Genomic DNA, 143383 nt, shown 5'->3' on the forward strand with positions numbered 1-143383 from the left:
AACATAAACCAAGGTGGGACCCAGTGTCGAAAACGTGTGCGATCCTGTCACCCGCTGTACAAATATGGCAGTGAATTAAAATTTAATAAATGAGAAGTAATGGGGCCCTAATGTGCACTTATTTAATTGGCGAATTAATATTTCTGGACGTGCGAGACGGCCGGCGACAAAAGGGTGTGCATATATTTGCCGTACCACTCCGCCTCATTTGCTTGATGTCAATATCAAGAGTAGGATACTAATGGGCTGACAAATTAAATGGTTAAATCATATTACGCGCCGCAAATGGAAACTATTAGACAAGAAACAAGGGCTGAATTAAAAATGAAACCACGGGCACCAATTAAGAAAATGTCAATACAGAGGAAATGGCTTGTCGAGGAGCTGCACTATATTTATTACCTACCCAGGGGAGCCGTTTCGTTGCCTATTTACATAAAATGATTTTGCAAACACCGTATGATAGTAAATCACCCTGGGAATCACAGCCGAGGCGCGCGCAAACTGCAGCGGACTGATAACTCATCGATCAATATTTACCAAGTGGCTTCAATTCATCCCCCAAACAACAGCGGCCAAAAAAAATAAGAAGAAGAAAAAAAAAGCCACCGCAGCACGGGCAGCCGCGTGCGGGCGGACCCGACGCGAAGTTCCCTTCCTCGCCCGCCGCAGGTCGCCGAGGAGGTAGCGGCGAGAGAGTTTCCCAGACAGCGGTGAAACGCCGCCCGTGCTGCCAGCCTGCCTCTCCGTCGGATGTTCGCTGGCGGACAGAAAGGAGAAAAAAAAGAAGGGGGGGGGGGGGGGAGAAAAGCTGAATAAGTACAATAGGGTACAGCCTGTGTCTGTTGTGCCTATCAGCGGTGCATTGTTATCTAATCTACTCTCGTGCCCAGTGACCTCCATCTGTCCCCCCCCCCATCCTTACTCTTTATTCCCCCCCCCCCTTTCCAGAGTCGCAGCATAATGAGTTAGTGATACTCAACCCTAGCCCTTGGCACACATTCGCATTAAGCATATTATAGAGCTTAACGTGCGGCATTAGTCATTGCGAAACAATCGGAGGTGATTTATTTTACGGTAACTCAGTAGCGAAGTCTGAAATGCGATCACTCCCTTTGTTGTGCCTTCACTCTGAATCCAACGTGGGGTGCATTCCACGGGATCTCAGAGTGATTGTTAATTTATCGGTAAGATCTTTTGAATCCTCTTTATTAATTAAAGTAAATGTAAAATATGTATGTTCGAATGGGGAGGGGAGGGGGGCTTTCGTAACCTTTCCTGCCCGTATCATTGGCAGGGAGACATTTAAACAATGAGACAGTCGGCCTTGGCAGGCAATAAAGATGAACACATCTTCTGTAATGTCGTGTTACAACTATCCCGCTAGAATATTAGCTAACCTTGTTAGCACTTTTACGCAGCTCTCCTTTGACGAAAATTGACAAAATATGTAACTACGTGACGGATTTAGCAAAGTGTGAGCATGACGGATGAAAATTGCGATTTTCAACCGTTCACAATTCAGTCATACACTGGAATCAGTGTTATGTTTTTGTAATCTTCTTATATCCACTAACAAATACAACATTGAATGGTTTATCAAAGGCAATGCAATGAGTGTTTTGCAATATTCCCACAACTTTCACGAAATCAAACCTTACTTTTACAAAACTGTTTACAACCCGCTTGTGTTAATTACTACAATGTTTAAGAACACATTTTAAAATGCAGTAATTAAACGTCCAATCAAATAAAACGCAGAGGGCAAGAATGGCCGTGATACCGACCAACATCAAATTACACCGCACAAATTGGCAAGAATTGATTTTTCCACTAAGTTACCTGTCAACGGTAACAATTTAATAGTAATTTTATTTTTAAAAGCACAATATGACAGGTGACGTAAGTGCGCAGCTGGCATTACACAATGCTAAGGTGGATGCTCCCAATATGCTTCCCGTGTGCCTTTGCCTCCATTATTCATGAGAAAACTCTGAGGCAAAATGTCAAGCAAGGCAAGAAAGTAATTGACAGATAATCAGTTACACAGCTGCTGTCTTGTCCCCATCACAACGTCAAGACAGATGGGTCAATGGGCAGAATTAACATTCCTGGGGTACAAATTACTCACGCTTCCCACCATTCCCGCAACGCAGCCCCCTTGCACATGCAGTACAGTGTGGCTTTTCATCATAGATGGCCCTTATCTGAGACAATTAATATGTAAAGCAATTGGCCTCTCAAAATCAATTACCTATTATGCCTACAGATGGTTCGTCTTGACCAGTTGAAACACTATTAAAGAAGTCCTCAAGCGTGAACATGCATTGAATGCGAGTCTTTTTGACTGATATTTAAATTGAATTTCTCGTAAATTCATTGGCTGTCCTGCAACGATTTAGCAGTTTCTATCAATTTAAGAAAGGTCACTGAAAACTAGTGAGTAATGAGAATAAAAAAATGGTGCTAATAGGAGTAAATATTTAGAATGCAATTAAATATTATACAATGCATCGTCCAGATCTACAATGTAGACTCATGCCACACTTTCCCAAGTCCAACTGTGCAGCTGGTTTCTTAGTTTTAAAATCCTGAATGATTTGAGGCTGTAAACAAAGAAACTGTGAATGCTATGAAATAAAAGAAAACACCTGCAGACATTTGTATTATTCAGGGATATTACCGGACTTTATTTTCGCACTACTCTGCTACAGTCTCACTCTGTGCAATCTTAAGTCTCCGTGTCCCTGAAAACAAAACAATATAGCTTTAAGCCTGTAGAGTCAACGTTTAGCTGAAATGAATTGCTGGAAAAATGTGCTTAGTGCAGATCAATGGAAAGAAAGATTGTAATCCCCCTGTCTCAGAAAGACAATTTTTCTTAACTGTAATAAACAGCAAGTGAAGAAATTAAACATTTATTGCCTGTTCAGAATGATTCAATGCCTAGCAGCCAGGCAATACATCAAACTTTAGAAGGACGAAAATGGCCCTAGCTTTGGCTTGGCTAGTTTTAATTACAAAGTCCTGTATTCCAATTAAGCGACATATACTGACAATTTCACCGATGTAAGTAAATGCAATTTAGCGAGGGGGAGGGGGGGATTTATTTTTGTGTTTCAGGAACGGTAATTGCAGCACCTCCTGTCTGCAAATCACTTTGCGTCACCATGGTGATTTTGTCATTGCTAATTACGGAAAGGGCCTTTTATTTACACGTACGCGCGCGCACACACACAGAAAAATAATAATTGGCCATCTATGCAAGTAGCCGTGCACAATCGCCGGCTCTTTACTCTAACAACACGAGCCCCGAGGGCTACAGGAATGTGGCAAAAATAAAAAAGGAGGCTTTTATTGGACTTCACCAGCGGGTGACCACAGTTTAGACGGGACGATATTGCGGGTGACAGCTGCACAATCGTACTGTTAGCCGTGACAGCGGCTCTCCATCTCCACCCCAGGATTAGGATGAATTTCAGACATGGATCGATAAGCAATCTTTCCTCTGGTTAAGGCCATCCATTGGGCTTTATTAATCTGCTTGTATGCTCATTCCGGCTGAAGTAAGATGTCCTGATTATTGCTCGTTGCTCGCAATTGGCTCTGTGCATGAGGCTACGGTCTGGTCATTAAATCTTCTGCTACCTCCAGACTCGTGCAGGTCTCTGTCTCAGGCGGCAGGATGGGGCTGATACTGTGACACAAAGGGCTCCGATGGCCCATCCAGAGTGGATTATATTGCAGAATATTGCCGATGAGCGTGTATGTCTGCGGGGTGGAGATTTGTCTGCACAGGTTAAGATTAAGCCTGTGTGTAATTGTGTTTTATCTTTTTTTTGCTGTTCATGTGTAAACAGCACATGCAAAATACAGACTAGCCAAATGTTTTCAAATTAAATGGAAATAGGAAAAAAACGTACAGCATTTACACTGCAACAATAACAAATTATACGAAAATACCAGCCATTAAAATGTTTAAAGTATTGTACGAATTTATCAACAAAGTGCATGGGTAATTTTGAAAACAATAACGCAAATATTCATCTGTGTATATCCCCACCAACAGCTATACCAGTTGAATGCGTTCTTACGAAGGATATTTAACCATACCAATTACAAAATAAAGCCAGGCTATGAAGAAGCTCTACATTTTCGCAATGGCAAGAGGGGGGCTCTGACTTTTTGCTTCAAGGTTCTTATGTGTGGTGGCAGCGCCACCTTCTGGCATCGTGTGATGATCGCACGCGGATCTCTCAGTGTGCGAGCATTGTCACTGGACTCCGGGATTAAGGTTGAAGTTACGTTTGAATGCACTGCGGAGATGTAGCGTGTACGAGGAGGACGCTGCGGTGGCGAGATGTTAACTCCCTCGCCGGGTTTACAGGAGGTCGTGGGTTCGATGCTGATCCTGATGCCTGTATATTTAGAGTTTGCACGTTCCCCCGTGTTCGCATGGATTTTTCTCCGGTTCCTCCGGTTTTCCCCTCCACATTTAGAAACATGCGCTTAGAGTATTTGACTGCTGTACATTTCCACGTAATAAGCAACTTCGTTGAGCTATCATTTGTCGCCGGGTCGTTTCTGAAGAAAACGTTATAGAGCTCAGCGGACCTTACCTGATCAAATAAAGTTTAGTTTAGTAGTTGAATTTAGAAATAAGATTATCATCGCACACAGGAGAAGGCGTCTGCTTGGAAAGGAGGGCCGTAATTCAGCAGTGGAGAGATTGTGGCTCTTCATGAATTGGATGAGGTTTTATTGACCGAGAGATTAAAATTAAAACGTGATTCGTCAGTAAATGACCCGTGCACAATGATTGATTACAGAATCCGCAACACATCATGGCGCGCTCAATTGATGATTGCAAACGCTCACTCACCATGCCTTCTTGATCATTCTGCAAAGTTCTTGCAGCCCAGGCGCTCACCTCTTTGCGCTGTTGAAGTATTAAATGTCTATGTGGCAGAGATGTTCACGACAAATCCGTTCTGCTGCACTGAACGTTTCCAACGTGCCGTGTTGTAATGTCGAATAAGCAAACCCGTACATGCCAACAATACAATACACTACCATGCTCAAATTCAATTCCCAAACAACTTTCTGTAATCAAAATTTGCGTGGTAATACTCTACAACCTTAACAAATATTATAACAGTCGAACGTACGACTCGCAACTCTTAGTAGACATTTCAAGAGCCATGCTTTTAAAACAGTCTGAATAAAATAAAGTGCAGTAAAGTATCACACTTGGGAATTGAACAATGAATGTGTTGGGTCGCTCCAAAATTATAGCCAAGACCTACGTGACTTTACCGAAAGAACCTGAGAATATGAATCATTGCAGTCACGAAAGCTTCAAATCTAGAATTAAGACCAGAGGACATTCTGTATCACGTTGCACTTTGATGTCCTTGAGCCGCTACGCCGCGTGGCCAATAGAGGGCAGTACTGAAACACAGAACAACACGTGCAGCATAAATTATGCTAATTATGATTCACAGCTTCTGTCGTTTATCGCGTGTATATACCGCTTCATAAACAAAGGCGTATGCGCTACAATGCGATCAAACTATTAATAACTAATTGTTTAATAGCATTAAGTGTCGATAACATCTCTATTACACCTTCAGCGCGCAACCTCAGTGGGAGGGGCGCCCATAGCGTAAAGGGTCAGAGAAAGCGGCTGGTATAAATGGCGGGGCGGGTGTGTTACGTTACTGTGTCTTGGTAGGAATGCTCACAACTGGGGACCCCTGCTATGCATGGCAGGCCCTGGGGAAGGTCTGAGACAGGAGCCGCCTTGCTGCCCTTGCGGGGCATCGCTGTAACAAGCGAGTGCAGCCACCAGAAACTGGCGCCCGGTGCGGCCAATGCGAAAGATGCGAGGTTTGGGCCCCCCTTAGTTGGGGCCCCCCCGCGGACGCGGACGTCACTCGGTTTGGAAGAGGCTCACGGCTGGCAACTCTGAGTTCAATGTGTGAGGTGGTGGAACTTCCCATCATAACCCAATTCAGACTACTCTCCTACCAAGAATACATTTTTTTGTGGTTGAATTTCGATTTCGGTAAAGTCACGTAGGGAAATAATAAAATTATTAAAATAAAACAATATAATATTTTATTATTATAATATAATCTTTTATTTCAAGAGCCATATAATAATAAAAAAACATAATATATTTTATTCTTATAATATAATATTTTGTTATGTTTAATTTTTATTATTTTATTATTTCCCTTCTACGTGACTTTACCGAAAGAACCAAGAAGAAGGGTGGTTGAGTTTTGAATCTCGTGAACACGAATTTGATTCCTGGCCAATGGGTAAAGGCATAAGTGGGAACCTGTCGGATTTTACAAAGGACTGTACATATTTAAATTTGCACGGTGGGAAAGAATATGAAAAAATATATTTTTATTCGTATTATGCGTTTTTGTGATACGTTAGAGACTCGGGGCTACCAGCCTCAATGAGCAACAACAAACGTGAAATGATCAAGTCTGCACCACCTGTCAAGAAGAATCTAGTTTCTGTCATCGTAACGTCGATTTTTGAATACTGTACTCCCGGATTAAGGTTAAGTTTGAATGCACTACGTCCGTTCCACTGCGGACATGTAGCGATTATATTTATTTTTTATGTATCTGTTTGATTTTTGCAAAAAATACTTTGGAATCTGCACGTGTTTCATATTAACACATTTATTTTATATGCCTTTTTTTGTGTATGTGCCTCTTTCTCCCTGATCATTCGACTCACAACTGGTCAATTATCCAGTAGTTGATTAAGTAGATTTAATATATTGATTTAACCATAATGAAACTGCATATGTAATTACCGTAGTCCTATTTTCCCCATTCAAAATTATATTATATCAGTTAATGGTGTAAATAATTCAACAACGGGAGACCAATGTTTTATCTTAGGTGTCTTCAAAAATACAATGTTATATTGAAATAAAGGATTGCTCTTACAATTGTTATCAATGCTCGCTGATAACACTGTGAAACAAAACAAATGTTCCTGGGTAGTAAGTGTTATTTCCTAATTGCTTATGCCTCAAAAGTACATAAAATAGCAACTATTCCCCACAAACTTTGCTTTTGTGACCAGGGCAGTGATATTTTGAAATTTACCTATTTTCAATGAGAAAACGTGTGCATTTGTGTCTTTCGTTCACATAAAGTCCTGGTCACAAAAGCAAAGTTTGTGGGGAATAATAGACATTTTCTATACTTTTTCGGCATAAGCTATGAAAAAATAAAACTTAGTACCCAGGGACAAAAATGGTGTTACATAGTAATCCTCACCACGATCATCTCTTTCACATCATCAAGAGACGCGTGAGATTTCAGCAAGATGGCGTTTTAAAATGAAGGCGTGTGTGTATTGACCGCCGGAGCGTGCGCCTTAAATAGCTGCCATTAGTTACACTGTCCTGCTAATACATTACATAAAGCAACCCGTGTGTCTCTCTGTGGGTCGGCGAACCCCAACGCATCCTCTGAATGATGACGAACGAACGGAGATGGTGGCACGGTTTGGGTGGGAAATGAGGGCATGGCGATCGGGTGGGGAGGTGGTGGAAAAGTGGGCTAGTGCCGTGTGGGGCCACACACACACAAAAAAACTGCGCTACATCTTAATTAAGCCACAACGACAGAAACCATGCGGTGAGAAGCATATTTTTCGCAAGACGCAGAGCTCCGGTGGTGGTGGTGGCGGCGGTGGTGGCTGAGCGGCCAGTATCTCGCTGAGGAACCACGCTCGTCCTCCTGACAGATGTTGCGACTGGGCCCACGATGTTGCAGACGTCTCGCTAAGAATAGAGGCTGGCTGCAGGCAGCTGCTCTTCCATATGGACAGAGTTTATGCCTTGCGGGATTTATGATTAAACATGCTTTTTTTAACACGTGTCCGACATGACTAAGTTAGTAATACGAATAGCCTCAGGTGCCCATCCATCACTGCGGTAATGCGGGTCCTGTGCTGACATTTCAAATTAAACACTATCTCTTTTTTATTCATTCTGGAAATGCTGAAAAATTAATTAGTAACCCAATACAAATCGAGGAGCACTTTCAGAACAACATTGATCGTGCCTATCTCAATACGTCTTTACACACAGAATCACCTGCAATTTGTAAAAAATGAAAACGAATGCATAGCCGTATGAGCATTAGCTAATGGCCGTATATTATTACAGTGGCCACGGCAAAAAAATAAAACTGTAACAGCATCTCCTTTCTCAAACAAACCAGAAAATAAAATAATAAGCCCCCTACAATTGGTGTGATAAAACACAGAGAGGGGGGGGGACCTTTGAACTTAAAGTGTGATTAATGAACTGCTGGTCGGTATTTCCGATGAAAAACAAAAGAATAATGTATGAGGAGTGAGCACTGACACAAGGTGACGGATTCCATGACGATGGGAAATACAGATAAATGTGCGAGTCCAACAAAGGTGCTGTAAATTATAGGTGTGCATAGTAAAACCCAATTGCTTTTCACATTACAACTTGGCCCCTGCAAATTTCAGTCGTGTTCAGTTACCTTAATATCCTCCGCTCCGCCTAGACTACCCACGTTGCTATGCTGTCTGGCATTTTCACACGCTCTTTAATCTAGCAAAGCTGTAACATCTGCAATTCCATAATAATTTTGACCTCGGTAAAAAAAAACAACCAATACATTTCTTTTTTCCCGAGTGTAATGATCACAAAATCGTAAAATTTAAGCTTAAATATCACTCTTGTCTCTACCTAAATCTCTATAATTGTTAACAAAGCCCATAGTATGCTTACTCTAAAGTGACAGTGACTGATCTGCTGCCTGTGTTGTATTAGTATTCCCTTTGGGGCAGCTGCAGATATTAATGTAATTTTTCATGCCGGGTGAGAGTCCTTGATTTATGGAGGCCTGTGGAATTGTGATTGTGGTAATAATGCCATGCCTCGAGTAAATATGTTAAAATACCAGCCTGCGGGTCTGTCTGTCACTGACAGCAATAAACACACAGCCTGGCTCCATCCCCGAAACCTCTCTTCAACTAGCATCGCCACCTTGCATGGCCCCCTCTCTCATGACACAAAATGGGCCAAGGCCAAATAAGTTTAGATACAGTTACTCGAGTGTGCTTTTTTGTGTTGGAAATGCTATATTTCAAGTTCTCAATTTATTGTTCTGTCAAACGAAGGGTGAGTGAGTGGAACCCTAACCTTGACCTCTTGTCCCACTGAAAATCCTTTTTCTTAGCTGTTCCATGCTCCCATGCTCCCATGAGATTAACTTTTTTCCGTCATAGATGTCATTTTTTACAAACAAAACAAAAGGCTGCTCTCATTGATGATAAATGATAAAGAGGGCTCAGAATTCACCGCACAGTACCGACCAATTTTGACCAGGAAAAAAAGTCGTGCCAGTTTGAAGAAACTAGTGCCCGTTTCATGCAAAAAATGGTCACTCGTTTTGACATAGCAAAGCCAAGATAAGCTCATTGAGAGCCTTTGCTCAAAACGTTAATTTGCATTGTAGTTTTCGGTTCTGAGGCAGCGTTGCTGCTGATGGCGGTGAAGTCTGTGCAGAGCGAGCAGTGCGTGGCCCCCATCACATTCACTTGTTTTTACTTTCACCCTTCGCACAAACAGACACCAACCCATTCTTCAATTAGAAGCTTGAAATTCAATGATGCTTTCTGATCCTTCTCTATTTTCTTTTGTTTAGTATTTTATTATTTTAATTTATAGATAATATTACTCAAAGGTTCGGCTCTATAATGTTTACTATCACCTGCCCTGATGGTGAGGAACTAGCTGGTTGGTATATCTGGACGGTGCCATCATGTACTTCTCAAAGAGGCTGTCGGGCATGAACGGCGGAGAGTGTCCAGGTAATGTGGGCGGCCAGAACGGGGCGAGTAGAACAGACGGAGGCCCTCTTCCACGTCAAAAAAGAATTAAAATTGAGAGAAAATGTTTGCCCTCGATGGCCAAAATATAAAGTCGAAGCACCGTGATGGAAATGCATTGCATTAGTCCCTACGGCCCCACTATATAAAGTAAAACTAAATAAAGCAAAACAAACAAAAAAAGAGAGTTGTAAATGCCAATGGCAAAGGATATATTAAGCTTTAATCATTTTTATGGATTATTTTTTTCCACTGCTGTGATTTTAAATTATCCAATGCGGACGTTCTGTCATTTGTTTGTGCAAGTTGACTCTCTTGAATTAATACACAAAATGGAAAGGCAGTTGTTTGAGCAAGTATTGATTTTCCAGCCAATACGCAATTGTACCTCTTTTATACGCACAGCGATTTTTTTTGGGACTTTTCTTCATAAAGTACCGCAACAATAGCGCGGAGACTAGTAAAGTAAAATTACCACGTTCGTGCTCAATACAGGATCATTACTTGCAATCTGCGGCGGCGGAGTTCGCATGCAAATCCGGCCTGGCAGATTTGAACAAACAAATCAAAATAAAATCCACGTTTAAAGACACAAAAAAGATAAACCAACAAGTTCGCCGCACATGGCCATAATGAAACACACAGCAGCCAGGCTGGCAGGATGAATGTATATCTGTGATAGGGTGGCCACTTACTGGTTATTTTTTAAATGGCAAGACACTGACAGCTTTGCTTCCAGTGCACCGCGTGTGCACGCGCGCGCGCGCGTGCACAGTCTTGCTCCGAGAGCAGCCCTCTGCCACTAAACGCCAGAGAGACTCCCGTTGCCATAGAGCGCTTCAGTTAATGCTGTGGGTCATCTGTTGTGCAGAAACAGGCGGGGGGGGGACAAGGTGGTGGTGGGGGGGGGCATGTAGAGTCTGGGGAGGTGGATGAGGGGAGGGTATTGGCGATGGTGGAAGAGGTGGGAAGGGCTAGTGGGGCCTGGTGTGGTTGTCGGGGAGAGTGAGGAGGGGGGGTTGGAGTTAGTGAGGCTGGGAGAGACGAGCATTGCCCATTACACCACCCTCCCACATTATTACCAGCCGTCGTGGCCCGTAATGAGCGAGTCTAACATCACCCTCCTCTGGCCAGTGCGATTGGCTTGGGTAGGGAATGAGAGCAGGAGGGGAGGTTTATAATGACATTGCAAGCTATTTCTTTGGAAACTGCATCACAACATAATTAAGTTTAATGATGCTTCAAACTCATAAAGTGTCAGGATGCGGCCCGTAATTCTGCTCTGCTCTGACACATTTAAATGAAGGCGTTTGATTTAAACTGCAGAGCTGTCAATGGCAGTGGGAAAATTAACAGTCCATGGAGTCTATGATTAACTCTGCCTCCGCCTGGCTGTAGCGTCTATTCTTTATGCCTCTATATTGCTGCATATTCTCATTACAAAAAAAATTATCTGGGTGTAAGTTTTAATATCCAATTTGACAAAGCCTATCAAAGTGCTGCGTGTTATCAGCGCTGTGTAGTACACGTTTATTGTACTTGCCATAATTGCAGCTTTTGGCGCACGGGATTTTTCAAACTGTGCAAAAAGATTGTCTGCCACGCAGCGTCCTCGTTGGTGTGAGGTGCCAACGAGACGTGGCCCTCCGCATCCAGTCGCCTCGCAAGCAAAGTTCTCTCTCTCTCTGTGCGTAAACACGCGAGCTCGGCAACTGATCGCAGAGCTGAACGAGTGGAAGGAGCGCGACTTGGTGCTTTGTTTGCTGCGGATTTTGTGTCTTCATTATTTGAAGCCTCCAGGAGAAATTTTCATCCAGTGCCAATATTCAGGGCTTACGTTCGGTGATTTCTTTGACACGAATATAATGCACTAGCAAGCTGTACACAAAGAGTATACTTTTAAAGGATACGTTGTGTTTTTGTTCATGATTTGAAAAGACCTTTTTTAGTGTCAATCTTGAAATGATATTTACGAGCCTAACAGGGCATGACAAGCAAGCAAAATAATATCAACGCGGGAATTAATGTAACATGCGCAGCTGTAATAATTGCCATTCCGCCAAAGTGTCAGCGGGCTGATACAACACAGGCTTGTCGTCATCCTGCATCTCAGCCCCACGCACTCATGACAAGAGGAGCCAACTCTGATCCTGATAACTACTGATCGCTACACACCCACGCTTCCAACTTTCTGTGGATATGTGAACGTGATGGGAACAGAATGTGACAGTGAACGGACACGACAGATTCAAGCACATCACATTATATATTTTTTTTCTTCCAGCATTTTTTTTATTGTGCATACTGTAAGAGCCTCCAACTGAGCAGCTAGTGTCACGGTTCATTTTAAAGATTTGCCAGCCTGCGGAACACTGGCATCCATCCACCACACATCCTGTACAATATGTACAATGCTGCACCGCATCTGCTGCTGCGTGTGCTGCAGAGGGATCGTGTTACTCCGAGCTGGTTACAAGCTGCAGCTGGTGCATCTTAAAACTTTATTATGCAATGTTGCATTGGGGCAGCCAGCTTTGATCCAAATATGCCATTAACCAAAACGGCACGAATTGATTTACATTAATCGTTTGTTAGAATATACGTCCAGTGTAAATTCATAAAGAATGCATTTTAAAGTAATCACTTTACCATAATATGAAGTGGTTAGAGTGTGCAAAATAAATAATGAATGTCAGAGGTATCATTAGTTTCTTGTTATTTTGGTTGATTTATTGCATTCGAGCTACAGATGTATAATGCGAAAGCAAAGCACCCCATATGTAACAGATTACGAATTATATTGTACAACAATATGCAACTTTGCACAATAGAATTACTATTCCTTCAAGTGTACACGTGGCATGGTTATTTGCGTAATACGCAATAAACCTTAGAAAGCCAAGGCTCTTTAAAAAAAAAGTACCTTTAATCTACGCTGCATTATATTAAACACCTCCGTAGGACCAGCCGAAAGGAGGACACACAACCGTCTGTGGTGCAGCCACAGCTGCTGGCTGCTGTTGTTGTTTCACGCCGGGTGCCAGTGCATCCACAGTTACACGTTCAGCCGTCTTCCACAAGGTGGCATTCGTTAGCTTTGGGGGGGAGGGGGGGAGAGCATCACGTTAAGCACGAGGCTTCTGGAAATAATAACAAGTGGGAGCAAGGGAAATGCGTTGGATTTGTCTTGCCAGGTTTAAGGTCATTTATTGCAAAAGCTGAGAAATTTAATTGTAACCTGACCTTCCCGAACACATCTTTTTTTTCATATACCATAATTTATATATGACGTCACACTCCCTGACTAAATTATACCGAGCATGTTTCCCAGTGGAGCATAATCATAAAATAATAATAATAACAACGACAGCAGCAGAAGCGCTACGAAACAACGCTCCTGCAAAATAAATACGAGCCGAATCAAACGTTCATTTAAAAGAGGCTCGCCACCCATAACAGTCTCAGGGCTCCCTTTGAATTCGCCGAAGATATCATCACGAGGGCAGCGGCGACAGGGCTCTGTGACTTTGACACAGCCTCCTTCGCCAACGGAGCGCCGAGTCGCCGAGGCACAAAGTGGCAGCTGGAGCTGCAACTATTTAAAGTGCCTGGGTGGCCGCCAGCTCACGAGTGAGAACCACGGCACTGCCAAAACCCCTACGAGGGAGACTCCATCTCCGAGGCCAATGGGTCAGTCACGCAGCGTTTAATCAGCCGCCGAGGAGAGGGTTCAGAGACGGACGGCGCCGGGCGTCGTGATGGTGGCGGCGTCAGGCGACGTGGGGGTCGTCGTGCATTGCTTGGCTTTGCGCGTCCCAATCGGCGGCCCGCTTCGAGATCAGTAATTAAAACGATACGGAGACAAACAACAACAACAACAACACGCATTCCGGTTACCTCCTACTTCATAATGTTGCCACGTTAAACACAATTCCCCGTTAATTTTTGTCTTCTGGCATCGTTCATCAACATTTGCAAAACACCGCGTCGCATGGCAATGCGGCGGGAGGGGGATGCAGATGAAGATGTTCTTGAATAAGCGGGAAGTGCATATAGTATATTAAAATCCCAGCTGATTGTGTGTGAAGTCTGCGCACAGTGAAACAGCATAACGGATGTGCTGGGGGTATTGTCGTCCTTTCTTGGGAAAAAAGAGGGCACAGTAATGAGACCTTTGTCACAAAGATGTGTTGATTTCCTGATATTTACAGCACTCGAACCAATTACTTGTCCCACGAAGCTGTTCCAATTTAATTAGACACACGGGGAAAGAGGAATAATAGTCCAAAGCAGCGCCCGTTTGGTGCGTGCAGTACAATCAGTCTCGCAAGTCTAGCCAAACACGCACGCTGGACGCCGCTTTCATTATAAAGGACACGTGGAGGATTTAATGTGCCTGTTCACAGGAGGAAACCTTTTTACATGACACAAAAATCTACAGATAAAATATATTTTCTGGCACCGCAAAGGCTGTGTCGAGTTGTTTGTCACGCGGCTCATAAGACGAGAACAGGGCTGCAACCGGAGTGGCTGCTCGTTCCACTAATAGTGGACAGACACAGCACCAGCGATCTCTCGCAACAAAACAGAGAGGGCATTTCGTGTCACGTTAGAAAATAAATATCTTGCTTTCGCTAATGTCACCGTACAATATGTCGACTTGTAAAAATGGTCATGGCATCATGGTTTTAAAAAAAAAACACACAAACAAAGTCATGTATATGCAGTGCCCACGCCGTGTGCCGACGTCTCTGGATTTTAGAATTGGAACTTGCAAACACATTCGCACCTCAAATTACGTACGGCGCGAAAGAGGTTCAACATGCAAACATAGGCATATGGCCCCATGTGCGTGCGTGAGATTTCTGGGGAGCGGAAGTGTAGCGGTTGGCGCACTCCGCTACGAACACGGTGACCAGACTTTGAGTCCCGCTCACGACCAACACCAGTGACGATTACCTGCACCGGTCCTGGGCCTCCCCTAGGTCGACTTAGCCTTAAATGACCATCTTACCGTGTAAGCATCGCCACTCGGGAGACAAATGCGGCCGTGCGTGGTGCTGGCCACCAATCCCCTAGTGTGCCACCGTGCCGGTCTTCACGGGTGTTCGCTAACAGCACTTGCCCCAACAGTCGGTTTAAGGCCACGCGGGATATCTACGGCTTCCTGAGACTCATCCTCTGGCTGACGTATGAAAAGAATAAAGCCGTTGAGCACAGCATTGCAATACACCTTGTGACTTCCCTGATACGGATGAGATTCCTAAACATGAATTTAGTAAACAGTGTAGATGCCAGGCAGCGTTCGGCAATTCATTCCGGGGTCTTGTACTCGACAGCAATTGACTGTGTAATGTTTAAACCAACTTGCAGGATTGCGCCAAACGCATCGCCCTTGTTGCAAGTAATCAGGACAGCGCGGAGATATGAGAACACCTTTCGCTAGAAATGCTTCGAGTGGTATCCGCGAATTAAGGGCAGGTTTCATTACTGTCCCCAAAGTCACGTGTGGTCTTATCTTGTGTAGTAATGAAGCATGGCACCAACAGCTGTTACTTACGGGCAGATCATGAATTATTCAGAATCATAGTGGAAGGCAAACGCGTGCAGCATATTGCTGAAACAGTTATTACGGAGAAGAACAGCAACAAAAAATGGAGTAGCAACGAGGAAAATATAAATTCCAATATTTCAATAAAACCAAATTAAAATGTATACGGCGTGCAAAGCCGACGCAACTTAGCTAAGGGCTAAACACGAAGCCGTTGCCAGTGTGAGTGCACAATTCATAACGGTGTGTGAGAACGGTGTAGCCCTGTAGTTTAAGTAACGCGAATGCAGAATGGGAGTTAATGCTTTTGAATTTGCATGCCACTTAATGAAAGACACAGTCCCAGAAACTTCTCCCCAAAAGCACATTACTCCAAAGTGTGTTTCAAAACGAGTTTCAACTTGAGACCCAGCCATCCTCCCTGAGCTTTTCTGCCACATCTCATTTACGTTAACAACCTCTGCAGTCTCTGTTAACCTCACAGTATTTCACCTGCAATAATCCTCAATTTAAAAACAGGTATGCTTGAGGGGCCATTAGCGACATCAAGCCATCAGCGATCCTCTACCGCAAAAAAAGGAAGAGGGGGGGGGGGAGAAAAAGCCATTTGTGTCCAAAAAAAATTAAATTATAATTCTTCAGTTCCGGCAATAAAGAAAACAACTTTTCTGTTACGCAAAGGCATAACGTAAAATTTTTTGCTGTATGTATGCATACAGTCACGCCGTAGCGTAGCTGTTTTATTATTATTAACGTTTAGCAAACCAGGGCATAAAAAGGCAAAGAGGAGCTGTTTTTAATTTTGCTGTTTTCCCACGAGCAAGCGACTGCTTCATCAGTAACACTGTATTCACAGCGTACGTACGTAGAGCAATCCCTGCTGTTTTTTATCATTCATTTGCATGAATGATAGCCAACGAGTGACCACTTGTTATGGTGGAACAAACTGGCTCCTTGCCCATGACGGCACCGCGACGGCAAATAACAATGCCGAGAGGCGACGTTCATTTAGACGCTGCGGTGCTGGCCACCTGATATAAACGATAGCCCCTATATCTGCTATCAACGGGCGCTGCTGACGGATCAAATGAATAGTTTTTGGTGTGTAATTACAGTTTAAGTACGTGACACCATGGGGGACAAACAATTACTTTATGATTAATTAATTCCAGCACTGTTTATTTATGCACGTTAGCTAAATGAACAGTTTCCCAGTAATTATAGTGGCAAGACTTTAAAGCATTCCTCTAACCTAATTAGCCTGCGCTGGGATGACCTCCAGCAGTTAAATGTCATTTAGGCTTGACCCCCACCACGCAAGCAATTTTCTAACGCTTTGTTAGACTGATGTGCCCGAGAAAGACCATAAATCCTCAGTAATTATGCTGTACTTTTGTTATTTTGTTTATAAATTATGCACTGACAATAATGTGGAACGCAGCTTGTTAAAACTTTTTGGGTTTTTTTTGTTGTTCCTGCCTGTAACGGCACTTGGCAGTTAACGTCCAGGGATGCGGGCAAGACAATAATTGCGGAATCCTTTCCCAGTGTACTACTAAGTTCGCCCAGATATTGCAGTGTAATTGTTTTCTAGACTGTTAGCGTGAAACATAAAGCCTCTCGTCCCTTATGCATTGCGTTGCTCTCCGCTACGCGTGCACCATGCAATACCTCCGCTCAACCATATCGGGGGCCCCTCTGTCACATCTCCATGTGCGTCGACGCAAAGCTGGTGGAAACCTTCCTCCCCGTTTTTTATTCAAACGCTGCCTAGCGGAGCTCGAATTCCAACGTGCCCTCGTCTGCGCCCGTTCGCATTGTTGGGGGTGAGAGAAGAAAAGTTTCTTGCAAAATGCAAACGCGTAGCGTGGAAAACGTTCACCATCGCAGCAGCCCGAGCAGAGAGAAATTTGTCCCGTCCAACAATCAGATGAAAGGAGAGGCAGGTGTAATTTATTTCCCCGAGTCCCACCGAAGAGTAATTGTGGTGTCTGTACAGAATCAATATCATTGATTTTCAGCTGTTAAGTGCTCTCCAGCATAGCTCTGCAGTGGCCACTTTTGTACGCGATGACAATGATCAAAAAGCAAGTGGATTTCTTTGCTTGGATTTATACACTTTGGGAAGGCAGTTTTGGGAAAACAAAATACAAAATGAGCAGAGCAGTGCCCATAGTCACATTAACGACGAGAGCATTATTTTTCATTACCCCGTGTTAAAATAGAAAGCGTTCACTTTGTCCGCTGCGCACATACACAGCTGGCCATTGCTTTATATCGAGGCTTGGGGAAACAAAAAGAAAGTTTAAACTTTGTACAAAGTAGCCTCATCGTACATAGCGGACACTTTTTGTAAGGATTTGTTCTATTTAAACTGTTTTGACCTATCAACTTTGCACGCCACCAACTTCCACACCTGCGCGCCGGGCTCGCGCAAATATTCTGGTGAAGGCTGCAAAAAAAAGGCTCCTGGAGCAATGGCGTTCGTCTTCATTTGAACAACTTTCATTGAAAGGTGCAACATAGTGCGGTCTCGCGCGTAATGTGGTGCGCGTCCACGACACTTGTTTACGTGCTGGCGGACACCTTGGGTTCGGAACCACCGCGGGCAATTATCGTCCCACCGCCCGAGACAACCGGAAGCACCGGCTGGCACTCGAGCCCACGCCACCTACGGCTCCGGCAATCTGTGCCGGCTGCGAATTGGAAACGGTTGCCCGGGTAGAGGAGCAAATGCAGCGGTGACGCAGCGCGCCCGGCCAAAGACGCGTGAGGGTCAAACGGCAGGTAACCTCTCTGAAACCATTCGGGAGGGGGGGGGGTCCAGGAGAGAAATACTCAATTAAGATGCTAATGATGGCATGACAATAAAACACGTAGCCAAGAAAGATAAGTACCCTTCATAACCTTGCAAGGCCCTTGCGCCGTAACAAGTTATTTTCGGTACATTACATTAAAAACACCGAATGCCCGACAGTTGATACGGGTCAGGTCAAAGCAACTCTCAACCGTGAAAGACCTACGCTGTTCAGGTCTGCTCCGGGATGCTAAAGAATGATAGTGCGCTGATAATTTTAATGCACCCGCGAAATGAATAAATGAACGAATTGAATGCGCAAATAAATAATTAGGTGGAAGATCGCGCCTTGGAATCACGGCGCCTCACAACACCGCTGGTTCCAGGCGGCCCGTCGCAATCGAGTCTCTTCCCGTGCTATTACCGGCCCCCTGATTTACGCGGCGAAAAATTTATGGACATTGTTTTATGTTCGTTGACATGACTTAAATAAATTATTGGCGCTACCACCAATCTAAAATATCATTCATCTTTAAAGGCCGCTAATGATGTGTCCACGGGCCGGAAATAATTGGTCCGGCTTCGCCCGACGATGCGACGAAACCGGCAAACACAGCTTCTGCGAAGGGATCAAATGTTGTTATTGTATTATCACTTAGGGCGCGTGCATCTCGCAACGACGAGCTGTGCAGCGATATGTATCCGGAAGGGGAAAAAAAGTGGCTCTAGTTACGGGCTGATGGGGAAACAATGGTTTTTGCACTGGGGAGTTGAGAGGCAACTGTGGGATTAGGTAATGGATTACCTTAGAGCCCTCGCAAGACAGAAAAATCGATTCCTTAGAAAACCACAATAGGAACACAGTATTCAGTAATGTCATACATTGTTTGACTATTGCACTTTCTTTCTGTGCCTGCCCATCTGCGTGGTGTATACGTGTAAATCTGAGCAACAAAAAACAACCTGAATCATAGCAATAATTGAAAATTGTGAGCGGGAGGAGGAGGGGTTCTGGAGGGGGCTTGCGGAGAGGGGGGGGGGAGGAAGGAAAAAGTTTGTAAACGATTGCTGGTTTTTTTGAGAGAGAGAAATGCGAAAGTTATGTGCTGCTCAGCAGTATGCATGCTAAACGCATTTGTGTCCTTGAAATTGGCATTTCTCTCAGCAAACATCAATCTCTGTCGGGGAAGATCTATCTTGGGTGTACACATCCCAGAGCAGAGACACTGAAACAATTTGTCTTTGTGTCACTGCATTGTGTGCGCGCATTGCAACTCGGAGACCAAAACCTTCTGCTTAATCCACATACGTGGCACAGTCGGAGAATCTTGAGAATGGAGGGAGGATGGAGGGCATTAAATCTATACAGATTCAAATATATCGCTTTGTGCTTCAATGCGACATGGGCCCCTTTCGTCAACAACCCCACCACTGTATTATTACGTGTACAACCCCTTTGTCAATTCACTGCTGGATAAAGACCTCCCCAAGTCGTGCTGATCCATGGGGGTGGGGAGGGAGGCTATTTGACCACATTTCACCACTCTGGTCAGCGTAGGTTGGCAAAGGTGGGGAGCGTAGACGTGGGAGCTTAGAATCACAGTACAACCGCTGATGTTGCTGAACTACCCGCTGGTGCCGCCCGCCACACAAGCCCCACGACGCAGAGCGACCCGGTGCGGTGGGCACCCACAAAAGCCAGAACCAGGCTCGAGCCTGCTTAGCTTTCAAGCTCTGACAAGATCGGGCGCATTCTGGGCGAGTAGAGTATTACAGGGAGGGCAGTCGTTGTTTTGTGTCTGTGTCATTCGAAGAATATTTTGATTGTTCATTATACCGGCAATACTTGTACAAACGAACCCCAAAAATACCCCCAGCATACATCTCCTTCACCCGAGCCTTCATGCAGCTTCCAAAGTAACAACATTACAGCGGCATTACCCTACACGAGAATGAGTCATTGCAATATATACTTATTGTTTAGTTTGGGAGGGGCTGTAGGATGGATAAAAATCACCCGTAACAAATCTTAATAGTAAATGTCAGCCCAGCACATATTGCTCAAGCCACTGTAGGCATGGGACCCCCCCCCCCCCCCTACCGCCCCCCCTTCCAAGGGAATGTCTGATATACTCTTCAATGCTGGCCTCACGCCGTCGGGGGGGGGGGGGGGGGGGGGGCGTTGGACAACAACCACATTTCACTCTGTCCCAGCTTCAAGGGAAGTAAGCGGGCTCGGGCCAGAACACGTGGCCGGAGGGGACGACGATGACAGCGGAGGGCACAGTCAAGTTGGACTCTCCGTAGCGATGGTCCACGGTGGCAAGTTGGCAGAGACTCGGCACACCTGTTGGCCGCGACGATGACCGATGGTCAAGTAGGATGGAGGGTGAGTGCGATGCGAGTCGTCGGAGGGTGCGTCACCGTGAGAGATGGAGCGATGGCATGAGTTTGCGCGCCGCTGGCACAAGGCGGGTGGTGCGAGGGATGGCTACAGCTTGGGGAGGCCTTCATCCAGCAGTGCATAGGTCATGGCTGTTGATCACGATGAACATATTTCTGACATGTTCAACGGTTTATATTGCTGTAAATTGCCTCCCCCCCCCCCCCCGAATGAAATGGCTCTTTAAGCGCTAAACATAAGCATGTGGCAATCCCCGTGGGGGTTGCTGTGGAGAGCACAACACGTGCAAGCTACAATCGCAGGCTTTATTTTGTGCTCAGCGACACGTGTTTTTGTTGAATCTACCACCCACCCACAACCTATCGATAGTGAAGTCCCATTAAACGTGTAGCCAGTTCAAGATTAAGATGTCACCATGACCACCACCACCACCATGGCCACCACCACCAAGCACCTCGCTAACGCTTTCTACCTCTGCTAGATCGCACAGCTGCTGCACGGTAGACGGGCGATCTCCAATAATCTGGAGTCACCGTCTTGCCGCCATCTGGTTCGAGGTCTTCTCTCCCTTGGTCACCAGACTTGCGGAGGCAGATTTCAACGCCCCTCTCCGAAGCCGTCGTTTAGCGTCAATTTGAACAGCAGCTAAAATGTAATCATTTTTTTTTACAAAACTCGGAAACTTGCAGGGTTGGTGGGATCAAGGGACAGCAACAATTGATGCTGCTCCTGCATCATGGCGGACACTGGGAGTTTACACCGCAGCAAATACAGGCCAGCCGTCTTGACAAGCCTTTGCTGCGAGAATGCCGCACACACTGTGTGCCTGATAAAGGTGTCCTCCCGCCGCACCTCCGATTGGCACGGTTGGTTACGCACGGTGCCTTAGAAGCACAGCACACGTCGCAATGCATCTTCTTGGTTATTTCGGTAAAGTCACGTAGAAGGGAAATAATAAAATAATAAAAATAAAACATAATAAAATTATGTTTTATATTAAATTATGTTTTATTTTTATAATAATAAAATAATAAAAATAAACATAATAAAATAATGTTTTATAATAAAATTATGTTTTATTTGTATTATTTTATTATTTCCCTTCTACGTGACTTTACCGAAAGAACCAAGAAGATGAATCCCTGCAGTCACGTCGCAATACGTTTATGGCGCGTTGGCATTGTTGGTCACAATGAGCAACCGCGTTCAAGAGCCAAACATCGCACATCTCAACTTCAGGTGCCTTCAAGACACCGGCGTCACCGTCAACCGTGCGTCTCCTTCACGCACTGGAAGTTAAAGACGAGCCACGGTCGTGCGAAGGAGGACAACTCCACGGATTCTCCCCTGAGGCCCTCTCGTCGTGACGAGCAGCAGGCCTCGACATTTCGCTTCTGCACGTAGATTATAATCTTGCCATACGCAAGATTATAATTGTTGTGTGAGTAGTGATTCGCACGCTGCACTGCGCACCAGACCGAAGTGCCCCGAGTTCAATTCCTGGCCACGGCTAGCATCAGTGGCGAGTGATATCAAAACCCGTCCTGGGACATTCCCTTCACCAACCCACACTGGCCGGCGTGGTGAGGCATGGAAACACCTCCCGTGGCTGTCATGGTGCAGGGAATTTTTATTTTTATTTTTTAGAATGATTGCCAAATGCGTCCGTTTGCTTTTGTTATTGAAATCATTACATGAAATTAATTAAAATAATGTTTTTAAATTTACTGATATGTCACTTACATAGTAATAAAACATGGACCTTCTGCAATGAGCGTCTGGTAACACTGAAGAACTAATTTAATCATTGAAATAAATAAATCAACCTCCGTTCTGTACCTCCACATAAAAATAAAATATACGTCTTCGTCTAATGTGCTTTAGCCTATCAGTCTCTTGGCCTCCTCGACTTGTGTGAACCAGCAGCATTTGTTTAAATAAACCCTGGGCTGGTTTTGACACCGTGGGTCTCATCGCCAGAGTAAGGCACGCTCAGCAAATACTCCTGATTTCCTAAACGTTATCGGTGAGAGCGCTCCCTCTTAAAAAGCGGTTGAATAAATGTTTTTTTACATATATAATGTAATCACTCTCGTTAACACGAGCGCCACATTCTTCATACTTAAGGCACACAGTTACTACCATACTGCCATCTCGTGACTCTCTACGTTGGTGACACAAGTTGAGTTGGGGGTTTGTGTGTGCGCGCGTGTGCGCACGTGGGCTCGTGTCAAGGGCCTTGCCACGCTTGCCAAGGGGACATTGATCGGTGAAAAGTGTCAAGTTAGTAAGACGAAGAATCGCAGGTAAAACCATTTATCCTTCTTCACGTATAAACCATCAGCCCGGATCTCGAAGAACTAATACAAGCCCCTGGAAAGATCCCCCCCCCCTCTTTGCAGCGGGAGCCAAATTCTGCGCCGAGTGCTCAAGGACGCCCCCCAAAGCTGTACAAAGTGCGCGCCGATCCCATTTACCAACATCTGCGGGGGACAGACACACACTCTGTGAGAAACGTCTCAATGTGCTCAAAAAACTTTTCCTCCTGCCCCTACCGCGGCAAACGTAATCTCGTTATGCGGCAGCCAGCGCTCGAAACGAGCCTAGCCCGAGAGCCCGTTGAGGCTTCTGCGCGATGGAGGTCACCGCGTGACCGTCGCCTCCCACGAAGCCCTCCCGACGCGCTCGCGCAAGACGCCGGACCCGTGACGCGCCCCACTGCCAGATCGAATGCCGCCTCTGCTCTGCAACACCGCTCGTTGTACGGCCTCTGTGCGGAATGTCGAGGACTTCATTTAAGCAACAACAACAACAACAAAGTGGTGGGACCGGGCGCAGTGTTACTCCAGAGCAGAACGACGACAGTTGTATGTTCTGCTGGTTTTTGTCGTCGAGTGCTACTCCCTCTCGCGCTATGGACGGCATGTCCATGAGATGACGAATTCATGGGACACTCTCGCAGAGCGGTGCAAGGGAACGGTCCGCAGAAGGAGATATCCGCAGTTCTACTTCTGACATCCATGAAAGTGACCTCCTATCCACGCAAGGGGACTGCACCTTCCCACCTGCCCCGCCCTGCTACAGATGCGTGCAGATGTAGGACATGCATCTGTAGCAGAGCAGCAGTCACGGTTGTCTCATGAGAGTCAAGCTGATACGTTTAACGCTCAGGGTTCGTATTTATCCAAATTAAGGGCAAATTCTCATTGAGTATGGCGTGTGCTCTGTGTGCAATCGTTGTGGTGACCATCCACTTACTTCGTTCGAGAACTATGGTACTTCTATTTCAGTGTTCTTCACTCATTTTCAGAGGGGGGGGGGCACTCTCACCAAGAAGACGTCATCTGTGCCACGGTATGACAGCAGCACGATGATGGTGGTGATGATGATGGTGATGATGGTGATGATGATGGTGATGATGATGGTGATGATGGTGATGATGATGGTGATAATGATGGTGATGATGGTGATGATGGTGATGATGATGGTGATGATGGTGATGATGGTGATAATGATGGTGATGATGGTGATAATGATGGTGATGATGGTGATGATTATGGTAATGATGGTGATAATGATGGTGATGATGATGGTAATAATGATGGTGATGATGGTGATGATGGTGATGATGATGGTGATGATGGGGGGCGTCTTCACTCGTTGTGTCATCGTCAGGAGCCACACTCCAGGCCATCGGGGGCCGCCAGTGGCCCACGTGCCCTTGCAACGAAGAGCGCTGCACCAATCCTACCGAGACCTCATCCAAATGATCATTATTTTAGGGGCGGTAGGATTTCGACAAGAAATAACAACATTGCGTGAGATCGAAGCACTGCTCTGCACTATGCAGTAGATGTTGGAGTCACCGCTGTGTTGCTGTGTCACGATGGCGAGATGTTAACTACCTCTCCTGGTATGCAGGAGGTTGTAGGTTGATCACGATCCCAACCCTGACGCCTGCTGCTGTACATTTGGAGTTTGCGTGTCTCTCTCCCCGTGGTCGCGTGGTTTTGTTCTCCGGGTCCTCCGGTGTTTTCCTCTACTTTAGAATCAACAACACGCGTTTAGAGTGTTTGGCTGCTATACATTTCCATGTGATAAGCCACTTCGTTGTGAGGAGCAATCTAGCTCAGTTTAGTTTTAGTTCCCGTATCATGGCCAAAATGTTTCAGACTTTGGGAATTACTTACAGCTATTTATAAATAGGAAGAATGGTTGAACAGTGCTTCATGTACTGCACTATGAACTCGGCAACCTGAGTCTGATTGTCAGTCACGACTAAAATCAATGAAGATCTAAAACGTGTGATCGCATTATTGCAGCTCTTTTGAACCGGTGGTCTAGATAAGGCTGATAGAGCTTTGTACGTGCAATGTGATGGTCACATGGGAGATGTGCCTTCCCTGCTGTTGGTGAGCACCACAGCTTTGCGTGTTGTTAAATCTCTCGAGTTGGTGGTCTAGACAAGGCTGAGAGCATCGTATATGCAATGTGATGGGCACATGGGAGTCGTGCCTCCCTGCCGAATCGACAATGCCGACAATGATGATGGGTTTTCTCATCATTTACAAAATCAAGTGTGGCATTTGAACGAGAGAGAACTAATCATGAACACAATCGCAGAGACGTAAAGCGAATGCATTTTAACAAACAAACGCAACGGTGTGGCCCGAACAAGACAAAATTGTGTCCTCAGCATGTCACACGCGTGGGGTGTGGGCCTCGCACTCCGAGACGGGGCCGTGGGCCCCACGTGGGCAATGTGCCGCATGCCACTGTGATGCATTGCGCGCACCAGACTGGCGATATTTTATCAAAGTTTCATTGTCTTTTTTTCGTCGTTGTTGCTGTTGTTGCCTTTCTTCCCTGCCACAGGAAGATGTGTTTGTTTGTGTCTGCAGTGTCCGCCGCGCGTGTCTGGGTGTTGGAGCGATTGCGAGGCGGCTCGTGCCCCACAGCCCCGAAGCCACTGCCACCCGAGTTCGACTCCCAACCGTGGTCAACATCAGTGACGAGTGACATCGCTGGACTCGGCCTCACACGAAGGTCTGGTCGCAATGTATGCGCATCACTGTTGAGAATGCGTGTATGTATGCTGGACTTCTTTCGCGCCGTACGTAGCCAACCGTGCTAATCGGAGGTTGCGGGAAAGAAGACTAAGGCGGCCTGGCGTGGTGGTGTAAGCAACACCACCCCATCGTGCACCGGGCCAGCCTTAATAGGCGCTCGCCAACAGCGCCTGCTCCACCGTCTGTACGGCGGGTGAGTGAATTACTCCCCCCGCATTTTGTCATCATTGCTGCCGTCGCTGCTAATGTTGTTGCACGCAGAGCTGTGCGCACGACGCATTTCACCGCCGGCTTATGAATTGCAACGCTGTTAAATTTGCAACGTGCATTATAATTTAGACATCAGCAGAGTTAAGATTTTTGGGTTTCTAAAACTCTTCCTATATTTCCCCGGCTTTATAGCTAAAGGCCATTAGACTGCGCCTAGCGTGACACAATGTATGGAAAAGAGAAATGGCCCATCCCGATGTTCGTACAATGCTGCGGTAATAAAGCTGCATTATTTTCAACCAACAAGGCCTGTTTTAATAAATCGCCTGGTGCCCTGCAGCATGCGGGGAGAGAGGCAATGATTGAAGAGCCGCTGCACCCCTCACATCTGTTTGCTTGGACGTAAAGACAATCGTTAGCGTTAGGATCACTGTAGCGCCCCCGCAAACACGTGTAAATCACGTCCGTGCCACGCTGCGGGGAGAATTTCAGCAGGCACTTTTGCCGGACGCCAAATGGTCTAACGCCATCTGGAGCGCGCCGCTTCTTGCCAGATCCTAAGGCCAAGAAAGAGAAAAAATGTACCACCGTGGCTACGGCAGATTCCTCCCGCTAACGCCCGGTCACGGAGAACTCCCGATACTTTCGGGACGGAGAGCATGCACGGGGAAACGTGATCCATCGCCTTCTGTCCGTTTTATCTTGACCCCTCGGTCAAGAGCCTTCGCTTGATTAGCATCTTCTCAATTTACTCGCCCCGTTTGTCGTGGCACAAGACAAGCCACTGGCTGTCTCGCGCGTGGCGCGAGCGCTGCCGTGTTTAAGCATCTGCGACGGAAGAAAAAAAACGCTCCGTCTAATGTCGGGGGTTTGAAACACGCTGCATGCACACAACAAGCTACGACAAGGTGCACGACGGTGATTCTGTGCCGATTGCAAAGTTACCCCCCTGCCCGCCCCCCGATACCCCCCCCCCCACCCCCGAATGCATCTTGCGCATAGATAATGGAGAAAAGGCGCAGCCCTGCAAGTTCTTTGCTCACACCACTGCTGGCGGAAGGGCTTCCACTGCAGAGTTTTTCTCAAGGGTATGTTGGCCTACTCTTCCCAGCTGGCCAGATGTCTTAAAATAGTTTTGCGTACCCACACTTTACCCCCCCCCCCCCCCCCCCACAAATAGGTTAACCACCAACTGTGGTAGCTCTATGGTGTCCACTTCCGTGGGCCACTCTCCGACACGAAGGGTCGCAATGCTCTTTGAAAGGCCCGAATGGATGCTCCCTTTAATGACGTGTCCTTCCGATGAGCACGGTTGGATATGTATGGTGCGAAAGAAGTTCAACTTACATTCATACACTGATAGCAACATGGGGAGAAGACAAAAATTAAAATGTAATAATAATTAAGGAATTCTTCTGCTGCAGCATTTGCGTGGATTTTTCTCTGGGTCCTCCGGTTACTCGCTCCACATCGAGAGTGTTTGGCTACTATACATTTCCACGTGATAAGCCGCTTCGTTGAGCTATCATTTGTGGCCAGGTCGCTTCTGAAAATGACCTAATGATTAATTGGGCCTTACCTGGTAAAACATTTATATATATTAAAACCTGCATGAAGAAAGGAATTATTTAGTCTTTGTTTGTAAATATGTATGTTGAACTTTTTTTAGCACCGTACGTATCCAACCATGCTAATCGAAGGTGCGATTTCAACCGCGTCTGAGCCCTGGGCTGGCTCAGACCCACGGCGTCCCTCGGAGGGTGGCGATCTGAACGCGTGGCTCGAGACTACCCGGGCGTCACCTGTGCGACGCACATTCCGTTCGCTTGGCACACACGAACTGCACACGAACTGCACACGCGGGCAGGACACGCGGGCAGGACACGTGGGCAGCACACGCGGGCAGCACACGCGAGTGATGGGCAACGGGAATATCTTCACAGTGTTGTATTGGAATTGCATTGAGAAAACAGATACTAATGTACTCATATGCATAAAAAGAGCGTTTAGAACAAGGGCATATATTACCTGCTGTTACATGGATTGAAGAACATTGGTATTCGTTGGGGGAAATTTAATTTAAGCTGAGAAGTGGGTCAGGTCTGGTTCAGAAATCATTTGCCACCGATGCTCGTCGTAGCTGGACATTGAATTCAAGAGCGCCGGGTTCACAGCACGGCACGCTAGGCACTGCACACCACCACTTCACCCCGCAGCGTTGTACATACATGCACATTCTTACCTAAGGGCATTAAATTCGGTTCTTTTTCAATACACACATATACAAGTGGCCATAAAATTAACCGAATTTAAAATAAGCCTACGCAGTTGCTCTCAGCCACGGAGAGCACGTCCACTGAGTGAGAGCCAACAGGTCCTTTTGGCTTTCTTTTGGTCTATCTCCGAGAAGGATTTGGCAGTAAATGCATACATGTGCCAAATTCCCAAGTAACCAACTTTTAAGAAGCATCCGCGCACAGACACACACACGCGCGCGCGCGCGTGCCTCTTGGCCGGCCCACGGTTTGAGCGTGACGCAGAGTGACAGCGACGTCCGGGGAAATCTGTGCTGTCAGACTCGTGGTGCGCTGGACGGACGTTCAGTCGTAACACAACATGACGGGACAGGGAGCAGACAGAGCTTAGCGTAAATATGTTCCTGATTTTACGTCGCTTCTGGGTATGGGATATGCTCTCTCAACTGATATCTGTTCTTTGGAATGTTTTTCAAGTTCTGTTAGTCTTCTGTAAATGTGTCAATTGGCCTGATATTTTGAAAGTTTTACTTTTGAAGGCGAAGTGAAACTCCCCCGAAGCAGCGACACGAAAAGAGGAGAGCACTTGTCCAAGCACAAGCACGTGTCACCCAACGGGGTGGGGGGGGATTCTATTTCTCAAGTTAAAACAAATACCGTTATGTTATTAAATTTCGCTGTCTTTATATCAAGCAATTGTATGTCACACGCTTGCCGGTGTGAGGGGGGGGGGGGGAATCTTGGAAAATTACTCCGTTAAGAACCGTGTTGAACTCTGCCAGTGGTGAAGAAAAAATGATGAAAAACAGAGACGTTAAATTTAAAAATGTCCTTCTCGCCACATTTTTCATCTCTGTGCCACTGGGGCATCTGCAAATGGTGCTATGTGCTTTTAAAACTGCAGTCAGACCGGTGTATATCATGTCAGTCTAACGACTGGCAGACAGTGTGGATTTATGCTTGAGCTGCCAAAACTCAAACTAATGATGTTATAACAAGCTGCTCAGTCTTTCTAAAGTCAAGCAGAGCAGAAATCGCATGCCTCAAAATATATGTCAGCTGCATTTCAAATGGGACTGAGGCCATCACTTTAAAATGCTTTGGATGATCAATGTACTGCTGGCCAGCGCACCCTTATACTTGTTTACAGCAACATACATTCCCGGTGTGGTTGATGTGAGGACATTAAGATCCTCCCGCTCCACTTGCCGTCGTGTAGTTCACCTTTAGGGGCTACCTGGCAAACACACCACCGCATTGTTACATTCCACAGCAGCGGGCAGCAATAGATATATTGCTAATTGTCAAGGACGGGTGATGGAATGCACGATGGGATACGGCCGGAGTAATAAAGTGGAAATGATGCGGGAAGCAAACAACAACATAAAGAAAGAAAAATACAAATGTATACTTGAGAATTAAGAAATAAAAAATCTCATTGGCGAGTCGCATTGTTTTGATTATTTGGTATTTTTTTATAATGTAATTTGTGTTGCCGATTGGTCAACCCATAACGTTTCTAAAATAATACCGCTTCTCCACGGCTGTAAGAAATTGTGTAGATTATTATAATTTAAAGTACAATAAATCATTGAACTAGAAACTTCAAAATGAGGTCAAGATTAAGTCAGCAAATAAAGTTAATGTAGTGTGCATTGATGCACGGAAGAACGACAACACTGGATCTTGTAATGCACTGCTTTGAATTTTAAATTAGGGTTTAAAATGCACTCGCTCCGAAAGTTGCATTGATTTATGTTGAAATTCTCGTAGGCAATTCCCAACATTTTTTTTCCGCCTCCCATTCCAGCTATCTGTGGTTATGCGTTGATCTAAAAGGAATTAAAAAATAAGAGAGAAAGGATTCTCAAATTTACAATGAAATGCATTTTAATTGTTATCACACAAATTGAAAATTAATTGCCAAAAAGTCCACGCTCCATTCGGCCAAATGATAAAACTCAAAGTCATTTTTCATTCACAGTTGATGTCCACGTTTGACGGATGTACTCTGACGATCTCTCACTGAAAGTGAACCACAATAATTGGAATAATTAGAAGTTAATTGAATTACCTCAGGCCAATTTATGTGAGCCATTCCAATCAGAATTACATTAATTAACATTTAGCAACTGAGAGCACTGTAGAGAATTACACAGATAGCCATAAGACTGTCATATTGTTTGTGACACGTTGCATTAATTATTTAGACAGAGAAAGCGGTATTGTGTAAATTCGTGCACCACTGTTTATTTGGGCAATTGGGCTAATTAGAAAATTAATTACACGCACATTTTACACACATTTTTAATGGCAATCTAACATTCATTATTTTATTTTAATGGAATGGTAATAAAATGAAGTGTACCGGAATTTTTCTAAGTTGTTACATTTATCTATCACATCATTGCAAACCAGTAAAAAGAGAAACCTTCATGTTTTCTCTCTCATAATTTAAATGCCAAAGTTTTAACACTCGTTCATTTGATACAATATTAATCACTCTTGGGCTTAATGCCTTGAAATATAAGGAAAGCCACGAGCAAATGTGCCAAATGATTACTCCGAATCAATGTAAAGACGTTCTTGGAGCACCACCTCCTCCATTATACCTACATCTCGACAGAGAATGTTCGGCTTGTGGTGTTGGGGGGGGGTTTGGCGGTGGATTCGGCGAATAAAGATAAATAAATGAAATAAAACAAAAGGAGACGTTTTGCGGTATGCGGTCGGACAGTCGTAGCCGAGCATCGCCGCATTCGTCCGTACGCGTGCGTACAGGAAAACTCCCGGCAACAGTGATCGGAGGTGATGGCTTCCCAGCCAACTGCTCGGGCCTATCGTAGGACTTGTCACGCACGTTCACGGGCCGCCCTCTAATTCCACGTCCGTTCTAAGTGAGCGGCACGGGGACGCGGGAGTGGGTAATAGGTGTGGATTTATGACAAAAGGTATCTGTGCCCCACGTACATGGGGGCCTCTACGGCCGCAACGCTTTGCTCTGCCAGCAGGTATTTTTAGTGGCTGGATGTTTCTTGTGCCACACACTTTGCTGGTATTCGCAAGAACCCGACCGAAACAGAATGTGAACAGGCAAACTTGAAGGGCCTTGAATTAGGGGGAGTTGAGGGGGGGGGGATTAAACAAAAAGTTGCCAGGGTTTAGCTAGAAAAATTATAATTTCAATTTTAAAAAGATACTTCGTGCTGCGATAGTTAATGACCTCGATGGAACGAGAACGTCTCAAATGTAAATGTTAGATGGCACTATTGAGCATTCATTTTGAGATTCAATGAGTATCGTGCCTATTTTCGCTGCGATTTCCAGCTCAGGTTTCGTTGCGCCTCGCTTGCGATGAGGAAATTGGCAATAGAAAGGAAGGGGGGGGGAGGAAACCCCCAGCAAAAACAAGTAAAACATTAAAAAACACAAAGAAAGTGACCAAGATAGCATTAAAATGAAAAAAAGAAGAAATATTACTACATTTTGAAAAGCCTTGGGCATAAGACAGATAGAGCAGTAAAATTGCAAGAATATAACCAAATCAATCATAGTGCAGAAGATTATCACACACCGACAAAAAAGTGCAGGGGCAGCACTTTGGTGATTACTTTTGCGTTTTATCCAGAGATGAGCGTGTAATGAACTTTTAAACACCAGGAGACCCACAGCAACTACCACTAGCTTACAAATACGATAATTCCACAAAAATGAACTGGCTAACAGTTGCTTTTTGGGTTTAGAATCTATACCGTACGATCGATAACCCCGACTTTTACCAATGATACGCTGCCGCAATAAACGTGCATATCAAAATGTAGAAACTGGCCGCTCCGCGCTGCAAATGTCGTATAATTTGAAAATGATTTACGCTACTCGAGACCCCAGTATTGCATGCAAAGAGACGAGTAAAACGCGTGACCGGTTTGATTTGACAGTTTAAAATGTCTGACGTTACGTGTAAAATAAAATGTTCTCTGTCGACAGTAGGAATCTGTCCGCGGAGTGGCATAATGCGTCTGAGAATAAGAAATCCTGAGAAGTCAGCGTGATATATACATAACGGTCTGCTTTAAAGTTTAAACGTATTTTTCACTGTCCTAAAGTGAGATTACATTTTCTTTTTTAAAATTTTCTCAAATTAGGAATAACCCCCCCCCCCCAAATATCAATGCTATTGTAATGAAAAAAGCACACCTTGGACTTTGTTAAACTTTCCCTGCTACAAATATACTCTCAATAGCAACTGCTGTTCTCTAGAAAGCCCTGTTACACAGATGCCAATATAAATTAGCACCAAAACTTGGCCCGCGTTTAAGTTGCATTTATAAAGCGAGGAAAGGATTGTAAGCTGTTAGAACGGGTTTTTCCTCTTTCATTTTTTTCCTTTTAATTGGAAGGAAATCACGGCTCATGGTTCAGAGAGCCCTCACACTCCTCTGCCCTGACCGTGTGTGAATTTCCCGCTCGCCAGACAGGACGGGCACGGAACCCTGCGAGCTCTCGCTGAGTGAATTTTGGAGTTCCACATCACATTGGGTGTGCTCCAGCCGTGGGTGATTAGGCCACGGAAGAGCGAGAGAAGAAACGATGGCAGATTTGAAATAGAAATGCACTCACTTTTTTTTTTCTTTAAATGTCTCTTCTGAGCAAGAAATGCCACTGGGAATGAGAGCGACGAAACGGGGGGGGTCTGCCCCCACCATGCCCTATGCACCACCGCTGCCACTTGCCTGCCGAGCATGATGCTGAACGCCGCTAAATTGCCCCCGCGCCGGATAAGAAGACTCGGCGCACATCACGGGCACAACGAAAAAGTCCTTTAGACGCGCCGAAGATTCGTCTACAAATGGTGGTACTGATAAATAATGCATCGGTTTAATTCAACCTCGGAGAAATTAATAGGTAAATTAATAAAGAAACGAGCGCACGCATGCGTGCAGTCGCTGGTTTTTAAAAAATAAATGTGAATGCGTTAAGTGCAACAACACAGGTTCAGACGCTGCGGTGTTTTACGCTGTATTTGAAGAGGAGGCGAGTCGATTGTTAATTCTCCATCACATTATGTCATGTTATTGATTGATACTAATTGGGAATGGAAATTAGTTTAACAGCAACATTATTTGGGATCTCTGAAACATTTGACCTCCTATCATTCACAAAAGCAATTAAATCCAGCAACCTTGGTACATATATATACCATTTTAAGCCCAAAAACACATCGTAGCTTCCAGTAAAAGAAGTGGTCAAAACTTAACTTACATTTTCTAAAAAATATATTCAGAGTGTTAAAATATATATTTTTAGCATTAACTAAAATCCCGCTGCTAGCACATTTGGTTCTCCCACTGCGCGCAAGGCCCAGTCGAATCCCAGCAATAGGCAACTAACAAGAGGCTTATAGGACGACAGCGCCTGTCCATGTGAACCGCCACAGCGGGCTGCCGCCAGTCTCTCACCTAGAACGGCCGCCTAAAGTGTTCCAGCAGCCGCTGTGCCAGGCTCATAAACGATGATCGGCTTACAGCGCCGTGAATTCCTTCTCTCTCCGTGCCTGCCGGAGATCGCTACGATGTTTGAGTTGGTTGGCCTGCAGGGTCATTATTCGTTCTCGATTTAAAAAAACAAAAACCTCTGCAGGAATATACGCAGCGGCTACGCTTTGCATGTTGCGTTGGGGCGAGCCGCTGGCGAGCGCGCAACACCGGCGAGTGATCAACAGTGGCACCGTTGTGACGGCAATTAACCGAACTAAAAACATCACAGACGTTGCTGCTGCCCCGGCGAATATTTTGCGCGATGCGAACGTGTCCGTCTGCAGCGCGCTCTGTGTAGGAATTATGTCTCGCGTTCGTTTACGCGGCATTAGGGGCACGGCGATAGGGCGTTAGGTGAATCGATGGATAACGCCCGGCTAATTAAGTGTCACGCAGCTGAAACACCACGTTCCGCTTTTATTATCGTGCGAATATAAACCTGCGATTCTGCACCGTCCAATTTCAAACAACATAAAGCAAATGGGAATCCAGATATTGTATATGCTGTGTTTTATATATATATGCACGTTATTGACGGATTATTTTCGAAATCTGGTTTAACTTCTCATCACTAAATGAAACTGTTTCTTAGGGGCCGGCATCTTATAGTCACATGGAATTACCATCAAACCGTGCGCTTGATTCAGTTATGAGACCCGTTAACTACAGCTCACCGTGGGAGCCAAATTAACGGGTCAAAGATAAATTAACCAAAACCCTATTTATTTACCGCGTGCCATAAATTAATAATTTCCCCCTCGCTAATTAGCTGCAAATGAATACAGCGCTCAATCCAATTAGCTCACGGCGGAGAAATTCGCGGGCGGCTTCCAGCGGCGCGGCATCTCGCCGCGCTTTAGCAGCGACTGCAAATGAGGAGGACGGGAGAGAGAGTTGGCACGGGCAGAACAGAGCAACTCTCTGATTGTAGCAACTCTGAATGTATCAACTCTGAACGTAGCAATTCTGAGAACGTAGCAACTTTCCGCTCTGCAGCGATGGCGAGTCGCAATGGGGACGGGCTCTTCTTCAACGCCGACCGGTTTTGTGTTTCTATGAAAGGCGGAAGAGAGAACACGCTCGCGAGATGTTAACTACCTCGCCTGGTATACAGGAGCTCGTGGGTTCGATCCAGACACTGACGTCTGTGTATTTGGAGTTTGCGTGCTCTCCCTCTTTCTCCCTCTGGTCGCGTAGATTTACTTGCTCCACATTTAGAAACATGAGTTTTAGAGTATGTGGCTGCAATACATTTACACGTGATAAGCCACGTCGTTGAGCTATCATTTGTGGCCAGGTCGCTTCTGAAAAAGCGCTACGTAGCTCAGTGGGCCTTAACCCCGTGGCTGTACTAGTACTAGTAACGAATTGGCATGTTCTGTTTACGTAACAAACCTTACTAATTGCCTGTGTCGGGTGGTGGCGGGTTTAATGACACATTTATATTTACGCAATCTAACTCAGAAAAACCCTATATTATGAAAAGTTAAAAAATGTTTAGTCTTTTAGTTTTTGGAGTTGCCGAAACGCGCCCTTGAGTGGATCAGGTGCAGCTGAGAGCAAGGCTGCACTGCCACTCCGCGAAGGCCATCTTCTGCGGGCAGAGTGAGGCGATCTTTACCGGCGGGGAAGACCGAGCTCGCCGCTGGCTTTCCATGCGTCGACCTTGCGACTCAGTGCGAGGAAGCGCTCCTGCAATGCACGCGATTTGACCCACGTTGACCTGTGGAGTGGTCAGATGCCAGCGGACGGACGAGTATTAGCAGCCAGACGTTGACAATGCCATGTGTGGTTAATGAAGCAACTCACCACAGGGACTTAAATTAACAACACTTGGGATGTAGCGCAGGACAATTTCTCATCGGTTTATGAATGAATACGTAATTCATAATTTACAGACTTTTGTTAATCCACTGCCACATGAAAGCCTCCCAAACTCGTGCGGATCAAGGGGAGGGCTTGTCTGACCATACTTCACCACCCTGGTCAGCATGGATTGGTAAAGAGCAATGGCAGGAGGCCAGTACCAGTTCATACAATCACTCGCCACCGATGTTCACCGTGGCTGGGAATCAAACTCGGGTTCGTGTGGCCGTAGCACAGCGGGTGAACGACAGCGCCACCGCTCCACCCGTGGATGGCGACGAGCTCTCACAAACCTTGCGGCGCGTGCCAAGAGGCCACCTTGGCAATCATTATTTTTGGACGCGACTCTTTTGACACGACCAAAACATTGTCATTTTGCGTAAACGGTTTCGGGCGGTGATGGGGGGTAGGCGGGCGAATGTGCGCGCCTGTAAGTCTCTCTCAGCGATACGCGCGGAAGGATCCCATTGAGGCGGCTCTCTCGTGATGTTGTGGGAGAATCCCAATGCCAGAGCCGTGACCCCTGACCCCAGTTATTCGGTTGAGTCTCCGCAGTGAGTGGTGGGCACAGCCTCGCTAAGTGGGGATGTTCACTCACGGGGGCGAGGGGAGCCTTGCAGCTCCTGCCCTATGAGAGGCGCCGCATGTGCCACGATGCCTTTGTGTGGCAGTGATAACAACACCAGCGACACAATGCCCTTTGTTTATCCAGGAAAGAGTCTCTTCGTCTCCAGACTCGGTTTCCGCGAGGCTCCTGCTGCACTGAGACGTTTGGCTAATCCCCGTGAGTAAGTAGTTTGGCTCTGCGTGGGAGGAAACACACACAGACGGACACACACACACACAGACAATGGGGCCCCTAGTAACACGTGGAATTGCTTCGTTTTGCTTCTGATTTAGAGCTAAGCAGCTTAGGGATGTAACCGTCACAATGTTTTAGCCTTGTGCCGATCCACCTGCTGGATGACAACCTCCCGACGGCAGTCAGTCGTGAGAGACTCCATCAGCGTCCCACTCAAACAAGCCCCTCGCCCTCTCGTGAGATAACGAACGCGATTCAGTTGTTTGCGCTTTGCGGCGACATCACTTGCTCGTGGCACGCGCAGCGAACGCAGAATCATTAAACAGCGTGTGGGGGCGGGGGGAGTGCGGGGGGGGGGGGGGGGTGTGGGGGGGGGGAGTGTGGGGGGGGTGTGGGGGGGGGGCGGGGGGGGGGAGTGTGGGGGCGGGGGGGGAGTGTGGGGGGAGTGTGGGAGCGGGGGGGAGTGTGGAGGGGGAATGTGGGGGGAGTGTAGGGAGGGGATTGGGGGTGTGGGGGGAGTGTGGGGGCGGGGGGGGGGAGTGTGGGGGGGGGAGGGAGTGGAGGGGGGAGTGGGGGGGCGGGGGGAGTGGGGGGAGTGTATGGAGGGGATTGGGAGTGTGGGGGGAGGGGGTGGAGGGGGAAGTGTGGGGGGAGGGAGTGGGGGTGGAGGGGGGGAGTGGTGGGGGGAGATAATGTGCGGGAGGGGGAGTGTGGGGGGGGGTAAGAGGAGTGGGGGGGGGGGTATGAGGGGGGGGGGGGTGACCTCATCACTTGGAAGGCTCGAGGGGGGGGGGGTGTCCCACTCGAGGAGGCCACCCACCGCGATGCACTTCTACTGCGGGTTCAGCAGATGTCACTCTCAGCCGGACAAACACGCAGCGCGCACACGCAGCCCCAGCCTGAACCTCCATGGACGTGGTCACCCCCCCCCCGTGTCATCAACCGCTCCCTGGCATCAAACCCCTTCCGCTGAATGTTGAAACCATGTAAGTTCGTGCATGTTGACGTTTTTTTTCGCTGCCCTACGCAGCCAATCGGAGGCGCGGAGTAAGGACAAAGATCAACATCTCACGATGATGACGTGGCTCTCATCATGGTGCGCGATGCAACGGGACCGCGATCTTGTTTTAGAAAGGTGAGTTTTAGAGTGTTTGGCGGCGATAAATGTCCCCATGATAAGCCACTTCGTTGAGCCATCTGAAAAAAACACAGCTCAGTGGTCCTTGCCTGGTCAAATATAAATAATATAAATAATAAATATTAATTATATTTGAGTCAAAATAGTTTACTTTTCCAAACTCTCCCCACCGATTTTCAAGACTATTATGTTCATAAACCGATCGGCACGAAGCCGTGAATACGTTTACGTCCATTGATAAACATTTACGAGCTGTAATGCGTTTTTTATTTCGTTACTCTTGCACGTTCCAGTTTGTCGGCTCAGTATTTTTCGTTGTTGATTGCCGCTAAAAGCGTTGTGGCTGTAAAGTGGCCAGGATATGACGCTACAGCAATGGATTCCTGAATCTGCCTGTGCGGAGTTTTGAGCGTCATGCCCCTTGTGTGTGCGGCTTTTTTAGGAATCCTCTGGTTTCCACCTACAATTAGCACACGGTCGTTAGAGGAATTGGCCATACATCCGATTTGCACGGTTGGCTACGTACGGTGCGAAATAGTGTAACATACGGTACATACCAATGCAAGCATCCTCCTGAAAGAGGCCATCAGGCTCGTGAGGCTTAAATGGGTAAATAAAAGACATTATTACATTTGTAATCGAACGCTTTCAATTAAAATATACACACTGCATCCCTTCTACAATTTAAGATTTGAAATATTTTAACATATTAAGTCCATTGTTAATTGAAAAATGCTTGTTTGGAATGCAAAATGGTAATTTTCAATTCAAGCAGTAACATTCTCATCTTTTCTACCTGGACAGGACACGACAGTTCGGTCAAATATTCAACGAAACATCTGAATGCCTCCACATCTGCATTATTTTACCGAACCTTTCCTCACCTTATATTCCCTTCCAGCATTTCACGCACACCACCGCTGATCTTCACGTTTCAATAAAATACCGTACTCATTTACTTACTTGCCAATTCGATACGCCACTTGTGTTGTTACAGACAACAACTCACACTGCTGTTCAAAACCTTCAAGATCTTATCTTACACGGAATCACGGGGACACGTTTCGATGCGTCAATTCCATTTCCAGAGTCGTACGTAAATTTACATCAAATTTTTTACGTTCGGATAATCGTCGGCGTGCTCGCGTGCAGAATTTTAAAAGTGCACCCGGGGCCCTGAAATCTCTCCGTCTCTTGACGCGCGCACGCGAGTTCAGGTGGCCTGAGACTTGGCACAGGTGGGGAGGAGAGATTACTGCCCGGCCCTCACCGTGGCTCGACAGATCGGGCTAAAGTTTGTCTCGGCCCACGGAGGAAAGGGTCTTCAGGACGATCGACTGCATTTCTAGGTCTGACAGCGAAATCGATGGCTTTCCTCACTCCTTCTACAAGAGGAGTCTCGGCTTTATTTCTATATGAAGAGGCCTTTAGGGATTTCTTAATCTTGTAAAATGGGGTGCTGAAGGCAACGGCCCACTGTAACCTTGCAGCGCTCACTGCGCCCTCCCTCCTTGCTTCCCCGCAGCTAAGCATCGCCTCCTCTCTTCCGAGCCTTTCTCGGGCTAAATGCACGCACATATCGGTATGCATGCAATACCAGCGTGGGGAAATTATTTTAGAAGTGAAAAAAATATCACGGTATTACAAGCAAGTAAAAATGTAGACGTTATGACATCTGATGGTCTCTGCAGTTGTGGAATTCCCCCAGCCACCCGCGCTCCTGAAGCCTTGCCTCCTGTTCAAGTCCAGGCTCTCAAGGCTTTATATTTTATTCTTTGCCTGTGGCTGGCTGCATCTATCTACATAATAAACACGCCCGCTGTTTCTGTGCGGCATTTTGACACGTGCTCCCATTTAGATGCTCTATGCATCCGCGTTGTATTGCATTCAATCCTTTATTTTTACACGTCGCTCGAGTTATTAGCACACTTCGCAATGAACCCGCCAATAAAAGTCTGCTTGCCGGCCACAGCTAACATGAGTGGTGAGTGATACGCACGTGTGTGTTGACCTTCTTGCTCACCGTACGTAGCCAACCGCGCTAGTCGGAGGTGCGGGGTCAGAACAATCACCTGTCCTGGCCAAATCCGCAGCTTCTCCAACCTGCGGTGACCGGCATGGTGAAGTATGATCCAGCAACCTCGACGACCGACAATCCAGCAGCGGATCGACACACAGGGGGCTGCAAATGAATGACAGCACGAGAGAACACACCTCGGAAACCGTGACATCCGATTCTTTACCTTCGCGTGCATTTTCACGCCACGCAATATGCTAAAGTGCCCGCCTCTCACAATAACATCATGATTTTGTAATCTTTATACCTGCTATTGATGGAGTTAAACGACAAATTGTACAGAATTTTTTTTCGCAAGTACAATACATAAAAAAATTGAGTAAATCAAATGAAAGGGTCATGCATGGTTTCTATGATTATTTTTTAGTGATTATTAACCCAAGTAACTTTATTTGCACAGTGCTGCGATTTAAATATTCCTCAGAGCAAATCAGGCTGGAAGCGTCCGATTCCACCAGACCTCGGACGCTACGCGACTGTTGAGCTGTGGACGCGAGGACTGTGTGGGAATGCCACGTGGTGCACGCTTTGCTTGCAAGGCGACCAGGAGATTAGAGTAGAGCAATGGTAGATTATTGAATCTATCTGTTTGGAGATTCAAGCATTACCCTTTGGCGTGCACGGACTTTCCCTGGGTACGCCAACCTCCTCCTTCCTCCCGCTGTAAGAACCCAAACACTCATCCACTGGGGTTGGCCAAACATCCCGATGGAGCAGGACCCTCGCAAAAACAGTCTTAAGACTCAGCGAGGCTTTCCTGGATAAACAAAGGACAAGGGCCATTTCAGGTGCTTAATTCCTCTTGGAATATATTCCGCGGTTCCTCCAAACGACCCCCCCCCCGCCTGCCCCCCCCCCCCGCCTGCCCCCCCGCCTGCTCCCCCCCCCACCTGCTCACCCCCCCCCCGCTTGCTCACCCCCCCCGCCTGCTCACACCCCCCCCCACCTGCTCACCCCCCCCCCCCCCCGCCTGCTCACCCCCCCCCCCCGCCTGCTCACCCCCCCCACCCACCCCAACTCCCAAAGCTCAGCCCTGCAGAACTCTGGCTGGAATGAAGCCATGCGCATTATTATAAATGTAAAGGTTCAGTGGTATAAAGCGACACCGCTCACGGGATTGATCTGAACGATAGGGGGAGATCTCACATTGAGCATAAAACCCAGTTAGCCCGTCTGTCAGAAAGCCACATTCATGGTGCTGGGTCCCTTCTTCCGTTCCAAAGGTCTCTACAGAGTCGTGAGCTGGGCAAGTGGCTTCTGATCTTGCGAGGCAAAGTTGGCGAGGACACGTGGAGCGTGAGAACTTAGTTGAAACGGAGCCACCAGCACGGGGCAGCACAAACATGTTCATGGCCACGAGAAGTCTGAGCGGCAGTGACATCCGGTCCATTAAAAGTACTCTACGGAGAAATTGTTTAACCGTTGCCTTCCTTGTATAGAGAGCACCCCCCCCCCCGTGTCAGCCTTCACGGCGGATTCACCCGAGATCCACGCCGTTTTATTTCTATCCCTGTGCCAGGTCTTGCAGCTGCAGCCCAGCAGACTCGCGGCATGTGACATCCAAGATCTGATTCAACAACATCCCACCGTCTGGTCTGAGGTCTTCCCCTTAGTCGCCGTACTTGCGGAGATCACTGCAATGTCTGCCTCGCCACTGATCGGGACAGGCATTGACGTGGTCTCTGGAGGATCTAAAGCATTGGTGAGCTGTGCTGGCACCAACAGATCTGGCCATCGTGACACCTTGCATTGGTATATGTGCAGCCTCGACAGATGCCAGTCCCATATAGCCTCGACAGATACCAGTCCCATATAGCCTCGACAGATACCAATCCCATATAGCCTCGACAGATACCAGTCCCATATAGCCTCGACAGATACCAATCCCATATAGCCTCGACAGATACCAATCCCATATAGCCTCGACAGATACCAATCCCATATAGCCTCGACAGATACCAATCCCATATAGCCTCGACAGATACCAGTCCCATATAGCCTCGACAGATACCAATCCCATATAGCCTCGACAGATACCAATCCCATATAGCCTCGACAGATACCAGTCCCATATAGCCTCGACAGATACCAGTCCCATATCGCCTCGACAGATACCAATCCCATATAGCCTCGCCAGATACCAATCCCATATAGCCTCCACAGATGCCAGTCCCATATAGCCTCGACAGATACCAACCCCATATAGCCTCGACAGACACAAATCCCATATAGCCTCGACAGATACCAATCCCATATAGCCTCCACAGATGCCAGTCCCATATAGCCTCGACAGATACCAGTCCCATATAGCCTCGACAGATACCAATCCCATATAGCCTCGACAGATACCAGTCCCATATAGCCTCGACAGATACCAATCCCATATAGCCTCGACAGATACCAATCCCATATAGCCTCCACAGATGCCAGTGCCATATAGCCTCCACAGATACCAGTCCCATATAGCCTCCACAGATGCCAATCCGAAGAGATGTTCACACGCTGCCCTTGTGCCAGCAGCCAATGCGGTGCACTGGGGGGGGATCTTTGACTTGCGTTTTCATAACGTGGCCGAGTGTTTTTTTTGCAAAAAACCACTCCACTACCGACAACTTATCCATTGCGGCATATTCATTTTGCACCTGAGGAATACCCAGACGCTCGCAATGTTGCCAATGCGGTTTGTTCGGTGGAAAAAAATCCAACAAATTACAAAACGCACAACAAACTTTCTTCTGCAAAATGTTTAATTAACTTTCTGAGGTATGAAATCAGCGCGGCGGTGGAACCCAAATGAAGGTAAAACGCACACAGATTTCTGTAGTTTGCTATCTACAATTTATAATAAAAAAAATGCCAAACTGTCATTATATTAATTCTTAATTTAGCACACCGGCAAATTGTTCATTGGTAATTGTTACCTGTGTCAGATAACGACCCAAAATAAGTAATCCGGCTGTAATTTATAATTGGTTTCTATTGCAACATTGCCTCTTGTTAGTACGCAAAATGACTTCAGCGCTAAATTACTTCATTGGGCTAGTGCAGGGTAAACAAAGACTAAGGGGGGAATACAAAAACAGTGACTTAAAGTAGTGGAACAGGCAACAGTGATTCACATTATTAAGTAAATCATTAACTAATAGATACTCATGTTTATAAAATTGCAGCACAATTATGTACGGTGGAATTCAAGCAAATAACACGGCTAATGCTGCGATAATATGCCTTTTTATTATTAGAAAATGCATTAAAGCGAAAGGCTCTACTAACACAATTAAGTGTCCAAATGCAAGTCGCTAATGAGTGAAGACCACAACCCGGACAAGAGGCGTAAGCACACCGCCCGGCGTACACAATTATACACGCGGCCCGTAATCACGCACGCTCCACCGTGGCCCACAAAGCAAATGGAATGGGATGACTCGAACCGCGTGAGCATCGGACGTGGCCAACCCTCCCGGGGCCGGCCCTCCGAGAGAGAGAGAGGGAGACGTTGCAGGAGAGACCGCTGGAAACTACTCGCTGCTGAGGTCAAGTAAAGTTGTGCCGAGTGTAATGGTGTTTCGTTCCAATTCTTTTAACTGTGTAGCACAACGTAATTATGGTTAATGGTGCTTCCGATCTCATCAGAAGCATTAGCTCTGATGGAATTTCTGTAGTTCATTTGGAGATGTTTAAATGAGGCCATTTGGATGAAAAATCATGCTGTGATGTAAATTTTGCAGCGGGTCGCGGCTTAATGATTTGTGAAGCTTATGGATCGTCCCCCCGTCCCTCGTCAGGAATTTCTGCGGCAGTCGCGGGAAAACAATTGCGCCGCTCCGGTAGCAAAGGAGAAATCAAAAAGCACGGAGAGAAAGGGAAAGAGAGATGCGACTTAAGAGCAGAGGAAATGTCAACCACATTAGAGAAATCATGCATAAAAAGTTTCCAAATGAGAAATGAACACATTTACATGTAAAAAAACTGAAAATATAACGAGACTTCAAGGAGGAGTGAAATACATCACTAAAAATAAAAAAATCAAACAGAGAGAGAGAAAATAAAGGAACGGAGCAGGAAGATTGAAGGCATACACAGCATGTGAACAGCAAATTGTTTTCTTTGGAAAAGGTCAAAAAAGTTACTATTGATTTTGCATTCAGAATCGTTAATGTTTTCAAGCAAATTCGCTCTGACAGTTTTGCCCTCGGAAACGGCAGAAGGGACAGAGTAATAAAGCACTGCCCGGGAGCCGTCGCTGTTCCTTGTTAATCGCAGTGCGGTCCTCGCTTGGCGAAATAAACGAATCATCGAGAAGGCCCTAATCAGTCACCGTGTGCTTAACGTGTACAAAGTGTAGCCCCAGTCCCTACGCCGTGTTTCTGCCAGTGTTGCTGCTGGATTTAACAACTGCCAGTCAAGCTGCAGCACTACATCCTCAGCGCTTTTCTCTGTTGCGAGACGGAAAACGTTATTGCGAGTTACTGTTGTATCGGGTGAAAGGTGGGGGGGGAAGAGAACACACAAATGTAAATAATAATAAATTGCAGGACTTAACCATTGAAGCAGAATTTCATGTTTGCTAAGATGTATAATTATTCTTACACCCCCCACGTTGCTTTAATTGGGTCTTTCATATGCACCTGAACCTGGCCAAATAAGCCCTGCCAAAGCAACGCGAGAGCAGAAGTAATTTGACAGGAGGTGTCATTTGCGATTCGGAAAGGCAGTCCAATAGGTGGAAATATAAAAGCGAGTGGGATGCAACGATGTCAAGTTAGCGAGGACTACTGAATGAATTAAGTAACTGATGATGTTGAAAGAGATGCGAGGATAACAAATGTACTTATAAGGGGCGAATGTAACTCCGAATACAATGGGACAAGGTTACATATTTTATCACAGAAAATTGAATATATGAAAACAAGTTTGAGACAAAAAGAAAAAAGGACTGAACAATCTTTGTCTGCTGTGGAATTGCTTAAGCAAGCTCACACAGCCCCTGCTGCACGGTCTGGTTTCTGACACAATCAGTCACAATGCGGCAGGGGAAAGTTAATTGGAATTTTTTTAAGAGACATCTTATTTATTGAAATCACAATTTAGCTAGTAGGCAGAAGACTTATACAATAACAACAAAGCACTCTAAAGAATGCAATACATTTTCCCACCCTACAGGCATGTGCCTAATATCTGTCTGCACAAGACCATTCGTTTAAATCACTCCATATGCACGCAAGAAAGTGTGATCATAAGAAAAATGATTACAAATCTGCATTTCAAACAGGAACTCCAAATTCTCTGCTTCGCCAAGCCACGTGCTAACATTTTGCAATTTCAAATTACAGCATGTCGTAATTTGAAAAATATGACTGCAGTAAAATAACTCAAGCTCCACTTTTGGCTCATGGCAAAAAGTAACATCCACTCCAAGTGCAACAATATTGGCGACCGTATTAAATGATATACCTGACTGAGACGCACACACACAGACCCACACACACACGCGCCAGCCCGCCCGCCCGCACGCACAACAGCGTCGCATCGTCTACGATGAATAAACAAAGGGGCACTTGTCAAACGGGGCAATTGTGACAAACTGTATACATCGGTGGTGCATCTGTATTCTCGGGTGAAAATAAACAGCAAGGAGCATCCCCAAGCCAGGCCAGTGAGCATTTTCCCCTCTGCTCACCCTGCCCATCAGACTGCCAGCCTGACCAACCAAGAGCATGTCCCAACCCCGCCCCCCACCCACGCGCCCCCTGAGATCCCCCAGGGGTCCCACACGGATTTATTCTGAACCCAAATGGAAAGTCAGAGACATGAAATATGGTGGCGAGTGGAGTGACAGTGATAAAGTGGCCCAACCTTAAATTAATCTGGCCGAGTTGAGAGCTGTCAGGGGCAGGGAGACTATAACTAATGTCATGAGTTGTGTGCCCCCCACCCACCCACCCCCTGCTGTACCTCCCCTCAACCTTCCCCCCCGCCTCCCCCAAACACCACACGTGCACAGTTTCTAGACACACGTTTCTGGAAACGGCTCTCTCTAATTTCCCCGGCACGGTGTTTCGATGCCATCCGACAAAACGGAAAGCGAGCGCTGGCCATCAAACCGGGCCGCTGTCATTATAACCTGGCTCCTTCTTGATTTGAAGCTTTCGTGAGTGCAGGAATCCATACCCTTTAGTCCTTTCGGTAAAGTCACGGAGGTATAATCTGGCTCCTCTGCAAATCTCCATCAAGCGGCAACACCAACAACAATAATAATCTCACCACCAGCCACAGACAGCTCCACTTCAAAGCAGAAACTGTTAATACAACATAAAAAACACACACACACAGCCCGTGACCCACGCGTGCATTTGGAAAATGAGGATTTTATACACGGAAAAAAGCAAACAATCCTGATTGCCCTCTTCAGAAAATGTCTCGGTTCATTCACTGACTGGAGCGACACCCAGCACACCTTCGCACGCAGCACACGCGATTGGCTGCTTACTGACCCCGGTTGGTCCCACGATTTACTCAACCAGAGGCATCGCAGCGACGCCGTTGTTTTGATGATTCACACCCAGAGTCTGCTTTCTACATAATTGTTTAAGCCCTCTCACACAGCACAGCCGTCTCTAAGGCCACGGTGACAATGGGCATGCCATTCTCTGCGGTCTTGCATGCGAGGAAGATCTTAAATATCAAGTTAAAGACACATAGTTCTCAGTTTAAATGCAGTTCACAGAGCTCTATATTATATAGGAAGAGGGAGAGTTTTATATATATTGTGTCTCCCCCGTGTCTCCGTCCAGAATATGTAGACTCGGTTTGAAAGGATCAGTAAAAAAAGAAACAGGTTAGCTGCCATGGCATATAGGTATACTTTCATCAAACGCATTGATTTATGCTGGCAGTGATACTTAGCTTTGTGTCTAGAAGGCTGCACGGGAAGTTGCACTGCCAGCATTTGCACGTGTGCAGCATCTCAGGCTTGGGGAACGCGGACACTGAGGTGCACACTGCCGCTCCGGCGACACGAATTAGCAGGCACGCCGGGGACTCGGCAATGCGCGTGGGTATTTAAACGCGTCGCATTCATCCGCAATGTAATTGTGCCAGGACATTACTGGGGCGGCACAACCCTGAATTTGAGTTATCTGTGGGCAAAACGAGTCAAGTTTGCCACCGTGGAGCTTGCTCCATAACGCTCATTTGCATTGCAGCAAGAGGAAGAAATCATGTCACGCGTGTAAAGCAAGACGCTGGCATGGCCACAATTGCGCTCGTGTGTGCGTGTGTTTGCGAACAAACGCATACCACATGCATTCGCGAAGGGACGCAGGGCATTGATGTACACGTGGGTATGGCTCAGAGAACCCACACGTGTGCACCATTATCCAAAGAGAAAATAAACAGATCAAGGACGAGCTACATCGATTCTCATCGGCTCGATGTTTTTTTTTATTTTACCCCATGGCGACAAGAAGAAAAAGGCTAGTAATGTTATGTTGGTTAAGCGAATGCATAGATTCTGAGAATTGAAAGACGAACTGTATTGAGCTCACAAGAACTGCCTTCCCCAACTCTTAAAAAAGCTGAAATGTTTATAGTCTACAATGTTCATGATTCTTGCTAGTAAATCCTGAATATAGGTTTTGGGTAGTTGAGTATAACAGTACTCCTATGTCAATATAAATGACTAACTTCCACCAAACACATACAGTTATGACATTGACATTGAAAGACTCTCAATGGAAGCAATGACTTAGTGTTTTTTTCTTAATCAGATATATTTTAATGAACCTTACGCATGTATATATTTATACTTACAAGCCAAGTTGCAATGGGAATCTTTCCAGAATCAGTCTCGACACAAGATTAAATGGTCAGCCAACTTGTACCTCAACCAACATGCTGTTTTTTTGGCAATTTCACTCTGGTACCGTTAGAAGAAAAAAAATATTTATATATATAATTAAAATGTAACCCCCTCCATTGTGCCGTATCATGTTTTTGTATCAACGTTCGTACTCTTTGCTAATTTCCACTTTTTTAATTTCCTCGTACAAATCTGTCATTCCAGTATTCCCAAGCGCTGCATATGTTTTAAACATTCATGGGTTAACGTTACCAAATCTGAGCTGACAGCGTAAGTTCAAAAGTTATTAACGGGGAGAAATCTGGCTTCCGTAACTGGCAGCAACACTCGAAACGTACGCCAGATCATCGCGGTTTGGGGAATTTGAGCAGAGGAAAATGCTGACATTTCTTTGATTTGGTCCGAGCACAATTGACAACCCATTTTAAACCTATAAAGAATTACTGTGTGCGCGCACATGAGCGGCGGTCAAAACATTTTAACAAAGCATATTTAAAAGCGTGCACAAACTTTTAACTTCCTACGGTACTCTTCAATACAATATCAATTTCGTTTAAGAAGGCCCGGTGCTTAATATATTCCATAAACAGTGCAGACAGGCCTTACAAAACAAACTCAACATCAGGTCGGCAATGTTTTTTTTTAGCATCTCATTCTCACCGCCCGCTCATGTTTCGTGTTTATAGCGACGTGCAGAACACAGTTACACGTGTAGACGAATACAGTGCACTTTTTAAGGCTCAGATGCAGTTAAATTAAAACAAAAAAACATCTGGTACACGGCTCCATCTTCACCTTTAGTCAGATCATAATGCCTACGCCTCGTGCCGTGCTTTTGCCGGCACCGTCGATGATTGAAAAATGCTCCCATATCACATCTGGCGCCACGAACGCTGCCGCACTATTACGCCAAGATTTATGTTTCAACTGCACCAGATTAAATCATGTTTATGATGTGCCGGGGAGGGACACCATATGTACCGCCAGGGCTGAGGCTTTTGTGAGCACAAGAAACTCACTTGTTTCCCATCTGTGACAAGATCTGTTGCCAGGTTTCCAGGCTGTTGGGTGGTGTCTCATGTGGTTGGTAGATGATGCCACCATGAAATATCCACAAAATTCAATAAGCTGAGCATGCAATGTATATTGCCTTCTGAATAAATGATAAGATGCAAACTTGCCTCGTTAATTTATTATTGTTGAAGTACAACTTTGACGACAGATTACAAAGTAAGACAATACAAATATAAATATTTTAATATATTCTAGCCCAAGCGCCATTAGGTACAACGATCTAAATTGCATTAAATTATATTCATGTTAAGCCTTTAAGAAAATTCCAACATCTAACCTTCTTTGAAGTTATTCTATAAAGACCAGTGCCAAGAAAAAAAAAACCTTTCATAAAAGTTAATTTAATAAAATAGTTTAACCCATCTGGACCTGCTTGAAGTAAAATCTGGACCTGGCAGAAGTAACGTGGGGACTTTGTTCGCAGTCTCACACGAAACGTGCTGCCTCTGAACTTAACACCTCAGGTATTAATATGGAAAATAAGATTAGAAAAGAATATTACAAGATTATCTTTGATTTTTATTGATAAATCACAACTTTGCGCCATTTCCAAGGTGCCTGGAATGGATCATGGAATATAGCCCTTTTCCAAATGTAATGCCGGGCCCAGAACAATGCATCCTTTTCTTGTCATTTCAAATTAGATGGAAATGTATGCAAGCAGTCGTATCTTTTTTTCGCGCTAACAATGGCTGATTGCCGTATGTATTCTGCCAGCCCCATGGGCTAACGAATGAGGTCAGACAGCTCTCGCAGCGAGCGGCTGAGGCAGCGCTACGGCGAGGCGTTCCGTCCGCGTACATCTGGATCCATCATTATCGCAGCCTCTCAGCGGGGACCAAGCTACATCAAGCCCTTGCGCTTTCCTCCCCTCGAGCCTGTATCCATCATTTTCATCCTCCCACAGCAGGACACGCGTCGAGCGGCCGCGGCAGCGCGGACCTGAGCTGGACATGTTTATTACCTGCGCGCGTACGCGCTGGCTGGCTGGGCTGGCTGGCTGGGCTGGCTGGCTGGCTGCACCACCCCGCAATCGGCGGTGCTCACCGCTTGACGCCGAAATGCGCACGCGATGCATCGTGTTGGCGACGGGTGGAGGAGAGCGACCAATTGCGAATATGCGATGCTGCGACCCACCTCGGCCGCTATCTTTCCACGGTGTGGTGTTGTTGTTGTTGTTGCTGCTGCGTTTGTTAATTAGACACGTTGCTTAAAATAAGTTATTAATACATACGAATTGTTATATTTGCGTGTGTGTGTGTGGACATTTTCCCTCCGCCAGCACTGTCTGATAAGGTTTAAGGTGCTGAAACGTGAGAGGTTGGAGTATATTATTCCATAAAAATTCAAAACATGAAAACCAGTACATCATTTATCAATATATAACAGGAAAAGACGTCACTATCTCGGCAGCACGGCAAGATTAACTGTGCAGAGGGGTTAAGCTTGAAGCCGTCACAGACCCAGAAACGAAAGAGACAATGCTGCGGGTTCATTTCGGCTGCGACAAAGTGAACAGAGGTCGCTTTATTTGGAGTGTGGTTCTACGACTGTCAAATGCTTCGCTTGGTGTGCTCATCCCCGGAGACCCCGCAGTCTCTCAGCGCCTGAGTAAACGGGCCGCGTTCAACCGTCAAATACGTTCAACCTTGGAGCAATCTGAGACTCACGCCTGGAGAACTGCACTGTCAGTGCCGTGTTACGGCTGGTGTATTCCCCGTCCACTGAGTGCATTGCAAATTTAACACGCGTGCAATATTTAACATGTCTAAAGACTTCTCTTTTTTTTCTTCTCTCTCTCGCGATGTTTCCCCTGGGTCATTTGACTCCTCGTGCAAACTTTGCTCAAGTGCCCACGTGCGCGCACGCTTACAATATTGAACCAACAAATCTTTGTTACACTCGAGCGAACGTAAGACGATTGTGCTCAAGAATTCTGTATTGTTGATTCTACGATACCTGACCCGTCGGAAAAAAAAGCCTGACAATTTAAGATTCAAGGTGTCAACATAAAAAAAATAAGAAAGAAAAAAGTTCAAACGCTGTTTTTTTCTCATTTTAATGATTGCGCAAAGGATGTTCTAATCTATCGATCTAATAATTAGGACAAGCTTTGAAAACCCATTTGTTTGCACTCCCCTAGTACAAGTAAGGTTTAATATATAAAATACACAAATGACGTGCTTACTCAAACTGTGGTGCATGCACATGCAGAATGTAAAATGGGGCCGAATTAACGCTCCCAGGTTTAGCAAGGGCTGGTGTTGAAAAGGTCAGAAGTGTCGAGAGGCCTAGCAATGCTTCTTAAACAATGATAGAAGTAGGTGCATCACAAAAGAAAAACCTTCCTGACATAACATTGAGAAAGCTTGGGTTTCCTCCACGGTAAAAGGGCACTCACAAACCCCCTTGACGGGTACTCGCATGATCGTGGGCCGAGACAGCCACCGAGGATTAAGAGATGGGATTATCAGCAACTGCCGTTAATTTCATTCGAGATTTGAAGTTTTTCGCGACTGCAAGGATCCATATGCCGTTAATTTCACAATCTGTAACACTTGCACTGTATTTTGGAGCACGGATTATACGAAAAAATATGGATAGTTGACCATAAAATTACAATAGATGTGGGTAAATGGTATGGACTGTAAATGTACGATGAATAGAACATCCCATCACAATTATACCGTTATCTTCCACTGCACAGTTTCTAAGACCAACGCGTAATGCTTTCACAACGGATCCATGATCAAAACGCATTTTCGAACAAGTATATGATATTTGTAAGGAAAACCGATTGTAATTACCATACATATTCTTAAGCTTATCAAAATAAATGCCCTAAAATTTGATTTTAAGGAAAACAAACTGACCCAAATTGGACACCAAACTTTAGCACTGAAACAATATAAAAAATATATTCTCACAAAGCACTTGCATTTGTCCTGTAATTTTAATCATGGGCAAGGTGGTCACAATATTTATACAATGTTGAACTTCTCATCCACATAACCATCATTCATGAATTTACAGAAGCACAGCAAACGACATGGCACATGCATCACAAATAATCTGAGGTAGTTAATCCCAAAAAAAAATAGCTATCGCTAACATTTTTTTTTAAGAAAACTGAAACAAAACAATAAATTATAGTGCAATAGTTCGTCCCTAAAGAGGCATGCGGCAAAAATTATACGCAGTGTGCAACGTGGAATTTACTGCACTGGAACACAAGTTGCATTGAAGGCACATACTGCCATTCACACCGCGAGCAACTCCCAGGGGTAGCTGTTTGCATGTTGGATTTAATGCGAAAACAACAAAAACACAAGTGTAGGCAGCTATGATGTCAAACTCCATACAGGGGTGGTTGCCTTACAAACCTGTTACTGATTAAGTGTGCATAAAAGACAATAGTTTTTCAAGGCATCATTTATTATGGCTGTCCTCAATTTGGACAGACACGTACACAGATCCAAAATGTGCTTTGTCTATTTCCTTTTCCTAGACGTACATCAGAAGATGTACAAGTAGTAGCAAAAAAATTATGTAAAAAGACACTTAATTGAATATGCTCCATAAACATACCTCATTCCCATTGACAGCTATTATTATACTAACACCTTGTCATAGACACAAGGTAAGGGCTAGCAACGTTCATTTGTTCAAATTTTTATACTATTTACAGTAAGAGAAAATATATTATATTTTTTTGCACATTGTAAATATACCAGCAGACATCACTTTACTTGTGTGTGCAAGCATAAATTAGCAAAGGGCACCAAATGTTAGAAACTCCATTTCTCAAAATACACTCCTGCCACCTTTTTATTCCCCAACGAGGAAAAAGGAAAATTCTATCTGTTTGATGAGCAATGGCATTGCTGCTCGAATAAATCGCTTAGTGCCACGCTTTGGTATAATTGTCCAAATATAAAGGAAGTCTGCTTGAAATTATACCAGGGAGGGAAAGAAAGAAGACTGTGTGTTTATTGGCTCACGGTTGTTTTTGCTATCGAGCAAGATGGCTTTTTATTTGCTGCCAAGGTATTAGCAAAGCAATCGGCCAGGGAAAAATAACAATGAAAACACCTCTACATTTGTTTGCAAGGAAATAAAACGTGATAAATAAAAGCACTCTTCTTACTCATGCTACCATCAGTTTCTCCTGAGAATTGTGTCTCAAACGTTTGGCGCCCTAATTTCTACTGGCCCATCCATCAACTGTAGGACAAGGGAAATGAAGGTTAAATGCCTCTTGCAAAACCACCACGTTATTTTATTATTAATATTTAAAAAATTAGTGCAACTGCAATAATTCAGATAATACATAATGCTACATTTACTTCACATGAGTACGAAATGAGTTACAATTTACGGGTCGCTGTTGTATCGCCACTGTGTTCCCATGTCACAAATAGTTCTAACAATTTTTGTTGCATGAGTTTTTAAACAGGTCAACTTGCTTCGTAAGAACGCTGGAGATTCACAGAAAACATTGAGTGTTATCGCAGGTACAAAGAAAGTCAAGACACAAGATATATTTGTTTCTTTAGTGTCAATGTGAAGACATGAAATAATAAACCTAAAATAAACCTAAAAAAACAATGTTGCTTTTGCAAAGCAAAATGTGTTCATCTGTATGAAAAAAATTTATTTACAAAAATATTCTTTGGAATGAACAGAAAAGCAGTCTTGAGAAATAATTTACATTATCCATCAATGGTTTCATAAATATATAGTATATAAAAAAAATCTAAATATATGCTCACATCCCACTTCCACAAAATCTCTTTAAATAGGCGCTATAATGGCTATTAAAGGGACACAATTGCCCTTGCAAACACTGTAACGTCACTGACAACACAATTAAGCGGAAGGCTGTCACTTCTTTTTAGATGTGGCCAATGCATACTTTGAGCATTGTGCATAATGAGAATAACACATAGAAGGAACTTTCGTACCAAAATTAAACAGCAGTTAAATTCACAATAAATAACCGTAAATTGTTTCTCTTTTTTGTCATTTCAAAATTATTTACAAACACAACGGTAGAAAAAGCTTATTAACGAACGATGGCAATGGCACGCTCATTTTGTTTAGAGGATTCCCATTTGCATTAATCAATGTGTTTTTTTTTATGCTGATAAGGCTCTCTTCTGGTAGTGTTGATCATCTAACACCGTGCGTGACAATATTAAATGGGCGGCGTGTTGTTCGCACAACACTATTAACACGTGCTCATTTTTAGCAAGAAGAAACACATTTTAGCCGCACGCCTCGTGACGTAGACAACGGCCTTCGTTAGCGCGGAAGCTTTACACCTCAGCCGCTAGAAAATGTCGTTGACCACAGAAGACAGGTCCATGTTTCCCACGTCGTCGTTGTCTTGCTCCTGCCCCTCTGCGCTCTCGTGTTCACTACTCCCTGTCCTGTCGAGCGAACCTTCTGCAGTCGGCAGAGTGAACGGGTACGAGAGTCAGCGGTGAATAATAATAACATCCAAAACCAATTTTAAGCCTTTGTGATAAAAGCGACCCCCTTAATAAAAGGCAGCCGATGTTCATGATTTGTGCAGGAAATTGAATACTGTTATTAAAATAGAGTGGAGGAAAATGTTAGTTCAAAAAGGTAAGAGTCCTTCATAAGTCATCGTCAGTTAGTCTTCTCAGCTTTCTTGAGAATATTTGAAGCCCCTGAAGTAGATTATATACAATTTCCAATTCATATATAGAATGGGAATTACTGCAACACTGTTCATGTTATGAACGAGGTTCATATCATTGACGATAAAAGTGATTACAAACAATAATCAAAACTATAATAGCAATTACATTTTCAATTAGGTCAGTGTTCATAACTGCCAAATGTTCACAACAGCTTTTCAACATGTGTGCAAAGCAACAGAGCATCTAATCAAATGTAAACTATATTTTTTTTTAATAAAGGAAATAGATATTTCAAATAAACATCCACACTGCCTGGCTTACAACTGGCAGGCAAACCTCGATAACATCAATGATTAGCATGAAAGACATGTTTATATATAATTTCACCTGAGCATCAAAGCATTTGAAATTGTTCCAAGGCAGTTAGGAAACCTGGAGCCCCCGCACCCCCACCCTTTAAAGCTTCCACTTTGCCCTGCATTGGACTGAGCCGATACAATCTGGGGGTGGACTTTATCATCACTGAACATACACGGTTTATTCTCCCTCGAAATTGTAACACGCCACTTAAAATAAACGGGAGGCCCAAAAAAAACAGACCTCGGTCAACAATGAAACTCACTTAACCTCATAAGAATATTACATTTCAATGAAACAACAGAGGCAGTGTACTTCAGGCAGATAAATGTATACATTTCATACTCGTGTTACAGTTTTTTAAGGCCAATTTTAATTTTTTTTTTTAAGCGGTAACATTGGCTAAAAATGCAACTTGTGTGTGCGACCACCCGCACATTTCTGGCACTGTACCATTAATCAGTTACCCTTCCAGTTTTATTTTATTTTACTTGAATGGGTACTGGGTGCTTGTAAAAAACAGCTATGCGCTCAACTCTCTGACTGACATTACTAGAATCAAGTCAGACCTGCTGCTCAATGCCACACGTGAACAAGTGAGAAGCACACGGAAATATACAACACTCGTATTATATTGACTTCTAGGCCCGACTGTTGCCCAATGGTTTCTGGGCCGCATGTTAAGAAAACTCATCATAAAAGTTATCAACGTTAAAACATTTTCAGTGAGTTTTTGTGAGGGCAATTGAGATAGATTAAACTAAATAGCTAAATATGCTAAATCCCATTGCAAAAAAAGTGTTATCTGAAACCAAATCAAACTGGATTTGAAAACCCTAATAGCCATGGAGTTTTCATCAAGTACTCACGGGAAATCTCGTGTGCCCTCTTTATGTGGATCTTCATGTTGCCCTTCTGAGAGAAAGCCATGTCGCAGTACTGGCATTTGTAGGGCTTTTCTCCAGTGTGCTTCTTCATGTGGATTTGAAGAGCATTTGTCTGATTGAAAGCCTTATCGCACACCTGGCAAATGTACGGCCGTTCACCTGTGACGCATGTAAAAAAGAAAAGTTCATACTTCCAACACATTTTAAACAAGGTCATGCACATGCATCGCTTCGGTAATGCTTTCCAAGGTGCGTTTGTCCTCGGAAGTATTTAATTCGCGCATGACGCGTGATATTACGAGATGATGTCGAAACAAAATGATGTCATCAGGAGGGGAGGGGGTGAACTCCTCCTCGGCCGTTACGAGGGAAACGCCACGTCGAATATTGCATCATCTTCGAGCGTTATGGTTCACCTCAATTTTAAACAGTGAAACAGGCAGACGGACAGAGCTATTGCGCTCATGGCGACGAGCTAAGCTGTCAAGTGTAAGAATCGTGTTTTTCTAACGTACGTTTGCAACCCACCTGTGTGAATACGGTTGTGCCTTTGCAGTTGGCTGGGTTTGGCGAATGACTTATCGCAGTGGTCACACTTGTAGAGGCGTGGCTTCTGCCGAGAGGCAGAGGATCCCGGCTCGTGTGTCTGCATGTGCTCCTGCCGAGGGGGACAGCAGCAACAAGGAAGTGTTTACACGCGCCACACTGCCAGGACACGTGACTGGAGTGTAATATCCCTGGGATGCGTTTTCAAGTTGTACCGCGAGTTATTCGGAATGATGCCCAATATTGATCCTCACGTGTTTCGGAGTTTCTCAAAAAAGCTCTGAGTGCGTGAAGAAAAACGTCAAGACGTCATGCTGAACGATCCGAAAACACATCGGATAGCTACTCGGTAGTATTCATGCAATATCCTGCTTGACATTTGTTACTGGGCTTTAATCCACTACCTCGCCTGGTATACAGGAGGTTGTGGGTTCAATCCCAACCCTGACGCCTGTATATTTAGAGTTTGCATGTTCTTTTCGTGGTCGCGTGGATTTTTCTTTGGGTCCTCCGGTTTTTACCTCCATTTAAAAATATGGGCTGAGATAATTATTTGGCTGCGATAAATTTGCGCATAAGTCACTTTGTTATCATTTGTGGCCAGGTTGCTTCTGAAAAATAGCTATATACCTCAGTGGAGCCTTACCTGGTAAAATAAAACAAATGTTTAGTATTTTAAATAGTCCAAGCATCTGCTTGTGCCGTGCTTCAAAACAAATGTGGAACTCATGGTAGCTATGGCACTACCCACATCCCGGCCCTGTACCTTGAGGTGGGTGGCCCTCTTGAAGCTTTTGCTGCACAAAGAGCAAGTGTGCAAGCGGTCCTCCCCATGCACCAATCGCAGGTGCTGACGCAAGAGCATTGGCGAGGTGCAGGGCTGGTGGCACTCGGGGCATACGATGGGTGGCTCCTCTTCGTCTTCCTCCTCCTCCTCCTCGATTGGGCTCTCGTCCGTCAGGCTCATGCAGCCCTCGCCCATCTGTGGAGATTGGAAACATCGAGGCCATCACATACTTGAACGCAATCAACGTGAAGGCTCGCAGATTCTGTGCACAAAAAGCGCTTAGTGCCTTTAAACATACAGATTGAGATTATTATAATCGCACCTACGATTAGCAGGGTTGGCTACGTGCGGCGGTGCGAAAGAAGTTCAACATACATCATTTTAATGACAGATTCTGATACACGCGCAATTTGATACACACATCGATAATCTAACACTTTATACAAATCGATCAGCTGGTTAACTAGGAAGCGAACAAAAGCTGACGTACTCAGCGTTACATTGAATGCTTCACGAAATAAAACATAGAATTCAATCAGCGGTATGAATTTAGTTTGCAAGATCGTGCAATTTGGTCAAATTAAAGGAATGCGGATGAGACAATTGTAGAGATAAATAAAAGTCACCTGGAAGGTGGTAACATCTCCGTCCGTGGTCCCACTCGTGTGGCTCACTAGAATCATCTGCTGGCTCGTTCCAGCCTCCTGGCCCGGGAGGTTTGGCTCACCCAAGACTGACGGAAACGGTTGCTCCTGTACATGCACAGAAGGCATTAGATTCTGCTGCCATTATCGTATTGAGACAGGCCAAAGTATTTCCAGAGCCAGTATTCGTTTTTGACCGAAATGGAACAAGTGAATCATAGGAAAAGCATTCGTGCAATACAAATTATTATTCACAGCAAGATATATACATACTTGCTGGTTCATGTGGATCAAAGGCTAACGTATAAGGATTCTTCACAATGCATGCATTATATAAAATATACACTTTTGAATTATAAATGCATATGAGATATTGGGGGGGGCTATGGAGTAGAAGTTGCACAGAAACATAAATCGGCTTTATAAAGTCATATTTAAACAAAGGTTAAGAAGCAAGTCTCAGTAAAAGAAAACAAGTAGAGTGGTATATACAAGTTGAATTGCTTAAATTGTTCCAGCAGACAGGATGGCATGCAAAAGGATAAAGTCAATAAAGTTTCCACTGAAATAAAGAAACGAGACGTGCCAGGGGTGTGCAAGCATGTGTACGAGGTCGGGACACAATTTGCTAGATGCAGCATTGTTAGCATCAATAGATGGGCACACCAAGCGTGTGGAGTAGTAGAAGAAGGTTTCTGGAGTCACGGTACTCAAAAAAAAAATAGACGAGGCTGAGATTCAACGAAGAAACGTGAATTGAACAGGAGCCCAGTGTCAGGGCTGGAATAGAGAGTGAGGGAGAGGAGGAGGAGAGGGTCAGGGGTAAGGGTTTAGTCCTTTGCACCTTTATAAAGGCAGTCAAGGGTGACTACCAAATTAGTATTCTCTGCAGTAGAGGACAGCATGAGCATTATGAACACCTCTCCTGGACAATTAACCCTTTGGGCACTGTTGTGTGGACTGGCAGGAGGAATTAAAAGATCTCATGACTGGTTGTAGAAAAGTGCGAAAATGAAATTACTATGGCTGGAGAAGTAACTTCTTGGTGAGATGTTTTCTTATATTTAATTTGTTTACATATTAAGTCAAAATCCCCACCACCATAAAAAGAGAGTGTTTGTGGTTTTCCCGGGCAACTAAGTAGCTGGTGATAAACAGGTAAACATGGCACAACCTTGTTTTTGCATTTTAAAACGAGCACAGTCCTTTAACAACTTGTTACCTAACGTTTATAAACAATTGTGATCGACTGATGTCAATTCTATTGATGTAATAAATGCACGAGAAATGTGACATTTGGCAAAAATGTAGTTTGTGGTTTTCACTGGAAATATCCAAAAATAAAAATTTTGTTCTTAAAAACCCTGCTCAAAATTAGAGGCAGACATCTGAGCGTCTTTTTTTTTACTGAGGCCCATGATGGTTTACTTTTGAAGATTTTCAATGGCGATGAATCCAAATATGATGGCAGATCTTAAAATCCAACAACAATGGCGCCAGCGTCAACATAAAGCAGTATATTGCTTTAAAAAACACTCTGCACTAAAAATGCTAAAATATATCAACTCCATCATCATCATCGTAAGCTCCGATTAGCACAATTGTGGCTACATAGTGCGCAAAAAAAGCTCAACATGCATACATCAGCGAACCGAGTAATTCGCCTCGTGCGGAGTGCGACGCCAACGCCAATAAAAAGCGAGCAAAGGCTGATGCCGGTTAGTTGTTATATTCATTCATCACGCAGAGTCAGCCAAGGACCGTTGCACTAAACGTGCGACCTCTTGCGACAGCATTCGCATCAACTGGTCGAGTACAGTCTGTCCCGCTATAACGTGGTGGTAGTTGCGTTCCTGAAGAAAACCGTGTTATGTAAAAATCACATTATAATAAATAATATAGGGGGTAAAGCACAGTCCGCGATAACACGTGAGATGCGTATGCAGGCTGAACAAAGACTGAGGCGCGTGGGTAGCATCTAGAAGCATCTAGAAGCATCCAGCAGCATCCCGCCTTGTGCGACGATGACGCTACGCCAAGGCAGCCGTACAACCGCTTATTCCTACTCTTGCGACGTAGTTCCATTCACTCAATCACGTTATATATCCATTTCGCGTCTGCGTTATAAAAAAAATGTGTTCCCCGATACATTCATCGCGTTAAATCCACTCCGTTATGAAAACTACGCGGCGTTACAGGAGAACAGACTGATTTGTTTGATCCACGTCTCAAGAGGTGGGGGGAGACAACCACGGAGGGTGGCGTCATTCCTTTGAGGGTCGCGGGAGACTTCGAACATCGACCGACAACCCAAGTTGCGCAATTTGCTGCAGGAGTTTACGCATAAAAGATGGGCCGACGTGTCCACAAAGTGACAGCCGTCCTCACTCGGAACGAAACTCTCAATCGCTAGGAGACTGTTTGCAGATGCAGCAGTGACATATCTGACCAAGTCCGAACCATCGGATGTATAATAATTTATGTTCCGGTGGGGTAGCTACGAGGCAACGCATTCCCTCCACAGCTCCCACCTGAGATGTGATGTTAAGCGTGACAGATTCCATGCCATGGGGGACCATTGTCTGGGCCTCGGCGATGGTGAGGGTCACGGTCTCGCCGCTGACCCCGGCCCCGGACATCGCGCTCATGGGTAACGTCAAGCTGCCCTGTGACAGGCTTGGCTCGCTAGTTGTTAGGCCTGTATGGGAGAATATGAAATAATTAAATGCAACAAACGGTTCATGGTCAAACCACAACCGTCATCGGTGCAAGCGGTGAATACACGCAACGCGTTTTTTCGTACCGTTTCGTATATGTTATCTCCAGGAAGGCAGATATTAATACTTCTATATACAGAATTCATGGTGTTTACAAATGCACTACTCATCAATGTATTATTTGTATGCTTCAGCATAGTCTATAATACTCCAATGATGTCATTTGTGTGCCTTAAAAGTCCTTGTTTATGTAACTCCATTATTATTTCATTCAGGTAGTAGACACAAACATTACAAATACATTTTGCGGCATATATATATTTTAAATAGTCATGGCAAAAAATATAATTTATTGGAAAATACAATTTCTGCACACAGTATTTATACTTTCACATCACCGTACACAGCAAATTGACAATATTTAAGTGTAAATGTTTGAACAGAAATAAGTCGAACCTGTGTCAGCATGGCTTCCATCGGCATTATTCTGTTGCTGCAGCAGCTCTTGTCCTGGAATTTAATAATTTGATAAATTATTTCGCTGGAAAAGTGTGCTCGTTATTTATTAGCTCCATAAATTTCAGACCAGTAGTCACTTTGAACACGTAGTTCTGTACCATTATTATGAGACTTGGTGTACTTGTGACCTGACTTTTAAGAGTAAAATTACAACTAAGCAAAATTCATGTGAACTCACTCACCTGATATAGTAAGAGTAATGGACTGAGGTGTTGAAGTGGATGAGAGCGTCTGGTTGGCCAAGGTTAATGTAATCTCATGTTGACCGGAGCTGGAAGTCATTAAAGGCTGGGAAGAGATGACCTGAGATAGCTCTTGGGAACCTGCATGAGGACATTTTTTTTTTTTTAAACAAAAATACAAGGTATGCAAGAAAACAAATGTTAAGCCCTTGTATAAAAAAATGAAATAATTATGTATAAATACCAAGAGGCTTTGTCGAGATGTAATGACAAATCGATGCATCAATTAAAGTCTATTCATTCGGGTAAGGAACAATTAGTTTGATTTGTATATTTTGTAAGTAATTTGTTGGTGTGACTCCTGCAAGCAATGCAGGTGATATATATGTATACCTGTAAAAATAAAATGGTTTATAGAGGTGGCTTGGTAAGAGTGCTCAGCTGACACCCCTGAGGTCCTGGGTTCGATTCCAGGGAGTCACCCATGATTAAACTGGCTTCTGAAGTGCAGTGAATTGGTGGCCTTAGACCGTTCACCAATGACTGCACAAAATAACCCATCATATAAAATGTGGTTTCGCACTTAATTTTCTGATATTCCGGCTCTGAAAATTAAAAACATCAGTTTGACTGTCATGCGACGAAGTGCTCTTCAGCAGGGTGTGTAGGGAATCTACTGCCTTCTTTATGTGATCTCAGAAGCAGTTCTGTGATATATATATTCTTGTGGATGCTTCCCCAGCATTGGGGCCGGAGGTCACACTCCTGCATGAGTTCCAAATGTATTTTATTTCTCATGACGCGATGCCGACGTCACACGCAGGATTCAATTGGGAACAAACAAAACGTGAAGAAAAAAAATCTCACGATTCTTGAATCGAATCGCAAACGAGAATCGTGACAATTCATCCAATCGCGAGGCATCGTCGATACTGCTGCTGCATTGTCAACGGAGCCGAAATGGAAAAAAAAAATCTAAAATCAAATTTGCAAAGCCGATTACCCACCTCCATGGCTGGCAGTGGTCAGCACAGAGGCCTGTTGGCACAGCGACCCCAGGGTGACCGCTCCCGAATTGGACACCGAGCACATGGGCTGCAGCACCACGCTTGCGGCAGACACCGCTCCGTCCACCGGCTGGAGCATCATGCCGCTGGTGGACGAAGCCGGCTGAAGCACCATGTTGGGTACGAGGGAGCCGTCGCTGTGGTGCAGCAGGATGCTCTGGGTCAAGCCCGCCGACGACACGGACACCCCGCCCCCACCGCCTGCCGCCGCGTCTGCCGCCTGCTGCAGTGTGATACCCGGGGCCATAGTGCCGTCTGCTTGCTGAAGGCCGCCGGATTGCTGCACCAGCGTGGCTGCTGGGTCACTTGAAAGATGTTGCTGAAGCAAGCTGTTCTGTTGCAGGGTGTGCTGAAGTAGGCTGGGATCAATCTGATGATGCAGATTACCCAAGGGAATAATAAAGGTACACACATAAGCAAATACAATTAAATGTATTTATTTATACACACACGCACACAAAAAACCCCATCAAAACAAAAATAAATTACCGACTAATACAATATGGAAATGTACCGGAATAAAGCATTTGTTGTTAATAAACATGCGAGCAGACAATTTACTATTGTACGGTGTTATTTTTAATTACCTGCAATGTGATGTTATTGATGGTGTTTGGGTCCAAGCCTGAAATCTGCACATTCTGTGCCACCAGATTTGCAGCGCTGAGCTGGAGCTGTATCCCCTCGAGAGACTGCAGCGTGGCCAGTCCAGAGTCTGACAGCGACACCGTGAAGTCTCCTCCTGTAAAGCCAAAGCATTTAAGCAATCTGACCAACTCACCATTCATACAACAAATGCATCAACGTCCTCTCATCACAACAACCCACAAATCACCCAGAGCAAATTGAGCCGCTTCGTTGAGCTATCAATTGTGTGGCCAGTTCGCTTCAGTAAAAGTGCTGTATAGCTCAGTGGGCCTTACCAGGTAAAATAAAAAAAAAGATGAAATTCCACACGTTAACTTTCTTAAGCATTTAAAGGGCTCCGCAAAATAAAATACAGCTTTACACTTGTATAACTTACATTAAAAACTGCCTTCTCAAAATAAAAGCAGCTTTGACTTACCAGAGATTGAGGCTGGAAGAAGGGCTTGGCCAACGATACCGCTAGACTGCAGCACACTGGGCTCAAACTGCGCTGTGAGCACACCGCCATTAGTAATAAAGACGCTGTGATCCCCGGGTGGGGAGAGCATGCTGACGGGCTGAAGGCTCTCAGAATTCTGTCGCAGAGAAGGTCCTTTGCGTGGCCTCTGTTTCCCACCACCGCTGCAAGCACAGAAGATCAAATTGTCTCCACTGGGATCTAAGCGAATAATTATTACAGCTGTATTACTAAGAAACTGTCAATATTCCTAAATGGCCAAAGCACTTAATTTGCTGTCCAAATCTTACATTTGGGAATGAATATATATGTCACGGTGATTTGTAATTTTCAACATTCATGAAGGGAGAGACCGTATGTTCACCTGATGCCGATAACCACCCCCGAGGGCTTGAAGTGAGACTGGATGTGGCTCTTGCGATGGCCCGAGGTGCGGAATCGCTGCTCACAGTGCGGGCACTTGAAGGGCTTGGCCCCAGTGTGAAGCCGCATGTGCACCTTAAGGCTGCCCTTGGTGGAGAACGGGGAATTGCAAATGTGGCATTTGAAGTGCTTCTGGCCTGGAGTGAAGAAAGACGAAAGCAAACAAGCTTTACTGCCATATACATTGGTCGCAAAGGCTTACCCAAAGCTGATATTTCTGAAATGCATTCAAATAATTTACCAAGAAATAAGGAATTTCTGCATTACACTACCTCTGAGCAGGGCGAACTAAATGTGTTTCATCTTGTATAAAAGCACTCTAGTGGCAGTTAAGGAAAAATCGTAGCATGCTTTTTCAAGTGATTTGCAGAACACTGTCAACTTTTATCAACGCCTGGACAGAAAGCCATCCAGTGTCTGCTTACTCTCTCCTAAGGGAGCACTTAACGCTGTACAGGTATATCTGTATTCATGTCCAACTTGAATTCCAATGGGTTTGAAATCTGCCATTTTAGATTTGAAGCAATATGTAAAATGACAGCAGACACAGAAAAGAGAAAGGGGAAAAAACACTAACGACAATTTTATTCCATCTTTGCGCATTTTAAATACCAGTGCGATCTAGCAAATGAAACTAGAAACATTACATTTTTTTTATTAGCCATATACCTTGCTGCACATCAGACAACATGACGCATATAACTGTTAACTTCTTTGCCTGAACTGCTTTATTTGTTTTGAGGCAATCACTTTTTCATTTGTGACCATTTCTGCGATTAACTGACTGTTTCCACGATTAACACGTTTTAGGATCCCACTATACAAATCCCATGGCTGATTTGGTTTTAATTCCATCATTAATCTTGTTTTAATTTATTCTAGATCAAAGGTAATTTCTGCTCCAATGTGTACCCTACTACAAGCAAGACAAGTTTTCTCAATTACCGAAGTGGAAATTAATAAGAAAAGAAAAGCACACTTTGTCAAAGAGACATATAATTGCATGCAAAGCATTAAAGTAAAATATCTGTCTCTCTGATGTATATGTATGATGCTTAATTGCTAAGTTATGAAAAAAAGTAAATCTTTATATACCCCCTAACTGAATACTTGCCTAATAAGAGCCATCTTCCTATGCAGCCAATTTACAATTCATTTAGGAGGATTTTTACGAATGAAAACATTTACACTAAAACAACCAATCATTTTTTATTCTCACACAATGTAAACGTGTTTATTTTTCTGTTTGACTGGCATAATTTGAATGATCATTCAAGTTGCAGCATATCATTTTCTAGTTGAGTTACATGAAACAGTGACATAATGAGAAAGCAACCGCACAGTTTGAAAAAAAAATACGCCTTTAGCCCTACATTTCTGCTGTTATTACATATCAAATTTAAACACTTAATAGGGTACATCTCAATTAACTTTTAATATATTAGTAATTAAGAAGGAACATCTGTCATCACAGGAACACTTATAACCACGATAGGAATACAGATAATGACATGCAGTGCTGTTATATTGCTTACAATTCCTACCTGTGTGGGTTTTCACATGACAGTCCAACGTTGACTTCACAGTGAAAGATTTTCCACATTCGTCACATTTGTATGGCTTCTCACCCGTGTGTATTCTCAGATGCCTGCGCCAAAAAAACACAATTCAAGGTATTACTTATAGTATCATCACAGGTTCACGTAAACTATTTGCCTGATAGCACAAAACGTACATAAAATATAGACCTTTCGAAAACGCATGTCTTACATCTGTGATTAAAATAACTGCGAATATGTATGAACATTAACATGACTAAGAGGAAGAAACCTTGCATCACACGCCTCTGATAAGGCCTTCAATCAATTATGAAATGTTGGCCCATCGGCTGAAGATGATGATCCATTTTTATTTAAATAAGCTGAAACTTAATGGATTATACTTTTTGTATTTTCATATTGGAACCAGTTAAAACGAGACGCAAAGAAAACCCAATAAATCACCGCCGATGGGTGCCAGCACATTCGCTCTATCTGCTAGCACCACGATGACAAATTCACACGAGGACTGACGTGACTTATAGCCACTGGGTCGGTGCTAATTTTTTTTTATTTTAACGTGGAAGGGAAATAGCAGGAACAGGAATGGGGTCCAATGGTGGCAAGTGTTACCTGACGAGGTCACTGGGCTTCTTGAAGCTCTTGGGGCAAAAGCTGCACTTGTTGGGGTGTCGCGGCTCGTCGTCCAGCTCCTCCTGGCGGTCCTTCATCTCGCTGACGCGGTTGCGCTCGGCCGCCGACTGCACTAGCAGCTTCTCGGAGACGGAGGCGGCCTCCGCGGGGCCCGACTGGGCCAGCACAGCCGTCTCTTCCTGGGACAGCGTGAGGATGCCAGGCCGCGAGCGCCGCGCCGCCGCCATGCGGTCCGCCTCCCCCTCCTCGCCTTCGTCGTCTGCAGTGGAAATTCAGTCAGCGTCGTTCGTTTCATTTTCAGTCGTAGTCTCGTCATCGTCAGTCTAGTCATCGGCGCAGTCTAGTCTGACATCCAGGGTTTAATATGGTCTCAAATTGCACAGAGTAGTTATCTTAGTCTGGCTGACTCAAGCAGGCAAAGATTTAATCAAACACTCTATCAAATGTTGATGTACAATGTAATCCCCCCACACCTTTATATTATCAGGTCAGCCAATCAGTGAAATCTGTAAATCTCTTTAGAAATGTTTTTTAGTCAAATACCACATGACGGGTATTGCAGTATCTAAAAATATTAATGATCTTAGTCCGTGTGTCTTCATTCGGATGAGTTCAATTTGTCTCGTCAGTCATGCTTAAAAAGGGAGTTTTGGTGGATAGTCGTAGTAATCGTCACACTTGATGATTTTCACTTATTCTTAATCGTCATTGACGAAGATAAAAACACACACACTTAATTGATGGACATTTACCGTCACTAATTACGTGAACAAAATTAACACCGGTCATCTGAGCACAGACGACGCCCGAGACAACAGCGCCACGATTTAAGAAAAAAAAAACAAATATGGCCGTTTTAAAAATTTATGCCTTTCCTTAATTAAGATATAAATTTCGAGTGGTCACCTCTGCATTGACTCGCAATCTACATAATTTATCATTACAACATAATCTTTAGTCATGCACACAAAAACACTTTACAACTGATGTAGGCATATAAGTCATTAGGATAGCAATTGTTTCATTTAGAATGACCAATCTTCTGGCACGGCAATATATTACTTTTGCTTTTTAAAGGGTACACCGGCGCACCGAGGCATCTCGAAGCACAGCGGTTGAAAATGCCATGAATTAAACTTTCCATGCAAGTCTAAACAAATGCACTCAGCAAAGTTATTTTTTTGCCCCATGCCACCGCGTGCATCCAACTAATGCATCACAGGCGAGGTTGTGCATCGAGTCCTTGAAAAAATATTTCCAGCGCATAGGGGAAGACTTTAACGAGCAGCAACAACAAAAAGGTAGGGGAAGCGTTGAGGTAATATCGTGACGAACCCGCGTCGGCATCACCGTGCTCCTGGTGAGTGCGCATGTGCTTCCTGCAGTGGAGGGAAGTGCGGAAACTCTCCTCGCAGAACGGACACTTAAAGGGATGCATGCTGGTGTGCATCACCATGTGCCGTGTTAGGCTGCCATTTGTGGTAAATGTGGCGTCGCACAGGTCACACTTGTACGCCTTCTCCCCTGCCAACAAAAAAAAACACCTTCGCTAAAATATTTATTCGCCACTTTATTGAATGTCGTTTTGGCTGCGAACTTTGTATGTATAAATGGCTTCGCGACTTTTCCAAGGATTCGAGTTTAATACGAATGTAAATGTCAGAAATGTGCTTCGCAATCTTTGTTACGTATTAAGCATTCTTTTTATTTGTCCGTGGATAGCATTATCCAAATAAATGAAAAGCCAAATTTATACCAGTTATGCATGTTCATCAGGCAAGCCCTAAAGTCAATGTATTTAATAAATGAACCTACATTTTTTTTACTTAAAACTGCATTTGACAACTGCTTTATCAATTAATTATAACACCAAAATAAAGTTTATTCACCCAATTTATGTAATGAGAAGTACATTTTTTACTTTCCTATCAGGAATAACCGTTTAATTTCAAAAGCATAATTGGATGTTGCATAGAAGCTATTGAAACTGGTCACCTGCTGGTGCTTTTAATGTGTTCTTTCCATACAAATCTGCAGTTTCACCACTTGTGAATCCCCTATATGCTCTGTGTGCCTCATAGGTAATTTCCACAAAGTACATGGTGGTAAGTACTGCATTAGTTAGAGTTAATTAGTGTTACACTTAGAGAGAGTAATCTGAGATCTGGGGTTTATAGTTACAAGCAAATCTAATCAGCGCAATTACACACTGTGAGGGGGTCTGGCTTAAATAACCCTTTATGGAGAGCACAGGCTCAAGAGAGCCTGCATATCTGAGATGTGTGCAGTTATGCTGCTGACAGATTCAAACAGTCATGCCTCTAACATGTAACCGCACAAGGAAAATTACAACAGTGTACTTGTGATTTGCATCAGAGGACAGGCAGCAAAACACATGACGTACCTAAGCTGACCGGCATTTTAAAAGGCCTCCTTTTTTAGGCCACACAGTCCACAGACTGCATATCTGAGATGTGTGCAGTTATGCTGCTGACAGATTCAAACAGTCATGCCTCTAACATCTAACCGCACAAGGAAAATTACAACAGTGTACTTGTGATTTGCATCAGAGGACAGGCAGCAAAACGCATGACGTACCTAAGCTGACCGGCATTTTAAAAGGCCTCCTTTTGTAGGCCACACAGTCCACAGACTGAAACCCCTAGGTGGCATCAGCAGAATAAATTTTCGTCTTAGAATTTTCAAACATGTCATATTTTGAACATATTCCTTATTTAATAAAATGTGCTATCTTCACAAGCAAAAATACAAGAGGCAGAAATAATGTTTTTTTTTTGCTTTGGCTGCAAGATTGATTTAGTGCATATAATTGAATTTTATAACAAATAATACGTAGCAAAAAAAACCTGCACTTAAGGAACACTTGCATGTAAGCATTTCTGAAATGACAATTAACCGAATTGAAAAAATACAATATCAATAATTAATCAAAAAAAGCTGACGCATCTCGAATATGAAATTAGCAAGTTTGGTGCTTTGAAATGTTTTAAAGGAGATCACAGTGCTCAGCGTGACGCATAGCCTCCAGAAAGTGCACGCACATTCAGAGATGCGCGCTGAACCAGACAGCTGGTGTAGCACGCCCGAGATACACAATTACACCCCAGTGCGTCCCTGTTTTGTGCAGCTGCTGAACCAGTTTCATTATTTCTCCGCTCCCCGATGAAAATATAGCTTGCACTGTTTAGCCAATCTTCGGAATATCCTGAATTGCAGTGCGACGCTTACCTGTGTGTGTACGCATGTGCGCCTTTAGCACCCCAGAGGACACAAAGCCCCTTCCACATTGCGCACACTTGAAGGGTTTCTCTCCTGTGTGGGATCGCACATGTTGCTTCAAATGGCTCGACTTCTTGAAGCCTTTATTGCAATATCCACATCTGGACCAAACATAGCCTCTGATCAATAAACGCATTCCTTCATACAAATTACAAATGTGTAGGCAATAATCATCAGCCTTGATTAATCCACTGCTGGACGAAGGCCTCCAAAAGACGTCGCCATCTCAAAGTCTTGCTATGCAACGATCCACTTAGCACATCGTGCACACGAGCTGATTTCATCACTCCGTTTCAAAAATGGATGTCCTCACGGGCACACGGTAGGCAATTAGTAAAAATTAAACACCTTTAAAAAAACATTTTTTACATTAAATTCCATTTTATATTTGTTCACGTAATATCAGAGAACAAAAATGACGCTCAGAAAGATAATTTAAAATTTTTTTACGTAGTAGTTTACTTACATCAATAACGCTTTTCTAAAAGAATAAAGTCAAGACTAGTCACCGGTAGGAGCGGCGTGTGGATTCCTCTCCGTCGGACTGATATTCAGATTGCTCTGCAGACAGCTGCACTTCATGCTGGGAAGTCTCCTGCAGGGACTGCAACAACAAAACAGTTTAGCTTTTATTTCTTGCGCAATATTAGGTGCATTAACCCCCCCAACCACCCAAAAAAAACCTCCAGCATTTTAAAAAGTTTTATATATATGTATCCCCCCCAATCATATCCCAACTGTGCTATCAGCACCTTGTCATGAGATGACATCATTCGGCGTCAAGTCATGCAAAACTTTCACGAAGCATTGCAACCTTTCGAGTTAAGAGAACTGTTGACGGAATTGGACATCACAGACATCCTTTCAAATGACCTCTGGCCTACACAGCAGAGGGCATGCATTTTTCACCTGCTCTGTATATGGGAGTAATGTTTGTCACACAATAGTCAAGCCAATATTTTTATTCCCATAGCTTGAATTTTTGCCAAATTAAGTTTAGAACCAAATTTAATGTGATGCCATTTTTTGTGCAGCCATTGGAGACCATCAGCTCACTGTATTTGAGAACCTGGTTTTGAACCCAGCATCTCAGCTGTGCCAGCTCAGTGCTACGACCTCTGCGCCACCTGGCCACCTAAAATAAAATCTGGCATATCACGATTTCATCGATTTGTCAATCCGCTGCTGTATGAAGGCTTCCACAAGCCATGTCAATCATGGGGTTTATTTGACCATACTTTATCAAGTTGGTCAGTGTGCATTGGTGAAAGTGGGGGGGAGGGGGGGGGGAGATTGGCCTCAAAAGACCTGTTCAGATATTCACTGCCAATGACATTAGCTATGGCTCGGAATCAAACTCAGGTGCCCGGGTTCATAGCAGAATGTGCTAACCACTGCTCCACTCATGTTACAAGTACAACATAAAAAATCTATTCTGAATGGTAATTAAATGGAAATAAATAAATGCAGACCACCCAAAGCTTGGACTCAACGTAATGTCTAATTCCAGACAGTCATATTCGTGGCAGAATTACACTTAATTAATACGCCATTTTGCGTACAATTTTCTTTTAATCCGAATTCAAATCTCAGGGGAGCGGTGGTGGAATTTGCAAATGACTTGGACAGCATTGTAAGTGTGCACGTACCGTCAGCATCTCTTGCGAGTGATAGGTCGTCGTTAAAGGCTGGCTCTCGAGAGTGCTGGAAGCTTGCAGTTGCTGCACAGCTGTGAACTGGCCCTGCTGGCCAAAGCTCTCCGTGATTGTAAATCCTGCGATACAGCCACGGGAGGATGAGGTTAAAAACCTATTTTGAATGCTCTATTTGCTCTGCTTCTGCAACACATGACGTGATATACATTTCATTATTTATAGTACCCTCACATGCCTCTATCTTGCTATTAAAAAATATTCTAATGAGATGCCATTTACCATGCTCATTGCTGACATTTGCAGACACTTAACATGCCCATTAAACCTACAGACTAGAAATACTTGTTTTCTCAAGGCTCTTGTGGCTAGGTTGGCACTACCTACACTTGTTTTAATTACAGGTAGCAAGTCTCCCACTGTCAATTATTAAGCATCATGGACTGCTAATGTATTACTATTTCAGTGTTCATTAACGGTTTTCAACAGCAGATGTTTTTTGATGGAAAACAATTTGTCATTCCATGGGGAAAATTACCGTAGGGTTGAACTCTTACTTTAAAAATATATTTTACTTCAGCACTGTGCAACAAAGCAAGTATGCTTCTCATGCCAGAAGTTATGCCTTGGAGACTTTCACTTACCCTGAGTAAGCGCTTGCTGTTCGTAAGTCTGCTGGCTGAGAGTCTGTTGCTCAAACTGATCCATATTTGCCTGCAGCCCATGTTGTGATGTTACAAATTCTTCCTGAGACAAAGCTGGTAGAAAAGGGACACAACACCAACACGCTCACGATAAACTTCACAGTATTTACTGCAGATGTCACAATACACGCTATTCATTTGGCAGAGAAGTAAATTATATGTGCATAGCAGTCACCGTTCTTCACGCGACTTACATGTCCCTTGCACGAGCTGCTGCTCGGTCAGCTGTTGTGTTTGTTCCAATCCGATCAACGTTTGCTGCTGAGCAGACTGTTGCGGAGCCAACCCGAGCAGTGCTTGCTGGTCAGAAGGCTGCTGCTGACCCAATCCCAGCATGGCCTGCTGCTCGCTGCTGACCGTCGACTGCTCCGGTGTGAGCACAAGCATGCCTTGCTGCTGGGCACTGATGGCGGACGGCTGCTGCAAGCTGTCCCCCTGGTGGCTTGCCATGTCCTCCATGTGCTCGGTCGGCAGCGTGCTCTGCTGCTGCAACTGCTGAGCCAGCTCATACCTAGGGAAGCGATGGATTTATGGATTTTACCTATTGGAAATATTTTGGCAGGCTGCGCACATTTGCTCAAGCGCAACCTGACCAGATAATCACTTCCTGATGGTTTCGTAGGACCAAAATGCCATTCCAAATGCAGAAATGAGAGGATATTATCATGATGCACAAGGAATTTATACAAGAGTAATTATCGTACACTATGATACTATGATAATTAATGGTACACGTGCAGCCCCCTCAATGGATGGCTCGGGTCACTGCTGGTGGAAGGGCCCCGATGAGAGGGAACTCTAGAAAGCCCCTCTACAGAGCACGTGGCCTATTTTTCCACGCTCCAATAGGATATTGTTGATTAAACTTTTAAAAGTTGTGAAATCTGAGTTATAATATACGATGTAGCTTATCAAAAATGCATAAAGAATTATAAAATGAAATACAAGTGGGTTTATACATTATCTGCAATGACTGGTTGTCGAAAATCTTTAACATATTCTCAAACGGTGTTCTGACCTGTGCGTCTTCATGTGTTTTTTGCAGTTGACAGACGTCTTGAAGGTTTTCTGGCAGTAAGGGCACATAAACGGCCTCGTCTCGCTGTGTGTGGACATGTGGCGCTTGAGGCTGCCATTGGTGGTGAAGGTGCCATCGCACATGACGCATTTGTAGGCCTTGAGGCCCACGTGCGTGCGAATGTGGGCCTTCAGCACACCCGATGACACAAAGGAGCGGCTGCACTGCCCACAGCGGTAAGGTTTTTCCCCCGTGTGAGATCTGTAGACAACAAGGTCACAAAAGAAATGACAAAACACTGCTCTGGCCTTTGATCAAAGCGCTCGGAATGCACCCCGATTAATACGAGATCTCGGAAGCCAAGCAGGTTTGAGCCTGGAGGATAGTGTTGGATAGCCGACCGCCATACGTAAGACAGGTGCTGTCGCCTGCTGCAGGCCTGCATGATCAGCAGATGGTAGTGCAGCCAAATCCACAGCTGTACCGCACTTTAGTGCAACGTACATGGCTCCCCATCTTTATCAAACCGCACTGACCAGCATGTTGCAGTATGGTGCAACAGCCACAAACAGCAGGACAAGGGAAGGCCCTCATCCAGCAGTGGATTTATCAAGGGGCTGTACATAGACAGAGGAGCCTTGCTATCATGTAATATTCGATGTGTGTATACCAGAGGCAACATTTATAGGTACGTTGATACTTTGTAAAAACATTGACCGAATTTATTATTTTTCAAGCAGGGCAGACATGCTTATTTCAAATCCAGTTATTGTAGCCCATTACAATTATAAAGCTGAACAATTATCTTATAAGGAATTAAACTTTATGAGGGCTTTAATGGATGGCAGTAACCATGATAATCAACTATCATGGCATTCCTAATTAGAAACTAAAATTTTGCCTCGTGTTTGTTTGAAAAATAAATTTCATACTCATTCCTGTAATGTTGTGCATTTGCAACGCTGCAGTTGGTATGGCAAATTTTAAGGGCATCAACGATTTGAATTCAATGTCTTCAAATTTCACTTTCAGAAGGTTATATATCTTATAACCCTATTTTCACACAATCATATCTAACCGTAAAATGCTCTGACCAGTTACAGAATCATTCTGACTTGCTGCAATTAGTATTTAATGCATGTATAGATTTTATACTTGCTATGAGCTCCACTTAATAACTATAGCAATTAACTTCAAGTGCCCACTATAATAGTTACTTTAATGCACTTTTATATCTTTTCCCTTGAAGTGTTATTCTGTTCGACTTCTATACTTACAAAATATTATCGTGTAGGTGTAGACGTGTATTATGTTACATTTATTCAGAAATGAAACTAAGCAAACTTTTTTTTCTAAATTATAATCTTTGAAACGGATTGTGGAGATGGTAACATTTACAAATATGCTATTTTTTTAATCACAGCAAATTTAATGCACACAGTGCACCGATTCATCCACAGGACGTGGAGCTCCGGAAGCAATATTTACCTGATATGCTGCTTTAAGTGGCTTGATTTCTTGAACGCTTTGTTGCAGTAGCCACAGCGATAAGGCCTGTCTAATCCTGATCCATCTGACAACATTCCATCAGGCAGGTACTGGCTGTACATGTGACTGCTGCGGGTAACTTGCTGGATCAGCCCTGCAAAATGGGGATAAGAGTTGACGAGTCAGATTGAGACAGACACTTCAAAGCAGCCTCCATTCACCATCTCCCACTGCTCTCTATGGGACAGGTAATGTTGCCAAATGCATTACGCTGCTGCTGCTCACCAGACCATTGAAACTCCTGTTAAAAATTCAAAAGGAGAGAACTCTGAACGATGTCAACTTCAAATTCGCAGTTAACGCCGCACCACTCAAAATGTCTACGCGACAACATTTCCGCTTGTGTAAACGAACGTTGACTTGACGTGATTTTCGTATCAGGGTCCGCTATTAGCTCTATTAATAAAACATGACCAGTAAACAATTACTTGTATGTCAAAGTGTCGAAATAATATTGCGGGTCATACCAGACTCGGTGATGAGTATGGGCTCTTGCAAAGGTATCTCTGGGAGGCCCATGTCTTGCTTTGGCAGTCGGCGCCGGCTTGGCTTTCGTGGAAAGCGCTGCTTTCTCATCTGCGCATCCTTAAAGTGAGACGCTATGTGGCTCTTTCTGTGGCCCGATGTGCGAAACTTCTTGTTGCAGTGTGGACAGTCAAATGGTTTGGCGCCTAGCAGGAGCAAATGTGGACAATAACAAGTAAGGATTTTGGCACTTTAAAGAACTATTGATTTTTCTTGCTCACTTGCAATTACAATAATAGCCAATGTTATCTTGTTTCTGACCCAGGTCTCCCTTGGATAAGATATATGGCGACTCAATGAATTCCAACCTGTTTATCTAACGCACATCCAGCTGTGAGTGACCGCGCGACTGTGATAAATGTTCATGTTCTCGAAGGGAAGGAAAGCTGAAATTTGGCACGAATAGTTTGACTTCATGTAAAAATTCAGTAAAAAAATCCAAGAACCTATTTTATTTATTGTGAATCCCGCCTTCTAAAATTATGGGCAAACATTTGATGTTTTGTTTTTAAAGCTAAACCCGTGAAAGTTTCCACATTCATACACTTGGCAGGGGGTGATTTTGATATAAATTAAAAAAAATTTTCCAACATTTTAGATATAAATTTGTCAGGAATTTTTTTTTACTTTTTAGATTTAGAACCTAGTCGTGCAAATATTTTGTGTCTGGAGGTTTTGAAGTGTCATGATTACAAACATGAGATCAGACATTCCACGACTCATTTTTCAAGTGATTTTAGGAATTAGACACACATAAAGCTTAAAGGTGGACAAAGCCCACAACCGGTTACTGGTGCGGTACATAAATGAATGGTGAAGTGTTGATTGCAAAACTATTCTGTCCCTAAAATATACAATCGAGCACTGTGTAAATTATGTTAAATGCAAAAGAAAAACTTCAAAATCAACATGAGCCATTTTCGAAAACATTGTCGCATTTGCTACCATAAATTGATATTTAGTTTGCGTTTTTAATCTGAGACCCGTGTCAATTCATTGGTGTCCAAATGTTCAGTAAATGCAGTGGCGCTAAGAGTACTGTGCTGGCCAGCATCGTTTTGCATTTGTGCCTGCATGCAATAAAGCTGTAACAGCTAAAATTTATTTTTCCCTACCTACAATATAATGAAGAATCGTCACCCTCTGTCCTTTTACTGCCCTACGCTGGTCATGTACCCACCCTCCCCCAACACCTTCCAAACCAGAGCAATGTTAGGGCTGCCCTCCCCATCCTCCCAGGTTAATCCTTGCATGGGCCTCTCAAAAATTATCTCCTGTCTGCAGCGGCTTTAGGGCTGGCTGCGTTAATAGCCTGGCCTGACTAATTATCTCTAAATCTCTCCGACCTGACCATCAATTAGCATGCAGATTCCTCGCTTTAATAAGCTGCTCCCTCCCGCCCGTCCGAGCATCGCCTCCTCCATTTGGCTGACAGGGCGCAGGCACACTCGGCGCACATTCTAAATGATGTTTGCCCCTAAATAATTGGGCCTTTGATTATGAAAGGGTTTCAAATGCGGGAACTTTTGTATCTTTAATGAAAAGTAATTATCATCATTTCTGCATTCTTGGCCAATTTCAATCCCTAGGCCGATTGTTTCTATTAAACCCTTTGCTTTTGACGACACTCGGGATAATTAAGCGGCTCTTTTACCTTTCGCCTTACATCCACCTTTTGTGCGGCGGAGCCAAGTGTCTGACATTTTATAGCAAATGAGGACACAATATTTGAAGGTGTGAATGAGAAATTAATTTTAAAAACAATATTTTACACCATTAATTTCAAATGTCATTGCAATCCAGATAGCTTTTTAGTGCTTTACTTTGCATGCAGCCATAACCCTCTGGTCGGAATGCTTAACAATCAAATAAAAATCATTTACAAACACCGCACAGAACACAATATATTTGAAGCAACATGATAAAAAAAGAAATCATCGTAAGGTTGATGAATTAATCTTGCGGCTTTTTTTTCTGGAAGTGTGCAAAATCCACCGCATTTAAATTTTATTCGCATTATTAGCAAATAGCCATTATCACAATGAGCGCTAACTGCAATTGAGGATAAGACAATGAATGCATCTGTGGACAAATGTGTCTGCAGAAGGGTGAAGAGAGCAGCACCACTGCCACTCCACCGGCGGCGAGAATCACTCATCCCCATATGTAATTGCATTTCACGTTCTGAAGGAAAGCCCTAACAAAGCCATAACGAATATTAATGATGTGTGACATTCTAATATGTTAATTTTTGACAGATTAAAGTATTGCTCGCATAACTTTTTATTTCTACATGAATAATTGATCCATGCAATTTAGTTCCAGGCATGCATGTTAATTTCCTGAATTACTTCTGTAATATGCAAATTCTCAAAGGCCCCGCACCTCTTGACGATGAGACAGGTGAAAATTACTAAACAAAAATTACTTTTATAGTCACATACATTTCACACTCTGCTGTACTTACAATCCATCTTCCGCTACAAAATTAACTTAATGTCTAGGTTGCAATTAAACACAAACGTTACAGCTAGAAGCATCAATATAAAATTTACAAACAGCAATTCTACATAGCGCAATGGGTAATATTGTACAGTTTGTGCGTTATGGTAATTGCACCCGATTAAAATTTCAGGTACGTTTTTCATTAATTTTTTTGGTATAATTTAAGAACCAAATTTCTTGTATTTAATAAACACATGCCTATACTGCATACCACATATTAAAATAACATGTTCATTTAAATATTCATTTGTAATTGTTATCCATCTACCCCCCCCCCCCCACCAATGCTGATTAAACAGTTGCATTAGATTATAGCACAAAAAGTAGCTTGCAAATGTTATTCAGAGAATTATTAAATAATTTTTAAATATAATTGGGCACTTCCTTTTCATGGTGATTTTACCAAATGCTTCCAACATTTTTATGCTTGCAATGGTGCAAGATTTTACAAAGTCAAACCTCAATTATTCTAGGTTAAAAAGACAATTGACAACAGAGTTTAAATATAAATAAATGGATGCCGCTACGTTAATCATAGTTTTAATCAATTGAATACCTTGTTTAAAAAAAATACAATTTCCGACGGAAACTTTGCATCGTATCTAATCAAGACTACCTGCAGTAAAACACTGGGACGTTGCTTTTGTTATCAATAGGAGACTGGAATCTCTCCCCCCATTCATAGGCACCACGAGTGTGTAAGCAGCCCAGGAGTAAAATGTTTGAAACATGAGACCTTTCCCCCAGGAGCCATTCACAATGTTTAAGGAAAGTGGTCAGTTAACACCTAGTAGGCTTTCGCAACCAATATTATCCATAATCCATAAGGCTTTTGGGTTAGATCGCGTACATATAAGGCGCATTTATATTTACGCAAAACAAGAGGCAGTTATTGCAATTTGAAAAGGAAATGATGGAAGTGTATATGTCTATTTGGTCAGTGGTAATTTCATGTAAAGGAAATGTTGAGAAAAAACGTAAATAGGCAACTGATAATGTTGGGAGTCAATGGTGGGGCCGTTGGTGCAATGCACTTTGAACTTGGATATCGGAGTTTGATTCCTGACCACGGCTAACGCGAGTGGGGAGTGATATCTGAACCAGTCCTGCCCCCCCCCCACTAACCAGCATGGTGACATATGGCCAAACAACCTCCATGACCGACACGGTATTGGAAGGACTTCATCCAGGAGTAGATTGACAAAAAGGCTCGAAATGAAATGATGTTGGAGAGCATTACTCATTGTAAAACTAGTCAAATGAAAGCGAGAGTTAAGCATTTGGAGTCCTATTCCTAGTGTTCAAGAATTTATCCAAAGAAGCCGCCGATTTGCATTCTTAAACATTTAATCTCTCCAAAACAAGATTGCTGCTCATTTTTAACTACAGTACGGTTTTGTTCATATATATGTTATGAGAACAGGTGGTGAGGTTTGTTATTTTATCAGCCAAACCCAATACATATGCGAATGAACAGAAAACGACGATTAATCATTTACATGTACGCCCACACAAATACACGCTCACACACACTTCCCATCACACACTTCCCACTCTCCAACTTTGGTTGGAAACTGCCATTCTGTTTTCATTTCTCAAGCCTAATGAACATCTTTTGGCCAATACATTGATTGATAATGTTCTTTTTCTGAGTTTACATCGATTTCCCATTTTCTTTGCCAACTATTGAGAAATGCCGCAGCAGAAATCAAAAGAAAGACATGATGTAGATGTTCCTTAAAAGAGAACACTGGTAATGAACCCCGTGTTAGCGAGGCTTGTAAACGACCATAAGAAGTTACCTATCAACAACAAGGAGCAATCACGAAAAACATACTGCCCTATTATTACGCGACGTCAAAAAATATAGCGTGGAAGCCTGCAAGATTTCTGTAAGCCAGTCATAATCAATTGCACCCTGGGCTATAAAGACAAGACGCGCCATCATCGCATTCCGCATAATGCATAGAAATGAGGCTGTCGTGTCCATTCGTAACAGAGGGCAGCCGATCTCCTGGCTGAAAATGTCACAAAGAAGCTGCCACACAATTAGCGCCTGCAGACAGGAGCGTCAATTACAACCGTAGCTGATTAATGAAATGAATCACTCTCCCGGCCTTTCCTGAGCAGAATTAATCTGGTTAATCAGAGGTAATGAGGTCCCGACCCTCAGCAAAACCAGCGCTTTTCTAAAGTTCAAATGTCCCAACGGTCGGCTAAAACACAAATCTTTTATCCTGCAATTATCATCCGATTATATATTGTTAGTGTTGCTTTGTAATAATAAAACACCCTAAACTTGTAATAGCAATCACAAAGGATCTGCCAGCTATTGCCAGATTTGTCTTACATATTGTATTATAAATAATGAAAGCTCATGAAACCTTAAGCTGTTTATTATTAGATTCCTGTAAAGTAAAATGTTTAAAATGGCTTTCAGCATCAATTACAAAACAAGCGTACGGCATTAGCATCACTCTTCACATAATAATACAACACCCAGCAGGGAAGGGCTACAGACACCTTAATTGTTCAGAAACACTTTAGACGCCTGTGCATTTTAAACAGAAATTAAGCACTCGCCCCATTACAAGCATGATACACTGATAAACAACGCACGACCGTTAATTCGCTCAACATTTGCGCATTTAAATATACGCCAACTTATGCATTTCTTACACTCACGTTCCCGATCTATTAGTTATCGCCAACTGGGACTGAATATCAAATTACTTCAAATGTTTTATTTATCAGTTCAATACCCCTTTGGCTCGACATTTCGTGATTAAACTCTTTGTTAGAAACCTCTAAATGCCAGCTTAATGACTACAAATGCGGCATACCAATAGATGTTAACAAGAAAGCTATAGCCCAATTGAAAATTTATACGATATGGCAGCAACAACCAATAAAATGCGTGAAGTTCACTGTAGTTCACACTATTAGCAGCAGGAGTCACCAGAAAGCTACAAGGCCTATCAGGGAGGTCTGCAACATCAATTCAAGTGATCGCCATCTGTACTTGTTCTTTCTGTGCTCCCTTGGGAGAAGCCATAAACTAATAACGCCTCACCTTTTCCAGGGGTAAAAATGGATAGTCACCCAATTGAGCACTGATGTACTTTTTGCAATAAAACACTTTCACATAACAGGCATACTGTCATTAGGTTGCAACATTCAATCCATCACCCACAAACTTCTATATAAACCTTTGCTTCATAGGCAGGCCAGTAATATAACATGATTTAAATCTCTTAAAATTCCTCAGTTATATATTACGGCACAATTTAATGGCACATTCTCCAAGATGTTGAAGTGCCTCATCTGCAGTGCGTCAAAATTATTGACTTTCAGCATCCAGGACTAACACAAGAAAAGTTTATTGACTTAATAGCCACGACATTAGAGGGCAAAAGGGATATTCGCTGCATATGCCTGGAGCAAATAAGACACATCCTCTGTATTATCGGTCAAATATTCAGCTGCAATTCTGTTGAGAATATCCAAGGTACTTAAGCACTAGCTATGCACACATTACTGGCTTATTATATAAACTGACTCACAATGCAGAATTGTAGCATAACCTAGCATTGACCTGCATTTGCTGCCAGACAATAACATATGATTGCGGCTGATTTAGTGCCTTACTTACAGTGGCAAACTTCCGAATTGTTGGGTATTGGCCCACTGGGCTACATTCTTTGCAACCGCATTATTTTACCCAATTTCTATACATATAAAAGTAATACATATTCATAATTGTTCGTTTCCCCCCGTGGGATTTTCTGTAGCAACATCTGGATAGATAAAACATTTACTTAGCATAACTGTTTTTTGGGATAGAGGTTAGGAAGTATGATGTGTGATTATAAAAGATGGTATAAATGTGGACTGCTTGTGCTGTTTTGCTTTAACATTTTTTTTGTGCCAGCGTCGGTCCGATATTTTAGTCAGTGGAGGTTACCATTCACGTACATTTACATTTAATAACACAGCAACTGCATGGGGCTGCTTAATAAGCCATGTGTTCAATTTTGGCAGGCACTGTCATATTCTGTAATAGGTATGTAAAATGCAATTCAATAAAGATGACATTCATAAATGTTGTTTATGCTCATTCTACCCACACCAAGCATACGAATTAAGGAAATTACTAAATATTTCATGTGTTTTAACTTGTTCAAAAATGCTAATGTTCATCAAACTTGCCACAGGGATTTAGCTGTCATCTCACTGCATATACCGTGTAATATTTGTTTTGCAAACAATTATAGAGAAAAAAAATGTTGTTATGAGAGAAAACGGATTTGGTGCATTACATAAATACAAATAAAGCTCGTATTGTTTCATTTGTTAATATGGCCCCTTGTTCTGCCTTCCTTTAACCAATTCACATTTGTATCCAACAATAAAACTGAAATTTACATGAAAGCAACAGCACTCCTCTTGCTTTTTCTTGAGCAGATAACCACAACGGCGGACCGTGCCGTTTAAAATCCGAACTAAATGATACAAGAAGTAATGACTTGTAATTGTCTTGCTAGAGTCTTAAATGCAGATGGTACATTAGAAAGCAATGCTACAGATAAATGGGTTAATGAGCTAACAAATGATTACGAGATGGTATTGGCGCCCAAACAAAGACAGTCAGGAGAGGTCAGCATCAGGTCACTAACATGCATCACTTACCCCATGGGTAATACAAAACAAACTCTTAGCCTTTCATGCACATGGTAGTTTTCATTTGTATTCTACCTAATTTACGGATGCATGGTATAGAGTGAAAATAGAGGATAACGCTCCCTAACCATTATTTCGTAGTAGGGTGTCTGTATGATAACCGAAAGCTATTCTTTTAACTACTCTACCATATGTGTTGTTACGGACATATACACTCAGGATTGTTTTTTATCCGTGAAATGGCATGGATACGGATTATCAATATTTCATTTAACCAAGATTAGCTTTCAATGCTTTTCAACTAAGACGCCACGGTGGCGAGATGTTAACAACCTCGTCCGATACCCAGGAGCTTGTGGGTCCGATCCATGTTCTCCCCGTGGTCGCGAGGACTTTTCTCCGTGTCCTTTGGTTTTTTCATTTCACATTTTTAAACGTGCGGTTAAAGTATTTTGCTGCTATACATTTCCACATAAGCCACGTCGCTGAGCTATTATTTGTGGCCAGGTCACTTCTGAAAAGAGCTATATATGATAATTGTTTTTTTACCCTTTTATCTGGCTCAGTGGGCCTTACCTTGTAAAATAGTATATAGTTTAGTTTTATTTTAGTTTAAGTGTTAATGAACTAATTTCTTTCTTCTGTGATGGGGGGTACAATAACGCCCACAAAGGTAATCCAACATTATCACATTTATTTGGCCTTTCCCTAGAGAAAATGTATCAAAGTGATTAAAAGGATGCTTACAACATGGTACTAAAAAGAAACTGTGCTAAAAGGATCCGTTTAGCATCACACCGGTCACGTGCGTGACTCGCCGCCTCTTCTGATGGAGTCTTACGCGTGACGTCATCGGGCTTGGAACGTAACTTTATCGTCGCTAATTAAATACATTCAAAGGAGAAGCGCGTGATTGGAAAGCGTTTGAGAATACACACTCACAGTATTAATCTTAAGACAACACTTTTTGTACGTGCCGAATGAAAACTGCAGTTTAAGGAATCCGAAGGTAATTTGCTTCCTCTGAAGAAAAATATACAAGCGAAAGTGCAAACGCAAGCCAAGCAAAGTCAACAAAGATAGAAAGAAAAAAAGGAAAACATTAACTCAAATGAAAAAAAGTGCAAACTATGAGCACTGATGATGAACCAACATCTGCTAACCAAATGCGACCAACAGCCTGTACTGACGGCTTGTAAAGAAACCACTATACACATTAGGGGCGTAATAATTCACCCCCCCCCGCACCAATCCCTTCCCCCCCCCAAGCGATGTGATAAACCGTTGTGATTCAGGGCCACGATTTGACTCAAGAATCTATTCTTTGTGGGTGAACATCGCAGCCTCTGGCAGCCAAAGGTCACATTAATCAATTACATTCAACAAATATAACCAAAAGTTTAACACGTAGGCTTTCGCGACCAATATTATCAATAATCGAGGTGTTTTGGGTTAGATCACGTAAATCTAATTGTGATTTAACATGCCATCACCCGACAAAGCCAATTCGTAAGGTTTGTCATGTAAATACATCCCAATTAGTTACTAGTTCAGCACACCGGTGTATTGGAGAGTAAACCCACACAACATGCAATTCAACACATAGTTGACATTAAACAATGAATCGATGCAACATTACAGCCCTACGGACAGCGCTCGACACTGCACGCATTAACATGCTATGTTGCCCCGATACTTGTTAAACACGGTATATCCGGTTATGAAGCCGATGCTCGTGACAAAATGTGGCTGCTGTCCCGACTATAAGACAGTTGTTTTTTTGTTGTTGTCAAACTGAACCCAGGTTGTGGACGAACAACTTGAAAGCAAGATAGTTTGAGGTCTCCACGCTCGCCCGACATTTTTTTTGTGTCAGAATAGTTATTTTTTGTTTCACCGAGGAAAAGATCACCCACCATTTCACCACTGGAAAGGATCACCCACCATTGTACCACTGGGAATGATTGGCAGACGTGTACAAAGTATCCAGTAGAAACTGCTGGGAGCACATCGAGATTCCAAACTGCCTCTCACTTTGAAGCTACGTGTCCAACTTGTGTAAGCTTTGCTCCGAACAACTACGATGTGCAATGTCCTGACAAAGCACAGTATGTCTCTACAGAATGCACACAAAGCATATTAAACCATCAGGCATTCGGTTTAGGAGTTATACAAGGTTTTTTTTTATAAATCTAAATTTGCAGCTAAAAATTAATTTAAGTCCACTCTATTTTGCTGACATGAATTGTTAATGAGATTGAGTATTAATTGCTGCAGAATAGTGCAGAAAGTATGCCCACGCTCAAACAATAAGCAATGTTCCTCCCAATTGATGGTCATGAGCCAGTCGTGAAATTTCCATATCCTTCTGATGGGGTTTGTTTGACCATACTTTCCCATTCGCATCAGTACAGCTTTGTAGAGGGGTGATCAGGGCCGGTTTCAATACCAAGCACCACTGCTGTTAGCCATGGCTGGGAATAAAACTCAGGTTACCTGGCTCGCGTAGAGCATTAACCACTGCGTAACTGTTCCACCCCTGGTCACCAAACTAGTATGCCATTTACAGTATACTATCCCACGATAGAAATAGGAGCTGCTCCTAAATGTGTACAATAATATTTCGATACATAAGGTACATTCGAAAAAAATCACGTGTGCCGTTCCGATATAATTAATTTGTGAGTCGGTGAAAGAGGTTCACGTAGCGCAACTCACCCGTATGAAGTCTTATGTGGACTTTCAGGCTACCCTGGGTTGAAAACAGCTTGTCACACAGGGGGCACATGAACTCCTTGAGACCGGTGTGCGTCTTGCGATGCGCGGTTAGCGTGCTCTTCACGGCGAATGCGCGGAAGCACTGCGTACACTTGTAGGGCTTCTCGTGCGTGTGGATGCGGATGTGCCGCACAAGATCGCTAGGCTTCTTGAACTCCTTGTTGCAGTAAGGGCACATGTGCCAGCGCACGCCATTCACTCTTCGCCACGTCCCTACTGCAAACACAAAACATTGTACATTACAAGAGCCTTAAAAGATTTCATCAATTCATTCAAAACAGATTTTCAGACTAGCGACCCACCACTGTATGTCTATCCATGTATCCTTGTCCGTTTACATATACGAGCACACAATTAGTCACCCTCATATCTGCTTAATATTTTCGTACCATAATTGTCCTATGATCAGCCGAAAAAGAATCTGAGGTAACTTAACGTTGCAGGGAATTTCTTATTTACCATATTGACTTATTTTCGTGCAATATTTTCGATTTCTCATGTGACAGTTGTTTTTGCTCCGGTGTCTATTTGCTTCATTGCTGAAGTTTATTGTATTGGATTTGCTTTTGCAAATTTTGGTGACCCAAGTGACTCTCTCCAAGGAGGCTATCATGGTCTCTGTAGTTCTTGCCTTAAGCTAAACAAATACATTTGAACTTGGCCAATCTTCTTTGATCAAATGCAAATTATTACACACTGCATGTGCCTGACTATTACGTAACACATACCATGTGACACAGACAGCACCAATTCAAATTGCGAGGATCCCAATTTAAATAACGGCCATGTCACGTAGGATCACATACACCCACACACAAACACTGCAAGATCTCAATCTTAAATTGTATCATCCTCTACATCACTTTGGATGTGTTTACAAACACCAGGTGCTCGTGGCACACAGATTTTACTTGTATTTGAACAGAGAAATTGGTATATGTGGAAAGACATATGTTAAGAGGATTGCAGATTTGGAAACACATTACTGCTACCTTTTAAACAAAGAAAGCTGGGCTCAATGCATCGTTGAGGTTCAGTGTTCGCTTCCCACAAAACTGGTGAAGACCACAATGAGTACAGTATAGCTGTGAAAATCAATGTACAAAATGATTTAATTTTGGTCCATATGGTTTATGGAGATTTTTATGTGTGCCAATGCTCATATGCGAGCCAAAAAGTGTAATGTATTTGAATGTCAAATGTATTGCATATCCCTAACTGCAAGGAAAAGATGAATCAATGTTAAATGATTTAAAAAAAATTTAAACACATTCTCACTGCCTTGCAGACGAGGAAATCTGAGCTCAGATCATTATTGCAGTTAGTGCCAAGTTACCACAACACACCTATAATATGCATTGCACTGCAAACTCTGTAACACGGTGATTCAATTGGTTCAAATGGCTGCTTGCTATTATATCAATCAGTCAATCTTGATAAAGTGTATTTCACATCAATAAAGGTGTCTCAGAGTGGTTTACACAAAATTTAATTTACGTGATATGCCACGTCTATATGCACATGGCACTGCGATCATATTATGTGTGTATGCTCACAGAGTAGCGTACAGGTGTATTGTACTGCAATTGAATGGTAAGTATAAGGTGCTAATTAATTAGTTCAGATGCACCTTGTGCTATTATAAGCACGTGGGAGCAGGTATACACCTACATGTGTGCGTTTACAGATACTATATAATAGGATTACATGGGCATGTGCAAAGGAATTAATTTAAATCGCGTAACAAGCACATTATAGTTCTTCTACATTAATTATCTTTACCTTTGCCGTCCCCTAAAATTCACTGTGAAAAATATGTAGACTGCATTAGCTTTTCTCCTCATTGTTACAATGACCTCGTTCTATTTTTCACCAATTTTTAACCAGGTTTTTAGTCTGTCCATTTTAAAATATGGTCCAATAAAACCCAGGGTATTAAAATTTATGACTTGGAAGTTGTTATTGCTATGTCCGCTACAAACGCATGTACATTTATTACTGTGCGGAGCTAAGGTTTTTTTCACAATGCACATTACACTCACCACCACACACCCAAGTTGCTACTTGTATACATTACCTATACTCCTCAAATTTTTATGGGACACCATTCCAGTCGACATTTGTTACAACATTTTTTTACCTCTAAATTTCAATTCGCGTCATCATTGAAAGCTGCTTCTACAATGGGATGCAGCGGCGACGCAGTGGTTCGCACATTGCCCCATGAACCCATCGACCCGAGTTGGAATCCCGGATATGGCTACCATATGAATGTTTTTGGCCCCCCGCTTCACCAACCAGCACTGCTCAGCATGGTGAAGTAGGTCAAACAACCCACCCCTTACTGACATGACATAGGGAGGCCTTCATCCCGCTGCGGATTGACAGAGTGGTTAACTACATAATATATATTTTCAAACTGATCAATGTGTTCCATATTCCAGCATTACCGTGCAGCGTATGATACTATCTCCCGCTTGCGATTTTTTTTGCGCGCACGCGTTTAGTTTGTCGTTCTTCCCCCCCCCTTCCCACCGCACCTCCGATGAGCACAGTTATTTACGCTCTGGTGTGAAAGAAGTTCAACACATTGCATGTATATAGTGAGAATGGCCAGCCCCCCACCTGTATACTGCGAAACACGGTGTCCTGCAAAGGAGCCGGAGAAGCGACGAGTGCTTTCTCCACCCTCCTTGCCGCCCTGCCGCGCCAGCGAGAGGGAGCCGGGCAGCTGCAAGCGCGGCCTCCCCGTGGAGCGCGGTACCGTCGCTGCTGCCGCTCTCTGAAGAGCCGCCGGCACCTCGTTGCCACTTGCCATGGCACTGGCTACTTGGCTCTCCACCGGGATTGCCGTCAAGCCACTGTTCGCGAGCGCTTGCTGCAAATAGATGAGGTGTTTTTATCTGCAACGTCTCAATTCATTAAAAAAAACACTAAGGCACGTAAAAATACTTTTTTTTGCACGGGCCAATGAACAACGGGAACTAATCTGGTTCACATACTGTATAGGTGATCCATTTATAGATACCCAATAAAAAAAACCAGGGAGAAATTACATGGAAGACAGTTTTTTGTTTCAAAGCCCGTTATGTCTCCACCAATCTCATTATACTTGTTAAACATTTTGACATTCAACCCTTACACTTTGTCCAACATAGTTGGCGTGATATGCTTACAATGTTTCGAAGAAACTAAGAGGACAATTAAAAATCAGTGGGGTATCTATAAGTGGATCACCGTGTGTTTGTGTGTATATACACACATACAAAAAAGTGAAAACACCCGACGTGCATTATATTGTAAGTATTAAAGACCAACAGACAAAAATACAAGCCCTGCCTAAATTAATGAGTGCCTGATCAAGGAAGATGATTGAAATATTTAGTGCTACAAGGAAAACATGGCAGCCGCTATAATTGAAATCATATAAAAATCGTTTCTTAATACACTACATTTGGAACAATTTAAAGTTCTTTACAGTTCATATGGGTATAGTTGACCAGTGTGTAATCACAGCATCCCCACAGGCACACGCTTTATGTGCACAGACGTAATAAGCATTGGTAATTACACGCCAGTGGGGCTCTTCCTATGCATGCTTTTGTCAATAATTTAAATGCCAATACTTCAATTAAAGCAACCGGCAACAATTACTGATGGCGAAGGCACTTCTGCATGAGGACATGGTATTCCTCAAACACTAATAGCCATATTGTTAGCATGATGTGAAAGGCAATTGCTGCCCGCTGTTGTGCATTCATCTGAAATGTGGTTCCACTACGGACTTCAGGCAAAAAGATATTAGGGTCGGATTATTTTGTTCCTCCTCCGTTTAAATTCTTCGTACATTACATGAGTGGCTGCAAAATACTGAGAAAAACACATAATGACACAAACTGGACAATTTTGCCCACATTACCAAATCGCCATATGGTCAATTCCACGGTAACGGAATTACATCATGGGACACCGAGCCTGATAATCACAACATTTAACGTAAGCTTAATTTGGGCTTTTATGGTTTCTCAATGTTCTTGCACTGCAGACTGATATGATACATAAAGATCCCATTATATTGCAATCTGTTATATTATTGCATTGTTCCTGTAATTCTGTTACTGTAGGAAAACCCAAATGTCAAATGTGTATGAGAAACATTTGTTTTTATCACTGCGTTCATATTTACAGTATAAAAAACACATTTATCGTGACAACTATTTTTAAAGTGCATGCAACTTATTTACAAGCATGCTCTGGTTTACATTTGAGAAGATATTACAAATACAACACTGGCAAAGAATGACCTCTTCTGCCAAGACGATCGCTGGGATCTTTCATATCCACAAGAAATCACATGAGACCACAGACTCAACATGTCCTTTGAGGACGGAACAATGACTCAATGTTTCCACAGCACATCATTAGAGAAATGTGGAGGGGGCTGGGGTAGAGGTGTATTGTAAAAAAAAATCTGAGTCACAAGCGACATGCTGTAGCACTTCACTACCAAACCACATTTAAACGCGTGCATGAAATGTACATATGGAGAGTGCTTGTGCTTTCATATGTGGCACACCTGAAGAATGTCCTGGCTGATGGATGCCGAGTCTAAGTTCAACTGCTGAAGTTGCGGCTGGCCATGGGTGGGGTCAGCGGACACCTGCTCCGAGAGGTCTAGGAGCTGCTGTATCACGTCTGTCCCTCCGCGGGCTCCCTGAGGTCCCGCTCCTGACACCGGCGTTGCGACAGTCTGGGGCGCACACATCCGCACAGGCAGCCATGTGAGGTGAGGAGGACACCAAAAGCAAGCATGCGCGCGACTTCAAAACAACCCGGGTGATGCGAGCTGGCTACCTGAGTGTCATCACCAAGCAGCTGGCTCGTGTACGATTCGTCTGTGTGCATCCTGCTGATGTGGGCATTGAGACTGCCCAGCTTTTTGAAAACACAGCTGCAGTCCTCACACTGGAACACTGGCTGCTCCCCACCAGGCTTCGCCTATGGAGGAGAGAAAAGAGCAGTTTGATTCACCTATACCCGAGTGTCTGACTGCCCTTCCCTCGCACGTCCGATTAGTACGGTTGGCAACGTACGGTGCGAAAGAAGTTCAACATACATACATACATACAAAAGAATTACATGCAATTGTGCACACCTCTTGTTATCAGGGGATGTTAGCTTGTAAGAGAATAAATAGGCTACATTTCTACTGAACAAATTCAGCAGCGGCAATTATCTCATTAGAATTATACAAGTTGTTTATGTTATGGCTTTTCCCACTTCTTCAGCCCGTGCAATTTCTGAAATTGCTTATTTCAGACAATGGGAAAACATATCGCCGACTGAAAGAAATTCGTTAAACATTAGTGTAACAACTTAGTTCTGTAAAATATAACGTGCATCTGAAGCAAAGTTCAGCAGTAATACCAAAATGGAAAACACGAGTCCAGCATTCTAGCCAATTTGGCAGGGGGTAAGGAAGAGACTTGCAGAAAATAAGTCACAATACAAATACAACATCCATTTCTTTTCCTCTCACTGCAAGAAGATCGAGATATTCCCACAAAGGCCCACATTGCTGAGCACAAATCAATACCCTGCGAGGAGAGCCATCAGGCAGCATGGTACAGAGACCCTGACAGATCGCGCCCATACAATAAATCCTCCTCAAACCAGGCAGCTGCTAGCAGGTATCATCACTCTCGACATTCAAACACGTCCCCCCACCAAAAAAAATGGCCACACCAAACAGCGTTTAAGTTGTCAAGAGAAATGTCAGGAGCAAGACTATTCGTTTTGGCCTGCCTTTGCAGCTCGATACAGTGAGACAGGTTGGGATTACTAGGAAGGAATCATTGCTTGTTAGGCTTTTGTAGAAAATCAGGGTGGCCACTTTGAGGATGGCTTTGATCGAATGTAATCAGCACTAAACTATGTCAAGTGTGACAGTATTCTTGCAAATCCTGCTTTAATTAAATTAAGCCTCAACTGTTAATCTTTGTTATGCAGCTGTTTAAAGTAACGCAAAACATTAAACACATTAAAAACACTACATTTGTATTACATTATCTGTCCACATAAATTACCACATTGTTCTCTTTGGTAATGTGTTATTTTGACATGCATAAAGACACCTAGAAATTAATTTAGGATATAAAAATACTAAGTGATTAATACCATTATGCTTAAGTAAGACAGTTCATCCTGGGAACATTACTTTAACAGTCAGGCTCTACTACACAAAATCAAAGAAGGCTTTGCACATTTAATGTATTAAATATGAAATCCAGTTTTTAGCCAAACTTCCCAACTTTTTAGAGCCACATGAAACAAATTCAAAATCTAGAAAAGGACTATGAATTACCCTCGGGCTATCGTGCTGAGCATCCCTGTAACCTATGAATTTCATAACAGAACTGTGACCTGTTATTCAACAACCAGCGCAACAAGCAAGAATTTAGACTATTCAGAACATAAGAGTGGTTGCCTTTTTCCCCCCACATAGCATTCCAAAATAAATGAAAGACGGCAAATTATATTTTAAAAAGCACCTACAAATCCGTATAGCTTAACAATAATCAGTTTGAATAAAAATAAAAGATTTCATCTTACATCAGAGTGGACCCGCTGAATGTGAGCCCTAAGGTTGCCTCTTTGTGAGAAGGTGTGAGGGCAGAAGGCACAGCGGTAGGGGCGCTCTCCAGTGTGCTTGGCCTTGTGAATCTGCAGCGCTCCTTTCTGGTTGAAGGCTCTGCCGCACTCCTCACAAGTAAAGGGGCGCTCGCCTGCACACGTAGAAAAATTTATGAAATACTTTAGCCGAGAACTTTAATCCCCCTCCTTGCAAAATTCTCGCCGCAATAGAAAGCACGCGTTTTTTTTATTTAGCATATTGTTCAATAGGAGGGATAATACAAATTTAAATGCCTTTAAATAAAAGACCATTAACGTGTTACAGTGCATATTGACATTATTCCGTGTGTGGAGGGCAGTAAATAAAAAGGCACAAACCAGTGTGTATGCGTATGTGGCGTATGAGTTGGCTAGGCTTCTGGAAGGTCTTCATACAATGCTCACAACGATGAGAAAACCCAGACCTGTCAATATTACGCTTGTATGACCTTGTGGAAAGAGAAGCTCTGAAAAGAAGAGTCAAGACCATCATACACAGATGAAAAATAAATTGTTACAAAAGACAGCACTTGCTAAGAGAAAGCTACGGTGAAGGCACACAGTTCTCCTATCTATGCCTTATAACAAACATGAACACTTAATTATTCAAATGTTACTGGACTGTAAAAAGTATTATTTGTGGTATTTCACAAATGCCATATTTAACAAAATTCACAATATCAACAAAACGATTTGAAAATCCATTGTAAATGTTGGATTTGCTTTCCAACACACCGGTGTGCTGTACTAGTAACAAATCGGCATGTTCTGTTCACGTGAAAACCCATACTAATTGGCTACGTCGGGTGGTGGTGGGTTTAACAACATTAATCATTTACGCGATCTAACCCAAAAAACCTATATCATGGTTGAATATCCATGTTGGCTAAATGAATGTCATGTTTTGCCATTATTTTAATTTGCATACATTATGATATTGTTGCCTCACGTAGATTTCCCATGTCTACATTACAAACACTCTAAGTAACCGAGACAAGTCTGCATACATTTTCAAGGATCGCCAACCCATTTAATGGCAGATAATTCATTTTCCAAGGTATTGAATTGGACACACTTGATGTCGGCATGAAGAAGGCAAAAACCACATTGGCAGTTCACATCGCCGAGTTTATGTAGACCCTGCAGAGAAGATGGTAACTCCCACGGACACAGAGTGCATGTTCAAGGATACCCTCCTTAAATTGTTAACAGTTGTTAATGGGCGACTCAGGCATCAACTGCACAAGTACGCACTTTTGCAACGCCTCCTTAATTCCCTCACACATTCTGCTATTACAGTTCAATTAACACCGTTGTATAGTTCAACATAATAATCCGTCTAGCTAATCAATCTAATGTTCGTATGGCGATCTACCTGATTTTGTAGTGGGAGCGCATGTGCTCGCGCAGCGTGGACACGCGTTGGAACTCCTGATGACAGATGCGGCAGGTGAAGGTGCGTGCCCCCGAAAGCTCCTGCCGGTGCATATCCATGTGGCGCTCCAGCTGGCTCTGCAGAGTGAACTCATCCCCGCACTCTGTGCACATCAGGTTCTGCAAGAGAATAACATTGCAAAGCAGGTTGGATTCATATTGCATCTGAACGCAACTGCTCTCAAAACACAGTGTAGAACAGAGGGAATTGGGCTTCCTGGGTAAAGGAGACATGTTTATTTATAATAAAGAGATGATGAGGCATTTAGCGAAAGGTAGAGGAAGATCTTCAGCCTGGACTTGAATAGGGGCAGGGAGTTGACAGTACCGATGGCTGTGGGAAGAGAGTTTCAGATTAAGGGGCAGTAGAGGAAGAAAGATCGAGCTCCCACTAGGTGAAAGTTTACTGGCGGATTTAACAAAAAAAACGTTGGTTGCTGAGGCAAAACGTGCGTGGAGAGGAGCACAATGAGATGAGAGGAAAGAGGCAGGTAGAGCCAATTACATGGTAGGATCTTCAAGCTGATCCAGAATTTTATTGTATAAGGATCAAACTTAATTTGGAGCTTTCGTGACTGCAGGAATTACTCTTTGGTTCTTTCGGTAAAGTCACTTGAATTAGGGTGATGCAGTCACCTTTACGAGTGCGAGTGAAAAATCTGACAGTGATGTTTTGGATCAACTGCAGTTAGGAGATGAGTGATTTGGGGAGAGTGTCGAGGAGAGAGTTGCAATAGTAGAGTCGGGATGTAATGAAAACGCAGATGAGGGATTCAGATGCAGCTGGGTTAAGAAAGTTAAGAGGTTCTGGAGATGTGCAAATTAGGCGGAGGTCCTGCAGAGTTGAAAACAAGAGATCGGGATCAAAAACATGCAACATATATGTATACATTTCCTCCCCCTTGAATGAAATTCAAGTTATACAACAAATATGCACACTGTAAATTAATTAATTTTAAGAGGTGACAGCACGGTACATTGTGATGCATTCGCAAAGTGAAATATAAACCCATCATTAAGAGTTGCAAAAAAGGCAACTAATTAAATTGTCATTTTTAATTCAATAAAAGATCCGCATGTGCTGCAATGCACGCCCCGTTATAGTACAAACTATAACATTGAATACCAAGGGAAGTCACGCCACTCCAACATAAACGCACCCATTATCTGCAGGAACAATTATTTCTCACCTCCTCCTTTTCATGAAGCATGATGTGTGCCTTGAGGCTGGCAATTCGTGAGAATGTGCGCCCACAGTCTGGACATGCAGTCTGGTCCACTGAATGTGTGGCCCTGTGCAGCAACAGGTTGTATTCCACATTGAAGGAGGCTGGGCACTGGTCACATCGATGAGGCTGTGTGAATGTGTGCGGGTGTGGGTGTGTAGCAGAAACAAGGGAATAGAGAAAGTAATTTTATACCCTATAAGCATTCAAGAAACTAAAACTAATTTCACGTGAAAACTTTTTTTCGTGATCGTATCCTAGAATGTTTTTGCACGTGTAATTATTTATTGTAACCTTGTCATTTTCTTGGTGCTGTCGGAGATGCTTCTGGAGCTGGCTGTGCTTGTGAAAGAGCTGGTTGCAGATGTCACACTGGTGGAGCCCCCTTGCCGGCACATCTCCCTCCTCCACCTGATCCACACCCATTCCCTGTGGGTCTTCTGAGCGTGACCACAATGGAGACATTACCATAGCGCGTTGACCTTCTGTGATGCTTTAACCTCTCAGTGAACTCAAACAATCACCATATTTTCTCGTCAGAGGAATACACTATTAAGTTATAACATTTTGATCTTGCACCACTCAATACTGAGAAAGTCCAATTTCCTTGTGATTTATGTTTAACCGTCATGCAGTGCTATTATGAAAGATAAGCCATCTTTTTCTATTGAAGCTTTTATCCTCTGGAAAAAACCCACGCAATATCAACCTGAAAACACATTTATTATTTATTACACAGATTAAAAATATTAATACGGTTTAAAACAAGTTCAAATAAAACTGCATCAAATTAATATAGCACAGTAGCACAGGCTCAATATAGCGCCATATTTTGTGCAAAAATACTGTGATAATTGAAATTATTGTACAGGATTTAATAATAAAAATATCTGCAATAGCACATCACTCACAATGTAAAATCTAGCAACCTTTGAAATAACCCTCTGCTCATTCACAGTAACTTGGTAATACTCTGAATTTCCAAATGTATAAACCAATACACGGCCAAATTACCTGCAACTCCTACTATCCACAGGACAAAATTGGTTACTATTATCCATTGTTTGCATATCCAAGGAGTCAATCGGCAAATTAGTCCTTTTATCTCAAGAAAAAAATCACCAATAAACCATGAAAAATTTCAGACAACCTCACATACCACAGGATCCGTGAAGTTCACCCGCACATCTTCAAGGATAAGTGGAGTTATGTGATACGACCTGGATCTGACCAACCATGACATCAGTCTTAACAGACCATCAGCTATGCAGTACCATGAATACATATGTGCATCTTTGATTTTGAACTGTAAACAAATCGACAAAATCGTTTATCATTGGGGCTCAGACATTTATATTGGCGTGTTGTTGTGCATAAGTATGGTATTGTAGCCGAAGCTTGATGCCGATGCCCCCCTCGCACATTTAAAATATATCCTGCACAATACAGCAGACATCCAATGCAGTAATAAAAAAAATTCATGTAATTTCCAGACTATTGGCAGTTCGCGACTGCACCCATAATCCATGGCACAACGCAGCGGATTTAAAACGCTTCTCGGACTGGAAAACCACAATCAGTAGAGTGGACGGGGCCTAAGTGAGAGCTCCTGGAATGGAGCTGCAGGGAAACTCAGGAGGTAGGATTTTTTTTATTCGGCAATTGAACCTGATGGCGGGACCCCGGGGTCCCATAAGCCCCCGGCTCTCGCATAAACTGCGTTGAAAGGTCATTACATGTCTGCTGAAGGCGAACGATATGGCAATCTATTCCTCTCGACGAGCTCTACACGATCCGCTAATCAAAGTTTCAAAATTTTGTTTCTTCTGCGCATTCGTCCTCGAATGATCCGCGCCAGGTGGATCGCGGCGTTTATGTGCGCGGTGGGACGGAGTTGCCAAAAATAAGTAAATTTATTACAATTTTGACTTCCGTTTATTCGGGACCCCGGGGTCCCGCCATAAGGTTAAATTCTATTTCTTTAGTTGCATCTGCAGACTAGTTGCGCTGATGCGACTTTTTCAGTAGAAAGTCATTTTAGAAATTTTTTACTTGGATATCAATGCAAAAAGATCATGTTACATAAACCCGCATAGCATATTTGCACTTTAGACGTCGTGTGCCACGCTTCCCGTGTAATCTAATTTTTTGTGTGGATTAAGGGAATCGTGCGGTGCTTTCGTCCCATAATCCGTGGCACACCGCGCCGGCACAAAAACAATTGTGGATTATTTGGTGTGACCTCCGCAGTGTGCCATGGATTACAAGCCCAACAGATTATTGGATTTCTGCTATATTCATGCCACAGCCTACTCCTCCCTTGAAAGTAAATCCTGCACCATGTGATATCTTCTTCAGGCAATGCACCTTTGCGAGGTATTAGTTTGTTCTAAAAATAAATCCTGCCATAAACATATTAATTTTATCACGAAGCCCAAAGGAAACATCCATATAGTCATGATTCTATGTATGTAAGCTTTCATTCACAAATCGTCAAATTTTTACAGATTATAGCCACTAAACAAGGTCAACCAATCCATAAATACATTTCAGTACCGCAAAAAAACGTACAAGCACAACAATTTCCTATTCCCCCCTTACATGTTTATCAAGTTCTCACGACTACAGTACGTTATACACTGGACTATAAATGCTGCCTTTATTAGGTGTCAGTGGTATTTTACTCGAACAGTATGATCACGCTATTATCGCCATATCACTGTAATAAAATGTCAGTACTTTCATGCACTCTTTCATTGTGATATTATTACTACAGTGATGTATTTAAATTCCAATTAATATCACGACTGATATTCTGTCTTCTTGCTTTGTAGGTCTCTGTGGTAAAAGCGGCGCAGAACTGTATACTATCTCGGTTTCTCAGCCGTTTCAAATAAACCAATTGATTGATATACTGGGCTCTCAGCTGTTTTACTAATCTCATCATTAGCTCCCTCTTACTTGTGTAGCTTTATCAGCTCAGCTTCACTGATGTCACCTCATCATTTCTCACGTAATTTTATGAAACACTAGCTCTGAGCAACAGCGCCCTCAACTTGACTCTGAAGTCACATTAAGTGTCGTGTAATTTATTCAAACTTTGCAATCTAAATAAACATCGCTAAGCACTCTGCTTCTTCAGTTATGCAAATTATCCGAGCACTCAAGGTGTATGAAATAACTTGTTTGGTTCTTCACTTCTTCCCAATTAGCATGATAATCAGTCCCATTCCTCGTCGTATTGTCATCAAAGCTCTCATTATCCTTGCAATGCAGCCTCTCCATAAACTCACACCCTCGTCACCACACAACCTCATCATCTCAATCTCATCACCACACAACAAGACCAGTTTCATCAGTCACCATACAAACCCTATCAGCTGGGTTTGCTCGCCTCATCAGTCATCCGCATGTGACCCCTTCACATCCAAGTCTCATCACTAATCTGATCAGATGAGCTTTCGGGCTCAAAGCTGTCTAACCCGACAATCATCTCTCTCGCTCTGCCTCATCAATGTGAGACCTCGTCGTCAACAAAGTCCACAGCAGCAAAGGGGGGGGGACGACAACTACCTGGGCCCCCGTGTTCAGAAACATGAACTATACATCATTCTCGGCAGCAAGCGTGAAAGTCAATATCCTTCACTTAACTAGGTGAAAATCCATTATCTCCCTTGACAAGGAGACCTAGGAAATTTATTGGCCCATTGGAGGTAATTTTAAAATTTGAACTATGCCACACTATCTGACCTGCTTTTGCAACCATCACCGGGTGCCTTGCCAAAAGGCTTTCGTGTCAATTGGCTCTCGCCTGGTTGATCATAATTAAGTTCATGTATGCATTCCACCAAACACGTCAAATACTGTACAGACTGTACTTAAAATGATTTATAACCACTGCGTCCGGAGTTTAATGCAACATTTGGTCTTTAAATCTCACGAACTGGGGCTGTTTAATGAGTGGCGGGGACTCGAATCCGTGACATACATGGGGGGGAGACGAACGTGTTATATAACCACTGCGCCACGCAGCACGAGTGTGTGTTTTTGTGAGTCGTAGTCATTGGGCCATCAATAACAATGCTGTTCAACAACCACCAAGAAGACCAACAAGACGAGATTGTTGGTGCCAGGTCCCACAGGGGACTCACGTAGCTCCGCCATCTTGCAGCAACTAACGCAAGGGAGACGCAGTAGGGCAGTGTTGTTGTTGTGTCGGGGGGAGATTGCCAACCACCCAACACAAGCCAAGCCATCATTCAACTACAGACGAGAATGAACGCAATAAGGACTTACGCATCACATTTACTTCGACTCATAAAACTATGCCCCCGCCCCCCAAACACTTTTTAAAATCAACACGTGTATCGCTTGTGTAGCAAAAAATACTAATTAAACATTTAAAAACCCCGCTCACGCATCGGCATCGACACACAAAAGCGACGAGACGCGTGCGGCTAACCCCTCCGACTAAACAGCGGCGCCGTGGGGCCGCCACGCGTATAAGAGTGCCCAGGCCGCGCCACCGCCGCCTCATCCGCAGCCGCCTCCGCGGCCGGGCCGCCTCACAACCCCCGTGGACCCGACGCACGCAAGCGCCGACTGACGCCTCCCCCCCCTGCCCACCTCATAGCGTGGACGCCGCGAGAACTACAACAACAACGACGACGACCCGCGGCCTCGAAGCGGCCCCACGGAGCGAGGCGGCCGCGTTTGCCGCCTGCAGCGCCGGGCGGCTTCAACTCTACGATGAGGGCGCCATCTTATTTAGCGAGGAGATGTTAGAGTGGTGATGATGGTGGTTAAAGATGATAGTCCTCGCTTCTTCTCGGGGCTTAAGCCGCTGCTAGTGTCGGCGGCGGCGGCGGCTAACACCGTGAAGGGGGTGGGGAGTGTTTGGGGCCTCGTTCGTCCGCGCGCACAAACACAAATCCGTCCGCGGCGGCGAGTGTCGTGGGGGGGGGGGCGACAGTCTCAGTCCGCAGCGGCACCGCGAGACGTTCACGGACCTCGTCTCGTCTCTTTGTCGCCGAGTTGTTTAACAACGCAAAGTGGCGCGAGCAAGAACAGCAACGATGTGGGGTTATTTTTTAAACACCTAATGACTGAAACGCACGTACCTCGAGTGTCGCGAACGTGGAGCGGAGTAGAGAGACACGCGCGCAACGCGACATTGACAACCAACAATGGTGATCGTGCAAGCAATACGAGACCGGTCGATTAGTCGTTATATTATTATTTTGAACAACAATAATCGGACGTTTAATCCCGTAGCCCCCCACCACTACCACCCCCCCCCACCCTTTACCTTGCAGGTTTGTGGGGATTAATCGTTGTTTAGGCGGCCGTCCGCGCGGCATATTCTGTGCGTGGTCGTGGTGCTGGAGGGAGGGGCAGGGCTGGCGGTGGTGGTGCTGATGGAGGGAGCGTGGATGAGGAAGGGGGGGGGTGTAGGTGGATTAATTATTTATTTATTATTTATCTCCCCCCCCCTTTTTTTTACCCCCCCTCCTTTTTTTTTACCCCCCCCCCCCCAAAAAAAAACTGGGAGGGAGAAAATGGCGGTGAATGGGAGACGGGGGGAGGGGCGAGGGGGGGGAGGGGCGGAGGCAGCGGGCGCCGGCGGTGCCCGGATGTTGGCGCCCCCGGTGCTCGTCGAGTGAAGTCGACTCCGCCCCCTCCCCTCCCACGTGACGCCAGGAGGAGGAGGGGGGCTCTTCGTTCTCTAAGATGCACGTGTTGTTTAAACAAGATGAGCGAGCGGACGGTGTTAATTTGTATCGCCTCTAAAGAAAGAATCTGCCTAACGTGTTTTTGTTGCACGACTCTCCCATCATCGCTTGCTTCAAGGGGTTAGTTGCGTTGTTTTTTGAGCAGCATTGATTACCTGCGAGCAAACTTTGAACCGGTTTAGACCACGCTTTGGCTCGTCAAAGTTACGCACTCCGAGAAGGCTTGCGTGGCTGATGGGAATTTGTAAACAACTCTTTTATTACATTGATGCAGATGGCCAGACGTGAATGAGGCGTGTTGTCTGCCAATTTTGATATTTATCTCCACAACGACACTAATAGTGTATGTGTGTTTAGGTGTATGTGGTCAAGGTTGGCGTTCATCCAACAGGGAATCGATCATGGCTCATGATTAGAATGGCGAGCTGAGATTTCAGGATTTGAATCCGGTTCTCGGCCACTGGTGGTGACCATTGGTTGTCGCGTGGAGTGATTGTGGTGATGGCTTCAGAATCAAAATCTTGATTTATCCTGGAGAAATCCGATGAGCCATGAAGCTCTTTATTCACAGATGTCCAGTAGGGTGCGGGTCTGATAGTTCCAACAAGTTTCAGGCCAGACACCAATAACAGAGACCCAAAGATCTGCATAGAAACCCAGATGACACGTTAAGTGATTAAACCCGGACCGCAAGTGCAGTGGGTTTGAAGGCTCAGCCCGATCGCCAGTAACTGCACACAAACACTCGTGTTAAAATTGTCTTCCTGCTGAATTTGGTGAACTTATAACTCCGGTTTAATAAAGACATTCTAATTCCATATTTAAAATGTACGTTAGGGGCCGTCCATAAATGATGTCACGCACCTAGGGGGGGGGGGGGGAATCAGACATTTGTGACGATGTGTGACGATGGGGGGGGGGGGGTTGAGAAATGTGACGTCACATCAAAATGCGCAACTTTAAATAAATATAGACAACACGTTCTACTTAATTAAATAGACTTATTAATAAATGTTTTCTCCTACAACATCAGAGTGCAGCGCCACATTAAATACGCACTACAATGACGATAGTTGAAAGCGATGTGAAGCATGTTTTATTTGGGGGGGGGGGGGGTGCAGAGTTTAGTGACGTCATATTTGAGGGGGTGTCTGACTTTTTGTGACGGCGTGTGACGACGGGAGGGGGGGGGGTTAAACATCGTGTGACGTCATTTATGGACGGCCCCTTAATACATGATACTGTCCATAACACTATACCGCTCCATGTAAACAATATTGCTTTTTCTGCTTTGTAACATTTATGTAAGGAAGTGCGCCACCTAATGTTAATGACAAACGCTCATGATATGGTATAGAGCTTAATGGGCATAGAACTATACTGTATTGCATACCTCCTCCATCTCTTCACGTAAACATGACATGCTTTAGCCTTAGATTATGGGGCTTCTAGACCAATATCTTTTTTTATTTAAATATTTCACCTGGATAATCCCTCGAGATGGAACATCTCGTTCGCAAAGCTGTCCAGGGTGTCAATTGTCACATTTATCGCAAACGCATTGACACAAATATAAACATTTTAAATCTACTATACAGGGTGGCCCAAACGTCAGGATGTATAGTGTTATATTTATTTTAACAAATCAAATCAGGTTTAATTTATTTTAACAAATGTTCAAACGGACTACAATTAACAGGAATGCATGCCCGACTTCTCTTTTGAAATTCATTTTTGCCTTTTTAAGATTACAGCTGCCTTTAGCATACATGAAAACGAATTAAACTCGTTCGTCTTTAGTTAATTTACTTTCCATTTTTAAACTCTGCACCTATTTCGACCTTCAACATCTCCAAGAATATGTCTCCATCGGAGTATCAGGCGCGATAAATATTGCCAAGTCGACAGCTTTCTTTGGCAACAGATCTCGTGAAGGGTCCCTTGAAGGGTTCCTTGAAGCAGTTCTGATGGCTTCTTCCCCAGACCACTTTCCAACATGGGGTGTTCCACTGGTGTCTGACAAGGTCTGGTGACACGATGCACGTAGCATAATAGGAACAAATAAAACGTAAGGGAATGTTCCCCCATGTGTCAAGACAAATTGCACTTAAGGTGCTTTGTAATTAGGGTTAGGGTTGTAAGTCTATTATTGTACTGATATGAGTGATCAAATACAATCAAAGGTCATGAGAACCCTGAATCTGTACTTGGGAGGATGTGGAGGAGGGGTATTTTTTTCCCGAGGGCTATGTATGTCAAGAAGTGCCTATGGTGTCTCTTTATGTGTCTCATTGCGTCTGCTTCATTGACTGAAACTCTATTTCCATCCCTGTATCTTACTCTGAGAATGTCTTTCCATATCTACGTCTCTTCAGCTGTGTCTTTGTGTCAGTCTCTGTCTGACTCAATATCCTTGTTGATTTATGTCTGTCTTACTGTATTGGACAATATATGTGTCCTTGTCTCTTTTTGTTGATGTCTTTCTATGTGTCTGTGTATTATTTTTCATGCCTTTTTATATTTGCCTCACTCTGTGTATTCCTATGTGTCTGACTATGCCTATCTCGGTGTCTCTGTATCTCCATGTTTACCTCTGTTTCTTGGTATATGCCTGCCTGTGTCTATGCATAGATCAGATATAACTGTGCCTCTGTGTCTCTATATCATTATGTATCTCCATATCTCATGGTGTCTGTCTTTCAATGTGTCTCTTTGTCGCTCTGTATGGCCTTCTCTGCTTTTGTTTCACTGTGTCGATGTCTGTTGAATAATGAGTGTCAGTCAAGAGTCATCTATTGGTTTGTGATGAGAGTTTTGTCGAGTGGTCGCAGCTTCGCAAAGCGGTCTGGGTATTTCCAAGATGGCAGTGGATAGTGTGTCATGTGCTGTGGAACAGCAGCGCTTAATAAAGTGTCTGGTGGAGAAAAATGTCAAAACAGCTGACATTTTACAGGTTAGCTATACAGTTCGGTGATACACGTCTTGTGCAAAAGTGTGTTTGAGTGGGGCGAGAGGTTTAAGAATAGACATGAGTGGGCAAAATGTGATGGGAATGTGAGAGCGTACATCCTAAAATGGCCGCATACATGTGTTGTGCAGTACAACCACGCGGAGATGAATACTATAAGGGCCGTTTCCGTTGATTAAAACACTCTCACACTCGGCATCCTACACTCACACCAGTGTAGGTGAACTCTAGCTCGGTCCTTCATCCAGACACTGAATACTATTTGGACCCTACCCTCGACTATCCCTTTGGCTCTCTCACTCGTCTGCCCGGAGCGAGGGATCAGCCAACACTGCTCCGCGATGAGGAGAGAGACCCTCTTCCAGCCGGTCCTTACCCTGGCTCCCAACGACGACCTCGCCTCTGTCATGGGGTCCCCCTTAAGAACCCCTTGGGCGGCTCCTCCCCCCAGCTCGGCCCCGCCCATGTTCCCGAAAGTGCTTTCCGAAAGCCACTTGCGTAACCCGTGACGTTGACATTACGTCATCTTTGACTCTCAACCCGCTCGCACCTCATTGCATTGGTTGCTCACAATACTCATCTACACCTGTCCTGAACACTTCACTGCTTCTGACATTAATGGCTTACAACACGAATGGGGCAGATGTGTATATGTTCCAGGGGCATACCTTGAAAAATAGGGTACGTTTCATTTACTTCACTCTCACATTTTCTCCAACTAAAAGTGCAGGTTTACCTTAAATAACCCAAGTAAAACTAATACTGTTTTGTATTTAACAAGGAAAACCCAAACCTGATTCTCAAGCTCTTAGCATGTTTGTGCAAATCCCCTTTAATGTACGTTTTAATGTGGGAGGAAATCGGAGTACGTTTAAACAAAATCCATGTACACCGATGAAAAATGTTCAATTGACCGAACGAGCACACATTCTCACCAACCCACTTGACGTGCCACCTCTTGGCAACTTCGCAACCTGGTGGGTTTGGGAGCTTAACAAAATCTACACCATACACAAATCCCCGTCTCTAAAATGTTGTATTACAAGCCACAACACCCACCTATATGTCTCTGTTAATTTATATATGCCTGTTTCTGGCTCTTTGGGTCCATGTCTGATTCTTTGAGTCTTACTGCGTGTGCCTTTTGTCTGTATGTCTGTCTCTGCTTGTCTCAACGTGTCTACGTTGTGTTCACCTTTCTCCGCGTATGTGTCTCCATGTCTGTCTCTGTACTGCTCTCTATGCTTCCAAATATTTGTGCTTCCCTCTCTCTCTCTGCGTCTCGTTGTGTATCTCCCTGGGGCCCAGTTTCCTGCCATCTGCAAGGACCACACTTAGTATTGAGACTGGTCTGTGGCCTGGGGCCACTCGGAACTTGCACACCACTACTGAAGCAGCTACTCGTGCATCACATTACATATCGAGATGTAGATAAATACAAAGATCCCCCTAGAGCATATAGAGGATGTTGGGATAATAACTATTAACTAGCACCTATGTAGGCCAGCACAGCTACACAAGTGGGTGGTGTGGTAAGCACAATGTCTCGCTGCGTTTTTCTCCATCGTGATTATGTTTATGTAGGGACATTGAAAAATGCTTCTTAAATTAAATTTAATAATTCAAAGCTCATCCAAGGGACAAATAATGGTTAATTACCTGAATCACTGGGTCTCTCCGTGACAAAGGATTGCTCAGGACAGACGCCGATAACATCACCACCAGGCGTACCAGTCTGGCGGTCACCAATACACACCACTGGGAGCGGAACGACAGTATAAAACAAGCCCGGTCGTGTGCATAACTCGGATAACATCGTCACCACCCGCATTAGATCAGGGATAGGGGGATGAGGTTATCGGGATCACCTTCTGCTCACCTGAGTGGGGGGAGCGGCAGCAAGGGTGGAAGGGGATTGGTCGGCAGAGTTGAAGGGGGGAAAGGCAGGGAAGGGTTAAATGGAAAGTGTGACGGGATCATGGTGACTATGTGTTTGTTCAATAAACAACCAAAAAGAATAACACCCTGAAAAAATCGTCTTTCAAATAAGTTGCCACACAATGTATTGTCGGGTGACCTATTAAAACGTCCCAGCCCTAAATAAATATTCTTAACTATTCATCACTTGAAATTATTGCCTATTATTAATCAGCAGCCAGTGTACAGGCTATGAATTCATACGGTCTGCTGCATGATACCACCCCATGGTCTCGCACCACCACGTGACAATCTTGTGTAATATGCAGGCACAGCAGTTACTATGTTTACAAGGTTTTACATTTTTTGTTCAAATTAGTGATATTTTATCGAATATAGTTTGGGGAAATAATATAGAATAAAATGTATACGTCCTTTAAAAAAATGTCTGTGAACAAAATAAAAATGTATACATCCATTATAATTTGTCAAATAAGCGCCAAATGCAATGCATACAATGTAATTCTGAATACAGGTAGTCTCTGAGATACGAACGTGCGACTTATGAACAGCCGCACTTACGAATAAATCGCCATAACATTTTATTATTTTGAACCATCCGACTTGCAAACGTTCCATCGTACTTATGAACAGAACCGCAGAACTATTTTGTTCGGTGGAGTGATCCTCTGCGAGATGTACTGAGTCCCGGCATCCCGCCTGATGCGCAGTTTGAGTTGAACAACGCTTCCATTTTTTGTTGAACCGTAATACATTTTATAACACGTAAATAGAGTTCCGAGATACGAACAAATCCACTTATAAATGGGTCTGGAACGCAACATGTTCGTAAGTGGGTGACTGTCTGAGCGACACGTAAATTATGTCCAAATACAGACTATGAATCAAGAACTGATTTAAAAAACAGATACATGATAGTACTGTATACAACACCTGTTGTGGCTATTAAATACAAATGCATGCTCTTTAAACAGTGATAAGTTACTCAAGTTATAGAAAAACACTTTACATATTAAATCTTGACTTAAAGCTTTCGTGACTGCAATAATTAATATTCTTTGGGTCTTTCGGTAAAGCCATGTGGATAGATATTCTCAGGTTTTTTCGGTAAAGTCACGTAGGTAAAAACATTAAAATATTCACGACGTTTCGGAGGCAACACAAGTCTCCGTCATCAGGTGGGACCGTCACAGCCGAATTAGCTGCATCAAGTGAAGCAATGATTCAAGATGTAATCCCTTATAAGATGTCAGTGTGAAAGCGATGGGTATTACCTTGTTATCGCGGCATCTCTTGAGGAAGGCCAGCGTCTCGAGAAGCTGTGACTTCTTGTCTCGTTGTCTGTTAAAAACTCTAACAGATAGGTGGAATTCCTCCCCGTAGAGGGCATTAATTCTAGATTTGAAGCTTTCGTGACTGCAATGATTCATATTCTCAGGTTTTTTCGGTAAAGTCACGTAGGTAAAAACATTAAAATATTCACGACGTTTCGGAGGCAACACAAGTCTCCGTCATCAGGTGGGACCGTCACAGCCGAATTAGCTGCATCAAGTGAAGCAATGATTCAAGATGTAATCCCTTATAAGATGTCAGTGTGAAAGCGATGGGTATTACCTTGTTATCGCGGCATCTCTTGAGGAAGGCCAGCGTCTCGAGAAGCTGTGACTTCTTGTCTCGTTGTCTGTTAAAAACTCTAACAGATAGGTGGAATTCCTCCCCGTAGAGGGCATTAATTCTAGATTTGAAGCTTTCGTGACTGCAATGATTCATATTCTCAGGTTTTTTCGGTAAAGTCACGTAGGTAAAAACATTAAAATATTCACGACGTTTCGGAGGCAACACAAGTCTCCGTCATCAGGTGGGACCGTCACAGCCGAATTAGCTGCATCAAGTGAAGCAATGATTCAAGATGTAATCCCTTATAAGATGTCAGTGTGAAAGCGATGGGTATTACCTTGTTATCGCGGCATCTCTTGAGGAAGGCCAGCGTCTCGAGAAGCTGTGACTTCTTGTCTCGTTGTCTGTTAAAAACTCTAACAGATAGGTGGAATTCCTCCCCGTAGAGGGCATTAATTCTAGATTTGAAGCTTTCGTGACTGCAATGATTCATATTCTCAGGTTTTTTCGGTAAAGTCACGTAGGTAAAAACATTAAAATATTCACGACGTTTCGGAGGCAACACAAGTCTCCGTCATCAGGTGGGACCGTCACAGCCGAATTAGCTGCATCAAGTGAAGCAATGATTCAAGATGTAATCCCTTATAAGATGTCAGTGTGAAAGCGATGGGTATTACCTTGTTATCGCGGCATCTCTTGAGGAAGGCCAGCGTCTCGAGAAGCTGTGACTTCTTGTCTCGTTGTCTGTTAAAAACTCTAACAGATAGGTGGAATTCCTCCCCGTAGAGGGCATTAATTCTAGATTTGAAGCTTTCGTGACTGCAATGATTCATATTCTCAGGTTTTTTCGGTAAAGTCACGTAGGTAAAAACATTAAAATATTCACGACGTTTCGGAGGCAACACAAGTCTCCGTCATCAGGTGGGACCGTCACAGCCGAATTAGCTGCATCAAGTGAAGCAATGATTCAAGATGTAATCCCTTATAAGATGTCAGTGTGAAAGCGATGGGTATTACCTTGTTATCGCGGCATCTCTTGAGGAAGGCCAGCGTCTCGAGAAGCTGTGACTTCTTGTCTCGTTGTCTGTTAAAAACTCTAACAGATAGGTGGAATTCCTCCCCGTAGAGGGCATTAATTCTAGATTTGAAGCTTTCGTGACTGCAATGATTCATATTCTCAGGTTTTTTCGGTAAAGTCACGTAGGTAAAAACATTAAAATATTCACGACGTTTCGGAGGCAACACAAGTCTCCGTCATCAGGTGGGACCGTCACAGCCGAATTAGCTGCATCAAGTGAAGCAATGATTCAAGATGTAATCCCTTATAAGATGTCAGTGTGAAAGCGATGGGTATTACCTTGTTATCGCGGCATCTCTTGAGGAAGGCCAGCGTCTCGAGAAGCTGTGACTTCTTGTCTCGTTGTCTGTTAAAAACTCTAACAGATAGGTGGAATTCCTCCCCGTAGAGGGCATTAATTCTAGATTTGAAGCTTTCGTGACTGCAATGATTCATATTCTCAGGTTTTTTCGGTAAAGTCACGTAGGTAAAAACATTAAAATATTCACGACGTTTCGGAGGCAACACAAGTCTCCGTCATCAGGTGGGACCGTCACAGCCGAATTAGCTGCATCAAGTGAAGCAATGATTCAAGATGTAATCCCTTATAAGATGTCAGTGTGAAAGCGATGGGTATTACCTTGTTATCGCGGCATCTCTTGAGGAAGGCCAGCGTCTCGAGAAGCTGTGACTTCTTGTCTCGTTGTCTGTTAAAAACTCTAACAGATAGGTGGAATTCCTCCCCGTAGAGGGCATTAATTCTAGATTTGAAGCTTTCGTGACTGCAATGATTCATATTCTCAGGTTTTTTCGGTAAAGTCACGTAGGTAAAAACATTAAAATATTCACGACGTTTCGGAGGCAACACAAGTCTCCGTCATCAGGTGGGACCGTCACAGCCGAATTAGCTGCATCAAGTGAAGCAATGATTCAAGATGTAATCCCTTATAAGATGTCAGTGTGAAAGCGATGGGTATTACCTTGTTATCGCGGCATCTCTTGAGGAAGGCCAGCGTCTCGAGAAGCTGTGACTTCTTGTCTCGTTGTCTGTTAAAAACTCTAACAGATAGGTGGAATTCCTCCCCGTAGAGGGCATTAATTCTAGATTTGAAGCTTTCGTGACTGCAATGATTCATATTCTCAGGTTTTTTCGGTAAAGTCACGTAGGTAAAAACATTAAAATATTCACGACGTTAGAGTTTTTAACAGACAACGAGACAAGAAGTCACAGCTTCTCGAGACGCTGGCCTTCCTCAAGAGATGCCGCGATAACAAGGTAATACCCATCGCTTTCACACTGACATCTTATAAGGGATTACATCTTGAATCATTGCTTCACTTGATGCAGCTAATTCGGCTATGACGGTCCCACCTGATGACGGAGACTTGTGTTGCCTCCGAAACGTCGTGAATATTTTAATGTTTTTACCTACGTGACTTTACCGAAAAAACCTGAGAATATGAATCATTGCAGTCACGAAAGCTTCAAATCTAGAATTAATGCCCTCTACGGGGAGGAATTCCACCTATCTGTTAGAGTTTTTAACAGACAACGAGACAAGAAGTCACAGCTTCTCGAGACGCTGGCCTTCCTCAAGAGATGCCGCGATAACAAGGTAATACCCATCGCTTTCACACTGACATCTTATAAGGGATTACATCTTGAATCATTGCTTCACTTGATGCAGCTAATTCGGCTGTGACGGTCCCACCTGATGACGGAGACTTGTGTTGCCTCCGAAACGTCGTGAATATTTTAATGTTTTTACCTACGTGACTTTACCGAAAAAACCTGAGAATATGAATCATTGCAGTCACGAAAGCTTCAAATCTAGAATTAATGCCCTCTACGGGGAGGAATTCCACCTATCTGTTAGAGTTTTTAACAGACAACGAGACAAGAAGTCACAGCTTCTCGAGACGCTGGCCTTCCTCAAGAGATGCCGCGATAACAAGGTAATACCCATCGCTTTCACACTGACATCTTATAAGGGATTACATCTTGAATCATTGCTTCACTTGATGCAGCTAATTCGGCTGTGACGGTCCCACCTGATGACGGAGACTTGTGTTGCCTCCGAAACGTCGTGAATATTTTAATGTTTTTACCTACGTGACTTTACCGAAAAAACCTGAGAATATGAATCATTGCAGTCACGAAAGCTTCAAATCTAGAATTAATGCCCTCTACGGGGAGGAATTCCACCTATCTGTTAGAGTTTTTAACAGACAACGAGACAAGAAGTCACAGCTTCTCGAGACGCTGGCCTTCCTCAAGAGATGCCGCGATAACAAGGTAATACCCATCGCTTTCACACTGACATCTTATAAGGGATTACATCTTGAATCATTGCTTCACTTGATGCAGCTAATTCGGCTGTGACGGTCCCACCTGATGACGGAGACTTGTGTTGCCTCCGAAACGTCGTGAATATTTTAATGTTTTTACCTACGTGACTTTACCGAAAAAACCTGAGAATATGAATCATTGCAGTCACGAAAGCTTCAAATCTAGAATTAATGCCCTCTACGGGGAGGAATTCCACCTATCTGTTAGAGTTTTTAACAGACAACGAGACAAGAAGTCACAGCTTCTCGAGACGCTGGCCTTCCTCAAGAGATGCCGCGATAACAAGGTAATACCCATCGCTTTCACACTGACATCTTATAAGGGATTACATCTTGAATCATTGCTTCACTTGATGCAGCTAATTCGGCTGTGACGGTCCCACCTGATGACGGAGACTTGTGTTGCCTCCGAAACGTCGTGAATATTTTAATGTTTTTACCTACGTGACTTTACCGAAAAAACCTGAGAATATGAATCATTGCAGTCACGAAAGCTTCAAATCTAGAATTAATGCCCTCTACGGGGAGGAATTCCACCTATCTGTTAGAGTTTTTAACAGACAACGAGACAAGAAGTCACAGCTTCTCGAGACGCTGGCCTTCCTCAAGAGATGCCGCGATAACAAGGTAATACCCATCGCTTTCACACTGACATCTTATAAGGGATTACATCTTGAATCATTGCTTCACTTGATGCAGCTAATTCGGCTGTGACGGTCCCACCTGATGACGGAGACTTGTGTTGCCTCCGAAACGTCGTGAATATTTTAATGTTTTTACCTACGTGACTTTACCGAAAAAACCTGAGAATATGAATCATTGCAGTCACGAAAGCTTCAAATCTAGAATTAATGCCCTCTACGGGGAGGAATTCCACCTATCTGTTAGAGTTTTTAACAGACAACGAGACAAGAAGTCACAGCTTCTCGAGACGCTGGCCTTCCTCAAGAGATGCCGCGATAACAAGGTAATACCCATCGCTTTCACACTGACATCTTATAAGGGATTACATCTTGAATCATTGCTTCACTTGATGCAGCTAATTCGGCTGTGACGGTCCCACCTGATGACGGAGACTTGTGTTGCCTCCGAAACGTCGTGAATATTTTAATGTTTTTACCTACGTGACTTTACCGAAAAAACCTGAGAATATGAATCATTGCAGTCACGAAAGCTTCAAATCTAGAACCATGTGGATAGATCAAATAAATAAAAATAATAAAATAAAAATAACAATATCACGTTTTGATCGCAACACAAGCAATCGTCATCAGGTGAGAAATATATGAGCTCTCCCGCGATATTTCTCACCTGACGTTTGCTTGTGTTGCGATCAAAAGTCGTGAAGTTTTTATTTTTATACTTTTTTTTATTATTTTTTATTATTTGATCTATGTACGTGGCTTTACCGTTTGACCCAAAGAATATACTTTGCGTATTGCATTTATTTTTTCTTACTTATTAATGGTAGCAGTTATCAACTACGATATTTTTTGCTTTTCTCACTGCTGAGCAAACACAAATATTGCCCGTGTAGCCTACTCAGGCTGTTGGGGCTATTAGCAAGCGTCTATGAAGGCCAGCATGGTGTGTGAGGAGGTGGGTGGCCAGCACCAAGCCCGTTCGCCTTTGTGATCTTTTTACATTCAGCACACGGTGCATATTTAAGGCTGAGTCAACCAAAGGGAAACCCAGAACCAGTTCAGATATTCATCACTGATTTTGGTCATGAGTGGTAATCGAACTCGGGTTCGCTGGGTTCATTGCTCAGTGCACTAACCACGTCTGTTGATCATTTATATATACCACGAGCTCGTTTGCCTGTCCTCAAATGGAAGCTGTAATATTTACGAAATAATTTTGCAGAGTATTGTATCTTGTATAAATTTAATGGCAGTGAATCTTGCACGAAAGTATATCAAACAATTTCAATACATTTCACTGTAGCACTGTATTAATGGCAGTGAATCTCGCACAAAACGAAGTCATAAAACACCTCACTTCATGTCACTGTAGCACTGTATATAACCGACCTTCAATTTGTTCAAATCCACTGCTCTGATACTTGATTCTCTTCTGATTTCAGTCGCTGGGGTTGAAATAAATTGGAATTCGATACAATATATGGAAAGTCACCGAGAAATGTCTATTTTACCATAATGTAGAAGCATAAATTAGACTTACCTTTTGTCTCAAGTGCTGAAGAAATAAATAAAGACACCAAATCCACTTAAAGCGAATTTGCGGAAAAAAATATTTCCGCTCGACCTTTTGCGTGAGTGTAAAAATCCACCTGCTCATGAATATTAATAATGGGGGGTGTGGCATGTGGAGTGACGTCACGCGCGTTACACACAGACATTCTTGGATCATAGTCGTAATATCGGAGCAAAGTTTGTCGAGAGAGTAAAACAACTCATACGCGAAACTCCCCAAAGAGCGCCACCTGCTGCAAAGAGGCTTCTACAGAGCCTGTGACAACGTTGACGAGAGTCGGCTATCGTTTGCAAAAAAATGTCAAACATTAAGATTTACTCTTTTAATTCACATGGTGGTGTGGTATTGTTGCCTTGTACCAAGGGGCCTCATTGGCAGCCATATAATAAACTAAGTGTCAAGAGAGGCTGGGTGGTGGCTTGGTGCCGGATTAGCTATGACTGGAGGCATGGATTGGGTGTAGGAGTATTTTTTTGGGAAATGTAATCTCGTTGTGGTCTCATTGTTTAAATAAAGGATAATGTATTTTACCCAGCAACAATGATTCTGTTACCGAAGTCAAGCACTGTGGGTGCATGTTCTGCTCCTAATGAAGCTTTGAGGCTATGCCTCGCTGTCATAAAAGTGTCATTGTAATAAGAAAATGTGGTCTTGTGGGAATCAATTTCCATGTTAAGAAGCATATCCCTAATCCTAACAATTGTAATTGTGTGGAAATAGATGTACATGTTAAGCCTATCACCTGACAGGTTGATATCATCCTAAACCCAAATTGCTTCCCATAAAACCAGGTTTTAAGGGAAACTTTGCATGTTATGCCTATCACAATCATCTCAAATGTTAACATGCAAGTCAAATCCAGATTTCAAGTGCAAGTCATAAGCATTGTTCTTCAAACTATAACATGCAAATCAATTCCCGTAGGATTACCTTAAACAGTCCTGCATCTACAGAAATGAACTGGTCAATCAAAGACATGTGGTGGTAGCTATACATGATGACAGCCATGTTAATGACCTTCATCATGCCCACATGGTTTTTTACTGACAAGGAAATCTTTTGCAGAATGTGTTATAACCTGTAATAGATTGACAATTAAAAACCGTCATGTTAGCAATTTCTTATAATGCCCAGAGGAGGCATTTGCAAACATTATACATTTTAAATAAGTGGCAATATACTGTATTCTTACTCTAAAATTTTCTGCGATTTTTTTTACCAATGGAGATTTCAAAATCGTATAAAACTGTTAATCAGTAAGATGTTTTTGAGAATAACACTTTGTTATTTTTAATGTGATTGGGGTTATGTTTACTGTATATCTATGATGATGATATATTTTGGATTATTTTTTTGTCCAAATATTTTTTGGAGAAAATAACAAAAGTCAATTATTTATCTTTGCTAATTGATGTGATAAGTTTACATAATTGCCACAACTGTTCCAGTAATCTGGTTCGGTAATTGCATTTTATAATAACAGACGAGGAACATTATGAATGGTAAAACATGGAGCTAATATTTGTAAACAATATTTACTAAAAGACTTCTGACCATTTAGTAGTGACATGATGATTTTTTTTATCTTCATGTATTGGCTGCATTGCAGTATATCATACAGAGGCTATTTTAAATAAACGATATTGCACATTGTCGTGAACAGACATTGGCATTAAATGTGTGGGCCATCCAAATTTACAACGTGGCTGCATTGAGCACGTAATGCATGACTAAGGAAATGCCATACATTACACGAATAACAGTTAATATACATCTCTGATTTACAACAAACTTGAGGTGGCTAGGGGGATGGAATTAATTGTTTACAAGTAGAGCATTGAAATTACATGAGCTAGACTCAACGTGATTGCTTAACAGCCACACACTATGCTTTACCATCGGGACAACTCAACAGAATCCGGGAGTTTGTACACGTTAAATAGGGCCGTTTTCTGATAAAAAAAAATTATAGTACAGTGTTTGTGTATGTACTGTATACGGTTTTTGTCGGAGTGCTGTGTATGAAGTGTGTAACCCTACTTGATTGCATATACACTGGCCACATTCTCAGAGCATTAACGAAAGAAAACTGCACGTGGCAATCATCTGTTTTCTCATACAGTAGAAACTCGTTAAAATGAACACAGCCAATTGCACCCGTTTTTTCCTCCCTTATAATAGCAATTTATATAATTGGCTTCTTTGAAATACATCAAATCTATTTTAACAAATCACACTTAAAGTTCATTGCAATGTTCGCATTACATGTAAACGAATATTTTGTACTTCTCAAACTGCAATCCTTGGGCCCCAATATGGTCTAACTTAATGCATGTGCACAAATCTTCATTAACATGTAAATTAGGAAATGCACAATCCATCACAAGATGCTACTTACATTTAGTGACTGCTTGAAAAAGCTGGACTGTGATGAGACGCTCGGATTTGCTTTTATGAATAACGAATAAAACTACTTGCAATCATGTGTTCTGTGGGGAATGTATAAAGCTAAATGGGGTAATGTAGTTCTAAAAATGTTCAATCGTGTGGCCGGCGTCTATTGAAATATATAAGCTGAGCAGCTTAAGATCAATATGAAGTCCATGTACGTTGTGATCTATCAATAAATACTGTAAAACGAATGGATTATATCGGCCGTTATTCTTGCTTACACGTGTATATTTTTTTGGATTACCATTGACGTAATGATGTCATTCTTTATGGACTGTCGTTGGATCTTTAACTAATGTTCATGAAAAAAATCTTTCATCATAAAATTCTACGTGTGATTCCTGCATAGACTAATGATGTCACTCGATAATTACTCTTAGCTAATTATTAACCACTATTTAAGGGGTTTACCCTCACCTAAATGAGGGCAAAGCACACTCGAACAGCGTGATGGGGCAACGTCATTGTAAAGATTTATTTTTTAAAAAGTGCGGAAATCAGAGGATGTCCGGTCATTTTGGTGTTCGCAGTGAGGAATGAGAGGGGATGCCTCCGAGATTTTGCAACCAACAGGACATAAAGATATTTCAAAAGGTGTCTAGAGAAGAGATATAGACATGGAGGAGCAAATCGGAGAATATAGAAGAGAGAAGTAATTTGATTTTGGACGAACCCAGGTTCTCGATAAAAAAAATTATCGAACCTATTTACTAACATGTTGGACTGTGAGTACGACGCCCGATTCGTCTATGAACAAATGAAGGCAAAACTGATTCGAACAATAACACATTCACAAACTGAATAACGGTAAGTTGAGAACCCAATAAACCCTGAGAAGGTTTTTTACCTTTGACCATATATGCACGTCAATCAGAATCTAATAAAGTCAAATGAATATCTACTACCATTACTGTATCTAGCTTTTCTATACTAACAAAGAGCATTCGTATTTGTAGAAATTGATGTAATTTTAAAAGGCTCTTAGAAACCAAGGGTGGAACAACTACACTGGCAATGCATAAATTACTAAATCAAATGGGATTCGGGCAAAGAGATGCGCTCTAACCACGGCTCTTCACATTGACACTCGAAGATGTCTGAAATTTGGATTTGAGAAAAAAAGACAAATATACAAGTTGAAAGTATTCATCATCTCAATAACACTCTATAGTCATAACACACAAGTGAAATTAACTGCAGGAAATTGTTTAAATAAATTAACAACGACTGCGACGTAGTGGGGCTGTAGATAAATTAGAAAAACAAGTCACGTGAAACATTTGCTGGACAAAAGGATGTAATTGTCGGGGGAATACAACTGGAAAACAACACTGTATATCGAGGACAATTATTAAAGGTGGACCAAGATGAAAATTATGAAACAAAGAGGTAAATAAGAACAGAATGTAGTGCATTTGGAAAATATAATGAAAAGTAATTTGCATACCATTATGCCACAATATTGTATTCAATCCGTGCATATTATCTGCCAAGATATGAATTGAAAATATGGACTTTGACAAAAAAACACAAAGAACAAAACCTGAAAAGTTTGCCGAGATTGCATGCTGGGAATTTCAATGAATGATAGAAAGAAGACATGGATCAGAGAACAAATGTAAACTAGAAACATCTTGTTGACCTTAGAAGAAGGGGCTTGCGCAGGACACTTTGATGATAGCTGATGGACGAGGCTCGTAATAGGATGGCACCAGAGGAGAGCACGTCCGAGTGGATGACGATTGTGGAAACGCAATGACGAGATCAGGTCGTGCATAGGAGCGAGATTGATCGTGGTATTGCACGACTGTGAGGCGACGTGGGGAGACATTTATCCAACGGTGGATAATGATACATGATGATTATGATCATCAACTAAGTAGTTTGGCATGCGATACGTACTGTGCTTCTACTCATCAGAATGGCACGTATCAACTGATTTAAATGGTATACAGGAATGTATGTAGCAAATATTGTGATATATTACCCAATACTTTGGCCACAAAGGAAAAACAGTACAAAATATAACCACTCCTGCTTTGGACTTGTTTCACATATATGCAGCAGTAAGCCTGTACATTCCACTCACAATAAAGATGTACCGCATTCTTTTTGTAATTGCATTTTCAGTGCATGTTAAAACCACCTACTTCATACTAATTTTTTAAATATCTCATAAACGCAAGCTCAATCATTTTCCTGATGCTCTTGTCATCCATGTGACTAGCTGTTCTGCATAAAACTTTAAAATATCCTCGCATAAATATGTAATTCCATTAATATATAATTTACGGACCTTCCTGATTTCTTTTAAATTGTTAATGAGAGATCACAGGTTTGGAGCATCACATCTGCTGTAATGTGTGTAACCAGCTGCTCGGCGCGTGTTGGAAGGGTGATGATGCGTTCTGCCCGATTTTGTTAGTTTTAATTAGGATCTCTGCTCTGCAGCATGCATTTGTTGTAAAACTCCCAGGCTGACTGGCTTGCTTGGCTAAATAATAAAACCATCATGAAGCCCCGTAGCATCTCAAAAAACTAGAAGAATGTAGGAAAGCAAGGATAATGCAGTACATGCCGCACTGAAAATGTGTTCATATTCTGGCCGTCGTCTTTTAAATATATCCCCATTGCTTCCAGTACATTGGCATCATCATCATCTGCAGCCGTGGTCGATACACTGCTAGATAAAGGCCTCCCCAATCCTTCATCATCTCACGATTCCAGTGCACAACGATACACATTTCTGGAAACGTGTTGTTCCCTTTAACAAACGATGGTGGAACACAGGGAATATTAAATAAGACCACGATAATCCCAAGACACAATATTTATTATGACGCTGTACACGCACGCTCACAACAATGGATGTGTATATTCACTGTTTAAAATCTGTATTAATACCGAAATTTATCCTATACCCATAATTTATTTTGCAATGAGACGTAATTTGCCTAAATCCCTGGTACAGTCTAAAAACGCAGTAAAACCTTAACGCAGTTCAGTCGATATCGAAACTAAACGAGCTAATGGAATAAATGCCTCCCCCCCCCACTCACATACACACAGCCTTTGCTGAACGCAAAACGGGATTCGCAATTACAGGAGCCGAGGTTCCCTCTATTCTCACCCCCTAGGCTGGGTGTCAAGTGCCTCGGCACGTCACTTTGTATGCATTATTACTGTGCATGACATGCCACATTGCAGTGACCCTACATTTCCCCCCCCTATAGGAGGTTTTATTAACGCTTTCCAACTAAGGTTGAAGGCATTAATGCATTTGCTCTCTCCGTCTGCCGGTCGGTTTAGTCTGTCTGCCTGTGGCGTGATGGGGGTCACAATAACTCTCGTAACAATGACCCGATAGTGTATATAAAGTTGTATTGCTCTTAGGGACTCGCTCTAAAGACAACTCTTCCCCTACTATATTCACCAAGTCCGCACTAGATTAATTATGGTCAACAAACCCCAGTAGATTAACAAAGGGCTGAAAATTCATACAATGTGTACACCTGCAACTTAACTGAGCACACAAAAAGCATATGATGGACTATTAACTTTTATTTTTATTCTGAATGAAGGCATCAAATGCAGATGTCACTGACAGTGGGAATCGAGTGCGAGTTCACGACCTGATGAAGCTCAACGCAGTTTGCGACAAACGTCATACGACGTCGTGAAAAGTGACATTTATTGGTGAGAATTTTATCAATACATTGGCACATATATAAATAATATAGCTTGTAAACCATCACTGTGGGGGCCGAGTGTTGGTGGATCTCACACACACACACGTGTTATGAAACTCCCTAACCGTGTTGCATCAAAGTGCTTATTCCGTGGATCGCCAAAACACTGTCGGAATGTACAGCAACAATGTGGACCCCACCTATTCCATAATGCAATGTAGCCGCAATATTTGACCATTTTACTTTTAACACAAACGTGTTTAGAATTGTATTTGTATTGTTTAAGTGGTTGTTACTCAATATCTACTATTAGCTAAATATTCATATTACATTTTTCATTTCATCATCAGGCCCCATGGCGTAAAGTGCCATCTCCAACTGTACTTCTTCACACTACCTCTATGGCTTCTCCATTTACTTTCAAAAAGTGCTATTACCCACCACTTCGCCTGTTATATGTTTCCCTTCAAGGCAGTACAGTACTTGATTGAGTGTTGTTGTTGTTGTTCAAAGTTGTAGGACAGCTTTGCATATCCAACTCGCTGTGGATTGAACCATAGTCGGATATGTGAAATTGATGGATATGTGAATATCTATGGAACACGAAGTTACACCATGCAACAAACACTGCACCTGTGCGAGCGATTAACAGGTCCGGGTGAGTATGTTGTGGTCGGATATGCGACGTTGTACTGTATTGAATGTTTCTTCTTAACTCGTGGCAGGAGTATCAGCAAGATGTTCACAGCACAGCTGGCAACTGCACTTCCCAAGTGGCATCAGGACCAGAATAAGTTCATAAAATTATGCAAAAAAACACTGCAACCCAAGCTGAAATGTAATCTATTCAAAATAGAATCCGTGCTTAAAAGCAGGGCTGTAATTTCGTTTGTTAATTGGTAAAACTGAAATTAGGTGCACTCTTTTAATGAGTAATGCTGGTGCCCATTAGAATTGTAATTTCACTAATTTTCGTAAGGTACAAACGTGCGTGTTGCCTGCCCTTCTAAGCGCGGATCACCCTTTGATCATGAACATTCCTAAATTAGTGAATTGCACTAAGTGAACATTAGTAACTATTACAAGGCGATGTATAAAACGTAAAGATTTGCAAGAAAACAAAACAAACAAAAAATCATTGCTTTCGAAATCAAGAGCATCATCATCATCATTCCCTTGACGACATTTGGTAAATGATTGCCCAAAAATAAGTGGAGTTTCAGGCAGTGCAGTTAAACCGGTTTCACTGAACACATGCAAGCGAGGGCTGTGTTTCAAAAGGCTTTTGACAACCCATGTTTGACAACACATCTTTAAGATTAAAGTATTTGATGATTCTGCGTTGACAGTGTTGCACAAGCACAATCAACACACACAAAAACACTCAACACATTTGTCATTAACATTGTCTTAACAAGGAAAATAAATCTTCGGCGACGTTTTAGGGCAATGGCTCTTCTTCATAGCACAAATTACACATCTTTAAGTGCACTTAATGCATCTCAAAAGTACTGTGGTTTAAAAAATAACGCGGTATGATCATGTGTTTAAGCAGGGAACACTTAATTGAGTGTGGATTGAATCTATCTGTGCAGAGCTGCGCTGTTCCTCAAAATGCAAGGTGGAGTTTCTCCGGGTTTGTACTCATTAATGGAATTGCCAAACATGTCTATGAGAATTGGACCCTTAAGGGGTAAATCATTTACATTGTCGTACATTTGTATGCATGCATGTTGAACTTCTTTTGCACCGCACGAAGGACAACAAACTCAACACAAAAGCAGTTGTCAAGAAATTAGTTTTCAATCTATATTTTAAAAAAATGTAATTGCTCCAGGAAAGCGAGTGGGTTTTATTTGTATATGCCCAACTCACTCTTGTCGACTGTGTTTGAAAACCAAAACAATGTTGTCGTTTCGGGAAGAGGAAAAACAACTGTCCGTTCTCAAAACGTTCTGACGGACCCCTCGTCTATAGAAGTTATCTTTATTGCAGGCTTACGTGGTGGGGGTTGGGCAGACGCCCTTGTGAATGGGGAAAAGGAGGTGCCATGAGCATGCTGTCGATGCCAGCTGTTTGTGTTTAACATACGGAGTAGAGAAAAAGGTGTCACACGTTGGTACAATTGGAATTGCGGTAATTTAAGCATTGTTGTTTGTATACAAAACGCTTATTTGGGTGGTAACATGAAAGATGGTGGTGGGTGTGATATAGAATGGTATTGTGACAGTCTGAACGCTTTAACGTGCTTTTTTCTTCTGGCATGTATGGATAATTATTTGGGTCTGCTCTGAATGGAGGGGGGAGGGGGAGAGACAGACTGAGAGATTGCTGGGAGACTTCAGCCACGGCACTGCATGAATCGACACCATTCGCCTCGTGCAGGAGATTCGCGTGATACGTAGGTGCCAGTCTCCCCCCCCCTACCACCACCACCACATTATAACATACACGACTGCAAGTGCAGTAGTAGTATAGAGTTCTACTACTACTACACTCGCGGAGTATATACACAATATATTGAATGGCTTTGGCTGCTGTAATGCGTGAAACTGCTTCTCGAAAACTCGACATTGGTTTTGGCTTTGCCAGCAGCAACATTCCTAAAATCCGCGTTGATCCGCGATAAAAAATTAACAAAAACGGGATACGAATCAATACGCCGACATCAACGTAAATGCACGGCCAATTGCATTTGCGTTGATCGCGAGACGACGCAGACACACACAACGACAGCCACACACACAAAGACAGACACAAAGACAGAGACACACACAAAGACAGAGACACACACAGATGGTGTAGACACGGGGGGGGGCACTGGGGTCGTCTCACGCTCCCGTCTGGCAGCAACTACGAAATTTTGGGGGGGCGGGGGGGAGGGGCGGGGGGGGGTGCCCCCCAATATAGAGGCGAACTTCTCCAGCCCCCCACCCCGGGGGGGGGGGGGGAGAGACACAGACACAGACAGAGGTGGACACGACTCCTGGCGGCACGCAGCCTTCACGCCATCAACGTGATCCGCACACCGCCCGAGTTGTGACTCGCGTGGCCTGAACGTCTGTGGGACGTCGTGGTCTGGACGTCGCTAAACCGTCGACTGAGTCGTCGGCTTCGTCTTCGTGAGTTCGTGGTCGTGGTGACGTCTCTGCTGAGCTCAACTTCTTTCGCACCGTACGTAGCCAAGAGGAGGAGGAGGTGCGGCAGGAGTTGCCGTGCTGTGAACTTTACGTCTTGGTGGTATCTCTTATAATCGGTGCGTTTTAAACGTAAATGCGACATTACAATTGTGTGTTTATATATGTAATGTGTGTATGTGAACGTTGTATAAATGTATGCTTTGGCGTCCGTCTAAACAGACGTTATGTTGACCTATTGTAGATGTCTTGCCATTCGTGGTGTTTAGCTTGTGTTCATGTTATTTCGCAGCTTTTAATCAATCTAATGTTTGAAAGAGGCCTCCTTCCACGTCATGGGAGTTGCTTAGTCATACTTCACCACCCTGGTCCATGCGCTTTGGTGATGTTGGGGAGGCCTAGGGATTATATCGAGATCTCAATTTGCCCCCATCGGGAATCACAACCATCGTGTACTTAAACCCAAAAGTCATAACGATGATATTGCGCCGATTGTTTAAAGTTTGTTTTCCCAAACGGATGGCGCCATAAAAGTTGGTCCGTGAATTTATAATCAACGTCGTTATATTTACTGAAATGTCATCTAGATTCTTACGGCATTACACGCCGTATGTTGGTTACATCAGGACGTTCGTACGGATATAGCTGTTACACTTTAGGACATTTGTATCATCATACTGTGCCGGACAGAACGATTGTTTTGGCTGTGACCGCAACATGGGTCGCTGTGTTGTTAATCCTCAACATCGCCAGAGTCAGTCGACTGAAAACGTGGCCACGCATACACAAGATGATCTCTCGTATCCACGACCCGAGCATAACTCATATTGTCCGTGGTCTTCCGTAAAAAAGTAAAAAATTCCGCGGTATTTTTTCAAATAGTTACATTTATTTTGCTAAAAATAAATGTGCGCGCCGTGGCCAAAAGCACGTGGAGTGGCGGCCACTTGCCGATGATCGAAACCCAAGGCAGACACGAATACACATCAGCAGGGACACCGTGGATGTGAAGAGACACACAGAGAGACAAAGACACTGAGATACGGACACAGAGACACGTGGAGAAACAGCCAGACACTTGTGTGGTGTACAGTATACAATGCAGTGTATATCGAGTGGCTTTACACTGCATCAATGCATCTCACACGACGCCTTGCTGCAGGTAACTAATTTGATATCTCTATATAATGGATGATGTATTGTACCGTGAGTTGGGTGATGTAAGTAAATAACGTCGTTAAGGGTGGTTAACTTTATATAACTAACTCGTTACAACGGTTTGTGCGTGTTACAGTATGTTACTACCGTGTTAAGGCGATATTTAACTTGAGATGTCTTCTTGAAATACTATACTTCGGTGTAAAAGCGACAATGCAGTTGTGTATATTATACAAACACGTTAACATTGAATATACATATATGCCGAATCGTCTAAATGGACAACTTATACGGACTTGAGTGTGTATGTTGAACTTCTTTCGCACCGTACGTAGCCAACCGTGCTAATCGGAGGTAATGTCTTACCCTACATGGTAAACTTACGTCATTATACAATGTGTAATTTAGCAGCCCTTAGCCAATCCTCTGTTTGATTAGAGGCCTCTCCCACACCCTGCCGGGCATGGGAGTTGTTGAACCATACTTCACCACGCTGCCGGGATTGGCACATTTGTCGTGCTCGCATTACACTAACTATACGTGTGTAAACAACTATACTAACATAATACACACCCAGTGGCTGCTTTTGCGGCATTACCACTGTTTCTGCCAGCTTGCACCTCCAGAACTTGATCCTGAGCTATCATTGTCGCTTGATTAACATCCGAGCGCAGCGCTCCCGATTAATACAAATTGTGCGATTCGTTTTTCCACAGACCTCTCCTTTTCTTCAGCTCCCCTGACTTTCCACTCTCTCTTAAGGCTCTGCCTCTGGACAGGGGTTGTGTGTGGGTTTTTTAAACGCCAGTGTGGCCTCTTCTTGTTCTCACGAGACGTAACATGATAATTGTTTTTTTACCCTTCTATCTGGCAACAAAACTGACACCTTTTTACAAGGAGTCATGTTTGCATACACCACAATACCTGCAGTCATAATACTAACAAAAGACATAACTCTGATAATGTGCACTGTCCTTGAAGTTGATTGGTCCACACCCGAGACAGCTTTCCTTCAACTTCAAGGACAGTGCACATTATCAGAGTTATGTCTTTTGTTTGTATTATGACTGCAGGTATTGCGGTCTATGCAAACATGACTCCTTGTAAAAATGTGTCAGTTTTGTTGCCAGATAGAAGGGTAAAAAAAACAATTATCATATTTTTACTGGCAAATGAGGTTCCCATAGTGGAGACGTAACTTGTTTGCAACTCTGGGCTAAAGCCAAGCAGATTTCAGTGAGAGGACAGCGTTGAGTGTAAACTGGTAGGGGGTAGTGCGCGAATGTGCGTGGTGGGTAGCAGCCGGTGGCTCCGTGTGTGGGACAGCTTCATAGAGCAAGATAATAATAGGGTTACATTTACAACTCAAATATCAGCTAATTTTCATACAGCAGAATAAAATGTGTTGGGTATACACGCACACATACAAAGATTCCATGTATAGCCTTAGCAGATTGTTAAGGCTATTACACACCACACCAGGTGATCATTTTAAGCTGAGTCGACCGAGGGGAGCCCCAGAACCGGTTCAGATAATCGTCACTGGTGTTGGCCGTGAGCGGGAATCGAACCCGGGTTGCTGGGTTCCTAGAGCAGCGATGCTTACCGCTGCACTACTGCTCCCCACACACAGAAACGGAAATAGGGAAACACGGAGACACAGGGCAAGACACGGAGACACATTGTAATTTAAAGACTTCTATCACCCCTGATTTTGTTTGGTTGGATAACAGGAGTTGCACAGCAAATTCATCCTTTTATTCACTCGTAATGCATGATTTTGTACCCCGTGTATGAGGAGTAAAGTCACGGATAATAGTACCTTCAGATATTAGTCCCCCATATTACCCCGGATAAGAGTTATCCTGGTATAAATTCAACCGACCGCAGATCGTTTATGGCTTTGTGAGTGGTAACATTGTGACACAGGAGTGTAATGCGCATGTCGTTTTGTCTTTTGTTTCAGATGTGTGAGAGCAACACGGCTGAAAGTAATGCTGGAAGCATGGCCTTCGCCACAGGCGACATCGGCAGCAGCATTGGTTCATCGAGTCCCGCTGGTGAGGGGCCAAGATCCCAGATAATCTTACCACGCGCAAAAGATGCACCTGCGTGCAACGCGGCTATTGCTGGATCGGCACAGTGTCTGGGGCCAATCTCGCCAAGAATGAACCCGCTGCTTTGTCTGTATCAGATGGCTGGCAGTCACCTGAGTCAAATAGAAAATTCATTACGTGAGGAGACGTCAAATTACAATGAACCTTACACTTGGATGAAAGACATTGAAAAAACAAAGAAATTGTGTGAGATGGTTCAGACACTGAGTGATGAAGTCAGTCCTCTTATCCAATTGAATGCTGATGCAAAGTACAAATGTGAAACTTGCAAAATAGGTTTCAAAAGAGCGAGAGAGCTTAAATGCCACTGCCAAGTTTATCACACACCTGAGCAATGCACGTTTTGTACATTTACATCCATAACCACGCATGAAATGAAGGCACACATTGGGAAATACCATGCTTCACCTGTGCCCATCTGGACCCCACCTGACCCCGATGGAGCTGCTGGGTCAAGAACAAGTATCACCTGTGAAGTCTGTGGGAAAACTTTCCAACAGCTGTGGTACCTTAAATCCCACATGAGAACTCACAAGAAGACCTTTGACCATAGCTGCAACATCTGCACTCGACGCTTTAAGGAGTCCTGGACACTCAAAATGCATATGAAGACCCATGAGAAAAAATACACTTCGAGGGCTGCGGCTGAAAAAGTGTATCCTGCCATGGTAAAGGATGGCAGTCCTGCCAACGCAGTGTTGATAATACCATCGCCCTATGAGATGTGCTCAGTGTGTGGATTTTTGTGTCCGATTGAAATCTTGAAAACTCATGAAAGTCTTCACACGCAGTTCTTGGACAGACCGCATCGTGAAAATGATGACACTTTGACAGCAGTTAGCGGAGTTGAGACAAATGATGTAAAACTCAATTTTCTTGAATGCATTGGCCTAGTTACGCATCGAGAAGCTGTTTCACCAATCATTAAGAACAATCCATACTCTGCTCTGGATCCTATTACAGGCATTGAGGTTTTGATGTCCTTGCAGCAAAAGAAGAAAAATAGATGGCGATCTAGGTCCAGAAAACAACGCATGGACTTGGATGAAGACAAAACCACCTTTTTGTCTCCAATTAGAATACAAAATTCCAGCTTCAAAACTAAGCCAATGGGGCAATATCAACATGTGGAGGAGGCGTCGTCCCAGTCTTGCGAGTCTATGCAAATAATTGGCAATGCAAACGAATCAAAGCTTAAGGGTAAAAACAAAGACTCAGATTCCTCATCATTGACAGTGACTCAAAGTAATGGCAAGAAAAGGAAGGGAGATGAAGGTAAAAACCAAGGCTCCTGTTTGGTGACTGAGAAAACCTGTCAGAACAACAATGAAAGTCAAGTTGGTACAGTGGGTGATGTATGTGCAGATGCTATTGAAAAGGCCATTAATGCTGTGGTTACACAAGATGCCTCAAAGGTAGATGTCAGCCTGCGGGAACAGAACAGTGGCGGCACATCCAATGAATGTCTGCGACCCAAAGAGTGTCCGGACTGTGGAAAGGTTTTCAAGACGTTCCGTCAAATGATGCTTCACTCTCGCGTGCACAACAAAGGCAAGAAGGGCCGTGTTGGCATGCGTGGTGATGGTTGCATGCATGGCGATCTTCACCACTCGCCTGGCAGCTCGGAGACTACAACGAAATTTAAAGTGCCCACCGTACCAGCCGAAGACACAGAGCCACTTGGATTTGTGAAGAGTATCTCTCCAGCAGGTGTGCACTATTTTGTTATACATTTGGGAAAAGAAATTAAGAAAAATGTGAAGCTTTCTCAATTGGATATCGTAGTGCTATTTGTAATGGCATATACCAACTTTACTTCAAATTTAATATGGCATTTTAAAAATAACATTAATTGTTGAAAATGCTCTGTTTTATTAAATCAGTTTTTGCCATGCCATAAGTGTTGTATAAATTTGGTTTGATAATACATTGAATTGTATGCTTTTCAACATTGCAGGTAAAGGATATGCAAACTTATATTTTGTAAAATTAGAATTTTTTTTTCCAAATTACAAATGTGTATCTGTAAATTAAATTTAAGTCATGTCATTTGCCACAGTGAAATGAAATGTTTAATAATATATATTTTCTTTCTTAGGCCAATGAAAATAAAATTGTGCTCAAGTATAAATTGTTAAATATCACTGTATTAATTTTCTCTTTGTTTTTACAGCTAAAAAGTCAGTGACGATGCAGTTGTCCAGTGGACAAGCTGTTCAGACCAAACCCTTGCGAAATATTACATTGAACATCCCTACCAATGCAGCGGCACTGCGGCAATCAAGCATCCATATGAAAGATAATATCAACTCTTGTTTGGCCAATATGACTTCTGTACCCATGGGCAATTACTTGACGTTTGACACTGATAGTTCAACCCTGTCTGTTGGCAAAAGCGCCTTGATGCAGGTTCATCCTTCAGGTCAGACAAAGGCCAATGGACCAGAGGGCTGTTTAACATCTTTCAACAGAGCCACAGGGGAATTGAGCCAAATGAGTTTAACGAGTAATGAGCAGTCTGGGTTTTACTGCACGTCCAATAGTCGCTCGGATCAATGCGTGACCACTTGGAGAACAGATGCTGCCAAATCCGCTGATGCTACAAAGAGCAATATAGCAGAACATGACCAGTTTGAACCTCTGGATTTGTCCGTTAAGTCCTTGCTGCAACGCGCCAGTACACTCATTGAACAAAGGAAGCCTGCAGTTGTGCGAACACACGAATGTCAGCTCTCCCAATCTGAATCTCATATGTCAAGCAGACCCCCCTATATTACTCCAAAGAACCAGAGCTCAGAGTGCAGACTAGGAACGATTCAAACTACATCCAATAATGTTTCTAGCAAATACAATGAATTACACGAGCCATTCTTCACACATACAGGTCACTGCAGTGAAAATACTGAGTTTCCTTTGTATTACATGGAACCCAAGTATATGCAACATTCTCCAATGGATCTTTCAACTCGTGCTCAACCATATGCGCAACGCTGTGGACAAAGCAAAACATGCCAGGCAATAGCAAGCTCCTTGCAAGCATCCGCGAGTCTTCATGAGGTGCATCTTTTAAAAACAGATTTGGCATTTGAGATAGAAGACAAACATTTAAAAAATGACCTTGTGCAGCAGATTGACTTCCAGCAAGCGCTCGAGGTAGACAGAAATTACTTTGGAATAGATGTGGTAGTAAAGCAAACATTAGAGCACATCAAATTGGAGAACCCAGTTGAATGTAATGCTAGCATGTTGGAGCCAGGTCCGGTTTTGCCAGAGACTCGTATGTCCATGAAGCAAGAACCAATGGAAAATGTGGATACTTCACTGCAAGTACTCCGAAGCGTCTGGGAGAGCCTGGAGTTGCGTATTGAGGACACAGTTCATCCGTCCTTTACTACAAGCGATTCCGACAGTGCTAAAACTGCGATGCGAGAAAACGATGCCGTATCAGCGCTGCGCAAAGAGCTATGCATGCCTTGGAACTCTGCTGTTGGACAGATGAAAGATATCTCGGACCGCAGCATGAGCTGTAGCGATAGCAGCATAACCAGTTGCAGCAGCAGCCAGATTTCGGACGTCAAGAGGATGGACTGCACGGAAGCGAGAGGCTGGTGCCGTGTGGAGCAGAGCATCCCCAAGACATATGAACCCAACCTGGCACCTTTGAGTACGTCCGAGTATGCACACATTACATTTATAAATTGTATACATTTATCTGCACGTAATGGATACCTTCACAAATGCAATAATGTATGTACTGTTGAAAACGACTACATTTTATACTTAGAATGGGTGACTGGGGTGGGTCAATGTAACTGATCTGGAACTGCAATGATCCTTGGTTAAATTGGATTTCAGCCACCTGGCCATGATTAAACCGGCTTCTCAAGTGCAATGCCCCCTAGTGGATAGAAAGGTCACAGGGATTTCAGAAACAGTGCTATGATATCTCCTTCCACGAGCACTACTCTTCACAGCGTGGTGAAATTCTGTGCATGAGTTCCACGTGGATACTTCGACTCATGGCATGACGCGACGAATAGCACTCTTCGAATAAAACTGAGCAATGCATATTTTTTTGCGAAATTCGTTACAGCCACTTGCAAATTACTAAATTGTAAACTCACATGGCAACATCGCCCCCTATGGGCAGACCCTACCCATCTGTGAAATATAGCACCGTTGTTGTATAATCCTGGCGCTAACCCCTAAATGCACTCGTCATTTGCCATTGTTTCTAGAAATCAGGTGGGCCAAACCTAAGCCAAAGAGGCACAGGTGCGGGGAGTGCGGCGTGGCGTTCGGCCAAGCCCAACAGCTGCATCGGCATTCCTACACTCACTCAGGTTAGCCTCCAACGCGCCGCGTGTGCGAAAGCGCATGGAGCAGGTCGCGAACACCGTGGCGGTCATTCGTAATTGTCTTTTTTTTCCCACTTCACGAGCGTGCTAAGGATAATGTGTCCTGTACGCGTTTCAGAGTCAATACTAAACGATGGCACAATAACACATTCCATCATTTTTTTTTTAAGCGGCTTACACCTTGGTAGAGAGTTGGAAGGCAGCGAACCGGAACAGTACCCTTTGTACGCTCGTGAAAATGATGTTAATTATACTTGACCCCGAGGCACCTTGAGCAATCCTATAACTGATACTTCTATGCCATAAAACTGGGTCTCCTCCCACTGTGGTCTTTGAAGCTAAATTGAGCTATTCCGAATTAAGATATGTAGTTTATGAGCGAAACTATTTCCTTGAATGTGCATTGTGGAGACGAACGTTCATTTGTTTAAAGAGATTAGTGGATTGAACGCAGTCAAGACATGCACATAACATTGGGTGGAGTGGCGGCGCAGTGGTTAGCGCACTGCATTTTGAATCGGGCGACCCTGAGTTTAATTCCCGACCAACAGTTCGCATCAAAGTGACGAGCGGTATCTGAACTGCTTCTTTAGGCCCATCCTTCATCAACCCTCAACCCGTGCGAGGGAGCATGGTGAAGTATGGTCAAACAACCCCCACGACCAACACTGTGTGAGATGGCCATCAGCAGTGGATGGGCAGAGGGCTGTAGATTATTACTTAATGGAATTTACATTAACCTCTTTATTACATGTTAAAATATAAAGTCCAGTGAAATTTGTTCAACTTATATATTATCCCCACTGGCCATTAATCCTTGTTTGACTTATCTGTCTGTAATTTTATCTCACCAAATATCTGTCTGCAGCGTCTACCAGTCCATCTGTCAGGAGTATTTATACGTCACCCGAGCTTTTAATGTAATCTGTATAAAATTGTGTCGGCAAAACAACGGAGATGCAACATACATTTGACGGAATGCTCCTTGTGATGGCACATGGTCACATACTTCTCGTTGACATAGTAGAGTCTTGGCTTTTCAAAAGGCCTTGCACAAATAAATAAAAACACATACCATATATGTGAGGATGGACGACAGCTTTTATCTGTCGTACATTTAAGGTTGCTATAGTAATACGCAGCGATGTAATTAGATGGCGTGAGCGTGTTGTTCTTTTAATTAAACATTTTCATTTTTTGGTCGAAAAGTTGGACATTCAGGAGCACTGGTTGATCCCTACACTGAATTAACACCTTTACTGCCTGGAATAGTTTCAACTTTTTTTGTGTGTCACGAGAGGTTTGTAACTATTAACTTTTAAATTAACATTTCTTTTCAATTTAATGAGCAGAGTGGACCTTTGCCAATGTTTGTAACATGCCTAACCAAATTTACTTGCATACTGAATTATTATGTTGCCTTCAGGGACAGACACAAATGGGGGTCACTTGATTGTGTTATCGGCAGCTAAATTAATTTACATTATATAGGCCACACATTTTCCAACAGTTTTCCTTTATAGCTCACAGTATACTCAGGCATGCGATGAACACGAATTCATTGTTGTGGCTGTCTAGCTCACCCTACTGGCAAATACCACATGTTTACAAATCATGCATTATTGTTTTAAGTGCAAAAGGTATCTCTAGAGCTTATTTATAATTTTCCAGGGTCAATTACAGGCGCAGGATGACGTGGATTTATAATCGACAATGGTATCATTATACAAAGCTTGGAAAAAAAGGTCACTCGCATCAGATATGACTTGTTTATGAATACCGTCCGCGTAGCATACTCCTGAGCTAACACTATCGTTAGACAATCTACTGTATGCGCATAAACAAGAATTCCAATTTTTTTTAACACTTCCCTCCCTTTTTGGCGAGATTTTTTTTGTTGCATCCGTGTGGAGGATGTTACCACAGTCAGCCAGCCCTGCCTGTTTGCTTTAGCGCAGTACATTGCTAAGCACTTGCTTTTTATAATGCACGTAGGGTGGGTGTAACTGTGGAAGGAGCTGCGTTAGCGGGTGGATATGCATCACTTGAAATACAGCGGGTGTGTGTGTGTACGTGCGATTGTTTGCCCTCTCGCTGTCGACGATCAGTAACTTGACATTGAAACAGAAGGTTTATTTCGTCCGTAACACGAGCAACCCTAGCTCTAACCCTGCCTTACTTATAAAGTTCTGCCCCATTTAGATTAAATTGAAATTTAAATTGAAAATGCCTCATGTAAAATGGGGTGAGCCCCTGCACCCCGATATTTGTAATGTAAGCGGTCGGGTGCACAGAATGATCCTGATCACTTTGGCAACAATAATAAGGTGGTTGCCGCGGGAAAAGCAAATCGTGCTGCAGTGAATTTCATTCTTTTAAAAAGAAAGGCATTACTGCGGTGTAAAAAATTCGAAATAGAATTTTGAGCACAGATTAACTTTCACCTGCTTAACTCGCACATTACTTTTGGCACGTGAACACTAAACAGGCTTTACGCCCCCTGCACGTCTCAACAAAACCGGATTAAACTATTTGTACAGATGCCGGCACTGGACATCCGCTTTACAGAGCGTCGTCGTCTTGGCGCATTCGCGCCTCCCCGCTCCCCACCCCCCGCCGGTACGAATTGCCGGACGCGGGGAACGCTTTCACGAGTAAAATCATGTAGCCAGAGTTGCCACCGCATTGCTGGACAGTTAGGGCCGTGCATCTTGCCCAATGGGCAGCGCTTGAAAGTGCCGTCTCGCGGCCCCGCTGCTTAGCCAGTGGCCGGCACCCGCGCGCGTCATGTGACCGCTTTCAGGGCGCCTCCTGTCCCCACCGGAGTCAGGCCCACTGCCTGCTATCTGGCGACGTGGCAGTCACTGGCTGTAAGAGAGATTGATTGCCCCTCCCCTACTCGTGTCTGCTGTAATTGTGAAATATTACTTACATTAGTGCATTGTTGTTGATAAATGAAACTTATTTTCCCTGAGTCACCCATTATTCCTTGCCGAAATTTCATGCCTCTCCGTGTAAGATAAATCATCCTGGGGCTAGATAAATATCCGCTGCAATGAAAGAGAGTGGTAGGGATCAGCGCTGGGTGTTTATGGAGAGATGAGCGGCAAGAGAGAGGGGCCGGCTACTTGAATGCTGCCGTAAGGCGTTTTTGTAGCCCCAAGTCAGCTGTTTCGGGTGACCAGGCACATAATTACAGCAAATTAATAGTTAAAATGTGCACAAGCAGTAAACTCAATATTGATGGCCTTAAAAATGTACAGCCTGATCCGGAGCGAACACGTTTTTGCAACGTGGCAAAACAAAAATGTGAATGTCTCATTAAAAACCGTGGACAACACTTTGTAATCATAGCTTACATTTTATTTAATCACATATTTATGAAATTTCATGCATTAAGATGAAGAATACTCCATCGTATAGCTTTCACTTAAGCGGGGACCTTTTATACACTGGGAATATATTACTTTTAATATAAATTGAGCTTCATATGGCCACATTTTTGGCACACCGTGGCCTTCCACGGAAAGCTATCGGCACGGGATCTTTGAGCCCCCCACGATTGGGTTGCATTGCAATACTTGGGCGCGGTTCGCAACGCAGCAGCGAAAGTCACCTCCGACGACGTAAATGATACTGCAATGTCCCACACAGTTCAAGAGACATCTTGCCTTCATCTACAGTGAAATTGAACCATAAAAGTAAATACTCAATGGTGGCGCATGCAGTAGAGTCGTTTAAGTGCCTGGCAATGTTGGAGGAAAAGAGACAAGCGGCACATACCGGCGTAACCAAACCCGCCCCGCATCCTCCCCAGCTTCCAGAAGTTCAAACTCGCATGTTATACTTTAATGGTGATGGAGTGTGCAGTGGCAGGAATAACACTTTTAATCTGTGCAGATGCGGCTTACAGTGGCTTATGTCTGTAATGTTTTTGGATTGGACAGGTACCAAGTTGAACCCAGGAGTGGGTCTCTAAACACACACGCGTGTGTGTGTGTGCGTGCGCCCACACACGCGCGCACACACACCCATAGGGGTTTCTTTTGCAAAAGCTCCCCCCTTCTCCCTACAACATAGCGTTCTCATCCAAAGCCCACATGCTCTATTATTCACAACTACCAGGCAGCATTACTCTTTAAGCAGTCGCTTTAACACCGTTACAGTGTTATGTAATCAGAGGATGACCGCATCGCAAACCACTTGTAAAGTGAAGGAATTTAGCTGCACTTTCAAAGAGGGCGTCTATGCGGGCTCCGGGTAACAGCGTTGGCTGAAATGTAGGGAGGGCTTGACTGGCTGTAGGGGTGGGGGGGAATTGTGTGTGTATTATGGGCGGCTGGGGGTATTTGTGTGTTTGTGTGTATTATGGGTGGCTGGGGGTATTTGTGTGTGTATATCATAGGATGGGAGCGGGGGGGGGGGTTTTGTGTGTGTTTGTGTGTATTATGGGTGGCTGGGGGTATTTGTGTGTTTGTGTGTATTATGGGTGGCTGGGGGTATTTGTGTATGTGTGTGTATTATGGGCGGCTGGGGGTATTTGTGTATGTGTGTGTATTATGGGTGGCTGGGGGTATTTGTGTGTTTGTGTGTATTATGGGTGGCTGGGGGTATTTGTGTATGTGTGTGTATTATGGGTGGCTGGGGGTATTTGTGTGTTTGTGTGTATTATGGGTGGCTGGGGGTATTTGTGTATGTGTGTGTATTATGGGTGGCTGGGGGTATTTGTGTATGTGTGTGTATTATGGGTGGCTGGGGGTATTTGTGTGTTTGTGTGTATTATGGGTGGCTGGGGGTATTTGTGTATGTGTGTGTATTATGGGTGGCTGGGGGTATTTGTGTATGTGTGTGTATTATGGGTGGCTGGGGGTATTTGTGTATGTGTGTGTATTATGGGTGGCTGGGGGTATTTGTGTGTTTGTGTGTATTATGGGTGGCTGGGGGTATTTGTGTGTTTGTGTGTATTATGGGTGGCTGGGGGTATTTGTGTGTTTGTGTGTATTATGGGAAGGGAGCAGCAGGGGGGGGATTGTGTGTGTTTGTGTGTATTATGGGGTGGGAGCGGAGGTGGGATCTGCACTCGAGATTAAGGAGTGGGTGATTGTGTTGTGGTGGCATCCTGGCATTCCTGGCGGCACGTCTGCTTTACGTGCCATCGCTGCGCCAAGCGAGTGACGTCGCCGGCGGTCTGGACACACACCAAGCTGTGCGAGGGCAGGATTAGCGCCTCATCCCAAATGTCAGATTTTCCAGAACTGAGCAGACACATCGGAGCGGAGGGGGGGGATCTTTTTTTTCAACAGGAAATGGGATTTTGAGCTGATGTGTTGACACAAAGTATGAAAAGCCCCTGTATATTTTTGTCCTCGTTGAATGCGTAACACATGTAAAGTAGGTAACGGTTACACATGTAACCGCACGCTTTGTAATCATTTGGTCATATTACCTATCTTAAGTTGGGTACTTACGACATTAGACACGTAGCAGAACTATTTAAATATTTATATGTTAATGTTAGTTTTAATGCATAAAGGGTCGGCGACATTGACGGACATTACCGAGAAGCAAGAAAGGGTGTGCTTGTGTGCGTTTCTGAAAACATTACCCACACACACAACCCTGCCTCCCAGGTAGAGTGGGTGTGATAGGTCCTGGCAGTGTGTGACCTGGTTCAAATACAGCAGCTGCTGCAGCGACCAGGGTGTCCTGAACAGGAAGGAAATTGGAGACAGTGATTTGTGGCTCAGCCTTTTGCTTGTTTTGGCGCCAGTCACACGCCCTGGTTGTGCGGGCCTCGCTGAAAAGCACTTGCTGGTCCGCTCGGCGGACAGAGCCGAAATAGCGCGTCTCACAGGCACGGCCCAAATTGAAAAGTTTGGGCCACTCAGGACCACTACCACAATGGGGAAATGTGCTTTAATATCGTGGCTTTTTTGTATCTGAAAGTCTGTGTAAAGTCGAGTTATAGCCCTGCAATTGTTTGCTGACATCACTGCTAGTGGAAGGGCCTCCACTAGAGGGAGCTCTAGAGAGCCTATCCAGGGGGTATTTGGCCTACTCTTTCACGCTAGCCAGATGTCTCGGAAGAGGTGGGAATAACCACACTTTACCTCACCATATGTGGGAGGGGTGGGGAGGGCTCTGGGCAGTCAGGATTTAAGAAGCTATCCCATCTCAATTGCCGTACCGGGAGATCAAAGCAGCTACCTCTGGATTGCAAGTCCATTATGCTAACCATCACACCATAGCAGCATAAAGTTAAAGTAATTTAAACAAATTCTTCTCAATTGGCTCCATGAAGCACCGAACGAATGAACCCACATTTTTTTCACCTCCTCTAACCCCTGGGACTCGGATTTGAATGTAGCCTGATTAACTGGCAGATTCACTTCCCTCACCTCACCACGCCCTCACCTCTTTCACTCTTGATATACGCACAATGCTCTTTGCAAATTGAAACCCTCATCGAAATGTTCTTGCCGTATCCAGTTGCGCGCATGCCTTCAGATGTCGTGTTTTTCCGCGAGCCAGATTTCAATGAAACGAGTGTGATATGAAGTAGATTTGACTTAAATAATATTTTAACGTCGCCATGCTAAAGATTGATTTACCATGAGACAATTGCTCTTCCTACCGCCGCATTGTTACAGGCTTTGGAATATCAGTTACAATTACGTGATGAATGAAGGCAAAGCCTGAGCGGCCGAATGGAGCAATGTTCAGTGATGAGTTACACTCGAGACAACTCGCACATTCCTGCTGCTCATGACTGAATGGAATGTTTCAAAATAGAAAAAAAATAAACTCATTGTTGTGCTCTTGGCCAAATAGCATGAAAGCAACATTAAAATCCTGTGGATTCTGGAAGCAGCTCACAGTCCGAGCATCAACGTGGACATTCAATAGGAGGCTGCATTTATAGGGCAAACTTTTTAACTGTCACTCACTCACTCACTTGTAATTCCATGTGGTGCAGTGGTTTAGCCCGCTGCACTGTGTACCTGGCGACCTGAGTCGGGATTCCCGGTCATTGCTAACGTGGGTGGAGTGAATCAGAATATTTATTTTATACTTGAGGAATCCGACGAACGATAAAGATATTTTTCACAGATGTCCAGTTGGGGCGAAATCTGAGACAGTCCTTGACCCCCCCACCCACTAACCCTCACTGACCAGCGTGGTGAAGTATGTCCAAGAAACCCCACCTATGACTCACACCATGTGGGGGAGGTCTTCCATCCTGTATTCCTTAAAGTAACAATGCATTTTCTTTCATTAGAGTTATTAGTATTGGAAACGTAACTCTGTTCATCTCAGATAGGGGTTAATCTCTTAATATTGATGTTAAAGTGTCCCCTAGTAGCAATCTTTGTGTTGGCGTAGAAAAGAATATCAACTGATGAGTCCATAATCAACGATATTTGGGTTTAGATCGCGTTATTTATAAATGTGTCGTAACCCTCCACCACCCGACACGGCCAATCAGTAAAAAAAGTGTCACGTTGACAAAAGACAAATAGTTCACTGCTTTAGCCCACCGGTGTGTTGAAGCGTGAAACCACAACATTTACAATTTGAGTACGACGTTTCGCTGGTAATTGCATCCAGCATCATCGGGCAATTCGCCAGAATGGTGAGGCTCTGCTGTGTCTCCCGTTCTTATATAGAGATGATGAGTATTATGAGAATAGGTTTTCCCTGATGATGAGTAAACTGATGAAACTGATGATGAGTATTATTTATACTCTTTGGTTCTTTCGGTAAGGTCACGTAGGTACAAAAATAAAAATAGATCACGACGTTTCGATCGCCACACAAGCAACCGTCTTCAGGTGGGAGTGAGAAGCTCTCACTCCCACCTGAAGACGGATTCCTGCAGTCACGAAAGCTTCAAATCAAGATTGAGTATTATTTAATGTCAACAAGTGGGTCAGTTCTGAGAATGTGTTGTTAAATGCGAGGACCAACTCATTTGTATCACCGTTCTTTCCTTTTCAGTGTACTAAAGCGTAACTTTGCACCCACATGTACTCATTCTATGACAGGTCATTAGGTCATAATTAATTGCCTGTATTCGAATGATGTGGCTCCATCACCTCATAGAAAGATTATAGTTGTTGCACAGCCATCAGAAGAAGAAGCAGGAGTGCATAATGATGGGGGCTTCAAATTCAGGCCAACACTTAAGTTCCCCTGGTATTTTTCAGAAAAAAATGATCTTGTTTTTCTGTCTTTTGTTGCTGGCCACTTGGTATTTTGAGCCTTTTTGGGCCTGGGGTCTGCAAATATGACGAATGAAACATCTCGATATATACGTAGTAACACTGTGGTGAGAGATAAATTATGGAATGGCGTCGGTGTGCTCAGTGGCGGACGCCTTGTGTTCCAGGCGAGAAGTCCTTTCGGTGCAGTTACTGCCCATATGGAGCAACGCAGAGGGTGAACCTCAAAAAGCATGTCCTGAGGATTCACCACCTGCCCTTCGAAAACACAGAGTACTCTGACAAGCCCAGCAAGAGGAGTCGGTTGGACACTGAGGCAGCGTCGTAACTCCGGATTTGGAGCGCCAGTGATGCACGTGGAGAACTCGACAATTATCTAGTTCATCCTGAGGCCTAGTGCCACGTGTATTGATGAACACAAGCGTGCAGCCCTTTGTGTGCACAAATATTTCCGTGATGAAAAGTAGTCACATTTACTGGTTTAAGAATAAGTTTGGTGCTGTATTTGTTTTTCTTTGTATACAAATTATTTCATAAATGATGAATAAAAAAAAACTTAGTTGCAAAAAATATGACATTTAAGAGCAATATTTTCCTAAAACATTACATTTGTACTTGCAGTGTTTATATGCCACCTTGATTTTCAAATGTGTTTCTGGTGACGGCACCTTTAAGGTGATGGACTTTCAAACAGTCCTAATTTATTAGTATTTTTGTACGTACTAATATTATTGTTGTGTGCCCGGTGTGGTCTGTGGATATCGTTTTTTGGATAAAACCAAGACAAAGATTTATTTGCAAAAGCTGTGGCTGCTCTTTCACCTCTAGGTGGAGACGCTGTGCAAACGCACCCTGAAGCCGGGCCGCGAGGACTTTGGCTGAGGGTTAGCGGCAGTAACAACCCCCCCTCCCCCCCCGACTTGCTGTAAATATTGCCAAGGAAGAGCACCGTCCTTCTTTGGCACTTTAGATGGTGCACATTTTAAAAAGGCGCTACTGAATGTGAATGATCTCGAATGGAGTATGGCTGCAGTTTTCGTCCTACCTGTGCATTCAGTGAATGTAATAACATATCCAGATTGGGTTCCTTTTGAGCTTGCTGCAAGCATTCACAATTATTTCACGGGTGACAAATATGACATTTGCCATCTTGTACAATGATTAAGTAGACTACCCTGGTGAATTGCGCTACAATGCGGCAAATGTCCTCCCCAACTGTGAAACATTTCTAATTGAATGTTCTCTTCGTGTACAGATGATCATATTTTTTTCCGATTTTGTTCCAACATTAGTCACTATTGGATGCAACGTGTACGAATCGTATCGTGGGAGCCCATAGTGGTTTGGATAACAGAAGTTGCATCCTTTCAATACAAGGAATTACTTTGTGGGTTTGTCACAGTGTTGAATAATGGCTTAAAATGCATTAAAGGAACCACACATTTCAAAGGCGCATTGCAAATTGTATGGAATGCATCGCCTGTAAAACTATATCTGTGTGCGTGCTCCGGGTATGGATTGTCAGTAAACACGTCTGGTTTTAAATTGACAGAACTCAAGCTGCTGCCATATTCTTGATTACGGACCCTGCTAAGTAAGCATTCATCGTGCAAACCTTGTGGTTGATTTATTTGAATCGCCCTGCTCAGGAGCCAACACGGTTTCTGCTGCGGCGAGGTGTTTACGTAAGTTGTGGAAAAGCGCGTAACCGTGCGTGTACAATGCACTGTACCACATGTTAGTGTGAAGTGAGCCAGGGACTTTGTCACTGCCTACCATTGTGTATAAATAATCTCAGGGAATCCAATAGCACCGTGCGTTCACGGGCAGGTGGGCTTTCTCATCTTTTGTCTAAACAGCGAAATGCAAGTTGCCGCATTGGCGAGCGAGCAGCTCTTGCTGTTATTGTCTTAGCAAGCTTGTGAACACACAGGTGGTTAGGTAAGCGTTTGTAACACCCCATTAAACATACCCAACACACCTGAGATGATAGGCAGGCCCTGGCAAAGTTTCTGCAAGGTTCTCGTTTTGTGCGACTCGAGTTAAGGGGAAATTACTTTTTTGGCATTTTTTCTTTTCATCACCCTCATAGCCAGAGCCTTCAGTGAAAAGCCATATACAAATTCCTGCGTTCAGTGAATAAGGGCCCTACGTAAATATTATATTTAAAATATAACATTTGGTTATCACATATGAATAATCATAATACTTCCATTATGGTACACCAATAATAATACTATTAAACCAACGCCCCCCATCTGTGATACAATGAGTAAAGGACATTTGCTTATACGAGAGGGCATTCATCATATTCAGAGGAATCGACTGAAGCTTTCAACAGGATGCATATAAAACGTACCGCACGCAAAAATCTGTAAACAAGGCCTTAACACATACCTGTGAAATTGAATACAGGAACAAAGGTTATTTTCTTGCGCTGTCATTTGCATGAAGTGGTTCTGTCCTGGTAGTCTGGAAAATGTATAAAGATTTCAATAAATATTAAAGCATTCTCCATCTGCTTGCAGACATATTCATGTACAAAATTAAAAAGTGGGAAATTTACGCATGCGAAAACATGTTTTCGCATGCTGAAATTCCGTGAGATTTATTTGCAATGTGGATCATTGCTTGAAAGGTCAGCTCCATGTCTTCCACATGCACTCTCCCAATTTAACTACAGTCACATCTAAATAATTTTATTCCGCATGTCAACACTGCGTAATGACTGTTCATCTATGAAACGCGTCATTGAGATGATTTGCATTTCTTAAGGGGCTGAGCATTATGATTTGCCCATGCATTAATAAAGTAGCCTTCTCTGCTGGAACGCGTACAACAGCTATTCGTGTTGTAATTGGCAAGACTGCAATTCTCGCCTATTTGTTTCCTTCTACACAATAAGAAAGCAATTTCATTATTGATCTGGACACAACATGATAGCAGTTTTATATATACAGTATAAGGTTTCCCGGTTTGTTCCGAAATGTAATGTGGTAATTCACTGTTATGGTGCCATCTTTACATTTTGCACGTTCCAGTTTACATATTTATGTTGTACTAATTGTAGTGCCTTCGCGACCACAGGGTGTGTATTATATTTTTCGTTGGCAGGAAGGTGTTGCCATTGACTGGTCTGTGGAATGAGCACTGTTACATTTTGTTTAAATAAATTGCACCATTGCCTTCGGCTTGAAAACTATTTGTTCAGAAGTGATTTCGTTTTTGCGTCATCTGTCAAAAAGATGTATTGAGGCTAGTTTGGATTGTTGAAACAATAAATATTTTCCTTCATAATGTCACTTATGACTTTCTCCCCTAGCCCCCACCCATCCCTCCAACCCCACTACACTCTTTTCCTGCCAGGCAGATTTTAAATACAAGAGTGCCTTGTTTAAATTACTGCACCATTATTCATTTTGAAACGACACTGCAGGCACCGCAGGCCTGCAAAATTGAAAATATTAGAAGGCAATGGGTTTTGTACAAAAAGGGTTAATTCAATATCGTAGGACTTGCCACCAGTTTCTATTGCCATTTCTCACATTCGAGTTTGATGTTGATATCCTCACACCTTTCATCATTTGACTCGTTCCCGATGTCATGAGTGTGGGTGCAAACCAAAAAAAACGAGACAGGGTTCATCTAGATTAATTTGTACTGATAGCAGCTTAGAGATATATTTACATTGAGGTACCTGTATCGAGGGCTTGTTATGCCTTTACATTTCCATGCCTTGCTTGCACTGATGGGGCCTCCTGAACTCCTTCCCTGTGCCGGATGATCCTAGTAGCAAACGTAGCTACATATGCTACGGGGCCCGCACTTTCAAGGGCCCTACGGTTAAGTGATTCTGCACTTACTCTATTCCTATAGTACTATACTGCCTTCAACTTTTATGAACGATTGTGTGTTTAAGGTTAGCGATTTGTCGTATTATCTGGAGTATAGCAAATGAAAAAATACAATTACTTTACTTTGCAAGTAAAAAAAATGTGTGTTTTAATATTCATTTGTGTGTTTACATTTTTTTAATTTAGGGACCCTTTGTAACATTCTGCAGGCTGCGTGCACTAGCTTACTCCAGCACTGCTTCTTCCCGACGATGTCCTGAAATGGATTCCATGTCGCACACCGTTATGAAAGCGGGGGCCACATTTTGTGACAGTCTTTAATCACCTGATGGCATTTACTGATGCCTCTTTTGAAATGCCTGGAAATGTCAGGAAATATTTTTTATGTCATTTCAAACAAATGTAAAACTAAACTTAAAGCAGAGCGAATATGGGATGAAATAAAAACTCGCGTTACCTTTGTGGAGAGGAAAAAAACCGCACATCTTACCTGTTGGTATTTCTTTTTTGGCCTGAAATTTCAATGGAAAATCTTGAAGTCCCTTGTCACGAATTTGTCGGGAGTTGTAAAATACAGAACCTGCACGCGTGGTTAATGTTTTGATTTCCTGACGGATTATTTATCTCTGCCATGGCTATATATGTACATCCACACTATTTGGAAGTAGATTAACAACATTATTCCACATGCCATCACACAAACCGGGCACGGCGTTTGAGCTGGTAAACTGGCTGCTCCAGCTGAGAAAAATGAGAATGCATAATGAACAGATCCCGACGAATGTTAACACATCAGTTTTGTTCAGTCTTAAGGAGCGTATAATATAAAAATGTGAACACTTATAATGAAAGAGAAAAAACTCAAGCAGAGCAGTCAAGTTTTGAAGAAGTGACATTAGCAAATGTAACCAAACCTAACGCAATCAGGACAGAAGAAATGCATTGATGTTCGAAGCTCGAGTCGGTGTGAGTCTCATTATTAAGTGAGATAATACAATTTCGATATCAACACTCAATTATTCCCTTATCAACACTGCCCAACCATTCTGTATTCTTTTAACAAGCAAGAAATGAGTCGCCCCCCCCCCACCAATGATTTGACAAATTCTCCAAATTCAAATGTGATATTTTATGCAAAGAAACGATTGCCTTTCATCTCGTATTCACCATCTCGATTGTATTGTTTCGTATCGCTATTGTTTCCCATTCCCTTTCGTTTCCAATTTTGCGTGTGTAGCTTCTTGTGCTACATTCGCCCAAGTTACACTGTCACAGGATAGTAATCTGCTTTTAGGCAGATGGCTCAAGGAAACCTCATCATCATTCACGTAAAAAAGGTAAAGCTGCAGCACTGAAACGTCTTGCTTACACCATTGCTGGCAGATGCGTCTCCACGATAGGGAACTCCAGAGAGATGCTGGCCTACGCTTCAATGCTGGCCAGGTATTATTTCAAGAGGTGGGTGCACCCACACTTTATCCCACCATGCACAGACCTGTCGATTCACTTAATCGTGGTGTAGCCATTTATACTGCAGGGTGGTCTGAGCCAATCTTCTGCGCAAAGATTGTAATCTGTGTCAGTCTCAGTCTGAAGCGTAATTATACAATAGAGATAATAAAATAAGTTTCAGACCCTGACCGATCAACTGCTGGGATGAAGATCTCCCCCAAGACATCTCGGTCACTAAAGTCACGTGACCATACTTCACCAAATGCTGGTGGGGTGCGGGTTGGTGGAGTGGCCCAGATCCCGTCCAAAATATCACTCAGTTCGCTGGGTTCAAAGTTCAGTGCATTCACCACCGAATTAATAATACTTGATTATTTCAATACAGTATACAACAGACCAAATACTGTATACAGTATTTGAAAGGATTGACGTACAGCAGCAAAGTTGGCAAACCTTCCAAGCTCAATCGGGCATCGGATAGAAGGAGGAAACAAGGCATACTCTTCACACTGAAGTAATAACCGGCATTGTAAAGGTCCAATTTTGAACACGATTGCCATGTGACTGGCACATAATGGCCAGCTCTTTTGCTAACTGATATCCACGTTGCACACACACATGTTGCAGGCTGACAAGAGAATTAGATGTATTTTGTTGCATTTTGAAAACGCAGAAAGTTCGTATCTGAATGCACAAATGTATGTAAACATCTGCGCAACATGTTTATTGACTGCACAATAGCTGTAATTAAAACGCTATGAAAATTGACGTTCCTGTGGAAGCCTTCCTGTTATTTAAATGATGACTACTTCATTACTATTGTGCGGCACAGGCATTTATCCTGTCCCATTGTCTCAAATGCTGCCACTCTCCCCCAACTCTCCTTCTGTTCCTGAAAAACACAACTGCCCACTTTGTCCTAATTAGCCTCGGATTGGATAACGTTTTGCGAAACCGGCTTGTGGACATATACGCACTAAACCCGCTTGCATGAAGAAGACCAGCTGGTTAGCCATATATTCTTTCCTTCACTTCCATGGAGAGAAAAAAAAGACGTAGTTTCTTTATTTATTCTACAGCCCATGGCAATCGACGATTGGGTGAAGGCCTCCAAAGCCATCGTGCTCATGTGGGTTGTTTGACCAAACTTCACCACACTGGTCAGTGCACGTTCGTTGAAGAGCAGTGGTGGGCAGGACTGGTTGAAATCTGCTGGACATCTGTGAAAAAGAGCTTTATAGTTCATCATATTCCTCCAGTGTCAATACGTATTCAGATTACGAGATATCACATATCAATGTGTATCACCATGGCTGGGAATTAAACTCAGCTCCCCGGTTTTAATTATATAATTTGAGAAAATGTGTCCGTAATAAA

General features: G+C 43.5%; 1 protein-coding gene across 7 annotated transcripts; it reads right to left on the reverse strand.

Moving 5' to 3' along the window:
* Positions 1 to 51524: 51524 nt before the first annotated feature.
* On the reverse strand, positions 51525 to 99144 carry ZNF236 (zinc finger protein 236). 7 transcript variants are annotated; one of them, XM_078868497.1, is made up of 33 exons: positions 98999 to 99144; positions 93985 to 94130; positions 93655 to 93819; positions 92406 to 92584; positions 91370 to 91497; positions 90971 to 91143; positions 89213 to 89356; positions 88935 to 89108; positions 86984 to 87236; positions 84299 to 84571; positions 74338 to 74541; positions 73811 to 73964; positions 72323 to 72583; positions 71499 to 71815; positions 71245 to 71358; positions 70598 to 70722; positions 69458 to 69552; positions 68898 to 69049; positions 66984 to 67172; positions 65628 to 65907; positions 64992 to 65104; positions 63398 to 63593; positions 62995 to 63197; positions 62516 to 62670; positions 61869 to 62298; positions 60862 to 61002; positions 60617 to 60670; positions 59975 to 60141; positions 57426 to 57551; positions 56779 to 56994; positions 55995 to 56124; positions 55449 to 55625; positions 51525 to 54001 (listed from the first exon to the last, which is right to left on the reverse strand). In XM_078868497.1, exons 1-33 carry the CDS (start codon positions 99048 to 99050, stop codon positions 53886 to 53888), a joined length of 5802 nt encoding a protein of 1933 aa, XP_078724623.1. In that variant the 5' UTR covers positions 99051 to 99144; the 3' UTR covers positions 51525 to 53885. The 7 variants fall into 7 exon arrangements, with proteins under 7 accessions (XP_078724623.1, XP_078724625.1, XP_078724624.1 ...); XM_078868499.1 differs by having other exon boundaries at positions 69458 to 69543; positions 84299 to 84574; XM_078868498.1 differs by having other exon boundaries at positions 65001 to 65104; positions 84299 to 84574.
* Between the last annotated feature and the right edge of the window lie 44239 nt (positions 99145 to 143383).

Source organism: Lampetra fluviatilis, chromosome 26, assembly GCF_964198595.1.
Source record: "Lampetra fluviatilis chromosome 26, kcLamFluv1.1, whole genome shotgun sequence".
NCBI lineage: Eukaryota > Metazoa > Chordata > Hyperoartia > Petromyzontiformes > Petromyzontidae > Lampetra > Lampetra fluviatilis.

What these genes read in the sequence shown, in the direction of transcription:
- ZNF236 (XM_078868495.1), bottom strand. Translation starts at nt 99,050, where the DNA reads ATGCCGCGCGGACGGCCGCCTAAACAACGATTAATCCCCACAAACCTG. An exon ending in AAGCCCAGTGACCTCGTCAG is followed by an intron (nt 65,105 to 65,627) that starts GTAACACTTGCC and finishes TTTTTGGCGCAG; the next exon opens with GCATCTGAGAATACACACGG. An exon ending in GGGGTGGTTATCGGCATCAG is followed by an intron (nt 63,198 to 63,397) that starts GTGAACATACGG and finishes CTGTGCTTGCAG; the next exon opens with CGGTGGTGGGAAACAGAGGC.